Raw genomic sequence first — 130,925 nt, 5'->3', positions numbered from 1 at the left:
TGGTTCACTCCCCAAATGGCCGCAATGGCCAGAGCTGAGCCAATCTGAAGCCAGAATCCAGGAGCTTCTTCTGGATCTCCTATGCAGGTGCAGAGACCCAAGCACTTGGGCCATCCTCCAGTGATTTCCCAGGCCATAGCAGAGAACTGGATTGGAAGAGGAGGAGCAGGGACTTGAACCAGTGCCCATATGGGATGTGTGCCACAGGTGGAAGCTTAACCTCAGAAAGTGAAATTTATAACATGGGATAAATTGCAGGGGAAAAAAGACCAAAAAATTAACATCACTGAAAAATGAAAATTATAGATATGAAAGACAAAGATTAGGCCAAGAGTTTTAAACCACAAATATTTCCAGAGGTGTCTGTATAAAGTGGTGTTTCCCTTCCCTGCCTCCATCCCTACCCATTTCACACTCCTCATGTCAAAAATCAGTCAAAAGAAAACTGGAGTTGTGTAGTGCACACAGCAATGCTCCCCCCAGAAGAAGTCCAAATCCAAATCCCTAGAACCTATGGACTTGGCAAAGGGGAATTAAGGTTGCTGATTAGTTAACCTTAAAATGGAGAAAAAAATAATATGGAGAGATCATCTTTGGTCACCTATGTGTCTTAATCTGTTCACAGGGATTCTTAGGGGTGAGAGATGGAGGCAGGCTCAGTCCAAAGTGATTCAATGTTAGGAAGATTCAGCCAAGGGGCCGGCACTATAGTCCTCAAATAATACTGCTAAGAAAATGAATTGACAAACTTCAGGTGGCAGGTAAAGACATCGCCTGCAGTGCCCGGATCCCATATGGCCTCGGTTCAAGTCCTGACTGCTCCACTTCCCATCCAGCTCTCTGCTATGGCCTGGGAAAGCAGTAGAAGATGGCCCAAGTGCTTGGGCTCCTGCACCCATGTGGGAGGACCTAGAGGAAGCTCCTGGCTTTGGATCGGCACAGCTCCAGCAATTGAGGCTAATTGGGGAGTGAACCAGCAAATTGAAGACCTCTCTCTCTCTCTCTCTCTCTCTCTGCCTCTCCTTCTCTCTCTGTGTAACTCTGACTTTTTTTTTTTTTTTTTTTGGACAGGCAGATTTAGACAGTGAGAGAGAGAGAGAGAGAGAGAAAGGTCTTCCATTCGTTCACCCCCCAAATGGCTGCTATGGCTGGTACGCTGCGCCGATCTGAAGCCAGGAGGCAGGTGCTTCCTCCTGGTCTCCCATGCGGGTGCAGGGCCCAAGCACTTGGGCCATCCTCCTTTGCCTTCCCAGGCCACAGCAGAGAGCTGGACTGGAAGAGGAGCAACGGTGACAGAATCCGGCGCCCCAACTGGGACTAGAACCTGGGGTGCAGGTGGAAGATTAGCCTAGTGAGCCGCAGCGCCGGCCATAACTCTGACTTTTAAGTAAATGAATCTTAAAAAAAAAAAAGGAAGATTCAGCCAGCCACTGCTGGCTCTGAAGACATAAATGAACCACAAGCAGTGGAGTGTGGGCAGCCTCTAGAGACTGGAAAAGACAAACAAAGCACAGGGGGTTCTTCCCTAAAGGCCCCAGAAAGGACCCATCACTGTAGACACCCTTCCTTCAGCTCAGCAAGACTGATTTCTTTCTTCTGATCTCCAGAACAGTAAATTGATAATAATAACACATTAATAACTAAGTTGGGGTCATTTGTTGCAGCAGCAACAAGAAGATAACATGGGCAGAAATAAAACCTCCATGGCACAGAGGCCCTTTGTGCCTTGCCTTTCATGCCCGTCTGCTTCTTGCCCTTACACTAATGAGAAATGACTTAGTGGATGCATTTTATGTTTTTTCTGAATGCCTCTCTGTATGTTCCCAAGAAATATCTGATACATTTTTAAATTTTCGTACTGAAAACTTTCAAACGCCTACATAGGGAAGAGAACTTAGGCATTTCCTGCCCAGCATCCACAATCTTCAGTATCATTGTCATTTTAGTTTCATCACGTCGCCCTCCTCACTCAGTTCCTTTTTACAGACTATTTATGTAGATAGAGTTCATGCATACAAATATGAAATTTGAAATGCACAAATTTTAGCTATATATTTTGACCAATGAATACCACCATGAAGCTCAGAACATTCCCATCCCCCAAGAAACTTCTCCACTGATTCTCCACCCATTTCCCTTGTTCTAGAGCATCAAATAAGCTGAATCAGTACCGGGCATCCTCTTTTGGGATCAGCATATCTATGAGATACATTCGTGTGATTATGTGTAAGAGTAGCTCATTTCTGTATCTACTGAGTACTATTTCATTGTGTAAGTATGCTTAACCATTTTCTTGCTAATGGACGTTCAGTTTGGTTCCAGTTCAGGGCTATTGTGTATGAAGTTGCTGTGAACATTTTTATACAAGCCTTTTTTGTGAACATGTGTTTTAATTTCTGCTGTATAAATCCCTGTGACTGGAACTGCTGGACCAAAAAGAGCATGTGTGTTGAACTTTGTAAGACACTGTCAAGTATGTGTCCATAGTGATTGTAACATTTTGCATTCCCACCAGCAGTTTCTGACAGTTCTAGTTGCCCCACATCCTTTCCAAAATGTATCTTGTCAGTCTTTTTACTTTCAGCGGTTTTCATGGAAATATGTGGGTAGTGATATCTCATTGTGGTTTGAATTTGCATTTCCTGGATGACTAATAATATGGAGCACCTCTGTGTTCTTTGGCCATTTGTATCTTTTTTTGTGCAATGTCTGAACTATTTTACCCATTTTTGCTTTTTATGTTTACTTATTTCATTAATTTGAAATTAATGAAAGAGACACACAGAGAGAAATAGAAACACAGAGAGATCACCCATCCTCTGATTGACTCCCCCAAGAAACTGCAATAGCCAGGGCTAGGGCAGGCTTACACCAGGAGCCAGAAATTTAATCAGGATCTCCCACCTGGGTAACAAGGACCCCACAACTGCTTGAGCCATCACCCTGTTGCCTCCTGGGGTGCACATTAGTGGGAAGCTGGATCAGAAACAGAGCCAGGACTGGAACCCAGGCACTCTAAAATAGAATGTGCCCTTCCCAGGCAGTTTAACTGCTATGTCAAACATCTATCCCTTGGCTTATTTTTAATTGAGCAATCAAATTACTTAGTTTTAAGAAGTTCATATAAAAAATAATTTCATATATATCCTGTATATGAGTCCTCTATCAAATATGTATTCGAAAAATATTTTCTCCCAATTTGAAGTTTTTCAATTCATTTTCTCAGCAGTATTGAGGACCAAGAGAATTTTAGTCTGATAAAGTTTAATGAATGAATCTTTTAATTTTATGTGTTTACTTTCTATGAGGCAACTAATCTTCATCTACTCCCAGGTTGCAAAAATATTCTCTTTACTTCATTCAATAAGCTTTCTAGTTTTTACTTCTACATTTAGGGCTATGTCCCAGATTAAACAACTTATATATATTATATATAATATATACAATATATATTATATATTATGTATCTTGTCATTAATTTATTCATGAATATATAATATATACATATATATATTAATTTTGCATATAGTAAAAATTTAAACTGAATTTTGTGTATGTGTATTATATATTTTTCATCTGAATATCCAGTTGTTCTAGCACCATTCCCTAACAAAAATCTTTCTCCATCAGATTACTTCAGTGCTTTTGTCAAAAAACAGTTGACTGCACAAATGAAGGTCTTCGTGGCCCCTGCATTCTGGTGCATTTATCTTTTAGTCCCCATTTGACACCACTCTGTCCTATTACAATTGCTTTATAGTAAGTCTTGAGTTCAGATAGTAGAAATACTCTAGCTTTGTTCATTTCGAGGAGGCAAAGGCATTTTCAGCTCTTTGCATTTCAATATAAATTTTAGGATACTTTGTTACTTTCTAAATAAATGCCTTCTGGGATTATGTAGAGAATGGGATAGGTAAACTAAGTGGAGGAAAATTGATATCTTAACAATATATTGAGTCCTTCAGGCCATGAGCACAATACATATCTTCGCTTGTATAAGACTTGTTCAATTTCAACAGTGTTCTGTGATTTCCTGTGTACAGATTTTGCACATCTTTTGTCCAGCTGATGGTTAATTTTAATGTGTTCTTCTGATGCTGTACAGAATGAAATGTTTTTCAGTTAATTTCCAGGTTGTATTAATTTCTGGTGGCTGCTCTAGCAAATGACTGCAAATTAGGCAGCTTCAAACAACAGAAATTCATTTGGTCACAGTTCTGAAGATGAGAAGTCCATGTCACTGTGCTGACATCAGGTGTCCAGGACCATATTCCTGCTGGAAGCTCTAAAGCAGAACTTGGTGCTTGCCTGTTCTGTCTTCTGGTGACTGCCCACATTGCTTGGTTCTTCCCTGCCTCAACCAAAGCTTTGCCTCTGTCTTCACAATGCCTGTGTGCAAATGTGTGAAATCTGTCCCTTTTAAGTACACATTTGATAGCATCTAGGTCCCACCTGGATCACCATCTCAATGTCTTTAATGTGATCATGTCTATAAAGACCTTTTTCTAAGTAAGGTAACAATTACAAGTTTCAGGGCTTAAGATCTGATATCTATTGAGTTGTTTTTGCAAGTATATGGAAACATAAAAATGTAAATCTATATATGTATACATATATATAGTGGCTTTGTATTTTGAGAGCCTCCTTATGTCACTAATTCTGGTGGCTTTTTAAAAAAAACTTTTCTAAGAGTTTTCTATGTTAAAAAATTATGTCATCTAAAAATGCAATGCTATAATTTCTTTTTCTTGCATATGTACTCATACTGTGCATAATTTGTTGAGTCTTAAAATATAAATGTTACAAATAATGTGGATTTAATAATTTACAAACTGTTTCATATTTGTGCAACTTCACCTTCATAAAGACAACTTTCAAATCTGCGCTGCAAGCCTCACCTCCCCCTGGAATCTGACTTCTAACTGCCTTGATGGTTTTTCCAGCCGGACAACTCACGAATATCTCAGCACCAATATCATGCCAAAGCCAGCATTTTCATGCCACCTCTTACTCGGTCCTCAGCATGTGCTACCTCACACCATTATTTTTCCTCTTATGCACATGTCTGTCTCCCTAACCAGATCATGGGTAGTTGAGGGCAGGGACAGTGTTTTACTACCCCCTTTAAAAATATGTATATAGATCCCCAGGCCCAGGTTCACAGGGAGTGACCTATAAATGTTTGTTGATGAGGATTATAACATGCTTTTCTGAAGGCTGCGGAGGGCTTGATGGTGCTGGTGCAAATATGTGGGACTCAGTTGTTTCCTTCTCAGGAAACCACAGAGGAAGAGCGCAGTCTCAAGGAACCTGGAGATCTTCCAGAAAGAACTTTGAACAAAATTTTATTGTAAAAATATAAATAAAATCTCATGAAAATAAAGATTTCAGATTGCAATTATAGCCCTTTCTCTCCCCTTTCAAAGACTCCTGATTCAGTGAGTCATATAAAAAATGTAATTTTACACAGCAAGGTAAATGATTTGAGACTTTCAAATGGTCAGTCGCTCAGTTCCCTGGAGAACCTGAGAATTTAGCTTAAAGTTTATTTCATATTCTGGCCAGAAAGATAACTTTTTAAAAGATATATTTATTTATTTGAAAGTCAGAGTTACAGGGAGTGGGGGAGACAGAGACAGAAACAGACATTTTTCTAGCCACTGGTTCACTCCCCAGATGACCACAAGAGTAGGGCCTGGGCTAGGCCAAAGCCAGGAGCCAGGAGCTTCTTCTGGGTCTCCCAGGTGGGTGGCAGGAGCCCAAGCACTTGGGCCATGTTCTGCTGCTTTCCCAGGCGCATTAGCAGGGAGCTGGATGGGAAGTGGAGCAGCCAGGACTTGAACAGGTGCCCATATAGGATGCTGGTGTTTCAGGCAGCATATTTACCAACTGTACCACGACACCATTCCCAAAAAATATATTTTAATGTATATTTTTAAAAAGTAAATGATAGGACTGGTGCTGTGGCATAGTGGGTGAAGCCACTGCCTGCAGTGTCAGCATCCCATGTAGGTGCCAGTTCAAGTCCCCATTGCTCCACTTCTGATCCAGCTTTCTGCTATGGCCTGGGAGAACAGTGGAAGATGACCCATGTCCTTGGGTCCTGCACCCACATGGGAGACCTGGAGGAGACTCCTGGTTCCTGGTTTCAGATCGGCGCAGCTCCAGCCATTGTGGCCATCTGGGGAGTGAACCATCAGATGGAAGACCTCTCTCTCTCTACCTCTGACTCTCTGTAACTCTGCCTTTCAAGTTAATAAATAAATGTTTTTTTAAAAATTAAATAATTGTGTACTTGTTAACAAATTCAAAGTCTAAAAGGATTTACAACAAAAGTCTTTTTCCCACACATGATCAAGCTTCTTCAAGTCTTCTGACCCAGCCTTTCACTAGGGCTTATTAACTGTGATACTTTGCTGGATCAGGCCTCAAACAGTGAGCAATGCAGACACGTTTGCTGTATAAAGCCATACTGAATTGTATTCTTTCAACATGACATAATTTACTTGCATAGTTGTGTTCCTTTATATCCATACATATAGATGTGCATACTCATGTATGTGTACATACTTTCACTGTTTGGAAACATCTGTCCTGTCAGTCTTCCATTTTGTCATTTTTTATATAAGTAATAGCTCACTTTATTCTTAATTTTCTAAGAAAAATAAAAGTGAAAGCTTTATTTTAATAGCAATTGATGTATTCGATTTTGTGAAGGAGTAGAAACTGTGGGAGAAGACATGAATGTCTGAAGAATACAGCTACTACTGGGCTTCTAGTTCCAAGAATTTTTTTTTTTTTTGGCATGGAAGAAGGGAGGTTTAATGCTGTCAGGTTGTCTTATATATTAAAACAAACCAGGGGCGTCGCCAAGGCACAGTAGGTTAATTCTCCACCTGTGGCACCAGCATCCCATATGGGCGCTGGTTCTAGTCCCGGCTGCTCCTCTTCTGATCCAGCTCTCTGTTATGGCATGGGAAAGAAGAAGAAGATGGCCTAAGTCCTTGGGGCCCTGCACCCACACGGGAGACCAAGAAGAAGCACCTGGCTCCTGGCTTTGGATCAGCGCAGCTCCGGCCATTGCGTCCACCTGGGGAGTGACCAACAGACAGAAGACCTCTCTCTCTGTCTCTCCCTCTAACTGCCTGTAATTCTCTCTCTCAAATAAATATATTTTTTTAAAAAAAGACAAACCAGATTGTTTTTCAATTTAAAAGTTAAATTTCTTGGTTTTTAAGTGTTGGCAATAAGTTGATTATTTTTAAAATATAGAATAGGCCAACAGTATACAAGCCAAACAAAACAAGTTTACAGACTGAAGTTGGATGAATGGTGGCAGAATTTTATGATTTGAGAGTATCACCTATTGAAAATGAATGTAATATATCTAGTCAACCAAAATCATAGCTTCAGCCTAGCCTAGCCCATCTTAAATGTGCTCGGAACACATGCATTAGTTGTATATCAGAGTTGGGCAAAATAATCAAACATATTTTATAACACAATGTTGGGTATCTCGTGCAATGTACTGAATGTAGTACTGAAAGTGAACAACAAAATGGCTGTATGGTACTCAAGCACGCTTTCTAATGAATGCATATCATTTTGGCACCAAGGTGAAGCTGAAAAATCTCCAAGTTGCAACTTTGAAGGTTGGGACAGTGTGCCTTAGCAGGGTGTACAGAGTTAACACAAAGGTTTCCATGGCTAGTATGAATATAATGTATTTAACTCACTCCCAGCTATGGACATAGATGTGATTCCAAGCTTTTACTATTTCATACAATAACAGAAACATCACCATGCACACATTTTTGCACATGTGAAAATTATCCAGTAGGATAAACAACTAGAAGTAGAGCTGCAAAACAGGGCTCCATAACATGTAAAGAAAGGGGTTGTTATTTGGTTTTTATTATTATTATTATTTTACTTATTTGAAAGGCAGAGTTACAAAGAGGAGAGAGAGAGATCTTCCATCCGCTGGTTCACTCCTCAACTGGCTGTGACAGCCAGGGCCAGGAGCTTCTTTCGGGTCTCCCACATGGGTGCAGGGGCCCAAGGACTTGGGCCATCTTCTACTGCTTTCCCAGGTGCATTGGCAGGGAGCTGGATCAGAAGTGGAACAGTCAGAACTAGAACCCACGTCCATATGGGATGCCAGTGCTGTAGGCAGCAGCTTTACCTACTATGCCACAACACCGGCCTCTCTCTCCCTTCCTCCTTCCCTCCAAGTTTATGTATTTGTTTGAAAGACAGAGACAGAGACAGAGACAGAGACAGAGAGAGAGAGAGAGAGAGAGAGAGATCTTTCCATCTGTGGGTTCACTCCTCAAATGTCCACAACAGCCAGGGCTGTGCCAAAAAAACAACTTGGAAGTAATAGTAACAAAGAACTTTTTGTGGGGCCAGCATTGTGGCACGGCTGGTTTAAGCCACTGCCTGTGACACCAGCACCCCATATGAGTGCCAATTCAGGTCCTGGCTGCTCTACTTCCCAATCCAGCTCCCTGTTAGTGCTCCTGGGAGAGCAGAGAATGGCCCAAGTGGTTGGGTCCCCTACAACCCACATGGGAGACATGAATGGAGTTCCAGGATGCTGGTCTTGGCCTGGCCTAGACCTGGTTGTTGCTGCCATTTGGAGAGTGAACAGGTGGATAAAAAAGTCTCTCCTTTCTCTGTCTCCCTGTCTTTCTCTAATTCTGCCTTTCAAATAAATTAATTTTTTTAAAAAAGAAAGGAATTTTTGTGTACCCCTACAAACCTATGGTCTTCACAGGTCAGTTAACAAGCTCCTGTCTGGACCTGCCATTTAAACAGTCACCACAATCAAATAAAGAAAATCAGCAGGTTCTTGAATTTGAGAACTTTACTGGGTCCACACAGAATTGTGATTCTAACGATTATGGGAAAGAGAATTCTCTTTACACCCTGTGTACGTGTCCCTGGGGTGGAAGCAGGGCACAGGACCCTTTGATTTTTAGTCCTGGCTATGCCACCAATTGGTTTCATAACCTTTCACAGGTCACATCCATTTCGCGGGCTCCAGTTTCGGCACAAAGCATAAAATGGCTGCGTTACCTAATATATACTAAACTGATCTTCTGTATATAAAGAGAATTGAAAATGAATCTTGGCCGGCGCCGTGGCTCACTAGGCTAATCCTCCGCCTTGCGGCGCCGGCACACCGGGTTCTAGTCCCGGTCAGGGCACCGATCCTGTCTTGGTTGTCCCTCTTCCAGGCCAGCTCTCTGCTGTGGCCAGGGAGTGCAGTGGAGGATGGCCCAAGTGCTTGGGCCCTGCACCCCATGGGAGACCAGGAGAAGCACCTGGCTCCTGCCATCGGATCAGCGTGGTGCGCCGGCCGCAGCGCGCCTACCGCGGCGGCCATTGGTGGGTGAACCAACGGCAAAAGGAAGACCTTTCTCTCTGTCTCTCTCTCTCTCACTGTCCACTCTGCCTGTCAAAAAAAAAAAAAAATTAAAAAAAAATGAATCTTGATGTGAATGGAAGGGGAGAGGGAGCGGGAAAGGGGAGGGTTGCAGGTGGGAGGGAAGTTATGGGAGGGGGGAAGCCAGTAACCCATAAGCTGTACTTTGGAAATTTGTATTCATTAAATAAACGTTTAATAAATGAAAAAAAAAATAGAAAGAAAGTTAAAAAATTTAAAAAAAAAAAGGGGGGGGGGGGAAAGGGTATTTAAAAGCACGGTGCAGTCTGAGATTACCCAGGCTGAGAATATAGATGAGGGGAAACAGGGCCAGGGATTTCCAAGATCTGAGACCCTTCAGCACTGAGAAGTTAGGCAGAGGAACTGGTAGCGGCTGCAGTGGAGCTAGGAGAAGGTGATGTTCCAAGAGCCAAGTGAGGGCAGATGCGGGAGGCGGGGAGGCAACCGCTCCTGGGAGTGTCAGCGACCCCTGGCAAGAAGAGACTGCTGCAGATCTCCAGAGGGGCAGGATTCAACGCCAGAGGACAGCTGGTTAAGAGGGAATGAACAAAATCATTTTCTGACGACGTGATAAACTACAGAAACTTACTGCAACCCCACAGCTGGCCTGATCTATCTGAAGGTCCTTCCAGATCTGATCCTGAGATTTTAGGACACTTAACCTATTCATGACGACTCCTGCTTGCCAAGACGGTTCTAAGAATAGGAGAGGGTTTTCAACACCGACCCCCATCAAGAGTGGGGCAACGGAGTGGCTTTTATGACTCTATTGCGCCATGCATTTGGTACCCTCTAGACACCTCCAAGCTCCCTCCATACCTCACTCTAATTAAGTCGGCTCCGTCGGCGACCACTCATCCATCCTATTTTCATATCCTTCCCCCTATCCAACCCTCACACCCTCCCCTCTCCAAGGCCTTGACCCGGGAGGCTCGAACACTGAATTCCAACCCGGAAATAACGAGTGAACCGAGAGGTGGGGGAAGTGAGCGGGGCCGGCGCCTTCCAGAGGCTCCGGGCGCATGCGCCACTGCAACGCGGACCGTTTGTGCTGCCCTCCTAGGAAGAGTTGGGGGGTGGTTGTTTCCGTGACGGACTGGGTACGGGTGCCGGGACGTCCTTTGCGGAAGTCCATGCGCCATTGGGAGGGCCTCAGCGGCTGCTCTGTGCCCTTGTTGCGGAGGGCCTCTTCCTGGGTCATTCTTGTAGCAGGAGCCGGGCTGGGGCTGACACGGGGGCGCCCACGTGGCCATCTCGGCGCCTGTGTGACCTCCCCGCTCGCGGGATGTGGCGACTACGTCGGGCCGCCGTGGCCTGGTGAGTGCGGGCTGCCGCCTTGCCCCGCTATTTCTGGGGCATCTGGAGAGCGGAGTTGTCCCATAGCTACCCCCAGAATGAGGTTATAATTCTGAGGCCAGGCTGAGGGCGATGGGAGAATTCTTTGAGGCCCCAGGGAGACAGGCAGCCCTCATTGGGCTTACCTGCGGTGCCGGCTTCAGTATAGGCCTTGTCCCTGGCCCTGTCCGACTCGGTTCTGGACGCTTGTCAGTCTTGGCTCGCTCTATTGTCCTTTTGTCCGTACCCTCTACACCCTTGTGTCCTCGCTGTTTTCTCTTTTCTCTCTGCCCTGCCTGCCGCGTCCGGCTCTGTCCGTGTGTCGCCCTCTCCGCGGTTGTCCTAACTCTTTTTCTTTCACCTCCCCCGCCAAGTGTCCACTGCACCTGCAGATAATTAGGCTCTAATCCCGAATCAGGAGGCCTCTGCTTGTGCCCCTACTCTGATAACTGGAGTCAGGTCTAGAATAGGGGCGCACAGTGGCAGCGATGGTGTTGATAGTCCCTCTTACTAACCGCTTGTTTCAGTGTTAAGGGAAAGAGACTTGTTCTTCGGTGCCAAGGGGTGACTGTGGCACCGCCTTTTTAGTCACGCCGTCTTTGTTGCCCTGGTCTGGTTTAAACCTAAGTAGAAATCCATAGCACCCTTTTCATTTCTGCGGGTTGCAATATACGTTTTAATGTTATTATTTTGGATTTTCTCTTTATTTATAATGTTGGTCCAGTGTCCTTAGATACCTTCAGGCTTAAGCCATTGCTGCAGGCATTTGGTAGGAAGTAATGTGTGTGAGGCAAGGTTGGGAAAACGCGGTTTTCTTGAGTAAACGCAGCCTCTAAACATCTCTCTTGAACTTTTTTGTTTTCAGAAACTTAAATGTTATAGATACTTTACAGTGTTTATAAGGACTAGAATCCGTTTATTTTATGAAAGTTGACTGGAGTCCAAATGCAGATGATGTACACTAAATAGTGTTAGAATAGTTGTATATTTTAATTTTTGAATAAATTCACAGAGCTTGGGTTGAAGTATGTTACCTACAACCTGAGTACGTCTACTCAGTAACTACTACTATGTCAGTGGTTAATGGGGCATCATCCAATTTTCTTTAAATAAAAAGAGAATAGACAGTAGGACATAGCATACTTGCTGGAGCAATTAAGATGCATAGAAAAAACTTTTTAAATTGGGTTTGGAAACAAAATGATTTATAATTGGTATTATTCAATTTGTTGCTGTTGTACTAAATTGTTCCTGAACTAACTATAGACTCAGTAGAGTCATGACTTCAAAATATTTCATGCTTATCACACAGTTACCTCCCTGAGGAAGTGGAGATGTTGGAAAGTCAGGAGCCCCAGCCTCTGGAATTTATCTTTTACTTTAGTTCAGTTTTGTACAGTTAAATTACCACTTTTATAAGAGATGAAAACATAAAAAATTTTTACATACGTATTTAAGCACATGCTCATGGATATAATATTTGTATAAAAAGACTGAAAAACGTATATTAGGAAATGGTATATACATTAAGAGATATGGTAGATGAGTAAGAGAATAGATGATTTGGGGGGGGCAACAATCTATTTGGCATCACACTTGATTTTTAGTTGTGCTTGGATACAGAAGACTATAGTCAGAGTACTTTTCCTTCAAAACTGTGAAGTCATTGCTGCATTTTCCATTAGCATCAATTTTTGCTAATGAGAATTCTCAGGAAAATCTGATTTTTTTTTCAAGCTTGTGGGTTTTCTAGTTTTCCTTTCATGGATGCTTATAAGATCTTGACTTTATCCTTTTTGCTTAAATTTTTCAATTCTCTGTCCAGGTGTGGGGTCTTTCCACAGTGGGCCTTTGCATTACAAAGATTCTTCTCTTTTTTAGTTCATTGATTTTCTTTCTTTTTTCTTGTTCTTTTCAGATTCTTGTTAGTTGAATATTTGTCCTTTAAGTTTGGTCCTGTATGTCCTTGATTTCTAATATATTATCTATACCTTTCATCTGTTAAAAAATGTATATACATATTCCAATATGTAAATGTGCCCACTTATATTTTAATTATGTATGAATTTCAATACTAATTATTTACATTGTAAGACTACCTTAACATAATCTACAAGATTTTTCTTTATGTTTCCCACCATTTTTTTCTGGACATTCTGTTCTATGTTCTGAGAAATTTACTTAACTCATTTTCTGGTACTACTATTGATTTTTTTATATTGGCCATTGAACCTTTATTAACATGAATTTCTTTTTAGTATTTATGAAGCCCTTTACTAAAAAAAAAAGACATAATTAATTCTGTAAACTTTGTCATGTTCTTTGATTGTTATTTTTGAATGACAACATGCTCTTATTTTATGTCTGCAATATTTTCAGGAATTTTCCTAAGAATACAAATAAGGACTTAATACCTGCTTTTCTCAGAGTAAATAATGTTTGTCTTGCTCCTCACCTTAAAGCAGAGGCTGGGAACAACTGGCCCATGAAGCTTTGTATGAGCTGTGAATGATGTTATATATACTCAAATGTCCCTTGGCAGGAAAAAGGGTTCCCCACTCGTCTTAAAGAGTTGATGAATTTAGATACCTTGTGTGTGTTACCTCTGAATGAGAAGGCTGATTTAGCCTTGTGTATGTATGACATATCAACTAACAAGCTTCATTGTAGGGTTTTTAGGAGGTAGGCAGTTGATCTGAACTTGTTACATACAAATGCCAATATTGTTCAGGGCTCAGGCTGGAAAGTCTGGTCTGTGTCCTGCATGGCTGTGGGAGCCTTGGCTCACGACTGCTGCTGTTAGCATGCAGCTGGATTGGATTTCCTCAGATGGTGCTTCAGTGACTCTTCATTTCTTCTGTTTTTACTCATGTACCTGTATCTCAACAGGACCTTGCTGGGAAAAGTTGTTCTCTCCTGTATGAGCACTGATCTTTAGAGCTTCTCCTTGAAGTGGAAACTCTAGAAGTAATTCTTGAGGATGTCTTTTCCAGTACCAGGGTTTTTGCTTTGAGTCAGTTACTGTTCCAGGGGACTAACTGAAGAACCTTTCACGTGTAATTACTGGCCTGAAATGCTGGACTCTCTGTCCCTGACTCTGACCCAGCTTTATTGCTTGCCAACATTATGGAAGGAGGCATTTTAGGGATTTGGAAGTAAAATATGGAGAAAATAAGGAAAGCAAAAGCATCTTAGGCATGAACTCAGATCTGAGATACATCAGGTTAAGATATATATTCTGGGGCTGGCGTTTTGGCATAGCGGGTAAAGGCGCTGCCTGCAGTGCCCGCATCCCATATGGGCGCCAGTAGAGTCTCCGCTGCTCCACTTCCGATCCAGCTCTCTGCTATGGCCTGGGAAAGTGGTAGAAGATGGCCCAAGTGCTTGGGCTCCTGTACCTGCATGGCAAGACCCGGAGGAAGCTCCTGGCTTCAGATCAGTGCAGCTCTGGCCATTGAAGCCAATTGGCGAGTGAACCAGTGGATGGAAGACCTCTCTGTCTCTTTGCCTCTCCTTCTCTCTCTGTGTAACTCTGCCTTTCAAATAAATAAATAAATAAATGTATTTGGATTAGCATTTTTCTTAAAATGCAGATAGCTTTTTGAGGATTAAAGATTATTCATTCGGCCGGCTCACTTGGCTAATCCTTCGCCTGCGGCACTGGCATCCCAGGTTCTAATCCCGGTTGGGGCACCGGGTACTAGTCCTGGTTGCTCCTCTTCCAGTCCAGTTCTCTTCTGTGGCCCGGGAGGGCAGAGGAAGATGGCCCAAGTGCTTGGGTCCCTGCACCCACATGGGAGACCGGGAAAAGTACCCGGCTCCTGGCTTCAGATCTGTGCAGTGCCGGCCGTAGCGGCCATTAGGGGAGTGAACCAACGTAAGGAAGACCTTTCTCTCTGTCTCTCTCACTGTCTAACTCTGCCTGGCAAAAAATTTAAAAAAAAAAAAAAAAGATTATTCATTTATGCATTGCTGGAGTTTAGTGCAGATTAATATTGAAACAACGTTTATTGAGTACTTACTCTGTCTAGCCATTACTGGATTCTTCCAGTTGTTTGCAATTTAATTTTTTCCTTGACGTTGCTTACCATTCGTGAGGCACTGGTGTAGCCCTGGGAAATAAAATGATCAGAAGACAGTTAGAACCCTGACCTTATGAAGATTGCAGTTTACTGGTGGAGACAAATATTATTACAATAAAAATACTATTATGCAATGCAAATTTTATAAGCTTTACAAAGGAAAAGTATAGAGAGCCAAGAAGTGTAGCAGAAGGACTCAGCATTCTAATGAAGATTCAAGGAGAGGTGGGAGTGCTTGGGGTGAAACTGATTGTAAACAGCAGCAAAGTAAATAGAAGAGTTTGTCACACAGCCCTGAGATGGAGGGAGTGTGGCACAATTGAGGAACTGGATGAAAAGTAGGCTGGGTTAAGCTTGGAAGCAAATAGGAAAGAAGCAGGGATCAGACTGGAAAGGCTTTATAGACCAGGAGTTTGGATTTTATTCCTAATTCAGGGAGAGCCATTTAAGAGATGAATGGAAGTGAGTGACAGTGATCACATTTGTATTCAGAAGAGTGGGTCTGGTAATAGGATAAGGGAGGTTCCAAGAGTGACCCTCCAGATCTGTGTCTGATGTCACAGGATCAATAAACAAAAGCTCATATGCTTTTCTGAAATAGCAAATACTACAAGAGGGTCAGGGTTTTGGTGGAAGTGGAAGAAGAGATCACAGTTAGGAACATCTTGAATTTGAGGTACTTTTTTGGATATCCAAGTGGTGATATTGAATAAGCAGTTGGACACATGAGTCTGTAACTTTGTGTGTTAGACTTAAATTTCAGAAACATGGATATATAGGTAATCATTGAGGAAGTGAGTGTAGATAAGATTGCCTAGGAAGAAAGAGAAGTTGGTTATGTGTAGAACTTGAGTAACTCGCAGAACTTAAAAGGGAGTTGAGAAGGAGACTGAAACAAAGTAGATGATAGGCTAGGAGTTAAACCTGAGACTGCCCAAGGAGGAAGGACCTGCATCAATATAAAGTGTCAGCGCTGTCAGACATTGCTAAGAAAAGCAGGAATGGAAAAAATGCCCACTGGAAGCCTTTGGTGCCTTCAGTAATATCACTGAAGAGATAGAAACAGAAATGGATGGAACTGGAGGACATCATGTTAAGGGAAATAAGCCAGACCCAAAAAGACAAATACTGCGTGTTCTCCCTCGTACATGGCAGCTAAGCAAAAAAACAAAACAAAAGTCAATCTGAATACAGAATGTTGGATTACTAGAGGCTAGAGAGGTAGAAAAAATAGAGTTTGGGTTAAAAAGTAGGGAAGCTGAGTGTAGTTCATTAATTGTGAAAACACATTAATGTGAGATGTTACTGATGGGGAAGCTAGATGTTCGTTATAGATTCTGACTAATAAATCATACTAACAAAAGACATGAACAATAATGGAAGCTGGTTGTGCGGTATACAGGAACTCTGTACTACTTCACGATTTTTGTTTTGTAAACTTAAAACTATTCTGAAGTAAGTTTAAAGAAATAAAAATCCAATTGGTTTGTTTTTTTATAAAGTAGCTAGAGCAGAGACATGAGATTGTTTTGTTTTGTTTTGTTCTCTTTTAAGATGAGAGACTTGACCTGCAGTTCCTAAAAGAGCAGGGGAAAGAGAATCCCAAACAGGGATTTGCCCTTAATGGAAAGAGGGGTCTCTGCTGTAATCTTGCTTGGGGGAGAAGATGAGTGTTTCCAGTGAGGAGGTTGAATATTCCATTTCTTAGAGAAGTCAAGGTCAGGGTAGTCTGCTAAGCATTGGGAGAGCTATAGACAGATGTGGGAGGTTAGAGGAAAGTGGAAAACACTGGAAAAAGTCCTGGAAAGGAATGGAAGAAGGCCTTGATAACAGAAATGAAGTGCAGTTGTTGGGTAATTAGCAAGGCCCCATTGACATTTCTTGTCTAGTTGAGTACTATTTTCTCCAGTAGTACTTCATTTCTCTGGGCACAAGCAGAGAGAAAAGCAATAATAAGTTTCATTCAGTGTTGATATCTTGCCAGACAAGTGAAACAAAAAGTCTGAGGACATAAATACATAAGGAAGAAACTAGTAGGTATGATGAAAAGAGAAGAATATTGGAATTAGATACTTACATTGGTGAGTATTGACATTAACTCTAATTTTGCTATTATGTCATTTTAATGGACTAAGAAACTGAGGTTTTGATTAATTCCTAATTTGTCCATGATGAGGTAGCTAAGTAAGCAGTGAAACTGATTGCAACCAAAGTTCTGAACCAAAAGACTAGGTGAATGTATCCATAGAGTTGACAGAAGCTTGAGCTAAATGCTAGGGACCTGTGAATTATTGCCTGCTTTATTTGTTTTTTTGACTTTTTTGGATCTGTAAGCAGTGGCCTCAGTCACGCCAGATAAAACCTAGTGATTATTTTTACTCTTTTCCCTTCCTCTGGCATTAAGTCTGCCATTCTGGTACCCACCTTTGTCACTGCTACCCCTTCACTTTAGCTCTTCTCTCTTGCATCTGGAGAGCTGAAATATGATCGTAGTTTTGCTCTGCTTTTGATCTACTTTTACCCAAGGTTACCTTTAATATCTCCTTTAATTACGGTGCAGTTAGTCTTACTCTACTCAGAAACTTCCAGTGACTGCTTGTTGCCTACAAAATAAGGTTCAAACTTCAGCCTGATATTCAAGCATAGTTTGTCTGTAGACCATTTCTCCAGTTTTACCTCTCAATATGAACCTCTCTGCCAGCTTATTCGGTCTCTTACATTGCCTCACGCCAGCTTATTGGGTCTCTTACATTGTCTCACTTCTGAATCCTCTGCCTACCTGGAATCTTTTTCTCTGTTTTGACTTTTCACTTCCACTTCCCTATTAACTTTTAAGTTTTACTTTTTCTGCTGAGTGTTTACTGATCACCTCAACTACTAAGAATCACTTGCTTTCCTGTGAACTCTTGTAGCATTTAACTGTTGTCTACCGCTCCTTTGACATGCTAGTGTTGTGTTATTGACATGTGTATGTGAGTGCTGCATTAGAGGCAGTTTGGAAGCTGAGGATTTTGCTGAGTTTGAGGTCAGGAGAATTCAGTCTCTTTAGTTAATAAAAAAAGACATGGACTGGACTTACTTTTTATATCATTATGGAAATTACTATTTATCTTGGGGACTGGGCTTTAAGTAAAAAGAAATGTAATACATGTACTGACTTTTGGAAAGAAGGTAAATGATTTTGTGTCCACCATTAACATTTACGCACTTACGCATACAAATGAATGATGTGCCTAATTCATATTAAGCTCTATTTCCCTAAGGTTTCCTGAGTTGGAAAGTTCCTATGAAGTCTTGAATGAGAGCAAGGCCCTGTGTCATCCAGAGAGTTCTAGAGGAGGCTGTAAGTTCTCCAAAATGTCACTTCAGCCTCCTGTTTGGGGACGCTGATAGGTATCTGCTGCTTCCCATGTTCTCTCCAGCTAGTGTCTTTTAAAGCAAGAATTTATGGTCAAGCCAACCCCGATTTCAATCCTCTTCCACTGTTGACTAGTCATTCTACCTTAAGCAAGATGTAGTTTTAAAAAACAAACCTCTAGGGGCCGGCACTATGGCTTAGCAGGTGAAGCCACTGCCTGCTGTGCCGGCATCCGATATGGGCACTGGTTCAAGTCCTGGCTGCTCCACTTCTGATCCAGCTCTCTGCCATGGCCTGGGAAAACAGTAGAGGATGGCCCAAGTCCTTGAACCCCTGCACCCGCATGGGAGACCCAGAAGAAGCTCCTGGCTCCTGGCTTTGGATCAGCAGAGCTCCAGCTGCTGTGGCCATTTGGGGAGTGAACTAGCAGATAGAAGACCTCTCTCTCTCTGCCGGCGCCACGGCTCACTAGGCTAATCCTCCTCCCGTGGCACCAGCACCCCGGATTCTAGTCCTGGTTGCTCTTCTTCCATTCCAGCTCTCTGCTGTGGCCCGGGAATGCAGTGGAGGATGGCCCAAGTGCTTGGGCCCTGCACCCACATGGGAGACCAGGAGGAAGCACCTGGCTCCTGGCTTCAGATTGGCGCAGCGCACCGGCCGTAGCAGAGATTTGGAGATGAACCAACGGAAGGAAGACCTTTCTCTTTGTCTCTCTCTCTCACTGTCTAACTCTGCCTGTCAAAAAATAAGTAAAAATAAAAAAAGACCTCTCTCTCTCTCTGCCTCTTTCTGTAACTCTGCCTTTCAAATAATAAAATAAATAAATCTTTAAAAAAAAAAAAACCTTGTAAAGAGAATAGCTGACTTTACACTATTTTTCTGAGCTAAAAGTAGTAGCATTTATGAAAACATCTAGCATAATGCCCGATCTTTTACTAGGACTACAAGTGATACCCCATTCTCTCCACCCATCCTTCATCACAGCATTCTTTCTATGTTTCTTAACATGTTTTTCCTAAGAAATTTCCAACCCTTTGTATAAGTGAATTAATATTTTTAAATTGCTTAGGATTGGGCCTGGCCCAGAGTAAGCAGTTATGGATATGTATGTTGAATAAGGCATAGAGCTGTTATTGGTAGCTCTTCATTCTCTGCAGGAAGGAGGAAAGGGTGGAACTTGGACAGTTAACACATACATTTAGCTTCTTTTCTCTTTGGAGGCCTTTTTGCTGTTTTCATTTTCTGAAAGCCAGATGTGTTGGGTGAGATTGATTAATTTCTTCAGTTTCCATCCTTGAGCTATTTGGCAAACATGTGAGGGTGCTTTAAAAAGTTCATGGAACTGGAATTAAAATATAAGTTTATTTTGGTACAAAATAGTTTTGAGATGCTTGCATGGGTTTTTAAATATGCATTTTTCACGAACTTTTTGAAGACGCTTTATATGTGAGTTTCAGAATTATTTGTATCAATATACACTTACCTTTGAATTCCATTTTCCATGTACTTTTGGAAGTATCTGTAGATGAGAGGAGAGAATAGCTGTTCTACACTGTTGAAATTCTGCAAACAAAGGTTTGCGTGCAGTTTTATTCTCAACTGTTTCTTACAGTGAATAGCAGTTAATAAAAAGAAGCCCCACCTTTTCTGTTTTTAGTTTCAGTTATTCAGGCCAGGATTATGGCCCTCATTCTGTAAATTAAAGTGCAAGCTCTGGCGTGCCACTCAGCGGTGTGACTCTTGACATTGTTCCTTATCTGAGTGTGTAGTTGGGCAGATTGTTTATAACTTTGTGTCACATTTTCCTCATCTCTGAAATGAGGATAATTCTGGTACTTTGGTCATAGGACTGTTAGTAGGATTACATGAGATAGCACATGCTATCCTAGTGCCTGACATAGTAAATAGCTGTAAGGGTACACTACTGTATGAAATACTTGGCTGGTCACATGTGCATGAGTGTTTTCCTTCAGAATATTGCTGCTCTTGTTGTTTCTTTTGCATGTTACTATGTCTAATCTTTTCTCTTCTGCTCATTTTTCTTTCAGTGAGGTTTGCCAATCCTTAGTGAAACATAGCTCTGGAATGAAAGGAAGCCTACCACTACAAAAACTGCATCTGGTTTCACGAAGTATTTATTATTTACACCATCCTGCCTTAAAGCTTCAAAGACCCCAACTAAGGACATCGTTTCAGCAGTTCTCTTCTCTAACTAATCTTCCTTTACGTAAATTAAAACTTTCTCCAATTAAATATGGCTACCAGCCCCGTAGATATTTTTGGCCTGCAAGATTAGCTGCAAGGCTCTTAAAACTTCGATATCTCATACTAGGCTCTGCTGTTGGGGGTGGCTATACAGCCAAAAAGGTGAGTTTGACGTCCCTACTGATATTCCAGTTATTCCAATATGATTAAATTTTGATAGCATAAGGTGGTTTTTTTTTGTTTTTGTTTTTTGTTTTTTGTTTTTTTTTTTTTTTTTTTTGTAGTATAGCAGAATATAATTAGGTGTTTATTGTGTGTCTCTACCATGTACTGGATTGTTTTAATGGTGGTAATACAAAAATGCCTTCTGAATCTTATATGATGTAATGAAAGTTATAATTAAATGATATAAAAATGGCATAGTGGAAGGAGCCCTGGGATGGGAATGAGATTACCTAGGTTTGATGTTGAACTTTGCCATTTAGAGGCATAGTTAGGAAATCTATGTGGAAATCCCATTTGATTGCTTCTTGGGCCAGAGTCAAAGCCTTCTGTCCTCCAGTGTATCTTACTTCCAAGTCCACAGCATTACTTAAAACCAAATCCTGTGAAAATAGGAGTGTATTTTGAATTTTTACGTTTTCTGTATTTAGTAGGGTGTGTCTACGTTTTCTATGTGCTTGCCAGCTTATTTGTTTTTAGAAGAGTTAAGTCCATTTACATTTGTTTCTTAAAATGTTGAACATAATACATTGCTCTCAGTAGATTAATGTGTTTTAAGTAAATAATCTTTCTCTACATTTTTGTTTGGGTAAATACCTGATTAACATTCTTATCTTTCAGACTTTTGATCAGTGGAAAGATATGATACCCGACCTTAGTGACTACAAATGGATTGTGCCCGACATTGTGTGGGAAATTGATGAGTATATCGATTTTGGTTTGTATCATTAACATTGAAATACCTTTCGGAGTCATTTCCTTAGGAAAGACAAGTAGTTGTATTGAGATAGTTATGTGTGTGATATGCAGCAATTACTTTCTAATGATGAAAGTAATAGAATATCAAAGGAAAAAATTTGTAAAAAGAATGTATCCCATAGACTATCACTTAATACCACTGCCACTATACTTATAGAATCATTTAATTGTTCCTGTTATGTGCATGTGGTTATTGTTTTAGTTCCCTTCTCAAAAATTATATAGTCATAGTGAGCATACACTTTGGCATCTTGTGTCTTGCTAACACATTTGTCAGCATTTCAGTGCTTCCAGCAACCTTTCTGTACATCATTTTCAGTGTTGTATAATGTTGCCCAGAGAATTTGTACAATGATCCACCTAACTACCTCTTTTTAATTGGATACATTAGTTACTTCTACTTTTTGAAGTCAAATCCTGAAACATCTGTTACTATCCACAATGATTTTTCTCTCCTCTTTAGCCACTGTCCCACTTTTTTATTAGGCATATGAGAAAAAAGTATATTTGATAGCTATGATTGCCAGTAATTCATATTGAACTTTTTAAATGCTTTTTGATGAAATTATTGTTTTCATTACCATTTTTTATGTGTTGTCTGATTTCTAAGTATATCTGGAGATGGAATTAATCTCTACATGTACTTACAGTACCTCTTAAAGACAAACTGCTAGGCCGGCGCCGTGGCTTAACAGGCTAATCCTCTGCCTTGCGGCGCTGGCACACCGGGTTCTAGTCCCGGTTGGGGCACCGGATTCTATCCCGGTTGCCCCTCTTCCAGGCCAGCTCTCTGCTATGGCCCAGGAGTGCAGTGGAGGATGGCCCAAGTCCTTGGGCCCTGCACCCGCATGGGAGACCAGGAGAAGCACCTGGCTCCTGGCTTCGGATCAGCAAGATGTGCCGGCCGCAGTGGCCATTGGAGGGTGAACCAACGGCAAAAAGGAAGACCTTTCTCTCTGTCTCTCTCTCTCACTATCCACTCTGCCTGTCAGAAAAAAAAAAAGATCAAACTGCTGTGTTGATCAAGGCATTTTCAGGAAAAGCACGTTTTAGATTATTTTTCTAGTATTCCACATTGTCACATTTATCAGTGTGCGAGTGGTGTCTCAGAGCCTGGATTCTGGGACCTCAGCTCAGACTTAGGCCTGCACTTCTTCACAGTGTGCCCACTTATTCACCTGTAAGTGAGGGTAACAATAGTAGCTGTTTTGTAGAGTTGCTATGAGGATTAAATAAGTTAAGAATTTTATAATCTTTATAGTATATAGATATAGTATATCTGACACATATTCTTATTTTGAGACTATTTTTGTGTTTTGGTCTTCTCCAGAGAAAATTACAAAAGCCCTTCCTAATTCAGAAGACCTTGCAAAATTAGTACCAGACTTTGACAAGATTCTTGAAAGTCTCAGCTTATTGAAGGACGTTTTCACCACAGGTAAGGGAGGACATGTTTGATTTAATAAAAAGTTTTAAGAACCACAGGAAAAGTAATAGATATATTTGCTTGCTTATTACCATATTTTAAATGAAAACCTTTAGTACAAATGAAAATCAGTTTTTAAAAAAAAAAAACATCTTTCATTGCACAGTGGTTTCAAAGCTCAATGAAGTGCAGATTTACAAGAGCTTAAATATACTTGGCTTTTACTTAGTGAAGGAAGAATACATTTGTCCTTGACAAGTAGATGAGACTTCCTATGTATTTGCTTTTCATAATTAGTGAATTTGGTGATTTTAAAAGAAAATTTAACTATGGTAAATCGTAAGGAGTAGAATTTATTAAGGTTAATCCTAGTATATTTGCCCAATTACTTCCCTGTAGTGTTATAAAGAGATCTCAACATCTATGTGTGCTCATTCCTGTAAAATTTTACAATTCTATTTCCCCTTTTGCTGATTTTTCGCAGGTCACAAATTGGTTAGTGAAGTCATAGGAGCTTCTGACCTACTTCTCTTGTTAGGTGTGTAAACAGACATTTTTGCTGACCTTAACATGCCTCTTAAATGCTTCTAATAAACTAGTTGCAATTAAAATTGCAGGCCAAATTTATAATGCTGCTTGTGCTAAATTTTAAAACCCCAGAACTCTATTAGGCAAACTCATTATCTTATAGGTAGAAATAATAAAATAATAAAAATAATTCCTAAAGGTGGATATATAAGATTAAAGCTATTAAAAAATTTGCTTAGCCAAAATACTTTCTGGAACTAGATCTAATTTTTTCAATGAATCAAATGAAAAGTAATTTTAGTTTGTCTCATCTGCCCTGTCATAGTTGACATTTTAAGTTGAGTGTTGTATTACATATAGTCTGTAATGGCAGTGGTAGTTGTCCAAACTGTAAGTACTTTGTTGCAAAATAATCCTTAATAAGATTATCTTGTTTGAATTGTAGCATTCAGTTACATATTTTTAAGTAATTAGGTTAAACGTGCTATAATTTCCTTTTAAATTTTCTATATCAGTTACCAGTAATGTTATTTAAAATAAAAATAAAAATGATTTGATGTTTTGAATCTGAATTATTCTAAAGGTCCATTTCCTTTTTAAATGGTTAGATATAATTTGGTGTTTAAGTTAGGCCATCAGTAGACATGATTGGAGAATTTGAAGGATTGTGTATTTATCTTTAAGGTTCACCTGGAGAAACAGCATTTCGAGCAACAGATCATGGGTCTGAAAGTGACAAGCATTATAGAAAGGTAAGTATAATGGAATTCTTTATATATGTATTCTTGAAATATTTTTTTAAACTTTTTACTTTTTTCAAGGATTTAAAAATGGTAACATCTGAGGGACAAATTAACACAAAAGTATCTTGAGATATTGTCTCTAGTCTTAGTGTAGAATGTGAGGTATTAGTGGCAGTTTTGGATATTTGATTAGAGAAGACCTTTTCCTTCAAATATGTTCTATGAAATACTGATTTCAAAAGTTATCCCTATGAAAGTATTTTATTATTAAATAGGAGGGTTCCTCGAAAAGTATTTGGAAAAATGGAAGCAAAAGATAAGCTTATTTTTATGCAAAAATTTTTGACAATCATGTGGCTTTTTCATAGTGTACCTTTTCCACAGACTTTTTGAAGACCCCTCATATGTGTGAGAAAAACTGATTTAGACAAGATAAGTAGACTTATGTTTCCTTAAACTTCTCAGACTTTAATATATTCATGTGCACTGTGAATCTCCCAAAGGAGCCTCCCATTTTCTCTTAGTTCTCCTAGGAACTAAGTTTCACTTAGGGGAAGATGTGAGAGGGAATAGGTGGGTTATTAGGAAATAAATCATTTTCTCTTATATTGAAAGTCCACAAAGTTATTTAGGGTCTGTCAGTTTTAGCACAGATCTATTAACAAAGTCCATGTGAAATTTTTGGGAGAATTGCTGAATACAGAATATCGTATATTGCCCTGTTTTTATAACTTATACATGTGTTTCCCTGACATTTTTGTAGTCTTCATTTTGGTTTAATTCTTTTGGAATTGATAAAATAGTGATTCCTTGAAGATTAAAAAAAATATATATTTGTAGATGGGCCAGAATTGTGGCACAGCAGGTTAAGTTGCCACTTGCCATGCCAGTGTCCCATTATCAGAATGCTGGCTCAAGTGCTAGCTACTGTGCTTCTGATCCAGCTCTCTGCTAATGAGCCTAGGAAAGTAGCAGATGGTAGCCCAAGACATGGGCCCTTACCACCTCTGTAAGAGACCAGAGTGGAGTTGATGGCTTGATGGCTCCTGGCATCAAGCTGGTCTAGAGACCTGGCAGATGGACGATCTCTCTCTCTCTCTCTCTCTCTCTCTCTCTTTGAATCTCTCTCTGCCTTTCAAAATAAATAATATCTAAGAAAAGAGATTTCTAAAAAAAAAATTATGAACATTTTTAACTTACATATAAAGTATGTATCTTTTATACTGAAGCCAATTATGCTTTTAATACATCAAAGAAAATAAATTTTTTGTTTTTATTTGGCAGAGCAAGAAGGAGAAATAATTCCAATGTATAGGTTTCTACCTCTTTCCCTGTCCTTCAAATTTTAACTTTTTACATGATATTCCAAAATTAATTGTATTTCTAAAACATTTTTTTCTTTTGCCTTTTTTTTTTTTAGACAGGCAGAGTTAGACAGTGAGGGAGAGACAGAGAGAAAAAAGTCTTCCTTCTTTTGGTTCACCCCCCAAATAGCCGCTACAGCTGGCGCTGCAGCGATCCAAAGCCAGGAGCCAGGTGCTTCTTTCTGATCTCCCATGCCGGGTGCAGGGGCCCAAGCACTTGGGCCATCCTCCACTGCCTTCCTGGGCCACAGCAGAGAGATGGACTGGAAGAGGAGCAACCGGAACTAGAACCTGGCGCCCATATGGGATGCTGGCACCGCAGGCAGAGGATTAACTAAGTGAGCCATGGTGCTGGCCAGCCCTCCTCTTTTGCCTTTTTTTTTTTTTTTTTTTTTTTTTTTTTTTTTGACAGGCAGAGTGGACAGTGAGAGAGAAAGACAGAGAGAAAGGTCTTCCTTTTTGCCATTGGTTCACCCTCCAATGGCCGGCGCACCGCGCTGATCCGAAGGCAGGAATCAGGTGCTTCTCCTGGTCTCCCATGGGGTGCAGGGCCCAAGGACTTGGGCCATAGCAGAGAGCTGGCCTGGAAGAAGGGCAACCGGGACAGAATCCAGCGCCCCAACTGGGACTAGATCCTGGTGTGCCGGCGCCGCTAGGCGGAGGATTAGCCTGTTGAGCCACGGCGCTGGCCCTCTTTTGCCTTTTGATCTTATGTTTTGGAGAAAATATATTTCAAAGTGTGTAAGTGTATGTTTGCATTTCATCTTGATCTTTTTTTTACATTAACGTTTTAACCAAAATACACTCTGATTTATAAATTATTATTTGTATCTTATTTTGAGCCAAGGCTTGCCTTGGCTTTAAGGCAAGTAAACTTACGTTCAGAGATAGAGCTAATCTAACTGAGAAGAAAGAACCCTTGTTACAGGTATGGTAGGATGATTCTTGGAGTCACAGGATTTTTCCTAAGTTGCTTGAGGGAGGTCTGCATGCCTGTTTCTGATGTGACCTGAGATTACTTTGGTGAAGGAAAAGCCTGTTGCAGGGCCTGATAAACTCTAGTGAAGTGATAAATGAATTATCATTAATTATCCACGAGCTCTGTAATACAGAAAACAAGAGAATGTGTCTTGGGAATTTAATTATAATTTTAGTATAACAGACAAGAAAGTAAATGTATTTGCTGTATGTTGTAATTTTCTTTTTGCTTGTTTCATAATATCTTTGTAATCAGGTCAGGCTGGTGTCTGACAGTTCCAGATTTAAAATAATATTTAGGGTTGGAAATACTCATGTGTTAGTTTAATGTTTGTTAGGTTTGTACCAATATTTCTCACTAGAAACTTAAAAGTAAATTTCTACTAGAAATGAGTGTGAATCAATTAAATTTAGGTAATAATAATTGAAAAGCAATTTTTACAACTAGAACTAAAATAAAGATTCATCCTTTCTAGTAGGAAAACACATCTGTAGAAATGCTGGCAAGCAGAGGAACAGTTAGGAACATTCAGACTCAACTGAAGTTAAAGTTAAAGAATCTGAGGGGGGAATATAGGTCAGGTAGCGTGACCTGTGTCAGAAAGAATGGGGGCCGGCGCCGTGGCTCACTTGGTTAATCCTCCGCCTGCGGCACCAGCATCCCATGTGGGCGCCGGGTTCTAGCCCTGGCTGCTCCTCTTCCAGTCCAGCTCTCTGCTGTGGCCCGGGAGGGCAGTGGAGGATGGCCCAGGTGCTTGGCCCCTGCACCCACATGGGAGACCAGGAAGAAGCTCCTGGCTCCTGGCTTCAGATTGGCGCAGCTCTGGCCGTAGTGGCCATTTGGGGAGTGAACCAGTGGAAGGAAGACCTTTCTCTCTCTCTCTCTCTCTCTGTCTGTAACTCTACCTGTCAAATAAATTAAAAAAAAAAAAAAAAAGAAAGAATGAATAACCTGAAGAACTGATTATGTTTAGTGTCTGTCCTGGAGTCACTAGACTTTGAGGTGTGCTGGAAAGTTGTAATAGGGATCTTTGGAAAGCATACAAAAACTATATATATCCACTTAGTGCTAAACAGGCTAACTAACCATCAGTTTTCTTTGGTTTTACTTGGATTTATAGCCATTCATTTTGTGGCACTAGTTATTTCTATTGATCAGTAATTCTGATATGTGCCTTTGTTTAATCAAACATTGAAAAAATAGAAAAGCCACTTCTTTAATTTAATGACTACTTTATTAAAGGTATGAGTAATACACAGTAAAGCTACTTTTTAATCAATGCTTTTTATTAATCAAAAATTTTAAAACTTGTGTCCACTGGAGGAAAATAAATACTAAATTAGCTATTGATATAAATAATATTCTTGAGATCTGGAGACCTTTAGAACTACTTGAAGACAAATTTGGAATTGGAATTTTTTTAGTGAATTAATGGACTCAGTTGATTTGTGAATCAACAACAGATTCCTGTGCATCATCCTTAGTATATACAGGTGACAAGACCACTCAGAGTATTTTCTTTTTTAGATTCTGTAGATTGTTGTGTTCTAGTAAACACTGACTTGCTAAATGAAACATTTGTGCTTTTGTCCTGTTGTTTCTGATTGGTCATAAGCATCTCACAAAAATAAATATGACCATTTTGAAAGTAACAAGCACATTTATAATTTATAGAAAATATTTAAATGACTGCAAAGGAACAAGTCATGAAAAGTAGTGTTAACTGTTTTAAGTATAATTATTCAGTGGCGATACTTGTGCATTATTAATGCTCCTCCTTCCAACGTGTTAATTCTAGTTCTTATTTTGATGGTTTATGTTGTACCTCCTGGCTGAAATACCTGTCTTGCTGTGTTTTCTACCAGCCTAATTTCTGCTTACCCTTAAAGCTTGGTACAGTTGTCACCTTCATGAAGCTTTCCATAATCATCTTAGTTCTTTTCATTTGTACTTGTTTAAAGCACTTGCCATGTAAAACATTATTTACTTTGGCTTGCATTCTTAGCATTTAGTGAGTTATCTCGGTCACTCTGTTTCTCTCCTCAAAGCATCTAATGTTGAACTCCTAGCAGAATTGTTTGATTGATTTAACTCATTTGAAGAGAGGCTGATTTAAAGGATGTAAAATTGGTTGATGCCAGCAATGATGAACCCAAATATTTTTTGCCCTGATTACCTATGTTTTGTTCTTGGCCTCTGTGTTTGGTAACTGTGGAGAAGGACAAGTAAAAGTAGTTCCTGTGCTCGTTATTCTGAGTTGGAGTAAAGCTGTCTTGCTTAAGTATAATTTACATTTCTGGAGTTCCTTATGCAATAAATAGTTTTGTAACTGTGGCAAAATTAAATTCTCAAAACCATCGTCATCACAAAATAGGAACTCAAGTTTGGTGAGCAACTGACAACTAGTAGCTATACTTGGTTAGGTTCTCAGCCAGAAGCCAAATCATTCGTGTACATGAATGTGGTGTATCGAACACTGAGGGATCAGAGGAAGAAAAGCAGACGGCATTACTTTATTCTGTGATAACATTAGACTGCACTTGTATGCTCATCAAGAAAATGTGTCAGTTCATATGTACATGTGAATGTCACATTGTTTTTTAGGTAATAATTTAAAGCAGTATTTAGACAAAGTTATATATTTATATTTATTTGATAATAGGCTGTTTTGTTCATCTCTTAAAATTATTTGTTGAAATTGCCTAAATGGTGTTTCTGGATTGGAGCAAGTTAAATAATTCCAAGTGGATATTTATTTTCTTCTGACAGCCAGTAATAAACATTTTTCAATTGACTGTGAATGTATTTGAGCAGAATTTTTAGCTGGTCATGTAGCAGACTTGTTCAAAGTCTAAAAAGTAGTTTAATGCTTACAAATTTTTTTTAATGGACAGGGAAAGAAGTTTTTACTTTCATAAAGTTCTCTGGCCAGACTGAGGTTACTATAAAACTTCTAAATCAATGGTTGTGAAATTTTTTCTTACCAAGACCAGAAAGTAACTATTTTAGGCTTGCAGATCATATCTCCATAGACTACTCCATGAACCCACTATGTTTGCCAGCTTCTTCTTGAAATGATGGGCCAGAGGCACTTTGAAAATAGTATAACCATATTATAAAGTAGTTTCTGTGGCTGGCGCTATGATGTACTGGATTAAGCCACAGCCTGCAGCACCAGCATCCCATATGAGCACTGGTTTGTGTCCATGCTGCTCCACTTCCTATGCAGCTCCCTACTAATGTGTTTGGAAAAGCAGCAGAAGATGGCCAGGGTACTTGGGCCCCTGCACCCACATGAGAGATCTGCACCCACATGAGAGATCTGGATGAAGCTCCTGACTCCTGACTTTGGCCTGGCCCAGCTCTAGCCAATTGCAGGCATTTGGGGAGTGAACCAGTAGAATAAAGATCTCTTTCTAACTCTGCCTTTCAAATAAATAAGTAAATCTTTAAAAAAAAAAAAAAAGTTGTTTCAGGTGCAGACTTTGAAGTCACAATACTGAGCTTCACACCCTGCCTTTTCTGTTTTCTAAACTGTGTAACCTTGCACAAGTAAATTAACTCCTCTGAATTTTTTATTCTTCTGTAGAATGGAAAACCCTACCTGGTAGGGTTGTTACGAGGATCATGTAAAAATCCTTTAGCACAAGACCTGGCTATATAATTTTATAATAAAACTAAATATATTCTTAGGAAGGAGAAGAAAAAGAGTAAGAAGAGGAGCGTTATTGAACTTTGAAGTATTATATGAGTTAGGATATTAGATTCTTTCCCTTTTCTTCTGTGGAGTCTTTTCTGAGTGTTAATGAAAAATGTGAGAAGAGGTTGTAGAGTTGACATGTAGCTTATTTACAAAACAAGCATTTTCTTTGAAACCCAATTTTGATTATATACTAGAAACTTCAAATGATTGTTGAGTAAAAGTAGGTCATAATTTGAGTTGCTCATATAACAAGTATGTGCCACCCACTGCTCTACATGGTAGCTGCGACACATCTCCTGTCTGTCAGGCCTTATGCTGAATGCTGGGTTTAAAACTGAACAGGATGTGGGCCTTGCTGTGCTGTTGAATTTTTTACAATTCTCTTAAAAGTGCTTTAGCTGAATTCACGTAAGTGACTTATTTTCTTAGCTTGTTCAGGGTACTCTAACAAAAATACTCTAAGCTGAGTAGCTTATAAGCAACAGACATTTATTTCTCAAAGTTTTGGAGGCTGAAAAATCTAAGATCAGGGAGCCAGCACATTTGACATCTGGAACAGGGGCCCTATTCCTCATGAAGAGGCACCTTCTCCCTGTGTCTCAGAGCCCTCATGTTCTAGGCATCTCAAAAAAGGCCCAACATTTGAAGACCATCGCACTGGGAGTTAAATTTCAACATTCGAATTTGGAGAGGACAGACATTCAGACCATGGCATAATATTTCAATGTTATTTCAAATCTTTTCCACTGAACTGAATTACATTTAAATTAGCTTAACATTTTCAGTTTATGCATTGGTTTCTGGAGTTACTGCTGATTTTCTTGATCTGATGTTACAATTTTTTTTTCCCAAAAACCAAGACTATTGTACATGAACTGTGAGACTGAAAGTTGCAGGATAAAATTGACAGTTGCCAGAAGATACTTAGAGAGTATATAATTTGTAATTGTTAGCAATAACTATTTAGCATTATTTATAATAATTACTATACTATATGTATAAAATATACACTATTTTAAAAATAATTTTGCTATTTCTTGAGAGAAAAATGTCCATGCTTCAGAAGATATTTATTGAAAGAAAGTACTTTGTACATCTGAGGAGTATATCTTGCACAGTAGATGTACACGTTTCTTCGCTTTCCTATTCTAGATGACCTTAACTTAGAAGCCATGTAGCTCACCACCCAGTCTCTAGGGTAAGATTTGTTGCCTAAAATTCCAGAAAAGTAACATTAAGATTTGTAGATTAGTAGTATATTGTAAGTAGCTCTTTCTATGTCTAATTCTTGTTTTCTTCCTACTTTTTCCAGGAGGTAACAGTTAATTTCAACTATCTTCGCATAACAGTGCTTCAGTAACAGGCTTGGAAGGAAAGTCTAGAGAGTGTATTTTTTCCATTCTAATAGATGTTATTTATTGTACAGTTGTACATAGATAAGCAGTGGATTAGAGAGGAGTGTTTAACTAGAAATAAAGAAGGATCATGGGCCTCATAGACCAGTGGAGGTAAAAGGTATAAAGTGTTTCCTCAGTACTTTGGCATTTTGTAAATTACAGTATTGGTAGAATAGGAATATAGTAAGTACGCTACTATATAAACCAACCTAGGAAGCCTTCTTTAAAAGGAATTGTTCGAGAAATCTAAACACTTATATCATTAAAAGAAGTGATTATGATAAATGACCAAGTGAGTGGGAAACAAATCATATTTTTTTTAAAAGTAGTATTTTTAAAAACATGAAAAAAATTTATAAGAATGATGAGGATAATGAATGAGTGAATTAGCACTCATTTGATAAATTTATCAATGATCATAACTAATTTATTTAAAAGAGGTCTTTTGGGGGGTAAAAATAAGAAGAGGTCTTGTACTGTTGAATCTATAAACAAATGATAAAATTTCATTGTTATATGGAAAAAATCAGCTGGTTTCATCCTTTGATTTATAGTTTTATTCATTAAGTAATGAAGCTTCTGATGAGCTTGCTACTTACATTTTGAATTTAATATTACCTAATATTTTATTTTGAGACTACTTATACAAAATAAAATGTTGATAGTCATTTTTAAAAAACTCTGAGACTATTTAATAGTCCTTAGATTATTTTAATAAATGCTGATTTTTCCTCTTTTTATTTCTATAACTGGGTAAAAGCTGAGCCCATTGTACTCCCAGAACATTATTCTTGTGTACATTAGTTACCCTGTTCATTGGAACTTTACCTTTTTAGGATTTCTAGTTAAGAATTAGGCTTGTGATGTTCTTTCCTAGTTGTCTTTCCTCCCTATTTTTCCAAGGTTGATTTTTGTAATAAGCTAGCAAATAAAAATACAACATGTATTTTGGTATCATGACACAAGTGAATAGATTGTAATGAAAATTGTACCAATTTAACATTTCATGATTATTAAATGGAATTAGTTTTAGAAATAGCAGACATGATTATTTTGTACATAGGTCCAAACTAGTTTTTGTTTCATTTTTAATTGTCATATAACTATATTATTTCCATGTCTTAATTATGTTCCTATATATATAGCGCTTTTGTTTAACGATTGATGTATGCAAAGAGCCCTAAGTTTTAGTTAAGTAAACCTGTGTATACAAATGCACATAAAATTTATGGATTAATGTAAATCCTTGATTAACTTGATGGTAGAAAACAAATTGGTATGATTTTGAATGATTTTAATCTTTAAATGAAGAAATCTGGTATCAAGGAAAAATATTTGCTTAAGAATAATAATGAATAAATAAGCTATTATTGTCCTCCAGACAGTCCTAAGAGAATTGTAGGTGAAAATTGGAATGTATAAGCCTATAAGGTCAACACTTTAAAAATTAGTTCTGTTTTTTTTTCCATATGCAGGAGTTTACACTAGTTTATATTTTAAATATATTTGCTTTCTAAATTAAAGAAAAGTTAATGAACTATAGTGCCACCCTCCTTGAATGTTCTGGTTAGTCTGGGTTTTACTGCATTGATATTATATGGGTGACTTGTTGCATGAAGCATTTACTATTGCATTTTCTTTTTGACTTTTTAAAATATGCTGTTTTTTTCTGAGACATCTAATTTTACTAAGGGAAAAATGGAAATGCAGTACAAAGCCCAATTATAATGATGGCTTTAAAGGTACACAAGTTTCCATTTTTGATTTAAGCTATCCATTCCTCCCTCTCTTACAACTCTTCCTTTGTTGTGCCCTTCGGTTTAACATTGTTCTCCTCCCCAATTTCCCTCTTCTCCTCATTGTAAACTCATGGCAGGGTCTGCTTGGTGAGCTCATTCTCTTACAACAGCAAATTCAAGAACACGAAGAGGAAGCACGCAGAGCCACTGGCCAATATAACACGAGCTATGTCCAACAGAAGCGCAAGGTGATGGATGGTTTAAGGGGGCTACTGATGTATTCGCACTAATCAACCATTTCTGCCAAGATCATGTCGCCTTAATCTATTCGTGGACTCCAATTATGACAGTTTTTTATAAAGTAAAAATATTAAAAATATGTACATTTCCTATAGTGACGAGTATAGACAAAATCCAAAATATCAAACATAAGCGTAGGAATTTAGTTTCTGAAAATTAGGTTGTTTGTGAGGATCCATTGATTTGTATTTAGAATAGAATTATGACTTGCTATTTATATGGCCCAGTTTACTGAGTCACCACCCTAAGTTTGCATGCAATTCATTGACCTGTTCTTCAAGTTTATATTTCTAAAATTAAATAAGAATTACTGTAGATTTGCCAGTCTAAATTTTTTAAAGAGTGAAGTTTGTTGTAGCTAAAATGTATCATCAGTGAACTTTTTTTTTTTTTTTTTTTTTTTTGACAGGCAGAGTTAGTGAGAAAGAGAGACAGAGAGAAAGGTTTTCCTTTTCTGTTGGTTCACCCCCCAAATGGCCACTACAGCCAGCATACTGCGGCCAGCGTGCTGCGCCGATTTGAAGCCAGAAGCCAGGTGCTTCCTCCTGGTCTCCCATGCGGGTGCAGGACCCAAGCACTTGGGCCATCCTCCACTGCCTTCCTGGGCCACAGCAGAGAGCTGGACTGGAAGAGGAGCAACCGGGACAGTATCTATCCGGTGCCCCAACCAGGACTAGGACCCAGGGTGCCAGCACCACAGGTGGAGGATTAGCCAAGTGAGCCGCGGCACTGGCCTAGAGCATTCATTTTTTTAAAGAAGAAAACTATTGGGAATTAACTTCTGGGGAAAGACATGTAGTTCTTATATGCTTTGATAAACTCACTACATACGTAAGTTTTTTATATTAATAATATGAGCACAAATAAATTTTCACTGTGGACCACTGAGGCATTGAATGTTGAAAATATGATGTAATTGTTATCAAGAAAGAATAGATTCTAATAAAAATCAGAATATATCTATACCAAAATTGGACTATTGTAATCAAATATATATAAAATATAAAAAGATATAAATAGACCAGATGTATACGCTTTTGGCTGTTAGGTAACCCCACAGAATAGATGCCAAGGTTCATGTTTTAAAGAAACTTTTAGGTCAAGTGAAATAAATGTGGTGGTACTAGAGTTATACTGTGAGATTTTGAAATCAGCTAATTTATATTTACATCTGTTAGATATGAAAAGTTTTAAAGTCTATACCAACTTTATTCAAGAAGGGAGATTTGGTCATATATTGACTTCCTATCAATTCAAATTTTTAAATCAACCAATATTATAGGGACTGATTTAGTGCACTAATTCTGCTGGCTAATCTTATCTCATTTGGTGGTGGTCAATACTTTAGAATACTTATTTATCATAGTTCCATTTGTTTTTCAGTGTCATTTCCTGGCTTTTCTCAATTCCATGGCTGTGGAATCAACTCCTTTACATTGTTTAGCTTTCAGTGAATGAATAACTAGGTAGGAAAAGAAAATAATGCTCTTCTCCTACATGGTTAAATTAAAGTAGATGTGTTAAGCCCAGGAAAGACTCACTTTAAATGGTACTTTAACATCATTCAGTATGCTATGAGTGTACCATTTAAATATTCTGGCAAACTAGGTGCTTAGCCTATTCATACTTTATTTTATAATATAAGGAAAGGAGAAGAAGTAGTACATTCTGGCATGTTACTTAGAAATATAAATATAGATATGGTTATTAAATAATTTGGGATGAGTCCCATAGACCTGCCATTTCAAGATTTCTAAATTTCAAGACTAAAATAAGGTTAATCATTGTGCTTTTCAATCTGATAATTCAGGGGATATTAGTGATGAATGCTGATGAGTGATGATATTGCAGTGCCAAATGTTACTGTTTATTGTAGGCCTATTTTAGTAGTCTTTATTCAGGTTTAGTTGTATCTTTCTTATTTCTAATACTTTGATTATTAATTTAACCCTCTGTGTCTGCCTTTTCCCATTTGTAAAAACAGCCTGGCAGGACTATACCTCCATCTGTTTTGTTCACTAAAGCACACTTAGTGGAGCACCAGACAGGCTTGTTCTTAACCAAGTCTGTAGTAACCTTCTATAAAAATAAATGGGACTTTTAAAATAATCTGTTTTCTTCTATAATAAAGTCTTCCTTTCCTACCCTGAAAAATTATTTCTCTACTGTAGCCTCCCCCTCTATCCCCTTATAGTTATACAGAGGTGACTAATTCATATCGTTCCAGGCTTTTGAGGTTTATTTGAGGCAAAAAAGCAACAGGTACTTTTTTGCTTTTTAATCGTTCTCTCTCCCTTACCTTTGTGAAAGTGTAAGCAGGTTTCCATTTTTAGTATTTTATTAATAACAACTAATACATTTTCCCTCTGTCTTAGGAGCAAAAGAGCTCAAGCGGAGATGATAGATTAAAACTGCCATGGTAGTTTTGCCTCTCATGAATATGTACATGCATATAGAATTTTTATGACTCTTTTACATATATATGCATTTCAGTGTTTCACAATGGCCAAAACGGTCTGCTAGAGAGAAATACTTAAAATTTAAAGTCAGGCTTGGTTTTGTGAGGAGCTAGTAAAGGTTTTTCTCTTTCAGCTTTAGCTTGTTTTCTGCGGAGGATTCCGCTCTTTCTCCATCAGTTTCACAGCCCTGGAATTGTAGAAAAGCTCTGGTTTCAAGACCATTGATACCCATTTCTATCAGGGTGAGTTTTAAATTAATTTCATAATGAAAACTAAGTATATTGAACAGCAGAACATGAGGTTATTTTTGTTTTAGTGGCTGGATTTTACCAGTAAAGCACATCAAAATAAAACATACCCAGATCGCTGTTTAAGACGTAGAGTAACTGACAGATTAAATATAGCTTCTGCAGTTCCTTTAAGAAAATATGTAAAAATAGCTTCTCATAAATTTTTTCCATTTGTTTTATAAACTTAAGAGTTTTCATCTTGTTAGAAAATATTTGATCTAATTCTGTGTTCTACCACCACTCGTCTATATGACGTTAAGATTAATTTTGATATTCCATTAAGACATAGAATGTAGGAGGTCAGTAAACTACATTGCATCAGAAAGGAAAATGATGAATTTAAATACTCCTAAAAATATGAATTTGTAAAAATCTTAATAGTTATGATCCCACTATATTCCTAAAATTGTACCTGTGATATTTGTATTCATTAAATAAAAGCTTTACAAAAAAGTTATGATCAGTTAGCATTAAAATTGTATTTGTGATGTTCTAGTACCCTTCCATTATGTTAACATGTTATATAACATTTTTATTTTACCAAATTACAAAATTAACATTTTGTAGCCCTTGACTTATAATAAACACTCAAAATCTTTTGCATAGTTGTATTAGACTCTTAATTGTTACCCCAGATATTGAGTGAGTACTGTTCAGTTTTCTATAGTCACAAATGATATATTGTAGGAAATCAGTACACGTTCACATTCAAAACTGAAATTATTTTTACTAATACTTTTATATATATTTCATACTAATTTAGCAGTAGTTGGGTAAATATTTAATGGAATAAAATTCATAAAATATCTTTTAAAATAAATTTGGGATCTAAACTGCATAACAAATTTGTTAGAACCATAACATTACAGAATGATGGCATGCCATATGATCATAATATGGAATTATTTATTTCTTCATTGGCCTTCAAAATTTTGTTCTTTGGGTTATGGACTCCTCCCCAATTTGCTTGTCTCCTCATAGTTAAGGAGATTGTTAATAATTCTTGTCCATTCTATATTAAAACACATAGTTAAAATGAAAAAAGTCTGCCTACTATGCAGGACTGGGAATACAATTAAAGTTTGTATTATGCTATATATTTTTCTAGTTACCAGATCATTTTTGGACTAGGCTTTAAAAAAATAAAATATGTATGAATTGTTTCTAGCAAGCACTGTCATTTGTATTACTTAAACAAAGTTTGGGGAAATTTTTGAGAAAATATTTATAAATAAGAATTAAAATCTGAAAATAACTTTTTACAGCGTGGGCAAGACTTATTAATGTCTATTTCAATAACCAAGTCATCTAAATTTTTCATATTTGTTGGCCATCATGATGTCTTGATTGCTTGAATATTCAACAAATAAAATGAAATGAATAAGGATTTAAATCAAAAAGAATATTTAATTTAACTTGGGTTTCTCTTCTATAAATTTGTATTTACTAATTTTGATTTTTCAGAAATTAAATAATTATCTTTAAAGGCTGAGGATGACAACTTCTGCACCTCACCAGGAAGTCAAAGCATGGTTATATGGATTTGTCTTAAATGACATCATTTTAATTATAATTGGCCATTGTTTTTTGTATTTAGAATTGTATTGTGACTACTTTAAAACTTGTTATACAGTAAAGTTCTTTGCTTTTTAATATTTCATCTTAGAACTATTAATAACAATTTGAAGTAGTTTACACAATACCTCTGGATTTTATTCTATTTTTGATTCAAATGTTCAAATTGACTTCAGTTGTTTCACTTGGCTTCACTGCTGCAGATCCAATCTCTGTACTGTGGGTTAGCAGATATTACATTGGAACTGTATTTAAAAGCAAGCATCTGGCTCCACTTGTTAAAGTTCTGGGAATGTAATTTATTCTTTGTGTGTACTATACAGTACAGAAATGGATATTTCCTTAACAAATACACTATGATCAGTGAGCTTTTTTTGGTAGTTGTAAATGGTAGCCTGTACCTTATTTCCCAAAACACATTTCTGGAGGGATACTAATGCTTTGTTTCTCCAGGTATGTAAATCCCTGTACAAAACAACCTCTGAAGAATATAGTAACCATATGTGTAAATGTCTTATTTTTCTAACAGGCATTTCATAGGAAATATCTAGAATGGTCAAAGAAAATGACTGCCTAAGCTTTTTTATTATAAAATTTTGATGAGTTATTTTTATTGATGAATAAATGTGTTTTTACTTTCTTAAATCAAAACTGACTTCAAATTTGCTTTGTTTAAATATGCCAGTTGTTTTTACTGTTAATATTTTTTAAAAGTTTAACTTACTGTACATTCTATGGAAAACATTCAACTAAGATTAATTTATTTTAAATATTTAGGTGTCAGACAAAGAGAAAATTGACCAACTTCAAGAAGAACTTCTACATACTCAGGTAATTCTAATGAGTAAGAAAACCAGGGACTTTTTTTTATTATATTCTAATGTAATTTTGGTGATATGGAAATTTATTTTTCAATAAAGCAAAATTTGGAATGGTTTAATGATAGACATTATCAGTAGATGCAAAAGATGACTGAGAAAATAAGGAATAAAGAATTCATTCATTCATATGTAAAAACATTCATTCATGTGTAAAAATATCTTGAGTGAATCTTGTGCTTCTAAAGAAAAACCATGAAGATAAAGGAGGAAGACGGTTTGTTCCTGTATAAACTTTGCATATATAATGCAAAGTTAATGAATTGGTAACAGATAAGAACTTAAGTTAACACATAGTTGCAGATTCCTCAGGAACCTTTCCTTTGCTTCTCTATAGCCTGAACCCAATCAGATAATACTTTTTAAAGATATTTCTTGTGCTACTTTGATAAACTCTTATCTTACAGTTAATGATAAAATCATCATTTTAAAGACCTGAGCAGTGTGACAAGTAGGTAATGTTCTAGTACAAAATTGCCCTATCACTTACTTCATCACTGCTTGTTCTAGATAAATAACAGTGATATGCAATAACTAAGAAGTTACTTTGTAAAGTTAAAAGATAGTATCTTGGGTCTCTGTAGGGAAAAAATAAGCTAGTAGGTAGTGTATGAAATGAAGCAAGTATATTTTTGAATCACAGGTTTCCTTGATACAGATGTGTTGAGTCGTATATCTGACTATACACCAAAATCACCTGTGCTGTCAGTGGTACTGTGTGTGTTTTTGTCTTCCCAGCCAGTTGATTCCAGTCCTCAGTCAGAGGTTAAACATCATTGATTTCAATGTGTGAAAATATTTTTAAAGTAGAATCTAGCTTGTAGTTCTATCTTATATTAGGTAGTTCAGCTATGTTTTTCTTTAATTTAACTTAAGTTGGCCATTTTCTGAGGATACAACTATGAAATTCTGTTATTTATTTTGTTCTTGGAAGATTAAAACCTAGAATTTTTCCAAGAAATATTTTCCATTATAAAAAGAAGGGTATTATAAATAGGACATAAACAGAATGCTTATTGTAGGAAAGAGCAATTCATAATTGTTTTCTTTCGTGTTGATGTTTAGAGAAGAAATAAAAAATTTGGAAGACCAATTAGAAAGGATCAAATTTGTTTGAGAAGAAAAATGTGTGGCCAAACAGCTACATTAACAAAATAACCTGTATAAATATATTACTCTTCTTTGGAATTATTTTTATGTTAACATTTTGAGTATTAATATGTTATCTCTGGACATGTAAACTTAATAAAACTTAGAAAGACTTCAGTTACCAACTCGAACAGACCTATATTCAAAATCTTCCTTTCTTACCTACATGCTGGGTAACCTTGGACAGGCTGCCAAACTTCCCTAACCTTAAAATCCAAACCTGTATACTTCTGCCTCATGGGGCATGTGTGAAAGTGAAGGAAGTTAATGCATGTAAACACTTAGTACAGAGCCTGTCAAGTAATGCGTGCTCTGATTCTTCTAGCTGTTCTTGTTATATCATCTTAATTATGATAAAATAATGTGGAAAATAGGAAGAATTGGAATTTTTCAAATGGCTCTTAATGAAGACTTAACACTTTGGTATCATAGGAGATAATCCTCTTTAGAGTGTACTTAAGAATTTTGAATTCTTATATTTGTAGTATTTTAAATCTATTTTCTCCAACATAAGCAGCAAAGAATTTTCCAAATATTAAATTGTAATAGAAAATTATGATGAATGTAATTAAGATAATATTCATAGTTATTTTACTCTCTCATCATTTCTAAATGTGATAATTCATTTTAAATAATCAGGATTTTGGAAGTTCTAATTTAAATTTAATGTTCTTTGAAACACATAGTAGTTTATGTATATTACTTTGTTACAGTTAAAGTATCAGAGAATCTTGGAACGTTTGGAAAAGGAGAACAAAGAATTGAGAAAATTAGTGTTGCAGAAAGATGACAAAGGAATCCATCATAGGAAACTTAAGGTATTTTAAGATCATCTTAATTTGTTACTTCTCAGAACTTTCCCTCTGAACACTATGTATCCCTTAATACTAGTTTGTAAGGAAATGAATCCTTATACTTTTTCTAACCTAATGTCCATATTTCAGAAATTGTAGTCTCAAAAGACATTTTATACTGTGCTTATAAAATGTTCATACTTTTAGTAATCATTTCTTTTTGGAGAAGTATATTCTTCTGAAATAACCTTGTTTATCCTTAGGCATAATTTGTGTATCTATAAAACCATAATTATTAATTGGTGGACATTTAAATATGACTTATCATCATTGCCTTACTTGTATTTCCAGGGAATGATTTGACTACTTCAGTTTTAAGACTAATTCAATTTTAATTTTTCTGCTGGTTCACTCCCTAAATGGCCACAGTAGTCAAGGCTGGGACAATCTGAAGCCAGGAGCCAGGAACTCCATCCTGGTCTCCCATGTGGATGGTGGGGACCCAGGTTACTCAGACCATCTTCCACCTACTTTCCCAGGTGCATTAGCAGAGAGTTGGATTGGAAGTGGAGCAGCCAGAACTCAAAACTGGTGCTCTTAGGGGATGCTGGCATTGAAGAGGGTGGCCTAACCTACTGCACCACAATGCTGATCCCAACATTTTTCTTTCCTCCCCTCCCCTCTCCCCTCTCCTCTCCCCTCCCCTCCTTTTCCCTTTCCTTTCCTTTCCTTTCTTTTCTAAGATTTATTTCTTTATTATTTGAAAGACAGAATTGCAGAGAGGCAGAGGCAGAGAGAGAGGTCTTCCATCCACTGGTTCACTCCCTAAATGGCTGCATTGGCCAGAGTTGGGCCAACCCAAAGCCAGGAGCCAGGAGCTTCTTCCATGTCTCCCACATGGGCGCAGGGACCCAATCACTTGGGCCATCTTCTGCTTTTCCAGGCCATAGCACAAAGCTAGATGGGAAGTAGAGCAGCTGGGACTTCAACTGGCACCCATATGGGATCCTGGCACTGCAGGTGGTGGCTTTACCCACTATGCCACAGCGCCATCCCCAACGTTTTTCTTTTAATGAGAGGTTTCTAAAGTATTTAAAATAACTTCTGAAAAAGCATATGCTAGTACTGTTATCATCATCACATTGGTAATTACCATTACCAATAAATTAAATCGTCTTTCTTGTCAAACCATGACATATATGCTAAATTTAAATTAAATTTATTTAGTTTCTTAGATTAATTTAAATTGCAAAATAAGTAAACATGATTTATTGCAGTGTGGCAGAATCTTGATGCAGTAAATCATGGACTAAATATGTCAGCAATTTACCTCAGAAATGGTATTTTCTTTTATAAAATGCAATAGTAATGATAATTTTTTGTTCATTTTATGTACATGGGGGTGGTAGCTGCTTGCCATTTAATTATTTCCAGATGTTAAGAGATGAAAGGAATCTTAAGCCTTCATTTTTTTCTACCTTACCATTAGACTTTATCTTGAGGTCAGGCATTGTGGTGCAGTGGGTTAAGCTGCTACCTACAACATCAGCATCCTGTATAAGAGTTCCCATTTGAGCCCCGGTGCTCTGCTTCCCAACCAGCTACCTGCTAGTTCACTGGGAAGGCAGCAGAAGATGGCCCAGGTACTTGGATCACAGCCACCCTCATTGGAAAACTGAATGGAGCTGCAGGCTCCTGGTTTTGGCCTGGCCAGAGCACCAGCTGTTGTGACTATTTGGAGAGTGAACCAGTGGATGGAAGATCTCTCTCTGTGTCTCCACCTTTTCTCTTTTCACATAAATAAAATAAAAAACAAAAAATAAAAAAAAAAAAAACCTCTCATGTTGAATTAGTAAATGCTTAATGGTTACCATTTTTTTTTTCCTGGCCCATTTATGTACTCATTTATTCACTCATTCATCAGATACTTACTTGAAGATTGGTCCGTGTAAGGCACCATATTCAATCCTGTTTCTACAGAAAGAAGCGTTATAGAATCTGCCCTGAAGCTTTCAAATTTCAGCCCTGCCCATTGGTCAGAGGACAGTTAACCACTCTTTCTGGTTTAGCAGTCTTCCTCATGATCATTTATCCTCTCTGTCCTTTTTCCTCTGGCTGCCATGTGCACACATGCACACACACACATACAGCAAATTTAGTGTAGAATAATTTCCTTCTCAGTTGACTCTTTATATGATTTTTTGGGTGTTAACAGTCTTCCAATATTGGCATTTAGTATTAAATAGTGAGATTTATTATTAAATAATGACTTCCCTCATTAACCATTTAATTAGAAGGTTAAGAAATTAATGAACTGTATTAATTAGTATATCTCTGAATAAAATCACTAAATAAGAAATGGAACTCTAACCTATACCATTTTAGTTTTATATTATTAATATTTTAAATGTTTACAGAAATCTTTGATTGACATGTATTCTGAAGTTCTTGATGTTCTCTCTGATTATGATGCCAGTTATAATACACAAGATCATCTGCCACGGGTAAGTGCAAAAAGTAACAGTGAACTTGGCCATTAGCAATAAAGCATTGTAGCATCTCAAAAACCACACACAAATACAGATGTTTTCATATATTTGTATTTATATTTGTGTTTATACTTATATATATATGTGTATATATATACACACCTATATACACAGACATACATACATAGAAGTAGAATTTTTAATCTATATAATCTTATTTATATGTTCCAGGTGTTGTCTGAAGCACTGAATATTATTTGGCTTTTTATTTTGGTCCATATAAATAAAGTATATTTTTGTTTTAGTTATGTCTTATGAAGGAAAACTATCAGATAATTAACATTATATATTCAGAATGTTAAAATGTTTTAATAGAGGATTAAGTTAGGCATATGTGTGAAATTTAACCCAATAGCATTAAAAATGTTTTTATAAAGTCTAAACTAGCTATGAAAAAATTTCTGTAAAATTAGTAATCTGGTTTTAGAAATAGTTTCGATTAGCACAAATTTTTGAATAAAAATTTGGCTACAGATAGTGCATACAATTAATATTTTGCTGTTTGTATCTTCAGTATGTATACATGTGTCAACCATCATTTTCTGTGGATTTTTAAAACATTTTTGCAGTAAAATGGATGCAATTGGAGACCCTTATACTTAGTGAAATAAGCCAGTCCCAAAAAGACATGTCATGTTTGTCCTGATTTGTGGCGACTTACATATAGAATATTTTTTAAAAATGTAATATATATGAGTGAAATTGACATTTTGAGATTTGTGGATTGTTTAAAACCCTTGTTTATACTCCTGAAGAAAAGTGATTTTTCTACTTAACTACTTGTTGAATTCTTTATTTAGTAAAGAGTTAAGCTTGTGATTATAAAATAAATTGAAAGTATATCATTGCAAAAATTAACAGAAAAGTAAGAAAGGAAGGGGGGAATGGAAGCAAGGGAAGGAAGGAGGGTACGGTGAGAAGTATCATTATGTTCTTAAAAAGACTCTCAGCAGCATTCCGAATCTATTTAAATTTAATTTGGTATCAGATGAATATGAATAAATGTTATTTGTTTTCTGGTAAGGTTGTTGTGGTTGGAGATCAGAGTGCTGGGAAAACTAGTGTGTTGGAAATGATTGCTCAAGCACGAATTTTCCCAAGAGGATCTGGGGAGATGATGACACGTTCTCCAGTCAAGGTAGGAAAATGAAAAAGTTCCTCGGAATAACTGCTTCAGTGAGATCTGTTCATTTTGTTAAAGTGGAGACTTTTGACTAAATAAAAATGTTTTTACAACACTTAGAATTATTCTTGTATAGAAATTAGTAGGAGGTGTAGTCGTAAGTCCAGTGTTGCAGGAGTTGAGTGAGTGGGTGAGAATAGTAGAGAAAATGTTGGGCACAGTAGGAAACAGGTTGTACTGAACTGTGATAAGGCCTTTGGATTTTATTTTGAGTAAGATAGTTGAGGGCCTGAGAACAACAATGAGAATACTGGATGTGGAATCAGAGCATATAGATAATTTTCTAGTTGTATTGTAAAAAAGAGCAGAAAACTGAAGTCGTAGCAGTTGAAAGATTGTGTATTAATTGAACATTTTAAAAGATATATGCAGCTGATGATGTCACGGTAAAGGAAAAAGCTGGTGCAAGAGAGAGGGAACAGTGCAAGAGCAGTTGCTGAGGTGAAGGAGGCTGTTAGTCATTGTATTGGTTGTTCATAAAAGCACAGTTCATCCATGGTCACAGGAAGAAAATATGCAGATGGTGTTAGACAGATATTTATGTGTCAGCACTCTTAGGAGCTGGTGCTGTGGGGCAGCAGGTTAAAGAGGGGGCCATTAAAGAAGGAGGTACCTTTCTCTGAAGGGAGGAGAGAACTTCCACTTTGATTATGGCCTTGTCTAAATGTTGGAGTTCATGGACTCAGGAGGCCTCCATAGCCTTGGCAGCTCATGTCAAGAGCCTTGGGTGATTACTGACTTCATAAATAAGAGTGTCAGTTGTTAAATCAACAGCAGGAGTCACTGTGTACTTGCTCCCCATGTAGGGCCTCTGTCCTTAATGTATTGTACTATGAGAATTAACGCTAAAACTAGTCTTCAAACAGTACTTTATACTTTGTGTGTCTGTGTGGGCGCAAATTGTTGAAATCTTTACGTAGTATAGAGTTGATCTTCTATATATAAAGATAATTAAAAATGAATCTTAATGAAGAATGGGATGGGAGAAGAAGTAGGAAGTAGGATGGTTTGGGGGGTAGGAGGGTGGTTATGGGGGGAAGAACCACTATAATCCAAAAGTAGAACCTATGAAATTTGTATTTATTAAATAAAAGCTTTCTATTAAAAAAAAAAAAAAAGCACTCTTAGAGGCAGTGTGCTGATAAACCAAGAAAAGTTCCTTGTCATAATGAATGCAGTATACATTCTTTTCAAGGGAGACAGGTGATAAATAATAAACTTAATAAATAACTAGACTATATAGTATGTTAAAAGGTCATAGTGTTGTACAAAAAAAGAGAAAGTAGAACCAAGCAAGAGGAATGGGAATGCTAGGATGTTGGTAGGATACATTGATAAGATGGCATTTGAACCCAGACTTACAGAAAGCAAAGGAGATAGTCATGTTGCTGTATAGTGCAAGAATGTTTCAAGCAAAGAATAACTAATGCAAAGCCCCTTGAATGATTAGGTACTTTAAGTTTTTAAGGAACAAAAAATAGGCAGGATGGCTAGACCAGAGAAGACGCTAGTAGGTGATAAGATCAGAGGGATGATAGAGAGCAGAGAGAAGCAGCAGATCATTAGAGCCTTGTAGGCAATTGTATTGATTTTGGTTTTTTATTTTTAGTAAAATGGGGAGCCAGTGCAGAATTTTGAGCAGAGTGACATCAATTTCTAAAAGGTTCTGGCTGGGGCCGCCGCTGTAGGGTAGCAGGTAGAGCTGCCACCTCTGGCACCAGCATCCCATATGGGCACTGGCTGAAGTCCCAGCTGCTCCATTTCCAATCCAGCTCCCTGTTAATGCACCTTGGAAAGCAATGAGAGATGGCCCAAGTGCTTGGGCCCCTGTACCATGTGGGAGACCCAAAGGAGGTTCCTGACTCCTGGCTCCAGCTGTTGGCAGCCATTTGGGTAGTGGCCCTCTGTCTCTGTCTCTCTCTCTCTCTCTCTCTCTCTCTCTCAGTCTCTGTCTCTCTTTCTCTGTAACTTTGCATTTCAACTAACTAAATAAATCTTTTTAAAAAATAAATAAGTAAAAAGTAAGGTTCTGGTGCTGTGTTGCAAATAGGTGTTGACAAGAAAGGTAGTACCAGGGAGACCAGTTAGAAGAAAATTAAAGTATCTGGATGATGCTTAAAGCAGTGAAGGTGGTAAGAAATGGTTTGATATGAATCTGTTTTGAGAACAGAATCAAAATGATTTCTTGACAAAGTTAGTGTGTGTCAGTCTTCAAGGCCTGAACATATTGAAAGATGTGGTTTGCAAGGGAAGCCAGTGAGTAGACCAGGTTTGGAGAAGATGAGAAGTTCAGTGTTGGACTAGCTGCGAAGCACTAGCAAATGAGTGGTTGGGATACAACCTTGGAGAGAGGATTGTGCTAGTGATATAAATTTAGAAGTCATGATCTGCTATTTTAAGGTAGTATTTAAAGCCATGATCTTACTAGTTACAATCTCCAAGGGAATGAGCAGAGATAGAAAAGACACAAGACCAGAAATTTCACTCTGAGCCTGAAGTGGTTGAGGAAGAAGAAACAACAAAGGAGTATATAAAAATGAAGCCAGTGCAGGTGGAGGAAAGCAGAGTAGTGCAGTGTACAAGTCAGGTAAGGAAAGTGTCGAGGAGGGAGTAATCCGTGAGGTCCAATGCTGCTGATAGGTCCATGATGATGAAGACTGAGAATCCTCATTGAATTTACCCATGGAGGCAAGTATGTAGACTGCGTGGAAGCTTCCTTCTACTTCCTTATTGAAATAAGAAGTGATATTGTCAGCCATTAAATAAAGAGAAGAGAGGGGATTGAATACTGAGGCAGAAGCAATGAAGTCTTTTTCTAAGAGATTTTAGTGATACTACTCAGAATGAATCCTAAAGAAGGAAGTCAAAGAATATTAGGGTTGCTGGGTTGAACTGAAGTCTAGTAAATTCTATGGACATAAGTTTAAAGTGAATCTGTATTTTTTTTCTTTCATGTTCAACAAGTAGAGACATATAAAGGGTAATTGGAGAACTGAAAAATAGGAATCATTAAGAATTATGGTCAGAATCATGGTAGAATTGAAACAGCAAGGTTGATGCTAAAATCTTCAAGAAATAAGTCTGTGGCTGGCACCACGGCTCAGTAAGCTAATCCTCCACCTGTGGCGCCGGCACCCCAGGTTCTAGTCCTGGTCAGGGCGCCGGATTCTGTCCTGGTTGCCCCTCTTCCAGGCCAGCTCTCTGCTATGGCCCAGGAGTGCAGTGGAGGATGGCCCAGGTCCTTGGGCCCTGCACCCCATGGGAGACCAGGAGAAGCACCTGGCTCCTGCCTTCGGATCAGCACGGTACGCCGGCCGCAGCGCACCGGCTGCGGCGGCCATTGGAGGAACCAACGGCAAAAGGAAGACCTTTCTTTCTGTCTCTCTCTCTCACTGTCCACTCTGCCTGTCAAAAAATAAAAATTAAAAAAAAAAAAAAAAGAAGTCTGTAACTGCAGCTGGTGTGCTTCATCCAGAGTCTACTTTTTGGGATATGGCCATGTATTTGATCATGTTGTGTGATACTAGTACCTTTTTCGTACCTTGATGGTATTGTTAATGTACCAGACTTCATATCCATTTTACTATTCAGGTGAACTTGAGAAATTCTACCTTAGACCCCGTAACATGCTCACTAATCAATTGTATAGACATTGGCCATCTACCTTTCTCAATGTTACTAGCACCCGAATTAAAGTGGCTGTGGTGGTTATTTCCTATAGACTAAGGAATTAACTTTGTTCTGGTGGGCAGATAGAGTATGAACAGGCTTGCTTGAATCAGGGCTGGTCTTTCTCCAGGTTGCCATTAGCTCTAAAGTATTGTATTAGCCAGAGTTCTCCAGAAATAGAACCAGTAGAATATATATGTATATATGAGCTTTATTAGGTTGCCTTAAATGATCACAGAAGCTGAAAAGTTCCACAGTGGCTATCTACAAGATGAAAAGCCAGAGAGGCTAGTAGCAGTTTAGTCCGAGAAACCAGAAGTCTCAGAATGAGAGAGACCAGTGATGCAACTTGAGGCATCTGAGAGTGATGGCCTCACACTCCCCCACCCTTGTGAGGGCCACTGGTATGAGTCCCACAGCCCAGAGGCCACAGAACTGAGTTTGATGTTTAAAAGCTGCAGCAGCAGCAACAGAAAACCCATCTACTTGGGAAGGAAGAGGTAGAACAATAGACCCTGAGTTTCCCCCCTGTGCTTTTCCTATTCTATCTAGGCCCTTGATCTATCCCATGGTACCTCCTCATATTCAAGGCAGGTCTCCCCGTTCTGAGTTCACTGACCCACCTGCCAATCTTCTCTGGAAACAGCTTCAGAAACACACCCAGAATAATGCTTTACCAATTCCTATGCGTTCTTTAATCTGATCAAGCCAAAACTCAAAATGAACCATCAGGTGTGTTTACTAGGGCTTTTCTTTGACAGACCCTAGACTCCAAATGTTTGTTTCCCCGGGACAGTGAAATTGCCAAAATCTTGATTTAGTATTTTATACTTTTTTAGCAGCTTGGTTTCTTAATATGCAAGTGCCTTGAAGGAGGTTGTACACAGGATGTAGGCAGGGTTTACTTTTTGTGGGTTCATTTTTACAGTCCATTTTTTGTTAGAATCTAGTCGGTTTTAAGTCATGGCTGCCTGATAATCCAGAATTTTGATTTTGTCTGTTTAACCCAATGGAACCTCTGCAGAGTTTAAGCTTTCCTCTTTGGCCTCTGCCCTGCGCCACAAATCAGCAAGTGATAAAATGTAGCTGCAGGAAAATCCCCCACCTCCCAAATCCTTTGGTATTCTGGACCTTGAGACCAGTCTGCTAAGGTGGCTTTCAAACAACTATTTTTCATTTTTTTTCCTGTTCTGTTTAGCTAATATTTTAATGTGTAATTATAGGCAATCTTGAAAAGTTAAAAAATGTGAAGTTTAAAAGGTCTTATGAAACCACTGACTGTTAATTACGTTATAAAATGTTGTGGCACTCCTTGGGTGAAGCCTACCTTGCTCCCTTGTAGTCAGCACCGTTCTCTTCTGCAACACCCTTGTTGCTACATTGTTACCTTGTCTGAACTCTAAACAGGGATTGTTATCTTTGTCTCCCCATGTACAACACCTGACACATGGGTCATATATACATACATATGGAAAAAATTAATTGTCCTTTACCTGAATTTACCCTAAAGTTAAGCACAAGTTTCTCTTGAAGTTCCTCAAGTTTCAGGATGATGATTTTATGCTTATTGTTCTATATAATGTTGACTGGGGGAAAAGAAAGGGCAGCAGCACTTTAAGTCAGAAAAGATAGAGTGACCAGCAGTCTTTTGGAGAAATCACAACACATGTGACATATGCATGAACAACACAGATAATAAAATTATTATGTCCTCAGAATGGCCCTGTTGCAGCTCCAGGGCTGCTCCTGAGTGTAGTGTGAAGGGACTCCTGAATTTGTGCAGTGCTGTGGCTTTTTCTGGCTATATCAGTGCTGGGGGAAATTAATCCTAACTGCAAATGCACCACTATGTCTCAGTTTTCTGTTTATTTCAGGTAACTCTGAGTGAAGGTCCTCATCATGTGGCCTTGTTTAAAGATAGTTCTAGGGAGTTTGATCTTACCAAAGAAGAAGATGTAAGTAACAGTCTTCTAAAGTTCTTGTATGTTGCTTTGTAACCCTTATAACTAAGTCAATTAATTGGACTTTTTGTGAACTAAGATTTTCTTAGGATTTTGTTATTTTCCCATTAATAGCTTGCAGCATTAAGACATGAAATAGAACTCCGAATGAGGAAAAATGTGAAAGAAGGTTGTACTGTTAGCCCTGAGGTAAGTATTGCAATTCATTTCAATAGTGTTTTTTGAAAATTCAATGTTTATGGCTTCAAATAAATCACAGTATTAGTATTGATGTTTTGATTACATCTATTCCAAGATACACAGATTCTTTTACAGTATTTTAAGTAATGTTATTCTTCTGTGCATAATTTTATAGACATCTAGGATTGGAAAAAGAATAAATTTTTTCTGAGTATCATATCTGAATGGATGAGATACAGATTTTCAGAATATGTAACACCAAATAATTCTTAATATGCTCCTCCACTCATCAAAATTAATACTTTTTTCCCCTCCTGAATTAGACTATCTCCTTAAATGTAAAAGGCCCTGGACTACAGAGGATGGTGCTTGTTGACTTACCAGGTGTAATTAGTGTAAGTATATTTAAAAAAAAAAAAACATGTATTTTATTTTATCTCTATTGTATAAAACATTTTTAATGACATTTGTAATCTTTCTTCAAGACTGTTACATCAGGTATGGCTCCTGACACAAAGGAAACTATTTTCAGTATCAGCAAAGCTTATATGCAGAATCCTAATGCCATCATACTCTGTATTCAAGGTAAATCATGTCAAATGATTTTTATTACACTACATTGATTCCTTCTCTACCAGTCTAAGCTTTGCTCTAAATAATTGCATTATAAAATCACTCAAGATAAATGCATTTTTGCTTTCTCTTCTTGTTCATTTTATTAGTAAGTAGAAGTGAAGTTAGGAGTATTTTGATAAATTTCACTGTAGGCAGTGAATTTTTATTGGCTAGAGTTTCTTTTCATAAATAAGGTAAATGTATTAAGATAATGTTTCTTGCTATAATGTAAACACAAGAGTATAGTTTGTGCTAAGCTTTAAAATCCACTTTGCAATTATTACAGACTCATTTTTCAATTTTTTTCCCAGATGGATCTGTGGATGCTGAACGTAGTATTGTTACAGACCTGGTTAGTCAAATGGATCCTCATGGAAGAAGAACTATATTTGTTTTGACCAAAGTAGACCTGGCAGAGAAAAATGTGGCTAGTCCAAGCAGGGTAAGGATAGGTTCTTTATTGTGAAAACGGAGTCTTTGCACAAGCTCTGACTGTGACAGGGGTTGGTTATTTAAAAAAACAACTACAACAAAACACATTGTGAAATACTCTATCAGAGAGTAATAATGAGATTTTTTTTGGGTTCCCATTAAAAATAAAGTATTAGAAAATTATAAGTTACTTAAGTGGAATTGGGGTGATGTAAACAAAATTATAGTTAATTTGCCTCAGAAATATTTACTGCTAATGTTTACCCTAATTAAGGTCTTTTTATATGCTGACATATAGTCATTAACTTCATTTCTCATTTCTTTTTTTTAAGTTGATGCCCATTCCTTCCCTAACTCATCAAGGACTGCATCAGATTTTTATAGAAAAAGCACAGGGTTGAGAGTCAGACCACAGTATTCTTAATCCATGTGCTGCCATTAACCAGCTCCATGGCTTCTAAATCCAATCAGTGCAGAATCCCATGCATTAGTCTGCTTTATTAGACTAGATCTGAGGTCATTTTCATTTCTGAAGTGGTGTGAATTCTATACATACTGTTCAGTGTCCCTTACCTTTGGAAAATTTATTTTTAGAATTATTTCACAGAAATCTCTAATATTTTTCTTCTCTTCTTTTATTTCAAGGTTAACATTGTGACCAAGTCTTAATTAGGGTGAAATTCTTAACTTAAGTCATGCCCTTTACTTAAGTACATAAAGTGAGAATTTACAGCACAGAATCTGTAGCCAGATTGCTTAAGTTTCGAATCCTGACACTACCACTTGCTAGCTATGTAACTTTGGGTGTGTCCTGTAACTTTTCTGTCCTTTTTACTTCCTCAGCTAGCGGAAATGAAGATATTAGTGAAACAAATTTACTATCATAGCTTATGAATATTTAATCAGTTAAATATATAGTAGTTGGAATAATATTTGGCACAAAAGCATTCATATATGTGATGCTTGTCATCTGTTGTATATATCATTGCTCCCCATAGAATAAAAACTTGGATATTCTCTCAGAATTTCTCTCCTTCTCACCTTGAATTTGTCTGGGACTATGCCTTTGTAAGACCAGTCCTTGAGTCAATGATTCTCTAGAAGAACTGTAAGATTTAGGATGTAGCCACACTTAGAACCATAATTTATTAACAACATAAAAGGCAAAAATCACAAAAAGGAAAAGGTGCTTGGAATGAAGTCTGGAGGAAATCAGGTTCAGATTTTCAAGAGTCCTCTCCCAATAGAGTCTCAAAGAGCACACTTACTCCCTCCAGCAAAAAGTTGCCTACAGTGGCAGGGGCTGGGCTGAGCTGGGCTGGGCTGCAGCCGAGAGCTGGAAACTCAATCCAAGTATCCCACATGGGTGGCAGGGACCCGATTACTTGAGCCACCTCTGCTGCCACTCAAGGTAGATATTGATCCCAGGTACTCTGATGTACAGTGTGTATATTTTAACTGGCAACTCCACCACAAGCCTAAATGTCCATCCTGGTACATACGTTCTGGTAATGCATTTTCAGTACAGTAAAATTAAATGTATTTACACTTGTTTTTGCCTCTGATAACAATGGAAGTACTTTTTAAATATTTTCATATAGATTTGCTATTTAACAATAACTATACTTTTTAAAATTATGTAAGCCTACAACTCATATTTATTTTTCTCATTTTTTAAAATAGATTCAGCAAATAATTGAAGGAAAACTCTTCCCAATGAAAGCTCTAGGTTATTTTGCTGTTGTAACGGGGAAAGGTATGCAGTGGATAACTGTGATTTATTTTTATCCTTTGTTATTGTCAGATAGTAAAGATGAATCTTCTTGGTAAAAATTTGGCTGCCATTTTTCCCTAGGAAACAGCTCTGAAAGCATTGAAGCTATAAGAGAATATGAAGAAGAATTTTTTCAGAATTCAAAACTCCTAAAGTAAGTGTCTTGTTAAAGATTTTACAGTATTGCTTAAATTGCACTATTTGTGTTTCCATTAAAAGTTCATGTTTTATAGCTGTTACTTTAATATCAAATGTTTTCCCAAATAATTATCTGCATCTGATAAGCAACTCTTGACAGAATTAGAAGTAGTTGATCATATGGTGTAATAGATGCTGGTATAGTAAACTTCCCCTTGGGATATGGCACTGAAAGTTAACATGGGCACATTGTATGCCATTTTACTTATACAGTAATATTTTTTTAAAATGGACACTTTTTAAGTTTGTGTGTTTCTCTTACAATATTAGGGAAAGTTGGAGTGGTGGTGCCAACGGGGTATCTCAGAATAGACATTTACAAACTTGACAAAAAAAATCAGATGACTAGAAAGCGAAAAGGAAGAGCTAAATAAATGGCAGTTAAATTATACTAAAACTTGTATGTAGAATTTCTGAAAATAGAAAAGTATGTCTGCCTCTGGGTTAGTATAGTAAATGAAAATAGCTTTTGGAAACATAGACTTGAGTATTGACCATAGGGAATGAACTGACAAGCATATAGAATGTGCTGTTCAATATGGCTACTAGTCCAATGTGGTTATTAAAATTTAAATTAGTGAATATTCTAATTAAAAATTCAATTCCTCAGTCACATCAGCAATACATTTCAAGGGTTCAATAACACCATGTGTGGGGCCAGTGTTGTGGCACAGCAGGTTAAGCACCTCCTGCGAAGCCAGCATCCCATATGAGCAAGTGCTGGCTGTTCCACTTCCAGTCCAGCTCCCTGCTAATGGCCTGGGAAAAGCAGGAAAAGATTGCCCAAGTACTTGGGCCCCTGCACCTATGTGGGAGATCCAGAAGAACCTGCTGGCTCCTGGCTTCAGCTTGGCCCAGCCTTGGCCATTGTGACCATTTGGGGAGTGAACCAACAGATGGCAGATCTTGATCTCTCTTTCTCTCTCTGTCTGTAACTCTGTCTTTTGAATAAATAAAATAAAATAAAAAATAAATAAATAAATCTTATTTAAAAAAAAATACAGGGCCAGCACTGTGACGTAGTGGGTAAAGCCAATGCTTGAGGTGCAGGCATCCCATATCTATCGACTCCAGTTCAACTCCTGATGAACTCCCGGCTGTTCCACTTCCTATCCAGCTCCCTGCTAATGCGCCTGGGAATGCAGTAGAAGATAGCCAAAATACCTGGGCCCCTGTACCCACCTGGGAGATGAAAAAGTTCCAGGTTCCTGGTTTCCAATTGGCTCAGCTCCAGACCCTTGTGGCCATTTGGGGTAGTGAACCCCAGTGGATGGAAGACTTTCTCTCTCTCTGACTCTGCCTCTCCGTAACTTTGTCTGTCAAATAAATAAATACATCTTTAAAAAAATAAAGTTTCAGAAGCTCCAGTGGTGTAGATGTTACAAAGCATAGTTTAAAAAAAAAAGGAGGGGGCACAGCACCGTGGCTCACTTGGCTAATCCTCCGCCTGCAGCACTGGCATCCCATATGGGCGCCGGGTTCTAGTCCCGGTTGCTTCTCTTCCAGTCCAGCTCTCTGCTGTGGCCCAGGAAGACAGTGGAGGATGGCCCAAGTGCTTGGGCCCTGCACCCGCTTGGGAGACCAGGAGGAAGCACCTGGCTCCTGGCTTCGGATCGGCGCGGTACTGGCTGTGGCAGCCATTTGGGGGGTGAACCTGCGGAAGGAAGACCTTTCTCTCTCTCTCTCTCTCTCACTCTCTGTAACTACCTGTCAAATAAATAAATAAATCTTAAAAAAAAAAAAAAGGAAAAAAATTACAAGTAGACAGATCAGAAATTAAACATTCTTTTTATGAAAGCTTTTGAACGGCATTGATATAAAAAGTCTAAGTGGCTGTTTTATAGTAAGTACATTCTCAAACTTGGTGTGACAGTATTATTGTCCTTTTTGCCATTTTAAAATACTTCAGCTCTTATTTTTTGTAGGACGAGCATGCTAAAGGCACACCAAGTAACTACAAGAAATTTAAGCCTTGCTGTATCAGACTGCTTTTGGAAAATGGTACGGGAATCAGTTGAACAACAGGCTGATAGTTTCAAAGGTAAGTTGAATTTTTAAAATATGCAAATACATCCAGACATTTTATTAGCTGACAATCATCAACATCCAGCAGATTCATTACACAGAGATAGGGAACCTTTTTTTCTGCCAAAGGCCATTTGTACATTTATAACATCATTTGCAGGCCATTCAAAATTAGCAACCTAAAAATTAGCCTGCTATTGCTGGCGCCGTGGCTCAACAGGCTAATCCTCCGCCTTGCGGCGCCGGCACACCGGGTTCTAGTCCCGGTCGGGGCACCGATCCTGTCCCGGTTGCCCCTCTTCCAGGCCAGCTCTCTGCTGTGGCCAGGGAGTGCAGTGGAGGATGGCCCAAGTGTTTGGGCCCTGCACCCCATGGGAGACCAGGAGAAGCACCTGGCTCCTGCCATCGGAACAGCGCGGTGCGCCGGCCGCAGCGCGCTACCGCGGCGGCCATTAGAGGGTGAACCAACGGCAAAGGAAGACCTTTCTCTCTGTCTCTCTCTCTCACTGTCCACTCTGCCTGTCAAAAATAAAAAAAAAAATAAAAAATAAAAATAAATAAAAATAAAAATAAAAAAATTAGCCTGCTATTGGTTTATTGTATTTCAAGTCTCCTTAGCAGGGCCAAACCAAATTATTTTATGGCCCTCATATGGCCAGTGGGCTAGACTCTTTTCCCACTTCACCCCGCCCCCCACAAAGTTGATTTACAAAATACTACTAGGCAACATGTGGAAAATTGGAAACCTTTAGTTATAAAGAATGGAATATTTCCCTTTCAAAGGAAGCCTTGCTAGGAGCACATGGCAGTTTATCACCCTGGAAAGTTTGCAGTCATGTTTGGGAAAAAGCTTAGTAAACTGTAGAGAATTGGATTGGCCCTTTTTAGGGAGAAGAGTGCGGAGGTGATGGGAAGTGCAGCACCCTGTGCTTCACCTACATTATACTCTTGGCTAAATCCCACACTTTGCTGCTAAGTGTCTTGGCTTCCATAGTTTCATCTGATGAGATTTTCTGCTTCCCTTTTCCTGTTTAGAAATCCTACTTACTTATCTCATTTAGTATTTCAGCAAATTTGTAAGTATTATTTTTACTCTCATTTTATACAAGACAGAAACAGACACAGAGTTACCCAAGTAACTTACTGGTGTCCTACAACAATAGGTAGTTGACTCAGAATTTGAAACTTGGTGGAGTCCATTTTCTTAGCAGCTGTACTAACCTGCTTCAGCTGTGTGTTCTTAAATTGAAAATGGAGAAACTAGGGTCAAAGAGAATAGTAAACAAAGCTGTTGAAATAACATGATTTTGAGATGTTGAGGCCCAGAGTTCTAAAGAGCGGTCAGTGAACCCTCAGAAATTCAGTTACCACAGAACATATGCAGAATAGCCTTTAGCCACTACACTACATCTGCAAAGAAAATCTTCAAACTTGAACATTTTCCTTCTTCAGCTACACGGTTTAACCTTGAAACTGAGTGGAAGAATAACTATCCTCGCCTGCGAGAACTTGACCGGGTAATATTTGGGTACTTCATGTATTTTACATATACATATTGTCATTTAGTGTTTGTGTCCTTACAAAATTTAACTCTAGAAGAGAATTCTGGTAAGCCAAATTGAATTGGTTTTGATCATAACTACTAGTTTAGAGCTGTGAAAATACATTTCTAGGAGTAGTTACCTCTTCTATAATCATTTAAATTATTATATAACATTAAAAATAATTAGAAACCACAATTTTGAAAATAAGTACTTAAAATGTTATCTGAGAATATAAAGCACAGTCTTTAAAGATGCTGTACAATTAATGTATTTATGTAATCTAAAATTTTTTTAATTATACATTAAGTTTTTACATTTTCAGCACTTACCTTGGAGAAGTTTGCTATAATTCAGAGGGAACTAAATGTTGATTTTCCATAATTAAAAAATGCCATTAGTTGTAAAACACAACATTAATGTACTTTTACTGATACTTTAAGTATGTATTGATGCATTATATGAAAATCGTAGCATGAACAAATGTGAAAAATTATATTCAGAATTGCATAAATCAGGTGGGTATTTATGTCAGCTTCTTTGTCTTTATCTGGATATTATCTGAAAAATCATGACAGGGAAAATTTACTATTGCATGAAAATCTTATTTTCTTGTATCCATATTGCCTAGAATGAACTATTTGAAAAAGCTAAAAATGAAATCCTCGATGAAGTCATCAGTCTGAGCCAGGTTACACCAAAACATTGGTGAGTGTTAACTTAGATATTAATTCCTTTTCTCAAAAACTTTACTATATATATATAGAGAGTAAGTGAAAAACTAAAATTTAGATCAATAACTCAGTGATTTATTATTGCCCTTGCTCATCCCTCAGAATAGTAACTAGGCAAAAACATAAAAGTATGTCTTTTTGCAAAAATAATCATTATTATAGTCTAACCAACTGAGTTTCTAGAAGATAATTTTTATGTGTTCTTTTTAAATATTAACTCATCTTTGTCTTTTCTTTACCTTAAATACATGAATGTGTTTTTTTTTTTATAAAGTCAGGCAAAAGTTTCATCAAATTGTTTTATAAATAATATCAAAACAATTTATTGGGATAGTTGCTCTTTTTAGATTAAAGATTGTAAAGGGAGAATAGCATATATCTTCAAGTTCTCATTTCTGAGTAAGAATGGTTAGTACTTTCTGTAAAGTGTTCTGACTATATTGTGTATAAATCACATTTTGAATTGAATCCAAGTTGATATTTTTTAGACTAGCAAATAAATACATCCTTTTGGAAAAAAATCTCATGTAAATCTCTTTTGAAACAGACTATCACCTTTCATTTATGGGTTTTTTTTTTTTTGTAAATTTAGACATTGTTAAATTTATTAAAGGTATCATAACCAAATAGATTACATGTACCACAAGTTTTGAAGTTTTTGCAGCCTTAATTAACAAATTTTTGTGCATAAATTTTCTAATGAATTCTGTGATACTTTTAAGAAATATCATTATCAGCATTTTTGAAGCATAACTGTGCTTACTGACTCTCATGATATTCTCTGTACTTCTCTTATTTTCTTAGGCATAGACAAAGGTTATCAGATAGTAAGGTATAGTCCTTAAGCTGGAATTCTGAATCACTGGTTTTCTCATCTTAGTGCTATACTTGTGGTGAACCCTGATCTCTCTTCTAGAAGTCAGAGTTTCCTTATTTTTAGTCTCCTTCCTATACTTATTCAGAATAAGAGATTCTGACTTTATCCTTATTGGTTGGTTAATTAAATATCTACAACACCATTTACTATGTTTGTTATTATATTTTAAGCCTGTTCTCTGGCCATATGTAAGTCAGTTTTTGAGCTTCTAAGAAAGCTGTAGATATGTTCGCATAGGTATAGGTATAGGTATATAATGAGAATGAAAATGAATATAATACTAGTTGCCTTGCTCGGTTGTGTTACATAAAAATCCTTTGTAAACTCTTAACAGCTAATGCTCTTTGATGGTGAGGAAAATGTGCTCCTTCTGTCAGTTAATTTCTGGCATCATCAAAGGAAAGGTGAATTTTGTTTGGAGCAACCTCTAAAATCAGTGTGTACCTACACTAAAGTGGAGCTTGAAAATAAATCCTATTCATTTAATACACAGATGGCTGAAGGGAATTGTGAAGGTACAAGGCTCAGGTGGTATTAGAGGACTTCTGGCTGCTAATTCATGTGATTCTCTATCATCTTCCCATCAACTTTATTCCCCTAGACTCTAGAACTTAACACAAACAGATCATACCAGGTCCTAACCTCAGCTGTTCATACCACATTGAATTCAGCAGCAGCATACACAAACATTTCATTTTTGTGACATAATTGGTATTCTCTTAGGAGTTTTTATTTGGTATCTTTCTGCTGCATACTGCCTCATACGATATTTTAGGATACATGCCTAAGTTGTTTATAATTATTTAACTCACAGAACTGTTTATTCTGTACACAGTGATCTTGAAGCTGTCTTATAAGCAGTTTACATCATAACATAATATTTATGTATATATACTCTTATACTTCAGTTATGTATTAAGAAAGTTATTGAAGTTTAGATTTTACATGTAATGCCTTATAGTAGAAACTAATCTTTTAGCATTTTCACACAACATATGTGATATTGAAGAATCAACTATTGATGTTAAGCAGGAGATAGCACTGTATCATTAACATGTGAATGTCAGTATAGATACGTCTTTTCCAGGATAGCTGGCTGGCTTCATAGAAATTTGCTTTTTGGAAAATGATATTATTATAATATGCATACAAGTTTTGATGAAAGGAAATATTATTTTGATTTAAAAGAATGAATGATTCTCCCAACTCAGATTTGAAGACTCAAAGATTTCTAGTATTATAATCTGAGATTTAAAGTGTTTGGTAAAGACAGAGGCAGGTATAATGCCAGGGCCAGGACATGAAAACACAAAGGTGATATAGGGAGCTGAGTCCTGTGTCTTTATCAAAGAAAGAGGCGAGAGGCTTACCATAGAAATAAGCAAAATTATTAAGACTTGTAAACCATGATCAGAAACTTAGCTGTGGAAGCCACTGAAGAAATTTAGGTCGTATTTGCATTTTGGAAATATTTCTGTAATATAGGGAACAGAATGCAGATGGAGAGGAGTGTAAGCAAGGAGGCAGTTGGCTGTTGCAGTAATTTAGGCCAGGGATGATAGTGATATGAACTTGGTTACTGGTAGTACGGGTGGAGAAGACAGACTTTTTTTTTTTTTTTTTTTTTTTTTTTTAGGATTCATCTGTTTATTTGAAAGGCACTCCCCAAAAGGTCACGCCAGGGTAGGCCAGACCAAATCCAGGAGCCTCATTCAGGCCTCTCACATGGGTGGCAGGGCCCCAACTACTTAAGCCATCTTCTGCTTTTCCCAGGCCATTACCAGGGAGCTGGGTAGGAAGTGGAGCAGCCAGGACATTAATTCGTTCCCATATGGGATGCCAGCATCACAGGGTGGCGACTTTACCTGCTATGCTACAGTGCCAGCCCCGAGACACTTTTTGTGATATTTGAGAGATTACCTTAAAGGATTAACAAGATTTCATAATTGGAAGTGTAGGTAATGAAGAAAGGTCCAGTAAACATTGAGTGCATTTATATCCAGTAATCATATTACTAGGAATTTATGAAAAGTGAAGGTACCTTTGACAAAGATGAACACATAAGTATCTCACTGTGATTTTGTTTATAAATAAAAAAAAGTTAGCTATTTGTAATTACAAAATATTTGGCTTATCCTTAGATTGAATTACTATGAGGCCATTGAAAAATATAGGGTGTTGACATGGAAAATTATATACAATATATGTTTAGGTTTAAAAAGCAGCAGAGGGGGTCGGCACTGTGACATAGTAGGCTAAGCCTCCACTGGTGGCGCCAGCATCCCATAAGGGCGCCAGTTCATATCCCGGCTACTACTCCTCTGATCCAGCTCTCTGGTTATGGCCTGAGAAAGCAGTGGAAGACAGCCCAAGTGTGTGGGTCTCTGCACTGGCTTGGGAGACCTGGAAGAAGCTCCTGGCTCCTGACTTTGGATTGGCCCAGCTCTGGCCATTGCAGCCATTTGGGCCATTGCAGCTCTGGCCATTGCAGCCATTTGGGGAGTGAACCAGATGGAAGACTTTTCTTTCTGTCTCTCCCTCTCTCTGTAACTCTGCCTCTCAAATGAATAAATAAATCTTTAAAAAAGAAACAGCTGAGATGGGCATTTGACACAACAATTAAGATACTCCTTGGGATGCCCATATCCCATGTCAGTGCTTGGGTGTGAGGCCCAGCTGTGCTCCTGATTCCAGCCTACTGCTGACGCACTTAGCCAGGCAGCAGCAGGTGATGCCTCAAGTAGCTGAGAGCCTACCACCCTGGGAGAGTACGATTGAGTTCCAGGCTCCTGGTTCTGGCCTGGCCCAGCTCCAGCTATGGTGGGCACTGGAGAGTGAACCACCAGATGAGAGATCTCTACCTGTGTCTCTCTCTCTCTCTCTCTCTCTCTCTCTCTCTCTCTCCCTCCCTCTCTCTCTCTCTCTCTCTCTCCCTCTCCCTCTCCCTCTCCCTCTCCCTCTCCCTCCCTCTTCTTCACCCCTTTCTCCTGGCTTCCACTCTCTTTGCCCTTCAAATAAATAATAAAAATTTCTAAGACCTCAGCACTTAGCTGAATTCTATTTAGTGGAGGATTAAGCCTATGACTATAAAGTTCCTTAAAAGTATGTTATTATGGTGCCAGCATTGTAGGGTAGCAGCTAAAGGTGCCACCTACAATGTCAGTATCCATATGGGCATGAATTCATGTCCCAGCTGCTGCACTTCCAATCCAGCTCCCCGCTAATGTGCCTGGGAAAAGCAGCGGAAAATGGCCCAAATACATGGGACCCTGCGTCCTGCATGGGGGACTCAGATGAAGCTCCTGGCTCCTGGCTTCTGCCCTGTCCAGTCTCAGCCATTATAGCCATTGAGGGGTGAAACAGCGGATAGAAGATCTCTATCTCTGTCTCTTCCTCTCTCTGTAACACTGCCTTTCAAATAAATATTTTTTTAAAAAAGCTAATTTCCATTTTTAAAACTTTTTTTTTAATAAAATGGAGTGTAGGTATAATTCCTGGGAAGAAGGTGGTAAAACTATAATATTAATTATATATTTATGGAGGTTATCCCTGGGTGATGGCAAAACGTAGCATAGAGAAGAAGTCTGTAATCTATAGGATATGCTGGAGTAATTGGTAGATGATAGCAATAAGTAAAGGTAGCAGGTGGCATAACCAGATGAGGGGGTCTCATGTTGTAGGGATTTTTACATGAGAGGTGGGGTCTGGTGATCCAGAGGAGAGACTGTGGAGTAAAAAAAAAAAAAGTAAAAAAAAAAAAGAAAAAACTTCTACTTCCAAATTCTGAAGCGTTCTCAACTACCTTATAGCTTTCACTCAGTAGAATTTGAGGACCATCACTGTTCTTAGGGGAGAGCCAAGAAAGGTCTATGGATACAAGGAATAGGGAAATACAGTGAGAATGCAAGGTTGTCATCGAACAAGATTTTGGGAGCACTGTAAAAGTTGATCTGATGGAGAACAGCAGTGGAAGTCAGAGCACAGCAGGTTGGGGATGAACAGGCAGGAGAGGCTGGGTATAAGGAGGTGACAACAGTACCTCTGATGAGTTGCAACGCAGCAGCATCATTTGAGAAAGTTACCTTAGGCTCTTCAGGATTTGGTTCTAGATTTTTGTTATGGTTTCTTTGTAAGGATATCTGGGATAGAGGTTGTTGGTGGTGAGTTTTTTTTGTTATTGTTTAATTTTGTTTTGAAATTGTAGTAGCCTGTTATAGTAGATTTTTGGGGAACAATAAATACTTTCTCAAGATTTCTTTTTTCTTTAATTGGGAATAGTTCTTTTTCCGTTTTGTGATCTGTGTTGTAAGATATTTGTTATGATAGATTCTCAACTTAATTATGCATCTTTTCCATTATTACTTTTTTTATAAAGATTTGTTTGAAAGACAGAATGACAAAAAGAGAGAGAAGAGATCTTCCATCAGCTTGTTCACTCCTCAAATTGCCACAACGGCTAGGGCTGGGCAAGGCTGAAGCCATGAGCCTGGAACTCCATCCAGGTCTCCCACAAAAGTTGCAGAAGCTCAAGTACTTGGGCCATCCGCTACTGCTGTCCCACATGCATTAGCTGGGAACTGGATCCAAAGTGGAGCAACTCAGACTCAAACTGGTGCTCCGAAATGGAATGCTAAAGTTATAGGCAGCAGTTTAACCTGCTGCACCATGATACCTGTCCTTGTATTATTGTTTTAATGATGAAGCATTGAAAAATTTTACCTAGCAGTATCCTGTCAACATTTTATACTTTGTGTTGCAGTCTAATAAATTGTAAAAATTATACCAAAAAAAATTTCAACTTTGGACTAAGCAAATATAAAGTGTATATCAATACTAAGCAAGTGGGGACTGGCAAGTAGGTTAAACCTCTGCCTGTGGAGCCAACATCCCATACGGGCACTGGTTCAAGTCCTAGCTGCTCCACTTCTGATCCAGCTCCCTGCTAGTGGCCTGTGAAAGCAGTGGAAGATGACCCAAGCACTTGGGCCCCTGTACTCATGTGGGAAACTGGAAGAAGCTCCTGGCTTCAGATTGGCCTAGCGTTGGCCATTGCGGCCATCTGGGGAGTGAACCAGCAGATTGAACGCCTCTCTGTCTCTCTCTGTCTGTCTCTCTGCCTCTCAAATAAACAAGCCTAAAAAAAAAAATGCTAGGTAAGTAAGTACATGAAAAAGATGCTTGGAATATTAGCCGTTAGAACAATGCAAGCCAAAATGATATTCAACCATAAACCTACTTGAATGACTAAAATTAAGATAACTAACCATACCAAACGTTGGCAAGGATATAGAGGATCTAACCCTCTCATTTTTAGCTAACGAAAATGTAAATAGTACAGCCATAGTGGAAAACAGTTTGATAATATCTTAAAAAGTTAAATATATAATCACCATTCATCTAGTTATTCTACCCTTATTTGCCCAAGAGGAATGAAAGTGTGTGTCCATACAAAGACTTATACATAAATGCTCATAACTTGATTTGTAATAACCAACATCTTGAAGCAGCTCATGTATCTATCAACAGGTGAGTGCAGAAATAATACTATTTAGCAATAAGAAAGAAGTGAAATATTAATATAATCAGCATGATAAATTTCAAAGTGATTTTGCTGAATGAAATAACACAAGCCAAAAAAGAAAAAGAATATATGCCCTATGGATGCATTTATATCAAATTCTTGAAAATACAAACTATTCAGTGACAGAAAGATCTGCTGGTTTCCAGGGTTGAGGATGATGGATATGTGTGTTACCTTGATTGCTGTGATTCACAGATAATATACACATTTCAGAACTTATCAAAACTTTAAAAATATATAGTCTAAGTTAATGATACCTCAACCAAGCTGTTTTTTAAAAACTTAATATTAGCTTTGGTGTTTTTGCAACTTTTTATTTCATTTCAGGGAGGAAATCCTTCAACAGTCTTTGTGGGAAAGAGTTTCAACTCATGTGATTGAAAACATCTATCTTCCAGCTGCACAGACCATGAATTCAGGAACTTTTAATACTACAGTGGATATCAAGCTTAAACAGTGGACTGATAAACAGCTTCCTAATAAAGCAGTAGAGGTTAGGATATAATTTAATTAAATGGGTAAGAAGCATTATCTGAAGGGAGTAGGAGCTGTGAGTTTCAAGTTTTATTCCCATCACAGCCACTCTTTCTTTTTGGCTCTTATACTCAATTTAATCTTTGTTCCTCATCTGCGTGTTGGGACTAACCTTAACGTTGCAACCAATTACAACTGTTATAAAAACTTATTAATTGGTATGGTATTGTCCTGAGGTTCTTTCAAAGATAACATTTAACAAAACCAAAATTTGCTTCAATGTGAAATATTTTGAATTTTTTCTGTGGGCAGAGATTCCTTAAGTGAAATATTTAATGGACCAAACATTTTACTTATTGATTTTCTTTAGGGCTCAGTAATACTTTTTTTTAATTTTTTATTTTATTTTATTTATTTATTTATTTAACAGGCAGAGTGGATAGTGAGAGAGAGAGAGAGAGACAGAGAGAAAGGTCTTTTTTTTGCCATTGGTTCAGCACTGCGCTGATCCAAAGCCAGGAGCCAGGTGCTTCTCCTGGTCTCCCATGTGGGTGCAGGGCCCAAGCACTTGGGCCATCCTCCACTGCACTCCCGGGCCATAGCAGAGAGCTGGCCTGGAAGAGGGGCAACCGGGACAGAATCCAGCGCCCCGACTGGGACTAGAACCCAGTGTGCCGGCGCCGCAAGGCGGAGGATTAGCTTATTGAGCCACGGCACTGGCCAGGGCTCAGTAATACTTAAATACTATTTTCTTAGGATCCTGCTTATTACCTATGTATCTTCGCTGTGACTTGATAGCTGTGAGATCCTTGGGCTAGTTGCTTAAACCTTTCTGTTTCATTACCTGTAAAGTAAGAATGGCAGTGTTGCCCACCTCACAGGGTTGTTAGGATTCAATAAGCTAGGATTGGTACAAAGTGTAGATACTACCTGGCCCATAGTAACCACCCAGGAATGCAACTGCCGTTGTTAGGATCATCCATCTGAGCTGCACATTACTCTTAAAGAGTGATATTCTCCTGTGCTTCTGTATGAAACTGCTCAAAAAAAATTTAAGTCAATGTTAAAAGTAATTTTTTCTTACTTAGAAACAAAATGCCATTTCCTAATTATTCAGATATGGTTTCCTCTCCTGACCTACCACAGTCCCAGTTCTTCACCTGTGCTCTCAATTTCTTTAAGCCTCTAAGTATTTTCCCTGCCTGTCTGCCTAAGTTGTGTGTTGCTGAACCCCAGGGCAACTCAACACATTTACCCTAAGTAATGAGAGAGCTACTGTCACTGCTTCCATGTCTCTCCTCACCGCTGACTCTAGCAGTTTTCTCGGCCCTGTCCCATGATAGAATACTTTCATATCCAAAAGTTCAAGCAGTGAAGGTGCTCATGAAAACGGCAGGGAATGAGTCTCCTGCTGCTTTCTTCTGTCAGCCTTAGGTGTGGTGGAAGTAGTGTGCATATGGTGAGGGTCAAGACGCCTGCATGTTAATTCCAACCACCCTCGGTATTTTTGCACAGTCACCTTTCTTGATGAGAAAATTTCTTTATATTTAAAGTAGGGGAGGACTAGAGATAAAGTCCAACATTTAAAACCCACTTAATCCTCAGTAGGTTTAGTTATGAATTACTTTTGACACTGTGCTGTTTCATTGTTCAATTAATTTAGAAGTTACCTGTAATACAAAGCAGAACAATAGCCTTATGAAAGTATTAATTCATTATTTCGTATCTTTGCTTAAATGCAAAGATGTGAAGATGACTGAATTGCTAACTGAGACCTTTAAACTTTTCACAATGTAGAAGCAGCAGGCAAACTCAGTTGAACTGAATCTGGTGGCTGACTTCAAATGTATACCTTCCCTAATGGAGGCAGCCCCTGTTCAGCTCCAGCAGGTAGCGCCATGTAGGAATAAGGGTGTACCGTTCCCAGATAGTTCAGAAGAAGCTGGCAGTGCAGATTCTTATATGAAGTCTCCCAGTTTTTAAATGTTGCAACTTTTTTTTTTTTTAATTTAAAACACTGTGCGTGTCTGACAAAATATGTCAAGAGGCCAAATCTGTCCCAGCAGCTCCCAGAATAGGACTTTTGGACAATAGTATATACTTGCTGCCACTTTATTGATGTGGTTTCATATATATTTGTTGATAAGCTGATTTACTGGTCTGTTTAGCTTGAATTCATATGTTATTTTTCATGCTATGTAATTGAAATATAATATGTAGCATAAATACAGCTTTTTTGTTTTAAATAATTCTAGGTTGCTTGGGAGACCCTACAAGAAGAATTTTCTCGCTTTATGACAGAACCCAAAGGCAAAGAACATGATGACATATTTGATAAACTTAAAGAAGCTGTTAAAGAAGAAAGTATTAAACGCCACAAGTGGAATGACTTTGCAGAGGACAGCTTGGTATGTTGTCTGTATAATCAGATATCAGATTCATATTTTTAAGTAATTTCTTAAATTGATACCTTTTTCATAAAATATTTTGATACAACTCTGTAAATTACATTCTGAATTTTAAGTAACAGTAATGAAACAAATTTATGACTTGTAATCTGCATTTTGACGTTTTTTTGCCTTTCTAAAAATCACTCCCTGCTATAGGCTTTCAGGAAGAAAAGCCAAGCCAGACTTCTCAAATTGACATCCATTAGCCATTTCGTGGGCCTTAGATAGCTGTTTCTATTTTTACCTTCTGTGGTAATGTTTTGAATGTTCACTATGTATCAGGAACTCTGCTAAGTGTTTCAAATTACTTGATCTAATTTGTAAGCAATCCTGTTATTGTCATCGACAGCTGGGATTCATTCCTTGCCCTGTCTGACAACAAAGCCTGGTTTCTGACTGCCCACCAACTGATACATCTTTTGTCCTGTAAAAAGTTCTCACCATCGGCCGGTAGGCTAATCCTCTGCCTTTGGCCCGGCACTCCGGGTTCTAGTCCCGGTTGGGGCACCCGTCCTGTCCCAGTTTCTCCTCTTCCAGTCCAGCTCTCTGCTGTGGCCCGGGAGTACAGTAGAGGATGGCTCAGGTGTTTAGGCCCTGTACCCTCATGGGAGACAGGAGGAAACACCTGGCTCCTGGCTTTGGATCAGCTCAGTGTGCCGGCCATAGCGGCCATTTGCGGGGGTGAACCAATGGAAGAAGGAAGACCTTTCTCTCTGTCTTTCTCTCTCTCTTACTAACTCTGCCTGTCCAAAAAAAAAAAAAAAAAAAAAAAGTTGTCACCATCATAATCAGACCTTTCTTAAGCACCTGCTTGGTTCAGAATATGAAGAGAGGCACTGTTGAGTGACAGGATTGAGCAGTTTTCTAGGAGAATGCGAATCTCACTGTGGGCTGTTGTAATTAACATTTTCCTTTGAGTGAATGTTTGTCTTCATGTTTTAAAACCATATATTATCCTTAAATGCTTTAACGAGAGAATGATGTCATTTTCATTCATTCACTCAAATAATAAAATTTGAAAAAGAGTTCTGCATTGTAGTAAATAATTAATACTTATGATAATCTAGACCTTTTAAGTGTCTTATTTTTTCACTGCTATTAACAGTGACAGTGGTTATTAATTTTTTCTCCTTTTTTTCAAAATGCTAGTGCACAAGTCATATGGTCTTGTGGTTACATTAAGCCCTGAATATTAGGGTTTTGGGTATTGGATTTTATACAGTTAAATGCATAAAGTTCCCTAGCCTCACACTCAGTAATGGTTAGCTTGCTTAATTTGGAAAGCTGTTGATTTGAATAAAGTTACAAAACAATCAAATTCCCTTTTTCTTGTTATTTCAGAGAGTTATTCAACACAATGCTTTAGAAGACCGCTCCATATCTGATAAGCAGCAGTGGGATGCAGCAATCTATTTTATGGAAGAAGCTCTGCAGGCTCGTCTACAGGATAGTAAGCAGGGACATGGGTGGTAGAGTTCTGAGTATTTGCAGTGCTGAAGGGGTCATCCATTTGAGTGAACATTTGTAAAGGCATAATCAACATTTCCAGGTCTTTGTTATTATACTGTAGTTGAACATTATTTGTGATATTTTTTAGTCAACTACTTTGTTACTACTAAAAAGATTAAATAGGTTGGACATGTGATGCCTATGTATACTCATGTTTTTTAAAAAAAGCTATAATTCAGAATATTTTAGTGTTTTTATAAGAAGTTTTGCTTCTAGAAGATTCTAAAAACATATAATTAAATTCCATCTTATACATGTGCCAAATCAGTCATAGGTTTTTTTTAAATTTCAACTGACTTTATATTGGTATAGCACTTGGATGTGAAGAACACAAGACCATTTGTTAGCTATAATTTAGATATTGGGCAAATGATACAATTCTTGATAAATTAACTATTTAAAAACTTTTCTAGCTGAAAATGCAATTGAAAACATGATAGGTCCAGACTGGAAAAAGAGGTGGTTGTACTGGAAGAATCGGACCCAAGAGCAGGTAAAAACAAAGAAGTCTTTGGTCTTATAATGATGTAATTTTGTTCATTTTAATTCAAACATTAAAATATAATCCTTGCCAGGGTCATGACTATCTCGAGAATTTCATTTGTTTTATATTACCTTTCAGATGTTTAGAATAAAATATATAAGAAAGTATTTTTTTTCTTAAGTGAAAATGCTATTATTAAAAGAAAGGGGGAGATGAAATATCCTTCTTTGGTTGATTACTTTGTTTCAGTTTTCTAATGTGAGGTTAAAAAAAATAGAAAAAAATGGATGGGGTTTCCGATGATGTACAATGAGTGAATGTGGTTGAGGGAAAATGATTTTTTTTTCCTTTGACACATGCCAGTTTATTATTTCTGTATTTTTCTACTGATAGGCTATTCAAATTACTTTATTCTTTTGTATTTTTGTTCCTGTGTTCAGAAAATAAGTATAAAACTTCAGATAGAAGTTGAATTGTAGATTTCAAAATTTAATAAATGAGCACTTCAGAAGAACAAAATGATAGAATACAAATAACTTTACAAGTGAGACCCTACCCTACCTTCACCCCTTTTTACTCCTGCCATATTCTTATGGTTCTTTTCCAATTTTATGGCACTATCTTGTTCTTAAAATTATTTAAATGAAGGAGTTATAATAGGATATATGTCCAAATACTTGAATTAATGAAGTAATGAAAAAAAGTTGGCATCCAGTCTACTTCCTTCTCTTGTTTTTTGATTCCTTGAATCCATTTAATTGGATGAAGAAGGCCAAGAAGTGGAAAAATTGAGATAAGAGATAAGGAGAATGAAAATTACCAAATGACATATTTCTCCATTTATATTTTTTAAGTATAGAGTTACTTAAATTATATAATTTCATTTTTTTCTAGTTTTCCCCATTTCTTGTTTCTTAAGCGATCAGATATAAATCAGAAACTGTCTCAAAATAGTGAAGAGACAGCCTTCCTCTTTTGTCTGTCATGATTTTTGTGGAAAAAAATAATGAGTCATTAGGAGACTGAAGAGTAGCTGAAGAGGGGACAGAGTCAGAGATTGGATCTTGCCTGTGTTCAGGGCACATCAGTTATCTCTACTCTACAGATGGGCTGAGAGAAGGAGTTCTGTCAGAAAAGCTTTTCTCTGGGATCTGTTAGAGGTTTCTGACTTTGAGACAGGAAGGAGGATTGATTAGAAAGCTGCTAGAAGGCAGATAAATGCAAGAAAGTGTCTAGCCATTAAGGCTCAGTGAAATTAGGTGTAAAGTCTCCAGAATAATTAACATTGACAAAACTTGCCTCAGCTACTAGTGGTAAATATGCATGGCAAAATACTCAGAAAAGAAATGATTTCTGGTTGTATAGGAAATCCTCTCAAGAGAAGCAAAGGAATTAGCTTTAAAGTCAATGCAGAGTCCATTTGTCTAGAAGAGGAATCTGGAAATCCTTACGAGAAGAGCCTTCTCCCACCAGGTTTCAGGGCAGCAAATGTAAGACTTGGGCAGATTACAGAGTGGAGGTCATAATGTGGAATATAGAAGAAAGGAACATGAGAATTGCTGGAGCAGATGAGAGGATGTAACTATATGATTTTGTTTTTGTTTTTTTACACTTCCAAAGATAGCCCCATGTCCAGCTTACTAGTCCAGTTCTTCTCTAACCTGTCTTCTCCCACTCCCATTAAAAACCACTGTGCTGACCTCATACCTGGAGGTTAAAAAATGACAAACGGGCTGGCACTGTGACGTAGTAGATTAATCCTCCACCTGCAGCGCCGGCATCCCATATGGGCGCCGGTTCTAGTCCCGGCTGCTCCTCTTCAATCCAGTTCTCTGCTGTGGCCTGGGGAAGCATTAAAGGATGGCCCAAGTCCTTGGGCCTCTGCACTCGTATGGGAGACCGGGGAGAAGCACCTGGCTCCTGGCTTCGGACTGGCGCAGCTCCGACCGTTGTGGCCACTGGGGAGTGAACTAACAGACAGAAGACCTTTCTCTCTGTTTCTCCCTCTCACTGTCTGTAACTCTACCTCTCAAATAAATAAATAAAATCTTAAAAAAAAAAAAAAAAGATGACAAACAGATTCTAGAAGAGCAGTTTGGGTAGCCATGTTCCTTCTGTCTTAGAGTGATAGGATTTGACAAGAAAAAATTAAGGTCAATTCTGTGTTAAAGATGAGCAATCTTATGTTAAAAATGAAGACTATTTTGTGCTTTTGTGTTACCTTTTCCTTAGTTTTCTAATAAAATCCCTGCCTTTGAAATATTCTTATCTTGTCTGAGCTGAACTAGTAGAAATCTTGGACAGGATAGATGGGAGAGCATTCTCTTCTGGAGGCCAACGATGGTGGGTGGCAGTGGAGTGGTGATAGGTAGGAAGGTGAAGTGAAGACACAGGCCAGGAGGAGGATGAGTCACAGGCCATGTTTCTTTCCTGCCTTAGACTGGCTAACAGATGTTTGAGCAAACAGTGACTTTTTCTTCATTAAATAATATTTGTTCTAAAGTTTCTAAAGTCATGTCTTGAGGAAGTTTAGTTAAAAGCTCCACTGACAACTGTCATTCTTATACCAGGGCCTTCAGAAAGTCCATGAAAAAGGAATACTAGGAAAATCCATGCATCGTTTTCAATATTTATTTGTACCAAAATAAACTCATGTTTTAATTCCATTTTTTCATTAACTTTCTGAACATCCTCATATAAATAATCATATTCTATAGCTGTGGTCCAGTTTGGGCAAGAACTGTTGTAGCAATTTGTTAGAGTAATAAGTGAATTACTTATAAGCTAGCTTATTTTATTCTACAATTTTGAGTGAAGGGTTGAAAAATGACAAGATAAATTTAATTTTATCCAGTAAAAAAGTCTTGTTTTCATACTTAACAAAACTGCTGTGTGTATGTATTCTTCCACTGGTGAAGAGATTGACAAGTAATTACAGGGTGGAAGTGAATTTAAGAATGCTAGGTACCCCACAGCAGCAGTCTGAAGTGTGATTTTTAATTAAAAGCCTTTTTAGTAAACCAAATGATGCATTTTGTATTTAATTTAATTACCAGAAAAGCTTGTCAACAGACAGGAGTTGTTTCGGTCATCTAGTTGCTAGATATGAGGCATGTATAGAACATGATCTCTTACCATGTATTCAGGTTACTTTTTCTACATCCAAATTATCCCATAAGGTCAAGAAAGTAAGTATATAATAAGGTGCCTGATGCAGTAACTTGATGGTAAAAAAATTCAGAAAAAACAGAATGGAACAAATGGGACTGTGTTTTTTCACCTCTATCAAGAGAAGTAGCACTGCATTCATAGGCCAACTACTCATTCATAAACCAGAGAATTTTTTGTTTGTTGTGATTAAGTTTGTGTCACATATTGGTGACAGTAACATAGTTATTAAAACTCAGACTCTGTCCCTAAAAGTTGTACATAGGAAATTTATATTAATTAAGTAAAAACCTTCTCACACACACACAAAAAAAAACAACTCAGACTCTGTTTTGACAAATGCCAAATCATGAGCCACCTAAACATAGTCTTCTTTTAAACATTTCTAAGTGTGTCCACAATGAAACCAAGAATGAACTGGAGAAAATGTTGAAGTGTAATGAAGAACACCCAGCATATCTTGCAAGTGATGAGATAACCACAGTCCGAAAGAACCTTGAGTCCCGAGGAGTAGCAGTAGATCCAAGCTTGGTAATGAATATTGCTTTTTAGCATGACTTGACTTGCATAATCTTTGTTTCTTACAGTAAAATGTTGCTACTCCTAATGGATTAAAATTTAACTGTTCAATTTGACTTTGAACATTTGCTGATGATAAATTTTTGATTGAAGAGTAGAAATTTTATTCTCAGTGTTGTTTTGTTAAATGTATCACTTTGGTTTGTAAAGGAGAAAATTGAGATTTAAAAAGTGTATTTACTTGGACAAGTTGAGCAGTTCTTGGAGAAGGGAACGAAATGCATCCAGACTTTGCATCACGTCTCACTGTTTCAGATTGCAAGACATAATTTCTGTTTATATATGCTTATGAGTGGAAAAGACTTTGAAAGAGTTGTAAATAACTTTTCATTAAATTGGAAAGGTCTTTGAGTTCTTATTTTCCTCACTTAAAATAAATATTAGATAAAAATAGCCGACACTTCAGACTTTTTGCTTCTCTTCATGATGCTTATTTATGGCAAATTTAAAAAAAAAGTTCCCCAGCCTACATTCTCTCTTGCTTAGTGTGATGTAAGAATTCCAAAGTTTATTTTATGGGGCAGGTGTTGTGGATTAGTGGGTGAAGCCATCTTCTGCAGTGCCAGCATTCCATATGGGCACCGGTTCTAGTCCCCGCTACTCCACTTCTGATCCAGCTCTTTCTAATGCACCTGGGAAAGCAGAAGATGGCCCAAGCACTTGCGCCCCTACACCCACATGGGAGACCCAGAAGAAACTCTTGGCTCCTGGCTTCAGATCAGCCCAGCTCCGGCCGTTAGGGCCACTTGGGGAGTGAACCAGTGGATTGAAGATCTCTCTCTCTCTCTCTCTACCTCTCTCTCTCTCTCTCTACCTCTGCCTCTCTGTAACTCTGCCTTACAAATAAATAAATAAATATTTTAAAAGTTTGTTTTATAAGCAAAACCCAATCAAAAAAAGTAAATCTGATGGAGAAAGTAATCATGTAAAAATTTATTGGGGCTGGCACTGTGGCATAGTAGATTAAGGCACCTCCTGCAGTGCCAGCGTCCTATATTGAAGCTGTTTTGAGTCCCAGCTGATCTGCTTCTCATCCAGCTCCCTGCTAATGCAACTGGGGGTGCAGTAGAAGATGGCCCAAGTGCTTGGGCCCCTGCACCCATGTAGGAGACCCAGAAGAAGCTCCTGGCTCATGGTTTCAGACCAGCCCAGCTTTGACCATTGCACCCACTTAGGGAGTGAACTAGAGAATGGAGGACATCTCCATCTCTTCCTCTCTAGATCTGCCTTTCAAATACATAAAAAATAAATCTTTAAAACTTTTTTTTCTTTGCTACACATACATTGTTTTTAAAAGATTATCTGCTATTTTTGTTCCTGTACTTGAGGAATGATTGCATTTAAATTCCACCCAAGTTCAAACTCAGCAGTTAAAGCTGTTATATTTTTAGCATTATAAGTTGAACATGAAATTTTTAACTGATTATAGATGTAAACTTATAATTTATCCACATTGGTCCTAGCTCTTGATACTTTTAAAGTTTATGTGGCTGTTAGTGTGTATACTTTGTGTTGGTTAATACAGCAGAAAGATTTTTGTCTTAGAAGTAAAATGGAAGAGATTATATGATTTGATTTTTTTTTTTTTTTTTTTTAGTTTTTCCAGTATCTTAGGCTGTGGATTGACTATGTATCTGAATTACTTTCAGTGAGCAAGAAAATTTAGTTTTTTCCAAGTGACACTTTGTCCTATATACTTTGCAAAATCCTAAAATAAATAAAAGCAAGCAAACAAACAAAAGACCATAATGAAGATACTAAAAGGGATGTTAAGAGATGTGAATTCTGGGCCCAGTGCCGCTTGCACACTAGGTTAATCCTCCGCCTGCGGTGCCAGCATCCCATATGGGCACCTGGTTCTAGTCCCCATTGCTCCTCTTCCAGTCCAGCTCTCTGCTGTGGCCCGGGAGGGCAGTGGAGGATGGCCCAGGTGCTTGGGCCCCTGCACCCGTGTGGGAGACCAGGAAGAGGCACCTGGCTCCTGGCTTCAGATCAGCGCAACTCCAGCCCGTTGCAGCCAACTGGGGAGTGAACCAACAGAAGGAAGACCTTTCTCTCTGTCTCTCTCTCTCACTGTCTGTAACTCTACCTGTCAAATAAATAAATCTTAAAAAAAAAAAAAGAGATGTGAATTCTAATCCAATTACATTACATGAGTTAGTAATATTACCTTTAGTAGTTGATATAATGTCTTTGAGCCCCACATTCCTCATTTGTCAGATGGTATTGATGATAGTTATTCTACCTGCTTAATATTATTATGCTCAGAAAAAGACAATTGATATGAGAGAACATTGAGCAGACTGGGTAGTAATAAAAGTAGTGGGGGATCATGTTGGTATGGTTGCAGTGAAATTTAATAATCAGTAATGAGGGGCAGGTATTTTGATGGCAGTGTTAAGACACTACTTGGGATACTTCATCTCATATCAAAGCACCTGGATTCAAGTCCCAGCTCTACTTCTGAGTCCAGCTTCCTGCTGATGCGCATCCTGGGATACGGCAGGTGATGGCTCAAATGTTTGGGCTTCTGCCACCATATGGGGGACCCAGATTGAGTTCCAGTCTTCTCGCTTTGGCCTGACCCATCCCCAACTATTATAGATATTTGATTATATTATAGATATTTGAATCAGCAGATGGAAGATATCTGTCTCTCTGCTTTTCAAATAAAATGTAAATAAGTAATAAATAAGAATTTTTAAAATAAGACTATCATACTTTGAAAATATATTTAAATATATAATCACCAGAAAGGAGATACTGTTGGGTTAATGAGCATTGTCCTAGATTAGCTTCCAAGTCTGAACTCTTGCCTTTGTCAAGGCTTTCGATCTGTTTTTGCTATGGTTATCCTCACTTCTAACTAAGGGACTTTATTCTATAAGACGATTGTTTGAATATACTAACAGCTTTTGTTTAAAATGTAAATCTTGAATTACACAAACTGATAGACTAGTAGCAAATCTAATCCTTGTCTTGAAAAAATGTTATATGAATAAAAAACGTGGTAGAATACCCACACAATATTGTTGTTGCTTTTAATTAACTCTTACAGAAAACTATTTCTATACAGCTTCTGAGTATAGTTGATCAATAAGAAGAGTGTACACAATAATTTTGTTTTCTTTTCTCATTTTAGATTAAGGATACTTGGCATCAAGTGTATAGAAGACATTTCTTAAAAACAGCTCTAAACCATTGTAACCTTTGTCGAAGAGGCTTTTACTATTACCAAAGGCATTTTGTAGATTCTGAGGTAAGAACTCCAAAAGCAGAGAAATGTATAAGATGTTTATTAAACTTTGGCTTTAATCTTAATTTTACATCCTTTAATCATCTGGAAAAAGTATGTATAATCTATGAAGATTAACATAATTCTTATCATTTCAAAGATGTTTGTCCCTTTGGTAGTAACTGCATCTTACATACATGTCATCCCTGGCACCTGTAACAGTATGTATGTGTTTAAATATATATGTGAAAATATATGTAAAAGGAAATAATCATTTATAATCCTCTGATCTAGAAATAATTTTAGTTAACATGGCTTTCTGTTCAATTTTTTTCTATCCACAGGGAGGGTGTGTGTGTGTGTGTGTGTATATGTATAACCAGCCATTTACATGGTAGAAAACATGCTGCAAAAAAATTTTTACTGTACTTTTTTATGTATCATTCTTCATATCACTGAAACCTTGTTTTAAATAATCCTTTATTTTTAAAAAATATTATTTATTTGAAAGTCAGTGTTAGAGAGAGGGGGAGAGAGAGAGAGAATCTTCCATCTGCTGGTTCACTCTCCACATGGCCCAACAGCCAGGGCTGGTCCAGGCCAAAGGAACCCCTAAGCTTCTTCTGGATCTCCCACATGAGGGACAGGGGCCCAGATAGTTGGGTCATCCTCTGATGCTTTTCCCAGACCATTAGCAGGGAGCTGGATCAGAAGTGGAGCAGCCAGGACTTGAACCAGTGCCCCTATAGGATGCCAGCATCGCAAGCAAGGGCCTTACCCCCTATGCCACAATGCCGGCCCCTTAGATTAAATAATTCCTTAAAAGAACTGAAGTTACTATAATGGACTTTTAAAATAATGTAGCGTCACTTTTTACAAAGTAACCCCTAGGTGGCAGCAGATTGATATATTTTGGGCATTTTCTTACAGACAAAACATGCTTTTAAATAGCCTTCTGAAAAAACTCAGCAATCTAAGACCTCTGAAATACTTTTCTTTTGTTTTCTTAAGCTTAAAATAAATTTGTATTTAAATTCACTTACATAAAAAAGTTTTTGCATAATTTTAATTATTGAAAAAAACTCTACAGAATAAACTTTAAATCTTTAAATGTGGTATGTGTGTGTGTGTATATGTAATCTGAGGGAAGGGCATATGGTACACTGGTTAAGATGCCACTGCCACTTGGTGTATCTGCATCCAATATCAGAGTTCAAGTCCTACCTCTACTACAGAGCTATGTGCATCCTAGGAGGTAGGAGGTGATGGCTTAAGTAGCTGGCTCTTTGCCATCCAACTGAAAGACCTGGATTGAGTTCTTGCCTCTTAGCTTTGGCCTTGCCCAACCCTAGCTGTTACAGGCACTTGCAAAGAGTGAACCAGCAGATGAGAGACCCCTCTGTTTCATTGCCTCTCTATTTCTCTGACTTCCAAATAAATTAAATAAATTCTTTAAATAAAAGTTTAAATATCAATGTATTTTGAAATACAACTAAATCACAAAACCAGCTTTAGTGCACACTCAAAAGGGGTTGACCCAAGGACATATTTAAGATAAGCATGATTGTTAATGGAAACTAAATATAAGCTAAGGAAATACTGTTGCAGCCAATTGGGGAGTGAACCATCAGATGGAAGACCTCTCTGCTTCTCCTTCTCTCTGTGTAACTCTGACTTTCAAATGAATAAATAAATCTTTAAAAAAAATAAAACCAACAAATCTATGTAGATATAGGGTAGTTAAGACTCAGAACAGGCAGAATTTCATGGATCTGTACAGAAAAGTTGCCTCTGTTTCTAATTATAGAATTATATGTATTAGATAAATGTAATAATGTATATTAAAGCCCAAGATATAGGTACTGACTTTGGTAGTTGTCTCTATAAGCACTTGGTTTTCATTTATAGATTTGCTTCTGGTAATCTTAATTGTTTAATATTTCAGTTGGAATGCAATGATGTTGTCCTGTTTTGGCGAATACAGCGCATGCTTGCTATCACTGCCAATACTTTAAGGCAGCAACTTACAAACACTGAAGGTAAGCCACAAGGGCTAATGCTTTCTCATTTTGGCATTAAAATGGTAGTAGCATCCATTTTTAGTAGAAGGATCGCAAAACTTCATTAAAACTAGATTTATTAGAAAAAATTATAATTTGCCTTTAAAAAATAATAAATCATAATTGAAAAAGTAGAAGATGAAACATAGCAAGAATCTACCTTTATTACACAAAAAGTAGATTAGTAATAGATTCCCAAGAAATCTGTGCTTTCCTTAAAGTATTTTGAATTAGGAATATGCTGTTTTCTGATATTTGTGTCAGTTATGTGCTGTTAAAACGTGCTATATAATGTCAGAAATTCTCTCTGTAATTTTGACAACTATAAACTTAATAGATCTAACATGATAAGAAAACATAAGAACTTACTGTTCAATAGAGAATACTTCAAGAAAGTCTTGGGAAAATGTAAAATAAAAGATAAGTTTATATTGGTGCAAAAGAGTTAAAATCTACACATAGTTTTTCATAATATGTTTTTTATGAACTTTTTGAAGACCCCTCCTATGGTTAATATTATTATCCTGGAGTATCTATTAAAAAACTCCTCCAATTTCTTTATTTATTTTGAACAGTTAGGCGATTAGAGAAAAACGTTAAAGAGGTGTTGGAAGATTTTGCTGAAGACAGTGAAAAGAAAGTTAAATTGCTTACTGGTAAACGTGTTCAACTGGCCGAAGACCTCAGTAAGTAGTTCTCTGTGCCCTCCACCTTACCTCCTATCTGCCTTCCTTGTTTCTGTTTATCTACTAGTCCATTTAATATCAAACTTACAAAAAAGTTATCTACAAAGTGTATGTTACTGATCTGAAGTCCTGTCACTTCCATGTACTTTAGTGTTTATTTCTTAAATAAGGTTTTCTGCTAACAACCATATAATGCAGTCACCAAAATCAGGATGATAACATTGGTATATTACTATATCTTAATCTCTGACCCCATTCAGTGTTGACCCAATGTCCCAGTACTGTCCTTCTGTAGAGACTGATTCTGTAATCTAGCTTTTTTTGGAGAATGTTATTTAGATGTCAAGATGTGAGAACTAGATAAGCTCATTGTTACTGAAATATCACTGCTCCCAAGCCTTCTCAGTAAAAACAGCTGGGGAGTAAATGTTGTTTATACATACATATATTATGTATAAATGCATATACGCACTCATTTACATCTACATTCTTATGTATGTGTTTATATTGAAAACAATGAGTTGATTCTGATACTTCCAATTTTAGTCCAGTACTACAATACTAGTTTTCTTCCTTTTCGTATCTGTAACTCTGTTTTCTGACAGTGAAATGCCTACCTCCTAGTATCCTTAATGTAATTACTTATTCTGATCCGTCCTCCTATATGTAACCAAACTTACCACTGTCCCTTCATTGTGAAAATTGTTTTTTCACCAAGCTTGGACTCTCATCATCACACACCAGGCTCTCACCAGAGCTCCTAACTCTGCATGGATACCCTTTTCACCTTGTCTAGGCTCTGACATCCCATACCAGGTTGCTTTTCCTTACAGAGACTTTTTTTTTTAAGATTTGTTTTTTATTTCTTTGGAAGGCAGAGTTACAGAGAGAGGGAGAAACAGGGAGAGATTTTCCATCCACTAGTTCAATCTCCACCACATTGGCAAAGGCTGGGCTAGACTGAAACTAAAGGACAGGAGCTTCTTCTGAGTCACCCACATGGGTAGCAGGGGCCCAAGGACCTGGCCCATCCTCCCTGCTTTCCCAGGATCATTAGCAGGGAACTGGATCAAAAGTAGGGCAGCCAGGACTTGAACTGGTACCTATATGGGATGCTGGCACTGCAAGAGGTGACTTAACCAGTACTACACAACACCACCTAGACAGAGACCTTTTTAATGGAGCTCATGCTCAAATGCTTTGTGCCAGGCTTTGTCCTGCTCCTCCACATCACCTAATGCCAGACCATGCTTTTGTGGAGACAGATACTCTGTTCATCCTACTTGTGCTCTGACACCCTACAGTGGGCTGCCTTCCTTACACAGATATTCCTGACTACTGGGCCAGGCTACCAGCTCCCCTGGTGAAACCTCCTTATCCTTGGTGAAACTTTTAACACTTACAGTAGGCTAGTGTGCCTACCCCCAGCCTAACTTAGCCCTGTTTGGAGGGTTTAGTTAGTTCTGTCTTGAGTGTTAGCTGATTCTTAGCTTTACGATTAGGGGATTTTCCAAAGCTTTGGCTGCTTTGCTTTTTAAGTGACTGTTATAATAGTTATTTCACTGGCTTGTTCGAAAAATTGGTTCCACAAGCATTTGGAAGTCTCTGGCTCATAATTTCATGCTAAATTAGTACTGTTACTGGAAGAGGTGTGTCACTGTCTTGATATATACAAATGTATTTCTTTTGTACCCTCAGGGTATAATTTTCAGATAATGAAATACTTTAATGAATTTTACTACCATGTAAAATTTTTAAGTGAAAGTGATTGAAAAATAAATGTCTTTTTTCATGTTTTATATTAAAGCTTGTGTAACCCCATCACTCTCCATTCCTACTTGGATTAAAGAAAGTATATTGCTAACTCAGATATGTACACTGTCAAGCCAAGTCTTCTGTTCTCCAGGTGATTTTCTGAGAAAGTAGTCTTTTGAATCTCTTGAAATGATTTGCTACATTTGCACATACAAAATTATGGTGGTGTTAATGTACCAAATAACGCCCTTGAAAGGAACGGTCTTGCTGGTGACTTCACTTCATCAGTCACACCAAAGGCAATGAGCCATGACTTTGTCCATCAGTTGCAGAAGAGTCTTGAGAGCGTCTTTTCCTTACTGTTGTCTTTGATGTGACACTGGGGAATATGGTCATGGATGCCTTCAGCCAGAAAACTCTCAGAATTTAACAGTTACTACACAATTATGTGGATCACAGTTTCGAAAATAACATTTTCAATTAAAACATAGTGTGTTGGTTCTTAGAGTTCAGAGAGAGAGGCAATCAGGCGGTTTTACTGCAATTTCAAAACAGTCAAGAGAAGAGTGATGTAGAAATTGTAAAAATTCTGATCTGATACATTCATTTTTGCCAGTCTTAAACTTGCTCTCTTTTAAATCATTACCATTACTTTAGAGATTCATTGATTGTCCCTTAAGATGAGCACATAAGAAATAATATATTGTTCCCTCATAATCTAGAGAACATATATTTTGAAGATGCAATGTATTCCATAGTTGGAGTGGGAAAGGGATAGGATGAGCCTGAGGCATCTTAGATTTTAGAAAGTAAGGATCTGTCAGAGCCAGCACTATGGTATAATAGGTTAAGCCTCCGCCTGTGGTGCTGTCATCCCATATAGACACTGGTTCAAGTCCTGGCTGCTCCACTTACGATCCAGGTCCTGCTAATGCACCTGGGAAAGCAGTGGAAGATGGCCCAAGTGCTGAGGCCCCTGCACCCATGTGGGAGACCCAGAAGTTCCTGGCTCCTGGCTTCAGATCCACCCAGCTGTGGCCATTGCGGACATTTGGGGAGTGAACAAGCAGATGGAAGACCTCTCTGTCTCTCCCTCTCTCTGTCTGTAACTCTGCCTCTCAAATAAATAAATAAATTAGTCTTTAAAAAAAAAAAAAAGAAAAGAAGAAGTAGTAAGGATTAGTCAACAAGACACGGAGGCCATCTTGAAGAGTCTCCAACTGGCCAAACCAGAGACAGTTTGCACTCAAATTAATAATGATGGTACAAGCATTTGGCCCCATGGTTAAAGACACCACTTGGAGACACCTGCATCCCATATTCAGTCCCTGGGTTCCAATCCTGTCTCTGATTGCCTTGCTAATGTGCACCCTGGAAGACAGCAGGTGATGGCTCAAGTTCTTGGGTCCTTACTGAGTAAAATAGGAATCCATGAATCAGCAATTATGTACATAAATGAATAAAATCAGTGACTAAGAATGGAATAGTGATATAATTAAAGAAAATATTTATTCATTAGAAGGAAAAGAGAACATGGAGAAGCTTGGCTATCACCATGTCAGTGGGCAAAGTTAGTAATCATCCAGTCAAAACTGTTCCACCTTGTAGAATGCAATGAGAAGAACCTAGTATCATTTCTAGGATCTTCTTATCAAAGATTTATATCTTGGGGCCAGCATTGTGGTACAGCAGGTTAAGTTGCCACCTGTGACACCAGCATCCCTTATGAGTGCCAGTTCAAATCCCAGCTGTTCAGTTCCCACCCAATGACCCTCAGAAAGCAGCAGAAGATGGCCCAAATCCTTAGGCCTCCACCATCCGCGTAAGAGACCCAGATGGAGTTCCAGGCTCGTGGCTTCAGCCTGGCCCTGGCCTAGCCCCAGCTGTTGTGGCCATTTGACAAGTGAACCAGCAGATGGAAGCTTTCTCTCCCTATCTCTGTTAACTCTGCCTTTCAATAATAAATAAGTCCAAGTATAACAATACATCAGACAAGCCCAAATCAAGTCACAGTGTACAAAAGAACTGTCCCATAATCCTCAAATGTGTCACATTTGTGAAGGACATAGAAGAACTGAGGAACTGTTCAGGTTGTAAAAGACTTAAAAAAAGTGAAAGTTAAGTACAGTGCGTGATCCTGGGCTGGATCTTACTGCTCTAAAGGACATTAATGTGACAGTGAAATTTGTATGGGATCTGAGGGTTCCATGGTAGTAGTATATCAGTGTTAGCTTTAAAGCTTTGGGATTATTTAGAAAAATATCCTTATTCATAGCTAATATATGTTAGAATACATATTTGAAGGCAGTGAGGTATAATGACAGTAAATATTTCAGGAAAAATATGTTCTTGCAACTTTTCTGTGAGCCTAAGATGGTTTTCACATAAAAGTAAAAAGAAGGCTTTAATTTTGTTCTTGTTTGTATAACTGATAATGGATCCAGATCATGTGAAAATATATTAGAGAAAATGAGATCTTTGAAAAACATGGTCTCTGAAGATAAACAGGAGACTGAGTTACTTCATGAATAGTACAATAGATTGGTGTGTCTCTTCTTTCCACCCAGATCCTTCATTTGCAGTGTCTACCTACAGTTAGAAGTCTGTGGAGTTTAAATATGCTCATGACCTTCATGAAATTCTTTTTAACTTTAGTGAAAAGTTTAATCTTTTTAAAATTAATTTATTTATTTGGATTGTAGAGTTGCAGAGAGAGAGAGAGAGCTCTTTTATCCACTGGTTCACTACTCAAATGGCCACAATGGCCAGGACTAGGCCAACCCTAAGCTAAAAGGCAGGAGCTTCTTCCAGGTCTCCCACATGGGTGACAGGGTCCCAAATACTTGGGCCATCTTTTGATGCTTTTCCCAGGCCACTAGCAGGGAGCTGGATCAGAAGTGGAGCAGCCAGGACTCGAACCAATGCTGATATGGGAGTAGCAGGTGGTGGGTCTACCTGCTTCACCATGATGCTGGCCCCAAGAAAATTTAATTTCAAATAATTTTTATAGCTGTTTATATACACTGTCAACTTCAATAAAATCTACTTGGGTATCCACTGTAACTTTTAGTAATATATCTAATCTATTGAAATAAACTGTAATTTTTAAGTCCTTTCTGTGGAGATACAACTGTTGGTATATGAGAGCCCAGTTAAAAGATCTTCTTTCTCTTTGAGATCTACTTTATGATTTATGAAATCTGTTTTATGCTTGTTATATAAAGCAGGTAAAAATGCTAGCACTTCACAGACTTTTGTTATAATTGGTTTTCTATCCCATTCTGTCTCAGAAGTTAAGTACCTGGGTGCTGGTAGCAATTGCTGGTTAATGTTTGTTGCTGTTTCATCAGTTGCTCTGTGAATATTATATCAACTATTAACTAGATTATTATGAGTTTTTAAATCCTTAAATTGCTTGGGAGTTGGAACTTAGGCTTCTTTTTTAACTCTTGTTCATTAGAACCCAAGGTATACTTTTTATTCTCTATGTAGATAATCAGAAAATCACTGATATCCAGGAATAAAAGATTCATTGCCAATCAATTAGCATGTTCTTCCTAAAATTTAAGGAGTCTTTTCTTCCTTATTTTACAGAAAATTCATTTTCATAAAGAAAACTTGAAATAATTTTTATATATCAGATACCCAGTTAAATGCTTTCTCTGTACTTTATTTGATAGGTACAGTTGTTTTTCTTATTTTACAGATGAAGAAATGGGAGCTAAGCAATGCATCAGTAGTAAACAATAAAGCCAAGAACTGAATTCAGATTTTAGATTACCATGCTGAACTAAAAAAATAATCAAGCGTTTAAAAAATATAGTTTTATAAAATTGTTCCTTATTTGGGAAGTTTCTTTAATTAACGACGTCCTTCACAGTTGGGAGAGAAAGACATATTAGTGATGATGGTTATACTTATATCATCCTAGTTACTTCCTGCATTATAAAAAGTGTTGGAATTTAAACTTTTAAACTATATGTAAACTTCAATAGAACATCTGGGTAAAGGTACATTTGGAACATTAAAGTGTAAATGAAGCCACTAAACAGATTAAAGGAAGTTAATCTTCTTTTTATGACTTGTAAGCATGTCTCCAATTATACTCTGTCACTACTATACTACTATAGTGAAGAAGTATCTAGTTGCCCAAAATTGAGACAGATTTTCAGTATGGTTGTGTTCATGTAAAGAGTTCTGAAGTCCAGCTGTTAACAGCTGCACAATCTTTAATTGAGCATAATGGCTATTTTTGTAACAGCTAGTTTGAGAATATTAAAATGTTTTCTCATAAGTTTCAGTATATTTGCACTTCCTGTACTTTGTGTGAGCAGAAAATACACTTCATTGAAATCTGAATTACTTCATAACAACGTCTCATTTGGCAACAAAATTTGAAAACAGTGGTAAATTCCTTTACTTGGGCTACCATTGTGCAGATTTATTTTGGTGGTATAGTTTGATATCCTGAATGTTAAAAACAGTTAGCTTAAGTAGGCTAGTAAATTAGAATTTTCCAATATCCTTAGCTTTTTTTCTTCCTGCAGTTAATTTGCTCTGCTGACTCCCTACACGAGGTGGCAACAGCTGGCCTTTTTACTAGAGCTCAGAGGGATTAGTGAGTAGGAGTCGCAGCAGCATGCTCGGCCTCTTGCCTCTGTTGACTGGTCTTTATTGTTTGATGCCTGAGCATCTCCCAGACAGCAGGCAATTGTTTCTGGAAACTTAGAGTTTGTTTCTGTTGGGCGTACACAATGCTGCTGGAGCTTGTCTTTGTGTTGCTTCACTTTCCCAGTCTCCTCTTATCCTCTGTTCTGTGCTTTCTCTGGATAATTAGAAAAGAGCAAAGATAACAGCCTTTATATATTAGTGTGTGTGAAATTCAGTTTTAACTCTAAAATTCAGAAATACAGACTATAAATGAAAGGGCTTTTTTTTCTGAGTTATCAGATTTCAATGCCAAAATCACTTTTAGAATGAAACCTTTATTCTTCAAAATTAATATTATACTATTTAATGACAAAAACAGATGTATGTGCATTTTTTAAATGATGGTGATTAAAAAGGGAGCTGCAGCAGAATGTCAGTTTAACAGCTAAGATTAGAAGAGTTGTGTGCTGTAACTGCTTAAATCTAAGAAGATTATTTCTCTTAAAATATTCTAATTTAAAGGATAGTTATAAGAATATCTTCATGCCATGTTAAAACTTGGTTTTAAAAAAATACTCAGGATCTAGCTAAAATTGACCCTTCTGCATTTAGAAAAAGATCCAAGCTTCCATACCTACAAAATCCTTGAGGATAATTATAGATTGAAAGTAGTGTCCCTGAAGTAGTATGAAACTGAACATAAGCCTGAACAATTACTAAACTCATAATTTGAAACTTAAAATTGCACAAAAAGAAAATATGTTTCAGACACTATTTTTCCAGAGGTAGGACCCTGGCATGCCTGTTTTGACAAGGCTCCGCAGGCGATTGTTGCATCCATCATTACCACCTGTTCACCTGCCCATAGACTGGTATTCTTCCACATGAATCCAGCTTGTCATTTTATTAACTGGGAAAAACTAACATCTACTTTTATAGAGCCTGTTATTATGGCTGTTGAAAATTTAGTAAGTTATTTGAATTACATCTGCAGTGGTATATTCATTTTGTTTCTGAAATGAAAATTTAGCCAAAAAAAATTAATTTTAAAGGGATTTAAGGGAGGAAGAAGTTACACTGAGTTCTAAAGGTCCAGAGGGGATTTTTAAAAGAGAAGTTTTTTTAAATGGACACAATCACAAAATAATAGAATGAGGTACCCTGGAGAGAAAGCACGAACTGTAAGAATCGTTATCCCTGTAGCATCATTTATATCTCAGTGCTGTTACTGTTTCTTAGCCCACCAATGATAAGACTTCAGTATTGTTTCATCCCCTAGCTTCTCACACATCTCTAAGTTCTCGGGTTCTGTCCTGGTTGCTCCTCTTCCAGTCTAGCTCTCTGCTATGGCCCAGGAGGGCAGTGGAGGATGGCCCAGGTGCTTGGGCCCTGCACCCGCATGGGAGACTGGGAGGAAGCACCTGGCTCCTGGCTTTGGATCGGCACAACGCGCCAGCTGTAGCAGCGTTTGTGGGGTGAACCAATGGAAGGAAGACCTTTTTCTCTGTCTCTGTCTCACTGTCTAACTCTGCCTGTAAAAAAAAAAGAAGAAGAAGAAGAAAGAACAGTTGACACAAAGAGTATAGTGATCCTTAGAGAGAGTCCTCTGTGTTAGAGAAGAGATATATGTAGGCAGAGCTCCCCAGGAGGCCGGCAGACTGTGCTTTCTGGATTACAGAGGAGAAAATTCAGACTCAGAGTGGGCTTTTAGAATGAAGCACATTTTTCATGGCCTATGTCTTGTCTTTTAGAGTTGTGATTGAGGGCTGTTGACAAATTGGTACAAGATTGAAAGGATATTTACTACTGGGAAATAGTATATAGGCTACTGATACTCAGTGCCTTATTAGCAAGCATCTTTTGCTTTAAATTCAGGTTTTAATTGATTAAAGTTTTCTTCAATAATTTATTGTATTTGCTATTATTTTAAAGTGAAATTTACTTATATATTACTGTAAAAATATTCATAGATATTTAAAAGACCAGTACACATATATAAAACCAGAAAATTTTTTCCCTTTCTAATAATGCTTACTATTTCCTCAATGAAAGATTTTAGAATTAAATAATATCGTTAAAGTTAGGGTTAGGGGCTGGTGTCATGGAACAGTAGGTTAATCCTCCGCCTGGTGCCAGCATCCCTATGGGCGCTGGTTCTAGTCCAGCTGCTCCTCGTCCGATCCAGCTCTCTGCTGTGGCCTGGGAAAGCAGTAGAAGATGGCCCAAGTGCTTGGGCCCCTGCACCCATGTAGGGGACCCAAGGAAACTCCTGGTTTCTGGCTTTGGATCAGCTCAGTTTCAGCCATTGCGGCTATTTGGGGAGTGAACCAGCAGATGGAAGACCTTTCTGTCTCCCTCTCACTGTCTGTAACTCTACCTCTCAAATAAAATTTTTAAAAAAGACTATCTTGAAATAAATAAATAGTTAGGGTTAAACTTTGTTTTCTTTTAATAATTATAGTTTTTATGTTCTCTCTCTTTTTTTTTTTTTTTTAAGATTTATTTATTTGAAAGGCAGAGGTGTTTTTAGAGAGAGGGAGACAGGGAGAGAAAAATCTTTCATCTGCTGATTCACTCCCCAAATGGCCACAGTGGCTAGACTTGGGCTGGTTCCCAGCCAGGAGCCAGGAGTTTATTCCAGGTCTTCCACACGTGTGCAGGGGCCCAAGGACTTGAGCCATTTTCCACTGCTTTCCAAGGCATATTAGTAGGGAGCTGGATCAAAAGTGGAACAGGGCCGGCACCGTGGCTCAACAGGCTAATCCTCCGCCTTGCGGCGCCGGCACACCGGGTTCTAGTCCCGGTCGGGGCACCGATCCTGTCCCGGTTGCCCCTCTTCCAGGCCAGCTCTCTGCTGTGGCCAGGGAGTGCAGTGGAGGATGGCCCAAGTGTTTGGGCTCTGCACCCCATGGGAGACCAGGAGAAGCACCTGGCTCCTGCCATCGGAACAGCGCGGTGTGCCGGCCGCAGCGCGCTACCGCGGCGGCCATTGGAGGGTGAATCAACGGCAAAAGGAAGACCTTTCTCTCTGTCTCTCTCTCACTGTCCACTCTGCCTGTCCAAAAAAAGTGGAACAGCCAGGACTTGAACCAGCAGCCATATGGAATGCCAGCACTGCAGATTTTTTTTTCTTCTACGCCACAATGCTGGTTCCTAATCTCTCCATTACTTTTTTTTTTTTTATTAATTTATTTGAGAGGTAGAGTTAGAGACAGAGGGAGAGACAGAGAGATCTTCCATCCACTGGTTCACTCTCCAAATGGCTGCAACGGCCAGAGCTGCGCCATTTCGAAGCCAGGAGCCAGGTGCTTCCTCCCAGTCTCCCATGTGAGTGCAGGGGCCCAAGGACTTGGGCCATCTTCTACTGCTTTCCCAGGCCATAGCAGAGAGCTGGATCGGAAGAGGAACAGTCGGGACTAGAATTGGCGCCCACATGGGATGCTGGTGCCGCAGGCGGAGGATTAACCCACTGCACCTCAGCGCCGGCCCCTCTCTCCATTTCTAAGATAGAAAAATAGAACCCAGTAATAGACACTAAATCTAACCACAAAATTATCTATTGGCCTATTCAGCAGTATATTATAAAACAAGCAAGATACAAGTTTTTTAAAAAATTTTTTTGAAGAATTTGTGGATTTATATATAAGGCATGGTTCCTAGAGTAGTTACTTAGAGAGGAGGTAGGGTAAGGACATATGGGATTTTAATTTTTTAATTTTATTTATTTCTAAATTCTCCCCCCCCCCTGAAAGCACTGTTCAGAATTACTCTATAAATTTCATAATCTTAATTATCCTATCCATGGAAATGATGGAGCTGATATATAATAATGCCGAATCTAAAAAGTGACAGGTATTTTTCCAGCTGATATCTTGGTAGTTGTGATACCAAGAAATTTCATGGGGCTACATTATGAATACTCATGCTGCCATCCTCAGTGGTTGAAATGAGCATTAAAGTCTCGCTTCCTGTAACTGCCCATCATATATCTGTCATCTCAGAATGAACTGAAATCGTTTTTGAACTAGAGAAATGTTCAAACTTGTGCAACCCATTTTAAATAATAAGCTTTCTCTTTCATTGTTACCTTGTGGAGTATCCCATTTTAATTTTTTAAAACAGCTCTTTATCTCCTAGCTTTAGTATTTTGAGTTATGAAAAGAAATTTGCTATTTTTATTGACATCAGTTAAGTCTCCTTTCTGGGCCAAAAATTCTAGTCTTCATATTTAGCCTTTCTTTCTATTAGGCCCACTTCATATTCTGAGTCACATGTACAAATCTGTCTCTAGACAGATTAGCTGCACTTGAATTTCCAATTAGTTTGATTCTTTTCTCTTTTTATTTCCTTCTTCAATTGCAGAACTAATACATATGGATTCTGGAAAATATAGATGGCAAATTTTAGAAAAATAATTGCCATTATCCAGAGATTACTACTGTAGCATTGTATGTGGTTTAACAAAATTTTGAATGTGGGCCTGATTTGGCTTATTTTTATATCCCCACATCTTCAGTTCATTGTCAGTTCCAGTATTTCTAGTTTCCTAGCTATCAGAGTAGGTTCAATGTCTCCTTTTTTATGTAAACCTATGTCAAAAATGTTTATTAACAGGAACAAGCAACATTAGTGAAAATAAAACCTTTGGTACCAGTTCCTTGATGTAGCTTAAGTATTCCAGATACCATGTTGTAGTATAACATGTATTGAAAAATCAGTCTCCTTTGAAAGTTATTCCCCACCATGACCTGTATGAGACCCTGGCCCTCCTGTGTATGCTTGTGTCTTCATCACGTCTCTCCTTTCCTTCTTCAAAGAAGCTTAAGACATTTCTCATCTTAAAACTGATGGATTGGTCCTTCCATGCAGTCTAGCTATGTTTTAATCTTATTCTCACACAGGAAGACTCTTGCCTGCTGCTTCCACTTTTATCTATCCCCTTAACTCTGTAATCTTTTATGCTCACTTTTTGCGAAAGTGTTTGGATTTGGATTACTAAAAATCAAGAGAAAACAATGATCCAGGCAAACATTAAGGAAGAGAAAATATTCCTGTGTAACCGCATCATTTGATACTTTGAAATTAATTAATTAACTAATTAATTAATTCTGCTTTCCTAACAGCCCCTTCCATTTGTCTAGTGCTTTACAGTTTAGAAAACCTTTGTTTGTCTGTTTGTCTTGCAAAGTCATATGAGGTTTGTAATGCATTACCCCTGCGTCCATTGAGGATAACGATTTAACCAGTTACATAAACATGTATGACAAAGCAGGGGCTAACAGTTTGGGAGACAGTGGCTTTGTAGATTGTTTCAGAATTCTGCTCATTTTTAGGCTTTGGATTTGTGTGGGTGATTGTAAATCACAAGTTAATATAATTAGCTTCCTTATTTTTATTATTTATATTTATAATATATTTATGTTATTATTATTTATATTATTTTTCATACATTAGTTTTAAAACATATTTTAGTGAAACTAATCATGAAAATCTGGAACAATGAGTTTGGCTCCTAAAGATGTATGGCAGTATTTTCACTCCTCAAAAAATGATAACTGGCATTTCTAAATTTATATATTCTTATTATAGTTTTGATTTTGTAATTATCCTTCTCTTCATGCAAAAAGAGATTGTGATTTAAAACTTATGGGTGAATTTCTAATTTAATAATATGTGAAATTAGTTCTGAAGTTGTTTTCATTCTTCTGCAGTGTGTTCTGGCTTTGGAACCAATATAGGTTGAACATGCCTAATCCAAATTGCTCTGAATTCTGAAAATTTTTGAGCACTTACATGATACTCAGAAGATTTCAGAGTGTTTCAGATTTTAGGTTAGTTCCATGCACTGGTAAATTCTAGGGAGATACTCCGCAACCTGAAACACTTCTGGTCCCAGACATTTCAGATGGAACATGCTCAACCTGTGTTGTAGGATAATTGTGAGAAATAGCAGAAAATTTGAGAAATCAGTCTAACAAAGCATGAATACCTACCTGTTTTCCTTCTGATAGCTTTCATTTATTTTGTCCTAATGCAACATCTTATTTAAGAAATATAACTTGTATTTCATTTGTGTATTTCATCTTACTTAATTTATAATTTTATTAAAGCCTGCAACTTTTAATTCTACTTTTTTTGTAAATTTTTAGTATGGTCCATGAATCAGAATTACATTCTTCAAACTCTTTACTTTTAAAATTACATTAATGAGCTGACTGTTTAAGAATCGTTCTCATGATACATTCATCTGTTACGCTTCCATTTTAAAGCTTCAGCACTGAAGGTCTTTTGACAAACCAATATTTATAACAGTTTGACAGCAGGATGAGGAACAGCGTTTGTCTTTGTAACAGCATGAAGAAAGACCCTTTCCAAGACCCAGTCATGCAGTTACAATCTTGACCTCTTTCTTATGCTGGGAACATACATACAGCAGCACCTCCCATGTGTTTTCTTGTCCCATTGACTGTCCATTCACTTCCCATCTGTTTTGCAGTCTTAAAGGAACAGAAGGGGCCCTCTTCTTATAAATCTGTCTTTTCAGGTGATAAATGATGTCCTATCTCTTTAAGGGCTGCCTGGGTGGTTTTCCTTTTCTTAAAATGTTTCAGCTTTCCTCCCAACAAAATTCAGAGTAAAACGTACTTTCAAGAATTAAGAAGGAAACAGAAGAGGGAGAAAAAAATGGTAGATTTCTTAAAAGCATTTCAGTTGATTAGAATAAAGTATTTTACTGATCTTTTCTTGTCTTCCCAATTAATTGCCTAAATCATACTTTTACAAATGTGTTGATATTTGGATTTTTCTGTGGGAGCAAATACAATGTGTTTATTTAGAAAGAATATGTTTTAATCTTTTTTGGAAAAAAGAAACCAATGTATTATTAAATTAGCATATAAAGATAATAAAGTATATTGAATCAGTTAAAAAATTATAAAGTTTAAAAAGATAATTAAAGATAAGTTTATTTTGGTGCAAAACATTTTGAAATTCATACATATGAGAAGTCTTTCAAACTCTCATGAGAAATATTTATTATGAAAATATTATGCATTGATTCCAAAATAAACTTTTCTTCTGATTGCATTTTCCAAGAACTATTTGAATACCTCTTGTACAGTGTGGTACTAATGCTATACTATGTATTTGAAATTTGCTGAGAGTAGGTCTTAAATGTTCTTACCATAAAATAGAAATGGCAACTCTATGAGCTAATGAGTATGTTAATTAGATTGATTGTGATTGTCATTTCACAATGTACATATATTTATCAAAATACCATGTTGTACACCCTTAACATATACACTTTTTGATGTCAATCGTGCATCCATCAATAAGTTGAAAAATGATAGTATTTTTAGTGATAATTTGCTTTTATCAATACAAAGCATGTACTGAATACAGAATAAAATAATTCACAGAAGACTATTATAATGCTATGCTAGAATCTTTTACATTTTAAAAGGTGATCATAAATTCCATAAAAGTTAAGATTCTTCTATTTCTGAAAATAAATAAGTGCTGTAAGTTTAGGTATTTAAGTCATTGAGTTTTCCAAAAGTTAAATAGAAATAAAAATAATTTTTCCTCCATGCAGAAATTATTTCTAGGATGCTAAATGTGATAGTCTACCCTTCCTCTCTATCTTGTGGAGTATTCTCAAATTACTAGTATAAAAATCATTACCAGTATACAAGGACTTACTTTTGGTATAATATGATATATACATATATACATATACATATACATATATATATATATATATTGACATGCAGAGTGGACAGTGAGGGAGAGAGACAGAGAGAAAGGTCTTCCTTTTTTTCCGTTGGTTCACCCTCCAATGGCCGCCGCGGTAGGCGTGCTGCGGCCGGCACACCGTGCTGATCCGAAGGCAGGAGCCAGGTGCTTCTCCTGGTCTCCCATGGGGTGCAGGGCCCAAGCACTTGGGCCATCCTCCACTGCACTCCCTGGCCATAGCAGAGAGCTGGCCTGGAAGAGGGGCAACCGGGACAGAATCCGGCGCCCCGACCGGGACTAGAACCCCGTGTGCCAGCGCCACTAGGCGGAGGATTAGCCTGTTGAGCCACGGCGCCGGCTTAATATGATATATTGTATGCATAAGTGAATATATGTATCTTCTACAAACAAACTTGCTAGAACTAGTTCATTAATTCCCTGGCTTATTAAAAACATTGTTTGAGGCAGCTTACAAACATTTGTCCCTGTAGGGAAGATAAAAAATATTTGAGTGGCTGGTGCTGTGGCATAGTAGGCTAAATCTCAGCCTGCAGTGCCAGCATCCCATATGGGCACTGGTTTATGTCCCAGCTGCTACTCTTCGGATCCCACTCTCTGCTGATGGCCTGGGAAAATAGTAGAAGATGGCCCTAGTTCTTGGGTCCCTGCACCTGCATGGGAGACCCGGAAGAAGCTCCTGGCTCCTGGCTTTGGATCAACCCAGCTCCAGCCATTGAGGCCATTTGAGGAGTGAAACAGCAGATGGGAGACCTTTCTCTGTCTCTCCATCTCTCTGTCTGTAACTCTGCCTATCATAATAAATAAAATCTTTTTAAACAAAATGTTTAAGTGGAAAGGTTACATGGAAAGAAAGGGAAAATCCAGGTAAGTGAAATAAACTGAAACTTTGGATTAAAGATTAGTAACCCCCTCAAAATACGTGCTCAAAGATTCTACATACTTTGCTAGAAATAAGCTCCAACAGATTTAGCCGTGGGCTTCCTAGAGGTAGTGCAGAGTTTATTATGTGATTCATGGTGGCCATCAGATAACGCAACAGTTAACTTAGGAGAAGAATAAATAATTCCCAGTGTACACACCTGAGAGAAATTTCTCTCATCTGTCCTCTTAGTGGACACTGCAGTAGATGATACAGTGAGTCCAATGGTTACATATAATCATAAATTCCATGGAGCTCTTTATTTTAATGTTCTCCAATGATATGTAGTTGTGGGAGAAATCAAAATGACATTCCAAACACATAGCTGTTTGGCTTATCTAAAGATAAAATAGGATCTAAAGATGAATTAATGTGGTAGGAGGCTGGGCATTTGATACAGTGGTTAAGATGCCACTTGAGATACCTGCATCCCACACTGGAGGGCCTGGTGTTGACTCCCAGGTCCATCTTTCTGCTGGTGCACATCTGCCCCTGCTGCCCACTTGGGAATCCAGATTGACTTCCTGGCTCTTGCCTTCTGCTTTTTCAGGCACTTGAGGAGCGAGACAGGAAATGGATTTCACTCTTTCTGTGTCTCCACCTTTCAGATAAAGAAGTAAAAATATAAAGAATTATGTAAGCATGGGACTGTAATTCAAAAAGTTCATGGAAAACAATTAAAAGATAAGTTTATTTGGATACAAAACAGTTGAAATCCATGCAGATATTCTTCTAAAAGTTCATGGAAAATGTGTATTATGACAGAACTACACATGGCTTTTTAAATTTTTTGCACCAAAATTATCTTTTATGAAATTTCACTTTTATGAAATTTTGAGAACCCTTGTACATCCCTCATACAATCTTCTATATTATTGTCTCTTTTTTGCAGATGAATCTTTTAGTAAGATTCATTAACCAACAGTTCAGAGTTTTACGTTGATACTCACAGCACATAGACTGATACTACTCTTTGTTAAGGTTGACCTATTATCAATAATTGACTGAGCAGTAGGATTACCATCTACATATGAAAGTTGAAAGATTTTTTGTTAAGATTTATTCATTTACTTTAAAATCAGAGTTACAGAGAAGTAGAGGCAGGGAAAGAGGTCTTCCAACTACTGGTTCACTCCCCAGATGGCTGCAAAGGCCAGGACTGGGCCATGCCGAAGACTGGAGCTTCATCCAGGTCTCCCACATGGTTACAAGGTCCAAGGACTTGGGCCATCCTCTGCTGCTTTCCCAGGTGCATTAGCAGGGAGCTGGATTGGAAATGGAGCAGCTGGAACTCAAACCAGCACCCATATGGGATGCCAGTGCTGCAGGTGGTAGTCTTAAGCTGCTACCTCACATCACCAGCCCCTAGTTGAAGGATCTAAGAGGTATAAAAACCTGAACATTGGCCGGCACCGTGGCTTAACGGGCTAATCCTCCGCCTTGCGGCGCCGGCACACCGGGTTCTAGTCTCAGTCGGGGCGCCGGATTCTATCCCAGTTGCCCCTCTTCCAGGCCAGCTCTCTGCTATGGCCTGGGAAGGCAGTGGAGGATGGCCCAAGTGCTTGGGCCCTGCACCCGCATGGGAGACCAGGAGAAGCGCCTGGCTCCTGGCTTCGGATCAGCATGATGCGCCGGCTGCAGCGGCCATTGGAGGGTGAACCAATGGCAAAAGGAAGACCTTTCTCTCTGTCTCTCTCTCACTATCCACTCTGCCTGTCAAAAAAAAAAAAAACCTGAACATAAGATCTAAATATTAAATGTTGATTATTTATAATTATCACTTGTAATTTATATATAATTTTAAATTTTTTTAATTATAAGTGAACATTTATAATATTTTATCTATAGATGAATGTATATATTTAGGTATTTGTCCAGCTTTTTATACCTCTTAGATCCTTCAATATCTGGGGAATAGGCTTCAAAACTTATAGAAATTATTTGAAGATATTTTTATTATATGTAGCCAAATGAGGCCTTGCAGCACTGCTTATACTATAAAGAAGTCTGAACTTATCCACTAGTTGCTGTTGAGCTATTTATATGTTTAGCAGGTATAATGTTATTTACTTCACAAACTGTCTTAAGGCAGCTTTTTACTAAATCATATTGATTTGGGCTGATAAAATAAGAATTTTTTTTATAATCATATTTAATGTTTGAATTAGGTATTTAAGTCAGATCACTCAACAATGAATGAGTGAAGAATTAATGAATATTTATGAGCATCCCTTACACAGCAAGGACTGTACTGAGCTGAGTGATCTCAAATGACAGATTTTTTTTTAAATAATTCATATAAGCAGTCCATGCTCTTCCCCACACTGATTTGCAGCAAAAAGAAAAAGTGTTCTCTCCAAAATAAATGATGTAACCCTATGAGAATAGTACTGCAATTTGTGATTACATGTTTTACTGGTAGGTTAACATCAGATAAATAAAATGATACTAAGGAATAAACAATAATACAAGTTTAAAAGGATGCAGATAATTAGAGAACTACATTTCAGTCCTAAAATTTAAAGTAATATGGGCTTTGAATTCTTCTGGATAGATTCTCTCATTTTATAGATCAAGAAAGTAGGACTGGCTTGGCCACAGTTACTTGTCCACGAGGTTAATAACAAAATACCACATTGATATGTATAAGATATGTATTATATTTTGTTCTGTCCTTTATTTTCAAAAAACTGTGTAAAATAACTGCCCTGTTGATTATTAAAGATGTTAAGCCAAGGACTGCTGAAAAGTTTTCATCAAACACTTTTGTTATTGTACACTCCTATGAAGCCCATGTTTTAGAAGATTTTTGTCTGTAACTATACGCTTTATCTTCTTTTTAATTATACATACAGGAACTAAATATAGCTCCTAATCAGCAAAAATAAATAGTTTTTAAGGTAACATATAATTCTAGCCCAAACAAAGGTTTCTGTTTCATGTTTTGAATAATGAAATTAAGCCAGCCTTCACAGGCCTCAGAAGCCTGGAAACCCTAGTTTTGCACTGTCCTACTTTTTATTGCTTTCCAGGACAGGTGAATTGGTGCTTCATTCTGTTACAAGCAGAAGTATTCTGTTTGTCTTCATTAACGAGGGTGCTTAAAAATAATCATGACTTTATACAAGAAGAAAAAAACCTACAGGGTTAAAATTGAGAAGATAAATGCCAGATTTAGCTCTACATTTCTCTGTCTGGTTAATCCTTCCATTGATTATAAAAGTACAGGTTTTTCTTGGGCTAAATCTAAGTACCTTTTTTCTTGTTTCTCTATAGTAAAGATTCCTTTAAATGCTTAGCTTCTAAGAGGCACTTGTATAGCATAACTAATAAAAAGCAAATATATTACGAGAAATGTCTTAATATTTGGTACCAAATGTTTATGCAACATGTTATAAAACAGTTCAGTTAAGGTACATTTGGTTCTTTGGATGTGTGGTTCACTTAGAGTCTACTACACTAGTAAGTTTGCAGCTTGTTTCTTCATGCTTTTTGAAAAGCTTCAAACAGTAAAAGGTTTATTTCTGTGCATGTGGTAGTATTTTGTGTGTGGTTCTTTGTTCCTGTTCTAAACTGTTATTAACCACTGAAGTGAACCTTCTCCTGGGTTTGGCCTTTTGGTATTCACAGTGTATTCAGAACCTAATTACAGATTAGTCTATATTTGAGACTTTTAGAGCAGTATCAGAAGACTAAAAAAGAAAATGAGAGTAGCAGTATCATTTCATGTGGAGATCAAGAGGCCCGAATATGAATGGGTGTCAGGTCATGTGAAGGAAAGAGAAAAGAGAAGGAACCTCATTCACTGACACTCACGGTTTATGAGTTGGGGATTATTGGAATATTCATGACTCAATCAAGAAGCACAATGAATTGGTGTTTGAAATAGCTCATCTTTTAAGTAAACATTGGATAAATGGAAAGTAGACTCAGTATCCACTACATGTAGAATTCTGTGTAACAGAAATAGCTGTTTGTTAATCCCTTCCTGAATTGGTTTACTTTATCAAGTAACTTACAAATTTTATAAGAATTCTCTAGGTATGAATATTTAACCCAGATATTTGATAGAAAAGGAAGTGTTCTTTTTAATTAGATCATTATTAATATATTTGCATGTTTCTCAAATAAATATAGTAACATTTGAAATTTAAAAACACTGTGATACTGATGGATTAATTTAGAAGGATCAAAGAAGTAAAAAGTTTTAGTTGCTAATATTCAACCTCATTTTTATCAATAAGTCTGTTTTTGTGCAGCCATATAGCATAGCTAATGCCCAAGATGGCTTGAAAACTTCTATCAAAATTTTAAATGAACAAATTCAAATATGTGAAATAATACTGCTTATTATTTGTAATGTAGTTTTCCTTGCAAAACATGAAATCAGAGTGTAGTTTCTAAAGCTGCACGTGAATTTATAGTTAGTGTATTTCAGCCTTGATAAAATGGTGCAGTAATTAAGTTGAAGTCTCTTCCTCACACTGTTAGATCTAAATATTTTCTGTGTTGCCTATCTAGTTCAGGTGTGACCACTCAGCTTTCCTTGACCTTCACTACCTATGTGAACCCTGCCTTCTGTAACCAGGCTTCCTCTAGCTCTTCTGGTCCTGGTTTCTGCCCTCTTGGTTAGTTTTTAATTATCCAGAAAGCCCGCCAAATGGCTTTCTTCACTTATTTTCTATGCCATACATTGAGGAACTTCATTCAGTTGAGTACCTCCTGGGCACATATGGTTGGTAATCCAGGCATTGTTCTAGACTCTGAAGAGACTAAACAATTTTTGTCTAGTTTTATACTTCAGAACTTTTTCTCCAAGGGTTTCTCCAAATGTGTGTAGATTTAGTCTCCTCAAGAGATAATAATATTCACCAGACTATGATAGTGGATTATGCAATTTTGGGGCATCCTTTAGCTCAAGAATGTTTAGAAAGTATCAATAACTATTCTGTTCTCTGGTTTTTACCAAACTGTGTCTGATTTCACATAAAAGGTAATACTACAACAAATGGACTTAAGATGATAGCATATGCTTTCTTACCATGAGAGTCAACATATGAGTATGTTTCTGAATCAGAAGAATGTGGACAAAGTTAACTCCAGGCTTTAATATCCTCATCTTTAGCAGTGATTTTGTATAAGGACCAAGTGAAAAGTCTAATTTGAAATCAACATAAATAGTTGACACTTCCTAGAGTGGGAGAAGCAAGGAATGCTGCTTTAAAAAAAAAAAAAAAGATTTATTTTTCTTTAAAAAAAAAAAAAAAGGTTACACAGAGAGGAGAGGCAGAGAGAGAGAGAGAGAGAAAGAGGTCTTCCATCCGTTGATTCACTCCCTGATTGGCCGCAATGGCCAGAGCTGCGCTGATCCGAAGCCAGGAGCTTCCTCCAAGTCTCCCACATGGGTGCAGGGGCCCAAGCACTTGGACCATCTTCTACTGCTTTCCCAGGCCATAGCAGAGAGCTGGATTGGAAGCGAAGTATCCAGGACTCAAACGGGTGCCCATATGGGATGCCAGCACCGCAGGTGGCTGGCTTACACAGCACCAGCCCAAGAATGCTTCTTAAACATAGGCTATCATCTCTGTCATACCATCAGTGCATTAAGTAGAAGAACAAGTGATGAAAGCAATGCTTTTTAGTATTAAAAGGATATATTTATCACAACTCCTTTTTCTAACACCTCCAAAAAAAAATGAAGATTTATTTTATTTATTTGAAAGAGTTAGAGAGAGGTAGAGATAGACAAAGGTTTTCTTTCTTCCTTCCTTCCTTCTTTTTTTTTTTTTTTTTTTTTTTGACAGGTAGAGTTATAGACAGTGAGAGAGAGACAGAGAGAAAGGTCTTCCTTCCATTGGTTCACTCCCCTAATGGCCGCCACGGCCAGCGCTGCACCAATCCAAAGCCAGGAGCCAGGTGCCTCCTCCTGATCTCCCAGGCAGATGCAGGGGCCCAAGCACCTGGGCCATCCTCCACTGCCCTCCCAGGCCACAGCAGAGAGTTGGACTGGAAGAGGAGCAACCGGGACTAGAACCCGAAGCCCACATGGGATGCTGGTGCTGCAGGCAGAGGATTAACCAAGTGAGCCAGAGCGCCGGCCCCCAGATAGAGGTTTTCATCTGCTAGTTCACTCCCCAATTGGCTGCAATGGCCGGAGCTGAGCCAGTTCGAGGCCAGGAGCTTCTTTGGGTCTCCCTTGTGAGCATCAGGGCCCCAGTCCTCTGCTGCTTTGCCAAATGCATTAGCAGGGAGCTGGATTGGAAGTGGAGCAGCCAAGAATCAAACTGGTGCTCATATGGGATGCCGGCACTGCAGGCCAGGGCTTTAACCCAGTGTGCCACCGGGCCAGCCCCAACACCACCATTCTTTCTTCCCTTCAACATGTACACATCCTCAACCCATGACTTCCTAGTAACTTCCTTAAATGCCCTTTTTGTCATTCCTGAGTTTTCAAGGCATGATAGTACTATGTCCTGATACTCTGATTGCAAAATATTTTGTGAAAGCATAGTTTTTTAAGGGAAATTTGGCAGTTTTCTATTCTGTGGCTTTCCTGTTGATGTGAATTAAGTAGTCCTGTTGTTTTCATTTAGAAAAAAATGCTCTCAAGACTTTTCTTTTTAAAATATTTATTTATTTATTTATTTGAGAGAGTTACAAAGAGGTGGGTGGGGGGATGGGGGCTCTTCCATCCACTGGTTCACTCCTCAAATGGCCGAAGCACCGGAGCTGGGCCGATCCAAAGCCAGGAGCCAGGAGCTTCTTTGGAGTCTCCCACTCAGGTGCAGGGGCTCAAGGACTTGGCCATCTTGGGCTGCTTTCCCAGGCCAAAGCAGAGAGCTGGATTGAAAGTGGAGCAGCTGGGACTCGAAACGGCACCCACGTGGGATACCAGCACTGCCGGCAGCATCTTTACCTGCTACTGCACAGCAGTGGCTCCAAGAATCTTTTTAATAGTTAGACCTTACAGGGTTGGATGTCTGCATCAGAGTGGCTCTTGTATCATTCAATACACATAGATCTTGTTCTAAAGAGTCTCTTATGCATGATATTACTGTACTACAGGCCCTCAGGTAGTCCATCCAGCTGAAGACAGAAGTCAGTGATAGGACAAAAGGATGGGTAGAGCTGACCCTGCAGCTCCCTGTTGGACTCAAATGATGCATCAAATGGAGTTGGATTCCTGTCTTCATCTAGTTCAGTGTTTCCAAGTAGAAATATTTCTCATTGAAATGTTTGGAAGAGCTGCTGAGGCTCTAAACATCTGTTTGAGATTTCTGTGTGTTGTGCTATTTAAGTTAGATATTTTTTAAAGACCCTGTTCATTTTTTAAATTCTCTGAAACTGTACCTCCCCTCTGGTTTATACAAATTCTTCAGCTAATGAGCTGAAACTCATTATGTGAAACTTGTTATGTGAAACTCTAAAAATTCATTGAAAAAAAAATAGAACGGGCTGTCTGTAAGCAACTAAACAAATCAATTATAAAACTAAGGACATGGCCTTATTTGGGTAAAGCAAGTATTTTCATTGGTTTGACTGCTTTTTTTAAGATTTATTATCTTCAACACCTATTTTTTAAAAAGGATTGATTTATGGGAATGGAAGGGGAGAGCGAGTGGGAAAGGGGAGGGTTGCGGGTGGGGGGGGGGGGAGTTGTGGGTGGGGAAGCCTTTGTAATCCATAAGCTGTACTTTGGAAATTTATATTCACTAAATTAAAAAAAAAAAAGGATTGATTGATTGATTTGAAAGAGTTACAGAAAAGGAGAGAGAGGAAGAGACAGAAAGGTCTTCCATTCACTAGTTCACTCCCCAAATTGCCGCAACAGCCAGAGTCAGGCTGGTCCTATTACTTTATGCTTAAAAAGTCATTTCTCAGTTTAACACCAGTTAAATACCCACCTGTATTTTCTTTAAATTTTTTTAAATTGTTTCATTGTTTTATATTTTTTTTTTCTGTTCCAGACATTGCTAACTATGAGTCCATGTTTATTCTTTATAGTTCTGTACAAAATTGTGTACAGCTTCCCATCCCCCCCTTCCAAATAAATAGCCAAGTTACTTCTTTAATCAATCTGGACATCCTGGGGTATAAAGTGGAATAGTGAAACTTCTTTTTCCCCCTTTTCCCCAAACAGGTAAATATATATGCCAAATTGTTTAGTGAAATTGTCTACTATGACTTGCAATGCCTTTGAAAAATAAATTTGTTTTTATTTAACTAATGGATGATTTCATTTTCTGCCCACAGAGAAAGTTAGAGAAATTCAAGAAAAACTAGATGCTTTCATTGAAGCTCTTCATCAGGAGAAATAAATTATATTAAGTGAGTAAAATTGGTACTAACTAAATACAAAATTTGTATTTTAAACTAGTTTGTTCCGCTTAATTGTATCCTGCTTGTTACTTACATAATAATTTTCATTGCATGAATCTCTGAAACTAGCTTCTGAATTTCATATGTATAATACTGTTTTAAATAACTTGATTGCTTTCTGGCTGAACTAAAATTATTTCCTAGAATTTATTTTGAAGAAAACAAAGGTGAACAAAGAGTTAAGATTATAATGTACAGGCAATGCATTTTCTGCATGTAAAGCATTGAACTATAGTTGTCACTAGTTTATTCCTAGTTGTTTATAGTTAATGAATAATTACATGGATGTTAAATATCCACTTGCAAAAGTGTTTTATTTGAGTGGGCTAAAAGTGCAGTTTGTTCTTATTCTCCCTTTTGTTTAAAAACAATTAGAAAAGCCCTTTTCTTATTTAATTTCTGTACCCTTAGAATTTAATATTCTTCTTAATGTATTTGTTGTCTAATTCTTTGGTCTGGCATTAGAACATGTTCCTAATAAAATATATATGTAAAGATTGCCCTTACTAGCATACTCAGTTGTTTTTTTATCACTGAAGAATTATAATCAGTAAGTCTTTGTTTTTGTTGAAAAAGTTGAGAAGAAAAATAGTACAGTTAAGCCATTTTCATTTATTTAGAATAGTTCATCACCCTGTGAGCCTGACCCTACAGGTAGCTTACAGCCTGGTCAGAACTAAAAGAAATAGAAATGTGAAAGGTTTGCCCACTGGCTGCACTTATTTCAGCTCAGAAAAGGCTCTTAAACCAACCTACCCACTCTACTTATGTGTGTGTATATGTTTATATAATGTATTTATTATAATAAATACACATTTATGTCATATATATCATAGTTCCTATGGCATTTCAAACAGTATACCAGCAGAGAGGAAGGAGTTAGAAAACTTTAGACCCGACCGGCGCCACGGCTCAATAGGCTAATCCTCTGCCTGCGACGCTGGCTCACCGGGTTCTAGTCCCAGTCAGGGCTCCAGATTCTGTCCCGGTTGCCCCTCTTCCAGGCCAGCTCTCTGCTGTGGCCTGGGAGTGCAGTGGAGGATGGCCCAGGTGCTTGGGCCCTGCACCCCATGGGGAACCAGGAGAAGCACCTGGCTCCTGGCTTTGGATCAGTGCGGTGCGCTGGCTGCAGCACTCCAGCCGCAGCGGCCATTGCGGGGTGAACCAACAGCAAAGGAAGACCTTTCTCTCTTTCTCTCTGTCTCTCTCTCACTGTCCACTCTGCCTGTCCAAAAAAAGAAAGAAAGAAAACTTTAGAAGCAACCTTTGTTACTTTGTTTATTTCATACTCAAAGACAGATAAATGTATAAAAGTATACAAAAATACATAATCATCTTTAACACAAGCCAAAAATGAAGTTAATGTTTTTACTTTGTTTTTAAATTTTTCTACATTGTCAGTCCATGAAAATTTTACTTTAAAACTGTAAAGTATTAAAATATCCTTATCATTATACTTACTATGAATAGTTTCTATTAGAGATCATTGTTTTTACTAATTTCTGATTTGGATCTTCTCCTTAGCACTAGAGTTTACATGACACTTTTGTCTACAGGTGGGGGAAAATATTTATGAAATCCACAGAAACCACATTAAAAATAAAAGCTCTAAAAGGAAAAAATAAAAGATGTAGTACTCATTTTGTGTTAGTTATTGAAATATGCAAGTTCAGAGTCATGTACTATTTTACATAATAGCGTCTTTCCCCTAAGCCGATGACGTCCAGAGTTGCTGTTGCTGCTGGGAACATGCCTGTGTTCTGTTCCAAGAGCAGGTGACTGCAGCCCTAAGAGCTTAGTTGTGATGTTTGTGTGTGGAGAGGCCCCGAGCCTAGGGGAACCATCCCAGTTTTCCTTTGTTTCCTTTCTGTCTAGAATCTCTAAGGTACTTCTCTAACCTTACGATTTATGACTCTGTGAACTGTTAAAAATATCTATGAATTGGGCCGGCGCCGTGGCTCAATAGGCTAATCCTCCGCCTGCGGCGCCGGCACCCTGGGTTCTAGTCCCAGTCGGGGCGCCGGATTCTGTCCCGGTTGCCCCTCTTCCAGTCCAGTTCTCTGCTGTGGCCCGGGAAGGCAGTGGAGGATGGCCCAAGTGCTTGGGCCCTGCACCAGCATTGGAGACCAGGAGAAACACCTGGCTCCTGGCTTTGGATCAGTGTGGTGCGCCGGCCGCAGCGCGCCAGCAGCAGCGGCCATTGAGGGGTGAACCAACGGAAAAGGAAGACCTTTCTCTCTGTCTCTCTCTCTCTCACTGTCCGCTCTGCCTGTCCAAAAAAAAAAATCTGCATTGGACAGATGAACTTTTCTTGAACCCTAGTGTTCATTAAAGAATAAATCTAACATAATTGTAGTCTTGCCTCCTTCTGACCATTTTATTGACGTTGACAAACAGAGCTGGCGCTGTGGCATAGAAGGTTAAGTTGCCGCCCGCAGTGTCAGCATACCATGTGGGCACCACTTCCAGTCCCCAGCTGCTCTACTTCTAGTTTCCTGCTAATGTGCCTGGAAAGCAGTGGAAGATGGCCCAAGTACTTGGGCCCCTGCACCCACATGGGAGGCCCAGAAAAATCTTCTGGCCCCTGGCCCAGCCCTGGCTGTTGCAGCCATTTGGGGAGTGAACCAATGGATGGAAGATCTCAAGATTCTCTCTCTCTCCCCCTCCCTCCCTCCTTCCCTCCCTCTTTCCCCTTCTCTCTCTGTATTTCTGCCTTTCAAATAAATAAATAAATCTTAAAAAAAAAAGAAATTACCAAACATTCATTCAAAGGATTAGTTTCTCATTTGTGGTTTAAACATGCTGGAGTTCTTCAGCCTGGTAGTTTTGCTTTTTTAAATAATAGGGTTTTTTTAAAAAACTTTTATTTAGTAAACATAATTTTCCAAAGTACAGTTTATGGATTACAATGGCTTTTTCCCCCCCAACTTCCCTCCCATCCACATCCCTCCCATCTCCCACTCCCTCTCCCATTCCATTCACATCAAGATTCCATAGCCTTGGCAACTCATGACTAGGCTCCTGACTAGAGCCTAGGGAGATTTCTGACGCCATAAACAAGAGTGTCAAAATGTTAAGTCAACAACAGGAATCACTGTTTACTTCTTATGTGAGATCTCTGTCCTTAATGTGTTGTCCAATGTGAATTAATGCTACAACTAGTACTGAAACAGTATTTTACACTTTATGTTCTGTGTGGGTGCAAACTGATGAAATCTTTACTTAGTATATACTGAATCGATCAGTTTGCACCCACACAGAACATAAAGTGTAAACTACTGTTTCAGTACTAGTTATAGCATTAATTCACATTGGACAACACATTAAGGACAGAGATCTCACATAAGGAGTAAGTAAACAGTGATTCCTGTTGTTGACTTAACATTTTGACACTCTTGTTTATGGCGTCAGAAATCTCCCTAGGCTCTAGTCATGAGTTGCCAAGGCTATGGAAGCCTCTTGAGTTAGCTGACTTTGATCTTATTTGACAAGGTCATAGTCAAAGTGGAAGTTCTCTCCTCCCTTCAGAGAAAGGTACTTCCTTCTTTGATGGCCCCGTTCTTTCCACTGGGATCTCACTCACAGAGATCTTTCATTTAGGTTTGTTTTTTTTTTTTTTTTTTTTTTTTTTTTTTTTTTTTTTTTTTTTTGCCAGAGTGTCTTGGCTTTCCATGCCTAAAATACTCTCATGGGCTCTTCAGCCAGATCCAAGTGCCTTAAGAGCTGATTCTGAGGCCAGAGTGCTGTTTAGGACATCTGCCATCCTATGAGTCTGCTGTATATCCCACTTCCCATGTTGGATCGTTCTCTCCCTTTTTTATTCTGTCAGTTAGTATTCACAGACACTAGTCTTGTTTGTGTGATTCCTTTGACTCTTAGACCTATCAGTGTGATCAATTGTGAACTGAAATTGATCACTTGGACTAGTGAGATGGCATTGGTACATGCAATCTTGATGGGATTGAATTGGAATCCCCTGGCACCTTTCTAACTTCACCATTTGGGGCAAGTCCGATTGAGCATGTCCCAAATTGTACATCTCCTCCCTCTCTTATTCCCATTCTTATATTTAACAAGGGTCACTTTTCAGTTAAATTTAAACACCTAAGAATAATTGTGTGTTGATTACAGAGTTCAACCAGTAGTATTAACTAGAACTAAAATAATACTAAAAGGGATAATGTATTAAATTGTACATCAACAGTCAGGACAAATGCTGAATTAAGCCAGTCCCAAAGGGACAAATATCATATGTTCTCCCTGATCAGTGACAACTAACCAACCACAAAAAAGGAAACCTGTTGAAGTAAAAGGGACACTATGAGAAACAGTGACTTGATCAGCATTTGTCCTGACTGTTAAATAATAGTTTTAAGTTGTGATTCTGATATTTGCTGAGGACGTTGATACCCAACACAGCCATATACAGATTCTTCCATACTAATTGATTTTAATGTGTTTTAACTCTTTTTTTTAAGAAATTAATTCTGGTAATTTTTTATTCTTACATCATGTTGGATAACATTTTATTAATTTTGTTTTAGTCCACAAACATCTATCAAACTTTTGACAGTTAAGTTTCAGGATTTTTATGATGATGCCATAATAAAGTTTGTTTAGAAACATTGCCATTATCTCCCTCGACCTAATTTGACCAAATGGATTTATTTTTACAGAATCCTACTCATAATATTACCACTTCTGCATACAGCTGAAGAAAGAAAACGTCAAGTCTTTTGTCCTGCCTCTTTTCCTTCTGCTTGTCCACCTTTCTAAACACACAGGGAAGTCACGGGGTGAAGGGTGAAAACATTTCATTTGTGTTATAGGCACTTTGACCATCAGCTGCCTTTTGAATGGAAAAATGGTTGTCATTTTATTGTATCAAAGAAACAAATGGAGATAATACAATGGGATAACCATTAGGCTGACGATAAGAATAGCTCTGCTTATTGTCTCATTTGTGATGATAATAGTTTAATTTATTAACTGCTGTCTTGCAGTGGCATTTCTTTTCCAAAAATACAGTGCTAGATGTTTTGAAATAAAACTTAAAGCAATTTTTTGAAAAGTTAGCCATCATATATAAAGTGATGATAGCTACTGAGTCGTAATCTGTATATCTGTAATTCCAGGAGCTATTGTGATAATTCAGTTTATATTCATTACACGAAAGGAAACTGGTTAGCAGAAGACCCCCTTAAGTAGGTTAATTTGGATTTTAAGAACCCAATGTACATTCAGTGCAAGAAAGTTCAACTTTTCCTTGAAAGCTTAGAAGTTTTCTATGGAAGCTAAGTCGGTAGATCCTTACCTACTTGATTCAGTTACTATTTTGGCACACTCTGTATCCATTTAAAATTAATTTAGTTTTGGATGTTGTATACTTAAGTTGGGCTATTAACAATGTACTTTTTTTAAAAAATTATTATCTCTGTAGACAGAGCCATTGCTATATGATACAAGATGGGAGAGATTAATAATTATCAACTAATTTTATCTAAAATATTGTCACACATTTCAACTACAAATCAGGAAAGTATTTTCTTTAATAAAATTTAAATAGAAATTATTTCAACAACTAGAAGAATGTTGATTGTCTCTCATAGTAGAATATCTAAAGAAAAATTGCAGTTCAGTTACAATAATACTCCTATAACATTTTCCTGTGTTTTAGATACCATTTTTTTATTGGTTAAAGGACTTTCTTTCCATCCTTTAATAAACATTTATTTGATAAACTATCTTAGAGACTCTAAAATGAAACATATTTACTTAAATTACAAAAAGCATCATCCAATTTTCCCTTCCCATTGAAAGCCTGCTCCATAATTGAACTACCATAAAACCTGTGAACTATACTGCCAAAAGATGGGCATTGGGGGAATGACATTAACTGAACTTCCACAGGAAGACAAATGTAAATCTGGTGGTGCTTTAAATACACATCCGCGTGTACCCAAGAGGACTACTCAGTCTCAAAAATTAATGGAAGATATAACCTTAGTACAGATGTTTTTGTTCTTAATAACGCTCAGGAAATTAAAATCCATTAGGTATGTGATGTAATGTACTTGTTAGATTATGTAAATGGATATAATCAAAAAAGTAAAATGGACAATCTAGATTTCAAAACTAATAATAAGTAAGTCACTGGATGTAAGCAAGAACTTTTAAAACCCATTCTTCCTAAAACTAACAATCAGGACTGGGATCCTCAGAATTTTCAAGTGTCTTCTTGAACATCCCCTTCATCTCTTTAATCAGTCCTGAGGCATTCATTTGATCAATGAGATCTCTTCGATCTAATAACTCAAGATCTTTATCACTAATGACCTTTTCATGATTCTTTCACTTCCCTAAAATAATTTCTGGATTTTAATAACTTCATTAAATCTTTAGGACCTAAGAAATTTTTAGATTGATTTAATCTGGATAGACCACCTAGGGAATGATCATTGTGGATAATCAACTTTCCTAGTTTTCTTTGAGCAGCTGCTCTTTAAAGCAACGAGATAGACCATTCTTCACCTAAAATGTCTTTCTCATTTGTTGCCTGTTCATTGGGCTTTCATTATGCTAATAAAAGTGCCCGCTGTGCGACAGTTTTTATTTTACAGTCTCCAGTTTTCTTGGAACTGTTTGTTGGTACCAGTTTTCATGCCACCCCCGTGGGTACCCCGCCTCTGGGCCACCTGTTTTTATATTGGTACATTCTCCATTGTGTACCCTCAAGATCTGGCACTTAGCGCACAAGGTTGGAGAATATCACAGAACATTTCAGAGACTGGGGGTTCTGTAAATACTTGTTTTATACTGCTGATAAAAAAGTATATCCAAAGTATATCTTAAGCAGCTGGTAGCTATGTCCATTATTTGGTAGATGAGTAGTGAAGAGCTTTTGGTGTTCCGCCTAGAGGTAGGGGTGGTGCTAAAAACAGAAAGGGAGTAGAGCTCCGTAATAGTCTGTAAAAAGTGAGGAGAGGCCCTTGCTGGTTAAACCCCTCCAGCCAGTGCTGGTGGTCACTCATCATGAAATGTTATTGAAGATTTTTTACAGTTGTAAAATTTAGTTGTTACAACTACACATCTGTTTCTGAAAAAGAAAAGAAATAGGACTTCATATTTCCATGAATTGTAGGTAGGAGAAAAGAATGCCCTCACTATATTTCTGTATATTTCTTCCATGAAAAAGTCTGATGTTATTAGTACTTTCATCACAACCCTCTGTATAAGTTTTTAAAAGAGGGGGAGGGAGGGATCTTTATTCCTTTGAGATCAGTATCTTTAAATATAAGTAGGTGGTGAAAATTAATATTATTTAAATTCCATGAGAACTTGGCATTGTCTCCATCCCCTTCAGTTAAACAGTCTCTTTCATGGAGTCTTTTTTTTTTTTTTTTCTTTTTTAGCTAATCTCTGAGCATGCCTTTTTTTCTTAGAAGCAGTGTTGCAGAGAGGAAAAAATAAAATTCAGTCTCTACAGAAACTCTGTGTTGTGTCTATAGTTCAAAAATTAGAAATTCAAATTGAAATTTAAAATAACTTCAGATATTCAGTATACAGAAGTTAAATTCTAATTAGACAAGAAATCATTTGTTTTTCAGGTCAGTTTACAAAGCTGAGGAAAGCTCCTTAAGGAAGACTGAATTTTCGCATAGGTATATCCAAAATTAATTTGGTTCAGATATTAATTTGAAAAATCAATGATACATGATAGGAAGCTAGTGATTCTTGCTACATCACACTTGAATGGAATTCACTGCACTTCACAGGCATAACAATGTAGAATTTAGCTATATTCTCTCATTTTTATTACCCCCATTTTCCAGGCTTTTTCCAATAATCTCCTTCCCACAAACTGTTTAGCCTCCAGATGCAAATGCACAATGTAAAAGAGGCCCTTCCTCTGCTCACAGTTTGGAATTTTACAGCTGAGACTGAGCATGTAGCTTTAAAAGAGAAATTCCTTAACTCGCTCATTTTGTATTTATTTATTTTAGGTGTATTTATCTGAGAAAAGAAATGTGGTTTTTCTCTTTCCAACAAAGGGGATCAAAGTAATGGTTTTTGTCTCCATCCTCTAAGCTGGTATGTGTTATAATTTCAGGTACTTTAGCAGTATGGAAATGTACTTGAAACTGCTCTTACCTTGGGAATGATCATGACTCTGTGTTGTGTAAATATTTAAAACTTACATTGTTGTCACTTGTGCACTGTGAATGAACTTTGTATTATTTTTTAAAAACTTCATACTACATGTAGATGTTCCTGCAACTTATATCTTGCCTGTGCTTGATCTAAGGTTATTTGTGTAGATGTGTAATTAAATGATGCTTAAATCACATTATAATTCTGTTAGTGGAGAGAATCTTTGAAATTTTAAATTTTCTGTCTTAATAAGGAAGAGAGAAAGAGAAATTTATGTACATAGAGTCATTATTTGACCTTACCATAAAACCAAATTCTTGGTCTAACAAGCTTTTAACGTGGCTCTTCCCTGAATGCTTGAATTTCATATGCTTTGCCTTTTACAATGGCTATCTGTGGGCAACCAGTGCTTTTTTTTTTTTTTCCATGACAGTTGTCAAAATATTTGGACTTGTTTGTGTGTATTGGTTTGTTTGTTTAGTAAAATACGTGAGTTTTCTAATTGCATTTTTCTGCTATGGCTATCATTTTCATTAATGATGCTAGTATATATTAATGATGCTAGTCATGTGAGGCTCACTAAAACATTACAACTGCTAGAACTAAGAGGAATTTTAAAGATCATTTAATTCCATCTACCACTCCCATTACTCACTTTCTTTTTCCTACCAGAACTGGCTCATAAATGATACTTACTGAATACTTGTTTTGTCGTTCATTTAATGTGTAAAGGAAGGAGGTGTACGAGTGCCTTCTCCAGGATTCATACACTGAAGTCAAAACTGGGAAAAGACTTAGAGTCACGACTGCTTCAAGAAATAGTGCACAGTAGCTGTACAATAGATTATTTCTGGTCAAGAAATGTCAAGAGGCTTTTAAGTTCTTTAGAAGGTACATGGGCGAGAACACGTTAGTCGTATTGTCATGTATATCTCTTATCTGTGCTAACAGGCTGATGTTAGTGTGAGACCCAAAGAAAGTTGTATTTTAAATTGTTTATCTTTTGTGCAGTTCAATTCAAAAATCCTCATGTATCAGAAAAATTTGAAGAATTAAATTACTGAAGATATAATAGAACAACTTTTTCTATTAACATGTGCTATTGAAGAGTTAATATTTTTAGCAGGAGCCAGCACCATGGTGCACTAGGTTAATCCTCCGCCTGCGGCGCCGGCATCCCGTATGGGTACCAGGTTCTAGTCCCAGTTGCTCCTCTTCCAGTCCAGCTCTCTGCTGTGGCCCAGGAAAGCAGTGGAGGATGGCCCAAGTGCTTGGGCCCCTGCACCTGTGTGGGAGACCAGGAAGAGGCACCTGGCTCCTGGCTTCAGATCGGCGTAGCTCCAGCCATTGCGGGCATTTGAGAGGTGAACCATTGGATGGAAGACTCTCTCTGTCTCTCTCACTGTCTAACTACCTGTCAAATAAAAAAAAAAATCTTTAAAAAAATATTTTTAGCAAATTGAAGTAGCTACCGTGAGTTTATGGATAGTACAAAATGGTTTTAAAGTAGTCACATACCCAGTTTCCGATGGCTAACATGATCTGATTATGTTCTACATATATGAGACAAAGTTCATAAATGTAGAAAACTTAAGATTGGGTCAAGTCTACAAGAGTGGTTAAAAGTTAAAAACTAAGATGATATCAGGAATGTTTTATTGGGAGTGAGTTTTAGCCTAACGAGGACAGTTTATAAAACTAAGGGTGAGAAAAACCTGCATCATAAGGCATTAAGTTAAATCTCTCTCCTAAAATGACAGAATTGAGTTACTGAACATGACAAGTTCATATATGAACCTTCCCCAAAAGACTTGTTGTGAGTTATGTACCCCTTAGGACCAGTGTTATGGCTCGTTTGGATCAAGTCACTACAAGGAGGTAAATACTACTTCTAAATGTTTTTAAATCAAGGTTGTCCCTTCATTCTAAAGAGAGTTTTTGTTGTTGTTGCTGGATGGGTTTTTGGTGTCTTGTTGGCTGGTTTATTTTTTGTTTTTAGTTTATTAACTCATGTGAAACTCTTATTACCCAAGTACTTAGGAAGACTCAAAAACCTTTCTGGAACAAAGGTGAGACTAGAGGCACCAGTGAAGACACAGGCACTGCCTCCATGATGCTGCTAGCAACCTCCCACAGAGAGATTTTATGGCAATGTTAAGAACACATGTTACAGGGATGGGTGTTTATCATAGCTATTAAATGCTGCTTGAGTTGCTTGCATCCCGTATCAAAGTGCCTGAGTTCAAGTCCCAGTTCTGCTCCTAATTCCAGCTTCCTGCTAATGCATGCCCTGGGAGGCACAGGTCCTTATTACCCACATAGGAGACTCAGATTGAGTTCCCAGCTCCTGGAGTTAGCCTGGCCCAGCCCAAGTTGTTGTAGACATTAGGGGAGTAAGCCAGTGGTTAATGGGAAATCAATCTCCCTGCCCGCTAGCCCCGCTCTTTCAACCTTTGAAATAAATGAACTTTGGGACCGAATATGCATTATACTCCTTAATGTCAAAGCAGAGTATTCTGCATTTTACTAAATCAGCAACAACATGAAAATTAAAATTTTAGTCATTTGTCAGAAAATACAGTTATTGTGATCTACCACTTGTCCGAAGTTCATGAGACCTAATATTTGTGAGAAAATATGTAGCGAATAGGTTAGCTTCATCTTCTTTGCTAAGGTTTATCTCAGGATTAGGCTACATCATCAGAAATTAATACCGTCTGGACTACCTTCCTCCCTCTTCATTATGCCCTTAGTTTTCATAAATACTGTACAATACATCTACTTAAAGAAAACAGCATTTTTGCAGAAGTCTAACAGTATGTCTGTTATCACTCCTGTTCACTAATGTCAAGGTTACTAAATAATTCTGTGCCAACCAAGCTTCCCCTCTGAACAGATGCGTATACTGCTTACCTTTTGACAGCAAGAACTCAAGGCCTTACCAGTTTCTTTACTTCCGGTGCCGGGAAATGCTGAAATTAATTGACCTCAACTGAAGTTATGAATTAACCATTTTTCTGCTTTGTTGGTGTTGATTTGTTGTTAATCTCTTGTCTATACATTGTGACACAGAAATAATCCTGTGTCATTAACAAAATGCATTGCTACTATTTCTCCTTTAAGAAGTGTTTTTGTCCAGAGCTCTTACGTGGGCTGAGACGCTCCTTGCATGGCTAGTGTATATAATTTTTCTCTGCAATAATTAACTTATACATAATAAAGAGCTGAAATTGCCTCAAGAGCATAGTACATGCTGACCACCTAGACAATAGTGTGTCTGCCTCTCTGCAGCCATGAGCCCGACTAATGGGAGTAAAGCATGCCTAGGATATGTTGGGAATAAGGGTCAGATAGGTGTCCATTCCAGAAAAGTCAACACATCCTTGCCTGGGCCTATTATACATCCCTTAGCAGGACTCAGAACTCCCCCAAAAGAATGTGTTGTAACTGGCTGTTAGCATTTGGAGATTCATTGACAAATTCCTGAAAGCCTTTTTATTGGTCAGTACACTGTCTTGCCAAAGATTAGTCTCATGAAATTCTTGGTTTTCCATTTGAATGTTGAAGTTGAGAAGAGAACTTAAAACCAGAGCACCAGAACTGATATGGCCTTCGTTTTGCATCCATTATCACAGCATATTAATTTCCAATTTATAGGTGAAGAAATAGGCATAGAAAAATTTTGAGTGACTTGGGCAAAGTAATTCTAGTCAGTAGCGAAGTTGAAATTTGGAAACTAGGCTGACAACAAACCTTTGCACTTTCCAAAATCTGCCTCTCAAAAATAATTGTAGGGAAATGAACATTCTAATGTGAGGAGCACATGAGGGTCCTTGATCCACCTGGAAAGTGCACAGCGAGCTAACTCATTTCATAAAAGACCTGGCACCGGATAGCATTTCCCATCTGTAGGAAGCTGCTGTGTTGCACTGCGAAAAACGAATGAGCAGAGAAGTGAGGTCCCCTGTGCAGCCTTGATGGGCAAGATGAGATTCAGGAGTAATTCATGGCAAGCCCAGGCCTTAAGTGGTAGAAGTTAAAAATGAGTGCTTTGCAGTTTCTTGTTAATGAGTTAATCATGTTAATTTTCTCATCCTACCTATGCAGATTCTCCAGATTAATTTATAATTCAATACAAGTTAATGGAAATGTAGACTTAACAGATAATTTTGTTGCAATAGCATTTTTGAAATCCATGCATCTTTTTTCTTAGTACACAGTTTTCACACTTCAGGGATCTTTAAAAAGTTCATGGGAAATGCATAGCATTGACAAAAAGCATGAATTTCAAAAAATTTTTACACCAAAAATATATTTTAAATTCATTTTTTCCATGAACTTTTAAAATTAGTCTCATCTTTTTAACCTCAGTTTTGCTTTTTTGTTTGTTTTTTAAGGTTTATTTATTTTAAAGTCTTAAGTTACTGAGAGGGAGAGGTCTTCCATCTGCTGGTTCACTCCCCAGATGGCTACAATGGCTGGGGCTGGGCCAGGCAGAAGCCAGGAGCTTCATCTGGGTCTCCCACGTGGGTGCAGGAGCCCAAGTACTTGGGCCGACTTCTACTTTTCCCAGGCCATTAGCAGGGAGCTGGATTGGAAGTGGAGCAGCTTGGACTTGTCCCCAAAGGGGATGCTGGCGTTGGAGGAGTGGCTTTATCCCCTAGGTCAAAATACTGGCCCTTACCCTAGTTTTAAAACCTTAATTATTTTATTTTACAAGTTTTACTGTTTTTGACTGCCTTTTTGTTTCTAATATACTTTGTTTTGTTTTGTTTTTAATAAAAAAAGTAATGGGATTAGTGGAAGCTTCTACAATTTCAATAACATTGAATAATATTATTTTAATATTCTTTTAATATTCTGGCCTGGAGATATGTCTAATTTCCCAAGACTATTAGGCTAGAAGTAGTTACTTTCTGCTAGAGTTCTTAAGAGTTTATCTTTAAGCTATCAGAACGCCTCTGATAGGAATGCTTAACACTCCTGCCATTCGCAGCCTGCACTGTGTCAGAGCTTTCAGCACAAGCACAAGGCTGCTCCCATCTGCCTGCAGACTCCTCTTTCTAAAATCCGAGACATTTACATTCTTGCTCATTATACTGATTGGAGTGGCCATAGGTGAATCAAGATTTGAGAGTGTAATTCTGTTCATGTCAGCAGTACAGAAGTACTGTGTTTTGTCACCCTGTTAGAGCACAGCGTTGGCCCTCCCTATCAGGCGCTCCTTCCCGCCCCGTGCCCTGGTGCGTTCTGCCAGCTGTGTACCCTATGATTGGCTGAGCTTTTGATGTGCAGATACTACAAGTTGGTCACAAACTTGTGTACAATGGGCCTGTTCTGGTTCATGTGAAAATCAACATCCTTTTTTGTGTTCGCTGGTGACAGGATGCTACAATACTATTAGCATTTGCAAAGAGTGTGCCCTGTCCAGGGGTGTAACCACAGATCGTGTGCTGCTCAGTTTGTGTTTCTCTATTATGCGAGAGACACAAAGAAGCTGAAGGCTGGCAAAGGCCTGTCAAATCTTGTCATGTAGCGCTCGACCCCCAAACTCCACTTGGCCTCCAGCGTCTCTTGTTCCCTGTCCCACCCCTTCCTCTGAATGGGCTCTGAGGTAGGTAAATGAATTCAGCGGCCTGGTGGGCGGGGGATTCCTTTCTGACCTCATTCCTGTACCATTTGTTTGCAGGCTTGTAGGGGGAGAGGAGGACATTTTGGCATCCTTTGTGTCAAATCATTTTCTTGCAGGTTGGGGAGTTAATGGTAACTTTGTCTGAAGCCAGCCGAGCAGGAAGCCCCCAGGATGAGGCGTGGCATGCTCAGCCTCCTCAAAGCCACAAGACGGGAATATGGAAATGGGGAACTTTCTAGAGCAGATGGACATGCGGCCTGTGTGCATGTTCAACATCTGCTAGTGGGAAGCTTAAAGTTTCCCGTGTATTTAAGCAGAGTAGTTCTTCATTTTACAAACCTTTTCCTCTCTCTGGGTTATATCACAGCTTTTACACTGATGCCTATAGTTAGGATAATCTTTTGTGCAACCGGTGTTTTATATATTCTGAAATCTACTACCTGGCTAATTGTTTTCAGTATGAGTGACTTATAAAAGAGGTAGGGAATATGAGATATTCATGTGGAACATACCTATTTTTAAAAGCAGCTAGGGGGGGCAGCACTGTGGCATGGGTAAAGCCACCACCTGCAGTGCCAGCATCCCATATGGGCGCCGATTCCAGTCCCAGCTGATCCATTTCTGATCCTGCTCTCTGCTATGGCCTGGGAAAGCAGTAGAAGATGGCCCAAATCCTTGGGCCCCTGCACCCACGTGGGAGACCTGGAAGAATCTCCTCGCTCCTGGCTTCAGATCGTTGCAGTTCCGGCCGTTGGGACCAATTGGGGAGTGAACCAGTGGATAGAAGACCTCTCTCTGTCTCTCTCTGCCTCTGCCTCTCTGTAACTCTGCCTTTCCAATAAAAAAATAAATCTTTGTAAAAAAAAAAAAAAAAAGGCAGCTAGGGCCAGCGTTGTGATTCAGTGGGTTAAGCTGCTGCCTGTGAAGCCGGCATCATATTGGAGTGCTGTTTTGAGTCACAGCAGCTCCACTTCTAATCCAGCTCCCTGTTTAATGTGCTGGGGAAAGTGTTGGAAGATGACCCAAGTTCTTGGGCCGCTGCCACTCACGCATGGAGTTCCTGACTCCTGTGTTTGGCCTGGTCCAACCCCAGCCATTGCAGTCATCTGGGAAGTGACACAGCAGATGGAAGATCTCTTTCTCTCTCTCTCTCTCTCTCTGTCACTCTGCCTTTCAAATAATTACAGGTAAATCTTAAAAATTATAAAATGTTAGTTGCTAATCTTAAAAATCCTAAACACTTGTATGAATAAAAAACATTTACAAGAAGCCTGCTACCCAACCACAAGTTAGTACATGAAACCTCTGATTTAAACTATAATTTTCTGTTCATCTCTGGCCTCAGTGGGTTTTGGACATAATCCTACAAAGGTCTTATAAAAATAACAAGATTTCTGGACATTCTTGGAAACCCATAGATTTTTTTGTTCATTGCTTCAGCCTTATTTATTATGAGTCTAGGCTGGAAGGAAATTCTCATGCACTAAATGCTTGATCTGGGGCCAGTGCTGTGGCACAATGGATAAAGCCTCCACCTGCAGGGCCAGCATCCCATATGGGCGCCGGTTCAAGTCCCAGCTGCTCCACTTCTGATCCCGCTCTCTACTGTGGCCTGGGAAAGCACTAGAGGATGGCCCAAGTTTTTGTGCCCTTATATTGCGTGGGAGACCGGAAAAAAGCTCCTGGCTCCTGGCTTTGGATCGGCTGAGCTCCGGCTGTTGTGACCAATTGGGGAGTGAACCATCGGATGGAAGACCTCTCTCTCTCTGCCTCTCCTCACTCTGTGTAACTCCAACTTTTAAAATAAATAATTAAATCTTTAAAAAATAATAAAATAAATGCTTGGTCTATTACAAGTACTTTAAATACGTTGCCTGACTCATCCTTACAGCTTCCCAGGGTAGGCGTTATCACTGTTTCACCAGCAGGCCCACTGTGGCTCCCAAAGTCGCTGGAATTTCCACAGCTGGCTGGCTGACTAGGGCTTTGTGGGAGCCCATAGAGAGCTGATTGCAGAGCCTGGAAAAAGCAGGTACAGAATGGGCTGGAAGTGTGCTAACTGCTCCTTTCTCCTATCTGGGCAATGGTCCTGGCTTGGCATTTCTTTTTCACGTCATGAATCAGTTGGCAAACAAGTGTGTGTTCATGGAGAGGTACCTGGGCACACTACTTTCCACACAGTGAATGAGCTGGTGCTAAGTGAAAACCCTGATTGATAAGACGGGTGTACTTATGCACAAGCCTTTTGTTTGGAAGGTTCTGAAAGGCATACCATGAACTTCAGCAGAGGGAAATGCCACAAGTCGCTCTAACTTTATACATTTTAATGAATTCTGAATGTTGGAGCACATTTTACTGTTAAGGTTTACTGAGAAAGAGGTATCCTAGAGTCAGTATAATTGTTTTGTTTAGGTTGCACAGCTAACATGAAATCCTCCCACTAAATGGTGCTTTATCATAAAGGAGAGTCAGGTATCTGTGTTTCTGTGTCCGTGTGTATGTGTATGTATCCAGGATCCATGACAGCATTCAGAGTTGATGTTAGTTTCCCCACCCTGGTTTGACAGCTGACATTCGTTGAATGCTTATGTGTCAGGTACTGCTGTAAGTGTGTAGCCTATATGAAGACTATAATTCCCAGCCCTGGGAAATTGGTTATTAACCCCCAATTTTACAGATTTTTTTTAAAAAAATGGAGCCCCTATATTGTTAATGGATTCAGAGCTTGCTTAGCTTGTAAGTGATAAGCTAGGATTTTTCCCTGGAAATCTGATTCCCAGTCTGTGCACTTCACCACCATGCCATTCTGTATACTGTGTCTTGGCTTCAAATGGCCTGCCCGGCCCAGGAAGAGGCAAGAAAAGGCAGAGGGCATCAGAGGCCCTTGAGAAGTGGTGAGTTCAGAAGGCAGCGTGTGGGAGCCAGAGATCAGCGGGCTCCTGCTCCCCCAAGTGTTGGCAGACAGCTTTGCTGGCTCCTTGACAAACTCACCAAACCCCTGACTGCCCGCTCACAGCCCATGTCTGGCAGCCCTTCCTGTTCAGAGGAAAGGACTTGAGCTTGGGTTCATCTGCACTGAAACTAGGGTGTGCAGAGACCTAAAACAGAGGTAAGTGCTTAAAGATTCTATTGATTGGCTCACCTGAGAGAGGACACGGGGTGAGATGTGTGGGTGCTTATGTTCATGGCCAAGCAGCAGAGAGACTGGCTTCTTACGGCCCTCGTTCCAGGCCATGCTGTGTTTTGGGTTTGTATTTTGTTTTGTTTTTGCATTTTAAAGTATGCAGTATGGTTGTTGCATTAACTATTTTATGTTTTTCAAATTTGGACAGGCTTTTCTTCATATATATATATTTTTTAACCATCACTTTAACTTAATGTTCTGGGTACTCTGCATATAGTTACCCAGAAATAAGTCAAAGGAACTTTAAAGTATCCTTGACTCCGGCATGTAAAAGTTGGCATCCTCTGTAAACTCTGTGTATTTATAGCCTATTGCCCTGTCTGTCTTTCCCACCATACTGTCTCCACACAGATCTGACCGCCCTCATGTCTCACCTCTGTTACTGTCATGGGCCATCTTTCATCTCTTTCCTGTGCACACTCTTACCAGAATGAAGGATCTAAAATGTAAATGTGGGGATTGGTATTGTGGCCCAGCTGGTGAGGCCACCACTTGTGACACCATCATCCCATGTCAGGGTTCTGGTTTGAATCCCAGCTGTTCCACTTCCAATGTAGCTCCCTGCTACAGCACCTGGGAAGGCTGCAGATTACTTAGGCCCCTACACCCATGTGGGAGACCAGGATGGAGTTCCTGGCCCTTGGCTTCTGCCTGGCCCACCCCCAGCCTCTGTAGCCACTTGGGAAGTGAACTAGCAGATGAAAAGTTGTCTCTCTCACTCTCTCCATCTCTCTATCTCTAATTCTGCCTTTGAAAAAAATAAATACTTTAAAATAGAATATAAACTTGATCCTATGTTTTTAAAAAAGAAATAAAAAGCTGTCTCCAGATAGCTTTATTTCCCATTGATAAAGCAAGAGAATTTAGTTGGGTGTTCTCTTAAGGTCCTTCTAATTCGTGAGGGCTTCCTTTTTTTTTTTTTTTTTTTTTTTTTGCCTATTATAAATGAAACTGCCTTAATTAGCATACAGCTTTTAGAGCTATTTCATTTCCTCTTGAAAATGTATTAACAAAGTAGATAAAGGTAGTCATTGTGAAAAAAATAAAATAAAAAAAAAGGTAGAACACCATTAAATTACCTTTTTTTTTTTTTTTTTTTTTTTTAGCATTTCACTGAAAACATTCTATTGCATTCTGTTGACCTTTTGGATAGAAACGGGAGTTTATTTCCAGGAAGGATGATCCCATCATACTAAAGCTAGAGCCGCTGTGATCCTGGGTGTGGCCCCAGTGCAGCCGCTCCTGTGCTGCTTGTCCGCAGTGCTGAAGCCTGGCCTACTCAGCACCAAGTTCAGGTCCAAGCCATAGATGCCAGTGCTTCAGTCGTATTGGATCCCCAGCTGATGAGTTCCTGGATCCCCAAACCAAAGTTTTGGGTATCTGAGAAGTTAACTTTTTCTTTTCTTTCTTTTTTTTTTTTTTTTTTTTTTTTTGACAGGCAGAGTTAGTGAGAGAGAGATAAAAAGGTCTTCCCTCTGTTGGTTCACCTCCCAAATGGCCGCTATGGCCAGCACTCTGCGCCAGTCCGAAGCTAGGAGCCAGGTGCTTCTCCTGGTCTCCCATGGGGTGCAGGGCCCAAGCACTTGGGCCATCCTCCACTGCATTCCCGGGCCACAGCAGAGAGCTGGCCTGGAAGAGGGGCAACCGGGACAGAATCCAGTGCCCCGACAGGGACTAGAACCCGGTGTGCCGGCGCCGCAAGGCGGAGGATTAGCCTGTTAAGCCACGGCGCTGGCCTGACCCTCAGTTTTTCATCTGAAAATGGGCACAATAAAACCTACTGCACAGGGTGGAGGATTAGCCTAGTGAGCCACGGCGCCAACTGAGACGTTAACTTTTCTTAACTCACACTCCTGCAATTTCAGACATTTTTCCAGAATTTCTTCTGCTGTGGCCCTAGAGACTATGCGGTGGACAGCCGTCTTTTCCTTCCTCCTGATGCCAAAAGATCTGACAGAGTGTCCAGTTTAGGAAAGCACAGGCGTCTCTGGCTGAGGGTGGCTCCAAGCCCTTGGTCGCCTGAGTCAGTGTCCACTCTCCCCATGCAGATGTTGGGACACAGCATGCCAATAAGAAGTTCCACAGAGGGTTCTCCTTTCCACCTTGGTCCTGTGCCATGGTGGAGAACAGAAAAGAGCTATCTTACTTCAGCATGTATCTAATCTTAATGAAATAGTTTGGTTCTGGAACTAAATTTATGACATACTTGTTACTACAGCACAAAACACAGCTCTAATTCCTTAGTTATCAGAACTGTACTCAACTTACAAAACATTTTCAGAGGAAAATCCTTCTTATTTTTTGGCATCTTAGTCTGTCCATGAGTAACTGCCTTTGTAGATGCCACTCTCCCCTGTAACAGCAATGGCTAAAAGGTGATCTATGGACCCTGGAAGGTCCCCAGGATCCGAATTTCACTAGTATACAATATCAACAGGATTTTGGTAAAAGTGTGTTAATATTAGCCATTTTCATTGTGTTGACATTCACAGATAATACAAAAGCAATAGTAGCTAACACGGAACCTTCACATGAGTCAAGGCAATGGCATCAAAATGCTAATGCGCATTACATCATCTTCATTGCTCTGCACTCGTAAGTTGGAAAAATAAAGTGACAATTTGGGAAGATCACATAAAACAATACACACAAAACATAATTGTGGTCTTGAGAAAAAGTTGTTGTGTAACCCTAAACTTGTGATGACACAAACTATGAAAATGTAAAAAAATCCTTGTAAGATGGAGCCAGCACTGTGGTGTAGCAGATAAAGCTACCACCTGCAGTGCCGGTATCCCATATGGACACCGGCTCAAGTCCCGGCTGCTCCACTTCTGCTCCAGCTCTCTGCAATGGCCTAGGAAAGCAGTAGAAGATGGCCCAAGTCCTTGGACCCCTGTGCCCATATGGGAGACCCAGAGGACACTCCTGGCTCCTGGCTTTGGATTGGCACAGCTCCAGCCATTGCACCCGTCTGGGGAGCAAACCGTTGGATGGAAGACCTCTCTCACTCTGCCTCTGCCTCTCTGTGACTCTACCTTTCAAATAAATAAATAAATCTTTAAAAAAAAAAAATCCTTGTAAGCAGAGTGAGTCTGCTGCCAAAGACAAGACACAATTAAGCAAAAATGAGAATTTTGAAAAACTTGTATCTGCCATCATGAGCTTGACAGCGTCTCATATCTTTACAATGAGATGGACAGTGATATTAATGAATGTGGTTTTTTGGTATTGTAAAGTGAAATGTGTCAGTGGTTGGATGATCTGCATAGAGAACCCGTGTTTTCCAAATGGCTAATCCTAGTTGCAAAGCAGGCACAGGTCAAGATCCCTACAAAGTAGGAGGTCAACCAGTGGATTGTAAGTCGGTATGAGAGGCTCACTGATGGGGTTTCAGAGTCTGCATGCAGTGAGCCTCTGTCAGGTGTTCGTCAGTGTCACGATTACCTGGGATGACTGTAAAGTTCTCTCTTTTCTGATTACATGACTATGTGAAGCCAGGCAATTGCAAAGCAATTTGCAACAGACTGAATGCAAAAGCAAATATGAGAATCTAGTTGCCACTATCAACCAGAGATTAAAAAGAATTGCAAAAAAGAAAACTGCTGTTCTTAGTCACTATATGTTTTTCATGAGAAATGTTCCTTATGTTAATATGTAGTGCTTTATTAATTTTAAAATAATGAGTCAATATTTTTAAGAGGTTAAACAAACAATGAAAAATCATGGCTTAGACTCATAGATTAAAGCAGAGATTTGTTTACAACAGACCCTTTGTTTAAGATATCTGTAGAGCTTCAGCCAGGGTTAGGATGTCACAGATGGAGCTGGTGCTCAAGATGCTGGTGTTAAGTGCCAGCTGCTTCTGATCCAGCTCCCTGCTAATGTGCTGCGAAAGCCACAGAAGATGACCCAAGTGTTTGACCCCTGCCACCCTGTGGGATGACTGGATAAGGCTCCTGGCTTCGGCCAGGCCCAGCCCCAGCCGTTGCTGCCATTTTGAGAGTGAACTAGCAGATGGAAGATCTCTCTCCATGTTGCTCTTCCTTTCAAATAAATAAATCTTAAAAAAAAAAAAAAACTATAGAACTGCATGTCCCGTGAAAATGACCTCTTGGTTTCTTCAAGTGAAATGGAGATGCACTCTGTATCAGTGGCAAGTGCCAGAGGCAGTTTAGCAAACATCCGTGATCCCACATTCAGGTCATCTGTACCACTCCACTGGAACGCCCCCTAAGGACACCTGTGGCATCACACCCATTGGACGGTCTCCCTCACACCTGGCCCATCACCCTTGTGCACTGCGACCACACTCCCTCTTTAAAGATGCATCTGATTTTCCTCCTACCTTTCTGGCTGGCTGTTTAATATCTCCTTGCCAGTTTCCTTCTCTATTCAACCATTAAGTATTAGAGTTCCTTGGGGCTCTTCTTCTGGCCCTCCCCAATCTGAGATCTAGATTTCATCTAATCCCATGGCTCAAGCTACCATTATTTGCCAGTGGCTGTTTAACCTTATCACTTGGCATTTCTCAAAGTTACCTGATAGCTAAACTCATTATCATCCACCCCACCCTGCACTCACTCCACTTTGCCCTGTTTCAATAAATGGTAATATTATTTCCCTTGAGTCCTTCCTCTCCCTTAATATTCACATTGAATCATCCACCAAGGCTTCTGAATATCTCAGATACTGGCCCTAGCCATGAGTTCCTGCAGAGCCTCCTAATTCAGTTCCTCTCTTGCTTCCCTCTGACCTAGCCTAGGTACTACAGCCCAGAGGGGGTTTTAATGTAGGTATGTCATTGTTACTCTGCATCAATCCATTCTGTTGATTGGCACTGTCCTTGTGATTAAAGTCTAAAATCATCAGCAAGGCTTTCAAGGGTTCAGAGACCCACTTCGGCCTTTTCCATCCCCCTCTCTCCTTGTGCCTCAGTCACATGAATGTTCAAGTCACTTGAAATGCACCCTTGTGGTACGGTCTGTGCCAACCTGACCCTTTGTACATTCTCTTCTCAGCCCCAAAGCCACTACTTATCCTTAGGGCTCAGCTTAAACCTTAGCTCCTTTGGGAGCTCTTCCCAAACCAAGGCCCCGACTCATTCTAACTTAGTTCTCTTGCTATGCCTCTAACCCCTAAGCGGGGTCTTCCTGGCGCGTGTCGCATTTCTAGCTGCTTTTTAGATTGGAGATTTTTGAGAGATCAGAGACTCCATCTGGTTTACTCACAACACGATGCTTGGCACATTAAGTTATTATTGAATGAATGAATGAGTTTATCTGAACTATGAAGGCTTTTAGAGAGCCACTCCCTATTTGAAAACCTGGCAAAAAATGAATCCCTGAAAGAACATGGCGAAGTTGTTTGTTAAAGCAATGGTCTGAGAACCAAAGGCTTCTAGTATGATCTCAGAATGGTATGTAGGGGAAGACGTTGGGCCCTGCTAGCAGACAAAACTGGGTTAAAATCTTGGCACTGGCACAGTGAGTTAAGCTGCCACCTGTGAAGCCAGCATCCCATGTGAGTGCCACTTTGAGTCCTGGCTGCTCCGTTTCCGATCCAGCTCCCTGCTAATGCACCTGGAAAGGCAGCAGAAGATGGCTGAAGTACTTGGACTCCAGCCACCCACATGGGAGGCCTGGAGGGAGTTCCAGGCTCCTGGCTTCAACCTGGCCCAGCCTCGGCCATTGTGGTAATCTGGGAAGTGAGCCAGCATATAGAAGATCTCTCTCTCTTTCTATCTTTCAAATAATTTTTTTTCCACTCCTGGCACTGCTGCTTTCTAGTTTTGTAATATCAAATTCTTTTCCAAGCCTTTGTCTCATTTCATTGTAAAGAAAAGTGTGTGTGTGTGTGTGGTCAGAGTTTTTAGGTTAAAATAAGACTATATTTAAAATTTCAAAGTGTTTCACACACAATGAGTATTCAGAACTATTAGCTGTTGTTATGATACTAGGATGGCTTACATTGAAATCCAATCAAGATTTTCCAAACCAAAGACAAGAATGGCACCAGAAAGAGGATGGAACCTTGCTCCTCTCCTGCAGCGCTTCTCCACTCACACCAACAATGCAGCGTATTCCTCTGCTCGCTCACTCGCTCTGCAAGGCGAAGGCTTATCTTGATCTTTAGGTGCTCTGTTCTCAGGTCCTGGGAGGTGAGGAGCTGCCCAGGCCCAGCTCTGCCCTGTGGATTCAACACTGGTGCTGTCCATGGCCATACCACCTGGAACCCGCCCGATCTGGTGTGACGTGCTTGTGCTGGGTGCTGGGGCCCCTGGCTCCGAGAGTGAACAGCCCAGCTCCCAGCCCTGGTCTTCTCCCTCAGTGTACCTTCAGGACAAGCTCTGGCAGGGGGCGTGCCACGGGCTGCACCTACCCTGCAGCCTGATAGGGCTCAGCTTCTCTTGAGAATGTGCAGAGAACCCAGTCCCAACCTGTTTTAGCCGGATCTAGCTGAACCCACTTCAGAGCGGCTTACAAACACGCTTCCCCGTAATGCAGGGACATTAGAGTAACACTCAGCACCCAGCGTTAGGGTTTGCAGGTCCCACTTAACAAAGGGGTCTCAGACCACAGTGTCGCTTCCACGAGCTCCGGGTTTGCTTCTGCCAGCTTTCTCCCCTAGCCCAAAACTTCTCAGCCTATCCTTCCAGAACGGGACCTCACAGTCCTAAGTCCCTGATGCTAAATTTTCCCTCATTTGACTTCCGTTTGCTACCTCTCTCCCCGTATTTCATTTTGATTCCTTCGTCTGAATGTGTGTAGGTGTTGCCAAAAGCTGCCTCAAATCCTTTAGACCAAGAGGTAAGGCGTAAACCCAAGACGGCCGCCCCTGGCAGCGATGCGCTGAGCTCGCTCTCCTGTGGTCTGAAGCCAGCACCTTCCCAAAGCAGCAGGTGTCGTGTCTGTAACTTCTTTGTGGCTATTTCCTTTCATTCGTGTATGAAACAGGGACATGGATTAGCAACGGGAAGCAGCCTCAGGAAAATCTACTTCTCCAGCCAGCCAGCACCAAGAGCAGAAAAGCCGGCGGGGACCCAGGGGCTGGGGCGCAGGAAGGCAGAGGGGAGGGGAGGGGAGGCGGGAGGCGGGAGGCGAGGTGGCAGCACCCGGCCGGTCGCCGGGACCCAGGCTGCTCCCGTAATGAAAGGGCTCTTCTTTGCAGGGATTAGGAGGATATTCATGACCCTTGAGATCAGCAGGTGAGGCCCAGCGCTCCGGACTCATCCCTTGGGCAAACAGTGCAGAGAGCCGGGGTTGCCAGCAGAAGAAAGGAACAGTGGGAGTCGAGAGCTTTCCCCTCGGCTTCCCTCGGCCCGCGGCCCCCTTTCATTTTCCGAGGAGGGCAGGGTGGGAGGCACTTGTCCCGAGGTAAATCAAGGGCTGTGGCTTTCATTTCTAAAGGGCTGGCGGCCAGACCGAGGCAGAAGTCCCGTGACACGACTCGAGACACAAAATGGTATCTTAGCATCGAAGACCCCCTTTGACAAGGAGAAGAAAAGCCCTTTTCTTCGCGGCCGGATTAGGCGCGGAGGGAGCTCCGCGGAACATGTGTGCATTGTCTGCCGAGGCCAGCGGCCGGCCCGGGGCTCGCCCCTCGGAGGCCGCCCCAGGAAGCCCGGCCGCGCCTAATTAAAAGGGAAGGGAAACAGCGGGGACGCTTGTTCCGCTGCTGCCCACCAAAGTGGGGTCCCCGGGGGGGACGGCGTGGCCAGGGAAATTGCCTAAATTGGTGGTTACGGGAGGCCTCGCTGGATGTGTGGGCCCCGAAGGCAGAGGGAGGGCACGGCGGCTCCTCCGTGGGGACAGGAGCGGCCTCGGTGCCTGGCCACCTGACTGGGCGGCCGGGCTGCCCCGGGGGCCACAGCACCTGCAGCAAGCAAGGGCTCGGCTCTGGTGGGAAGCAGAGCCTAGAGGCGTGTGTCAGGGCCCCATTTGTCCAGCTGGCAGGGAGGCCCCCGGGGCGAGGGGGTCACAGGTCGGGACCGGGCACTGGGGCCCTGGGGCTCACCCTGGCGGGGTGTCCGTGGTTAAGCGTCTCTCCGAAAGGCAAACCCGAGCTACAGGCTCACGTGCTTGGCATCTCCAGGGTTTAGTCCGTTTGTGGGAAGAAAGCTGTTCACAGAGGAAGGCTCTCCAGGTGCCTTCTCCTGCAGACTCCAGCCCAAGGGCGCGGACGCCGGGCCTCGGTTTCCCAGCTCCTTCGAGGATGCTGATCAGCAGCCTGCAGCCTCGTGGTCCCTGTCCCACAGCCTGGCTCCCGGGAGCTTGGCGTCCGGTGACTCCGCACATTCTGCGCAAGGCGGGGAGCCCGAGCGCGCAGGCTGTCCCGGAGAGTGATGAATCTAAGTCAATATTGCAAAGGAGTGCGGCTTCTCTGACTCTGCAAATATTGGGCCAAAGACTCGAGTGCGGCCTCGCTGTTGACAACTACGAGATGCGGGCGTTGCGGTCTTTGTTGGCAGAGCCCGGCCTAACTCCCTGTGTACACAGAGGGGACAGTGGCTTGGAGGCCCGAGTGTTTGCTCGGCCAACACGTGCCAGTGGCCGGCCCTCAAACACGGTGCCCTGCCATGGTGACAGTGGGGCTCTTTGAAATGGATGACCCCTGGGCTGCCCAGTGGTGGCTAAGCCACACACACTTCTTTTCCTCTGTTGTGGTTCATTTCTCTGCAACATGTGTTTGTGCGAGGGGACTGCATAAATTGTGACCAGCTAAGGAGCTGGGATTTCTATCCCAAAGAGACTGGGGAAGCCACTTAAGGCTTCTGAGCAAGAAAGGGACATGATCAGACTGCATTTTCCTTCTTTTTTTTTTTTTAAGATTTATTTATTTTAATTTGAAAGCCAGAGTTACAGAGAGGGAGGAGAGAGAGAAAGAGAAAGGTTCTTCCATCTGCTGGTTCATTCCCCAAATGGCTGGAACGGCTGGAGCTGGGCTGATCCAAAGCCAGGAGTCAGCAGCTGCCTCCTGGTCTCCCACGCGGGTGCAGGGGCCCAAGCACTTGAGCCATCCCCCACTGCTTTCCCAGGCCATAGCAGAGAGCTGGATAGGAAGTGGAGCAGCCAGGACTCAAAAAGGCACCCTTATGGGATGCTGGCAGCACAAGTGGTGGCTTTACCAGCTACCCCATAGCACCAACCCCAGAATGGATTTCTCAAAGTCTCTTGTTGCTAGAAGAAGACATCTGTGAAAGACACTTCTTGCAAAGGACCGTTATCTAGCACATACAAAGAACTCTTACAGTTCAACAACAAGGAACAAGAAACCCAATTAAAAATGGGTCACCTCTCTCTGTAACTCTGTCTTTAAATAAATAAAATAAATCCTTTTTAAAAAAATGTGTCAGAAGCCTTTTAATAAACACCACCCCAAAGACAGGTGACAAATAAACATGAAGAAGATACTCAATATCTTACATATATCATTAGGAAATTGCAAATTAAAACAACAGTGAGATAGTGCTATGCACCTATTACAAGGGCTAGAATCCAGAACCATGACAACACCAAATGCTGACAGGAATATGGAGCAACAGGAATGCTCCTTCATTGCTGGTGGGTATTCAAAATGATAGGAAAGTGGGCCATTTCTTATAAAACTAAATACACCCTTAGCATAGGCTCCAATCTTTGCGTTCCTTAGTATGTCCTAGAAGTAGCTGAAAACTTATATCCGTACACAAACCTGCACACAGATGTTTGTAGCAGCGTTATGGTCACAAATGCCAGAACTTGGAAACAGCCAAGACATCCTTGAATAAGTAGATGCATAAACTGTGCTGTATCCAGACAATACAAGATTATTCAGCACTAGGAAGAAATGAGCTAGCAAACCCTGAAAAGACATGCGAGAAATTTGAATGCATATTACTAAGTGAAAGAAGCCAACCTAAAAAGGCTACCTACTATGTGATCCCAACTACATGGCATTCTAGAAAAAGCAAAACTGTAGGGACAGTAAAACGACTGTTGGTTTCTGGGGTAGAGGAGAAGGAGCGATGAACAGGCACAGACAGGGTGTTTGTGACCGTGACGCTGTGTCACTCTCTGCTGCTCGTTTCCCCATTGGTGACCTGTAAGAGTTTGTATATGTTGGATGGCGATCCTTTACAAGAAGTGTCTTTCACAGATGTTTTCTTCTAGCAAACGAGCCTTTGAAAAGTCCATTCCGATCATGTCCCTTTCTTGCTCAGAAGCCTTAAGTGGCCTCCCCATCCTCTTCAGGATAGAAATCCCAGCTCCTTAGCTGGTCACAATTTAAATCAAACCCAACTCTTCAATATCATCCCCATCCTTCTTCTCTTTCCTTAGTAAAGACACACAGGGGGCTCTGGGCTCAGCAGGTCAGTTTCTCTACTCTCCTTATGACATTGACCAATGTCATTACACATTTACTCAAGCCCACAGCATGCCCAGCACCAAGCGCGAACCCGGTGTAAACCATGGGCTCTGGGTGATGGTGTGTGTCACAGCAGGGTCATCGCTGTAACAAGTACACCACTCTGGTGGGAGGTAGTACTAGCCAGGGATGTGTGTGTGGGTGGGGTCAGGAAACACATAAGAAATCTCTGTAGCTTTCTCTAAATTTTGCTGTGAACCCAAGCGTACTCTTAAAAAAATCAATTGATCAAATCCTTGTGACAATAGCATGAAAAGAGGGGTGGATCTGGAGATGAGGAGGTACAAGGCAGAGTAAGACTGAAGGCTGGGCGACCATCAAGGTGAGTCTGTGCCCAGAGTCCAGGTGTGAAGTGACAGGGGGCCCAGCCTGTGGGGCCAAACACAAGGGTTTGTTACTTGTGACTCGGTGCGCTCTCCCTCACTGTCAGCAAGGAGGGGACGTTGGTGTGCCCAGCACTTGGACGAGTCCCAGACAAAGCCATAAGGTGGCATGTCCTGAGGGTGGGCAAGGGCAGCAGATGGACCAGGAACTTCACAGCAGCCACCCTGGAGTTAGCTGGACTCACCTTGGCCTTGGCTTCCTAAATGAGGTCCTTCTCAACTGTGTCTTGCAGGGTTGCAATGGACTCCAGGCGGGATGCTTGGGCTCGGGCTCTTGTGGAGCAGAATGCCTTTCACTGAGCACTCGTGACACGCCAGCACCAGACATCCTTGCACACTTCTCACAACCACCCTGTGCAGTAGGTTTTATTGTGCCCATTTTCAGATGAAAAACTGAGGGTCAGGCCAGCGCCGTGGCTTAACAGGCTAATCCTCCGCCTTGCGGCACCGGCACACTGGGTTCTAGTCCCGGTCGGGGCACCGATCCTGTCCCGGTTGCCCCTCTTCCAGTCCAGCTCTCTGCTGTGGCCCGGGAGTGCAGTGGAGGATGGCCCAAGTGCTTGGGCCCTGCAACCGCATGGGAGACCAGGAGAAGCACCTGGCTCCTGGCTTCGGATCAGTGTGGTGCGCCGGCTGCAGCGCGCCAACCGTGGCGGCCATTAGAGGGTGAACCAACGGCAAAAAGGAAGACTTTTCTCTCTGTCTCCCTCTACTGTCCACTCTGCCTGTCAAAAAATTTAAAGAAAAAAAAGAAAAACTGAGGGTCAGAGAGGTCAAGTTAAGTACATGGTGGAAGCAAAACTGAAGTCCAGGTCTCTTAGGTCCCTGCCCAATGCCACAACTCTGCTAGAGCTATAAGAAAAGCAAGTTCCTATAAGGCCTTGAGAATAGAAATAAATTTTAAAATCATATTTAGGGGCTGGTGTTGTGGTATAGTGGGTATAGCCTCTGCCTGCAGTGCTGGCATCCCATATGGGTGCCAGTTCGAGTCCTGGCTGCTCCACTTC

At 39.0% G+C, this 130,925-nt stretch overlaps 1 protein-coding gene and 1 pseudogene across 5 annotated transcripts; one reads left to right on the top strand and one right to left on the bottom strand.

Moving 5' to 3' along the window:
* Window positions 1-10,558: 10,558 nt before the first annotated feature.
* On the top strand, window positions 10,559-110,819 carry OPA1 (OPA1 mitochondrial dynamin like GTPase). Of its 5 annotated transcripts, none has more exons than XM_062210083.1 (31): window positions 10,559-10,768; window positions 20,275-20,593; window positions 21,275-21,371; window positions 22,743-22,850; window positions 23,323-23,376; window positions 24,051-24,118; window positions 33,429-33,539; window positions 38,693-38,746; window positions 40,656-40,760; window positions 43,154-43,240; window positions 44,310-44,423; window positions 50,012-50,092; window positions 50,213-50,287; window positions 50,602-50,673; window positions 50,764-50,863; window positions 51,205-51,335; window positions 53,009-53,081; window positions 53,181-53,253; window positions 55,223-55,338; window positions 56,775-56,839; window positions 57,495-57,571; window positions 64,383-64,548; window positions 66,785-66,937; window positions 68,321-68,429; window positions 68,902-68,981; window positions 72,531-72,671; window positions 75,862-75,978; window positions 77,900-77,993; window positions 78,590-78,700; window positions 102,036-102,110; window positions 110,165-110,819. In XM_062210083.1, exons 1-30 carry the CDS (start codon window positions 10,737-10,739, stop codon window positions 102,098-102,100), a joined length of 3,048 nt encoding a protein of 1,015 aa, XP_062066067.1. In that variant the 5' UTR covers window positions 10,559-10,736; the 3' UTR covers window positions 102,101-102,110; window positions 110,165-110,819. The 5 variants fall into 5 exon arrangements, with proteins under 5 accessions (XP_062066067.1, XP_062066058.1, XP_062066075.1 ...); XM_062210074.1 differs by having other exon boundaries at window positions 106,838-110,819; XM_062210091.1 differs by lacking the exon at window positions 23,323-23,376 and having other exon boundaries at window positions 10,560-10,768; window positions 106,838-110,819.
* A 9,496-nt stretch (window positions 110,820-120,315) lies between these two features.
* LOC133751269 (large ribosomal subunit protein uL5-like) lies at window positions 120,316-121,246 on the bottom strand (annotated as a pseudogene).
* Window positions 121,247-130,925: the final 9,679 nt, after the last annotated feature.

This window comes from Lepus europaeus, chromosome 2 (assembly GCF_033115175.1).
Source record: "Lepus europaeus isolate LE1 chromosome 2, mLepTim1.pri, whole genome shotgun sequence".
Lineage (NCBI taxonomy): Eukaryota > Metazoa > Chordata > Mammalia > Lagomorpha > Leporidae > Lepus > Lepus europaeus.
The sequence above is the reverse complement of the archived record's forward strand: the minus strand, read 5'-3'. Positions and strand labels throughout refer to the sequence as shown.

Excerpts from the sequence above, each read along its gene's own strand:
- OPA1 (XM_062210083.1), top strand. The coding sequence starts at position 10,737 with ATGTGGCGACTACGTCGGGCCGCCGTGGCCTG. Across the intron at positions 50,674-50,763 it reads ACTTACCAGGTGTAATTAGT|ACTGTTACATCAGGTATGGC; the intron begins GTAAGTATATTT and ends TCTTTCTTCAAG. Across the intron at positions 78,701-102,035 it reads TCAACTGGCCGAAGACCTCA|AGAAAGTTAGAGAAATTCAA; the intron begins GTAAGTAGTTCT and ends TTCTGCCCACAG.